The 144,179-nt window shown below is 42.9% G+C and overlaps 4 protein-coding genes across 6 annotated transcripts; 1 reads left to right on the top strand and 3 right to left on the bottom strand.

Annotated features, from left to right (window-relative positions):
* Positions 1-20,379: 20,379 nt before the first annotated feature.
* SLC25A10 (solute carrier family 25 member 10) lies at positions 20,380-39,834 on the bottom strand. Its single transcript, XM_060764884.2, has 11 exons — positions 39,585-39,834; positions 31,080-31,199; positions 30,629-30,743; positions 30,492-30,540; positions 29,772-29,813; positions 29,114-29,157; positions 25,788-25,858; positions 24,439-24,531; positions 23,136-23,213; positions 22,806-22,862; positions 20,380-22,014 (listed from the first exon to the last, which is right to left on the bottom strand). The coding sequence occupies exons 1-11, from the start codon at positions 39,672-39,674 to the stop codon at positions 21,913-21,915; spliced, it is 861 nt and encodes a 286-aa protein (XP_060620867.1). The 5' UTR covers positions 39,675-39,834; the 3' UTR covers positions 20,380-21,912.
* Positions 39,835-51,409: 11,575 nt separating this feature from the next.
* Positions 51,410-58,174, bottom strand: MRPL12 (mitochondrial ribosomal protein L12). The gene is made up of 5 exons (XM_067463761.1): positions 58,037-58,174; positions 55,863-56,049; positions 55,603-55,677; positions 53,052-53,189; positions 51,410-51,797 (listed from the first exon to the last, which is right to left on the bottom strand). Exons 1-5 carry the CDS (start codon positions 58,087-58,089, stop codon positions 51,681-51,683), a joined length of 570 nt encoding a protein of 189 aa, XP_067319862.1. The 5' UTR covers positions 58,090-58,174; the 3' UTR covers positions 51,410-51,680.
* A 4,084-nt stretch (positions 58,175-62,258) lies between these two features.
* DDX39A (DExD-box helicase 39A) lies at positions 62,259-74,469 on the top strand. The gene is made up of 11 exons (XM_060764878.2): positions 62,259-62,365; positions 65,313-65,523; positions 66,305-66,432; positions 67,957-68,049; positions 69,325-69,508; positions 70,362-70,480; positions 72,032-72,163; positions 72,285-72,394; positions 73,151-73,295; positions 73,678-73,825; positions 74,205-74,469. Exons 2-11 carry the CDS (start codon positions 65,316-65,318, stop codon positions 74,219-74,221), a joined length of 1,284 nt encoding a protein of 427 aa, XP_060620861.2. The 5' UTR covers positions 62,259-62,365; positions 65,313-65,315; the 3' UTR covers positions 74,222-74,469.
* Positions 74,470-78,306: 3,837 nt separating this feature from the next.
* On the bottom strand, positions 78,307-143,767 carry ADGRE5 (adhesion G protein-coupled receptor E5). Of its 3 annotated transcripts, none has more exons than XM_060764881.2 (19): positions 143,626-143,767; positions 118,682-118,759; positions 118,237-118,311; positions 115,995-116,123; positions 113,302-113,436; positions 106,401-106,547; positions 104,724-104,770; positions 102,271-102,363; positions 99,057-99,222; positions 98,603-98,716; positions 96,381-96,610; positions 95,739-95,909; positions 93,548-93,739; positions 91,813-92,030; positions 91,366-91,432; positions 90,285-90,376; positions 80,940-81,108; positions 80,284-80,385; positions 78,307-78,986 (listed from the first exon to the last, which is right to left on the bottom strand). In XM_060764881.2, exons 1-19 carry the CDS (start codon positions 143,657-143,659, stop codon positions 78,954-78,956), a joined length of 2,292 nt encoding a protein of 763 aa, XP_060620864.2. In that variant the 5' UTR covers positions 143,660-143,767; the 3' UTR covers positions 78,307-78,953. The 3 variants fall into 3 exon arrangements, with proteins under 3 accessions (XP_060620864.2, XP_060620865.2, XP_060620866.2); XM_060764882.2 differs by having other exon boundaries at positions 118,709-118,759; XM_060764883.2 differs by lacking the exon at positions 113,302-113,436.
* Between the last annotated feature and the right edge of the window lie 412 nt (positions 143,768-144,179).

The raw sequence follows: 144,179 nt of genomic DNA, 5'->3' as shown, positions 1-144,179 counted from the left end.
AATGGACGACGAACCTGGACTACGCTTGGATGATGAGAAGATTGGGTACGGTTGTTTTTCGTAATAATTGTGCATTGTTATATGTTGCATGGAACTGCTGTTTCTACTGTTTTTACTGTTTGTGAACCGCTGTGAGTCGCCTTCGGGCTTGAGATACAGCGGTATATAAGCAAAGTAAATAAATAAATAATAATAAATAAATAGACATGCTGGCAGACTTAGCGGAGCTCTGTATAAATATTTTCTTTGGGCAGAACCATGGCTTACATGTGATGGGATGTGGGGGATTATGTATTGGTACCAGGAGGTTTAGGCAATAAAGATAAATAATTTGGGCAAAGTCATAGGCACACTCTGCCTTGGCCCTAGTCCAGTAACTCTGGAATAATAGCAATGGATAGGTAGTAGTCTCATCTCAACTGACTAGAATTGTCCCTCCACATTTGGTGTTTGATTTTTGTGGATTTGATTATTCACAAATTTTATTAAAATAGTATCTCTAGGAATCTTTAGACTATCCAGTGTAACTTTATGGCCAACTTTGGCCAGAAGTTGCCCATAGAGTCATGTTGGACAATCTAAAGATTCCTAGAGAAAATCTTTAGATTTGGATGATTTTATGACCAATTTTCAATGAGGCTGACCGTAAAATCATGCTAGATGACCTGATGATTTTAATTTGTGTCTTTTCCACTTTCATCCAAGTCCTGGGCCCCTAACCCCATTGAACACTAAAGGTTAACCATATTCCTGAATTCTTTTGTCTACCTCCTCTTTAACTTAAGTGCTGACTGAAGAATGTACATGTCTTCTAACATTTCAAAAGAGTATGGTCAAGATGGCAAAAGTTCTTAATGAGGAAGAAGAGCCCATAAGCTAGGAGAGGAACAGCAGTTTGTTTTTATCTGAGCCTGCTGGAGAGGATAAGATTCTCCTTCTTCTCCCAGCTTTCCCCTAAGTTAATTCAGTACAAACTACTTTTGCACTTTGAACTCAGTTGGCAACAACTGAAGTAAGCCTAAAACAAAAGGAGAAAGTCAGGAGAGGAGAGGAAAACTGGGACATTTTAAAAGCAACTGAGCAAATTGAATGACAGACAATTAATTGGTGCTGCGCCTGCCAAATCAGGACAGTTGGAGAGCATGTGAACACTTTTCCAAATCTCTTTTCTCTTGTCCTGATCAAAGTTGCCATTCATTGTGCATATGTGGCTCTAATAAGCCATTAAACTATTTTGGGAAATTACTGAGGAAAGAAATTGAAAAGCATTACGAAATTATCCCAGTGAGCAACAACACCCTGAAATGTTACTGCTGCTGCCCAACCAAAGGTGAGCTTTAGCAAATCCAAAACGATCTGCTTCCTTCCAAATATACTACCAAACCAGTGAATGCAGGGCAAGCATACTTCTTGTTGCTGTTGGCAACAACAAAGATGATCATATTTGACCATATGCCATAAATGTGACTAGGGATTGCTTTCTACTCAGGAAACATCTTTAAATATTCACATGCAATTCCAGCTCTGTGGGCATAGACTCTGTCAGACCCAATCTGCCAGGCTCCGAAAAGTCGTTTGGGTGGTGGATATACAATTTGTCCTATGAACATGACAAAATCACAGCATGACACAAGAGACATGACTGGTTCAGCAAAATAAGCAACCTAGCTACCAAACAATGAGTGCAAACTGAAAGGAACAACAACTCTTCTCCTGGCACAGGAAATGTTGCATCTTGTAATCGTATGTTCCGTAAGCTAATTGTGTCATGTTTTAAGGAGTCACGTTCTTTGCCCTAAATTCATGGTCCAGCACTTACTGGATTGCATTTTGTGTATTTTGATTGAGGAATGCCAATGGAATCCTCTCTTAGTCACTCTCCTGGTTGTTACTGTTGTAAATTGTAGTCAAGTCAGCTTCAGATTATGAATGAGAGATCTCTAAGGCATTCTGTGATCAACAGTGGTGCTCAGGTCTTGCAAATCCAGGTCTGTGGTTTCCTTGATTGAATCTATCACCCTGTAATGCATTCTCCCTCTTTTCCTATTTAATTCATGAACTCTGTTAAATCAATACATGTTTCCCAGAGCATTGGGATAGTGGAGAGGAAAGTTTAACAGAGTGCATGAAGAAAATCAGCAGTTGAGTACGAAAGCTGCAATCGTTCTTGGCAGAGATCTGAACTGATTTCTGGCAAGGGGCTTTTGAAACTAGGCTGTGAGTCACAAGAAATTGAACCAAGGGCCATGAAGGGTCCAAAGGCTGCAAGCTGCCCACCCTGGAAAGTGTGCCCACAGCCTTGTGCTGATTGTGTTGAGTGATTTCAGCTAACTGCAAAATGTGGGTTTGGAGCCTGGTGCGCTTTGCTACTCCAAAGATACAAACTGGGTTTGAAAGCAACAAACAAGCTTATTCTTTCTGGCCAGAAAGGAAACCAGTATGGAGTCTGCCCTCAAAGTGAACCGATATAAGACTTACAGGGAAGCACAGAGCATTTTATCCACTTTGACAGCAATTCAAAATACCCACACCCTCTCCTGATTGGTGGGAAACCCAGCCCAGTTTGGATCTCGGTTACTGTTGGTAAATTTAAAGTCCAAGTCTGTTTTAAAATCCACCCCACCCCCCGCCATGAAGGGTGTGAGTCCAGGAATGTGTTGATATCAAATGCAAATAGTTCTGTGATTAAATGAATGTCAAATGTAGGTAAACACAAAGAGATAGTTTGGAAAGCACAAAAGGGTGATTCGGATTACTTGATGAAACAGTGGGCTGATCTCATTCACATCACCGGATGGTTCCGATCCCATTGATGGAAGCCAGGAAGTTTCCCAGTGCATATAAGCAGATTTAGCAATGGCAGAGAGGTTTATCAATTGAAAGGAGTTGTGGTTTAACTAAACACAATAGATATCTCATCAATGAGACTTGGGGACCTCCAGGCTTAAATATATTAGCCATCTCAGCCTGTTTCCTGTCCCAAAGGCATGAGAGTAAGCAAGGCAATTTTATAGACTTGAAGTTCCAGTTACACTTTAACCAATTTCATTTGAAATAATTTATACAATTTCATAAAAGTACACTTTATACAAAAGAGGCAATACAGCTGGTCAGACATTTCCAGAGTTGAGGAGGAGTGGTATTTCAACATGGCAAAATTGGTAAAAAGGAAAAATAAAATAAATTATTATTATTATTATTAAACTTTATTTATAACCCGCCACTATCTCACCTCAGGGACTCGGGGCAGCTAACATGAGGCCAAGCCCAACAAATACAATAAACAAGATAAAATACATATAGCAAATAATAACTCACGTAAAATACAAACAATAAAAGAAAAATAACACAGTGGGATAAAACATTGGGTATAGGGTAAGATGAGAAGTTAAAAACAAGGGGTTGATCAGAGAGGGCTGGGCCAAATACAAGAATAAAAACAGGGGACATTGGGTGAGATAGGAAAATGGAGTAGTTTATCTGGTGGGAGAAACTCTGTTCATTAGTGTTTCATTATGAAGGGGATCAATTTCTCCATAACAATTGGAGGAAAGCAGGCTATAAATGTACATTACACAGTAGTATTTTAACTAGATATCAGTCCCCCCAAAACTATTTAAAAAATTTTCACAACTAGAAGTGGACTTTCTGACATCCTGCTCCACCCTGTTTACTGTTGTTGTTTTAGTTTTGCTTTTACTTTGGTTTTTTGGCAATCTGTACAGTTTGCTCCAAGAAGACTTGCCCCAGATGTATCCTTGTTGCAAATTTTGGCTTAAAGAAGGAGGAGAAGGAAGAAAGAGAAAAAGAGAAAGGAAAAGGAAAAGAAAGTCATATGGGGACAAAGTGTTCATGGTTCTTCCACCAAAACCACAGAGTTTCTTATGGCAGTTCTTGCCTAGCTTCCCTGTGCCCTCCTTTATTTCTTCCCTTCCCAGCTCCACCATTTTCCCTGTAGGCACTTCTAAGAGATGGTTCAGGAGTTATCCGTGCAGCCGCCAGGTTTTTTAAATTGTCCGTGTCATTTTCTCCTAAATGTTTCCCCTTAATGATACTTTAAAGAAGTGCCACTTTGTCTCCCCGTGCCCTCTTTTTGAGTGACTGACCCCTTGGTAATTGGATAGAGCGATTACAATCACACTCTAAACTGGATCTTGCAGATGAGCCTGTCAGTAGAAAGGGAGCTTATCACATTAGCCGCAGAAATAGAGACCACAAATCCCTCGTATGGCTGCCGAGTTAATAGTGTTGACAACAGCTAAAGAAAGTCAGACCTAAGCATTACCTCTACTATACCTCCCTGCACTCCCCCTGCTTGCCAAAGAAAACATATTATTATTATTATTTGAAATGTATCTCAATCTTCAGCCAGCTCCTGGGGAAGAAACATGCACTGAGCAGTGCTAAGTCAGCTGATAAGCTCTTAGATACAGTGCGGCATCCAAGTAGCAAATGTGAGGCGCCGAGTTGAGATGGAGATCATCACCTGCTGTGGCTGTCGAGAAAGAAAGAGGCACGATGCAGAGGAAATGCAAAGGGAGAAAGCGATGTTTTGTGGAGGATGGTAGCAATGGGCAGACACATCTCCTTGGTGTCAAAGAGTAGTGATGTTTTCATGTGAGGGACATGTCGGGGCAGCCTCTGAATTACTCTGCTCCCCCAAGAGACCCTCTGAGACATCACAAGGCCTTTACAGGCTGGTAAGGGAATATATATTTAATGCCATTTTGTGGTACTTGAGGGGCATGTTTGTGCACAGTGGGGTTAAGCAAGGAGTTCGGCAAACAAGGATTTTCTAAACAAAAAAGCCAGTGCTTTAGAGAATAAACAGTGTCTCCTGCTTCTTGTGACCTGTCTCTGAATCAGTCCAAGGCAGAAAACACAGGGGATGCCATCAAATGTTAGATCTCCAAGGCTGGTTTCAGGAAGTGGTCTTATCTCATGCGAGATCAAACTCTGGCACTAAACGTCACTGGTTTGTTTGGAATAGCAAATCTTTTCAAACTAATAGGTAATAATATAGGGGCTATTATTGTTATTGTGAAGTACATGTCAGGAGAACCATGCTAAGTGTGAAAAGATATATTATGCTTGAAACAATAACATCAACAACTTGCAGATAGCTCTAAAGGTAGTGTGAGGATATTTAGGGCTTCCATTTTGAAGATGAATGATCTGTTAGCTGCCTAGGGCCCCACTTTGGGACAAAGGCAGCATCTTAGTCAATTGACCATATTACTATCTAAAGGCTGCCCTTAAAGGGAGGGTCAAATGTCATTAAATTGATTGATTGATTGGTTAAATAATCAAGAATCATAGAATCATAGAGTTGGAAGAGACCTCATGGGCCATCCAGTCCAACCCCCTGCCAAGAAGCAGGAATATTGCATTCAAATCACCCCTGACAGATGGCCATCCAGCCTCTATTTAAAAGCTTCCAAAGAAGGAGCCTCCACCACACTCCGGGGCAGAGAGTTCCACTGCTGAACGGCTCTCACAGTCAGGAAGTTCTTCCTCATGTTCAGATGGCCATTGTTCAGATGGCCATCCTCATGTTCAGATGGCCATCATGTTCAGATGGCCATTGTTCCGCGTCCTAGTCTCCAGGGAAGCAGAAAACAAGCTTGCTCCCTCCTCCCTGTGGCTTCCTCTCACATATTTATACATGGCTATCATATCCCCTCTCAGCCTTCTCTTCTTCAGGCTAAACATGCCCAGCTCCTTAAGCCGCTCCTCATAGGGCTTGTTCTCCAGACCTTTTATCATATTTCACTCTCTCTTGAGAGGCTGCCTTCCAGATATTTTGTATTATAATTTTTATCATCCCTAGTGGTTGTAGTTTATAATGTCACCAAGGCACCAAGTTGGGAACGTTGAGATGGAGAGAAGGCGGTCACCATCATGCTTTTGACAGACCATCTCTGCCTAAGTGTTAGATGAGAGGGAAGAAGGATATACTTAGGCGATCCCTTTGAGCCAGAGGATGACGGTCCTCCAAGTGGAGTCTTGGAGGTGGATCTGTAGGTAGCTGTGGAGCCCTATTCTTGATCCACATGTTCTGCAGTGAGGGCATTGGTTTCCAGGTGGAAGGCGGTCCCAAGGTACGCTTGATGTGCCTTCCTCTTGCCATGTTTCTTCCTTTCACCCTCCATGCATGCATCTTCAAGTTCTTCAGCACTGCTGGTCACAGCTGACCACCAGTTAGAGTGCTCAAGGGCCAGGGCTTCCCAGTTCTCAGTGTCTATGCCACAGTTTTTAAGGTTGGCTTTAAACCTATCTTTAAATCTCCTTTCCTGTCCACCAATATCACGTTACCTATTCTTGAGTTGGGAGTATAGTAACTGCTTTGAAAGATGGTGATCAGGCATTTGGATAACGTGACCAGTCCAGTGGAGTTGATGGCGTAGGAGCATTGCTTCAAGGCTGGTGGTCTTTGCTTCTTCCAGCACACTGACATTCATCTGCCTGTCTTCCCAAGAGATTTGCAGGATTTTTTGGAGGCAACTCTGATGAAATCGTTCCAGGAGTTGAGTGTGACATCTGTAGACAGTCCACGTTTCACAGGCGTATAGCAGAGTTGGGAGGGCAATAGCTTTATAAGCAAGCACCTTGATCTCCCTATGGATGTCCCGGTCCTCAAACACTCTGTGCTTCATTCAGAAAAATGCTGCACTCACAGAGCTCAGGCAGTATTGTATTTCAGTGTCAATGTTGACTTTTGTGGAGAGGTGGCTGCCAAGGGAGCAGAAATGGTCAACAATTTCTAAAGTTACACCATTAAGCTGTATTTCTGGCATCACGGAGGGATTGGCTGGTGACTGCTGGAAGAGCCCTTTGGCTTTCTTGATGTTCAGTGAGAGGCCGAGCTTCTTGTATGCTTCTGCAAAGGTGTTTAGAGTGACTTGTAGGTCTTCTTCTGAATGCGCACATACTATGTTATCACCAGCATATTGGAGTTCTACAACAGATGTTGTTGTGACCTTGGTTTTGACTTTCAATCTGCTGAGGTTAAAATAGCTTGCCATCTGTCTGATAGATGATTTCCACTCCGGTGGGAAGCTTCTCATCAACAAGATGAAGTATCATAGAAGAAGTAAGAAGAGTATAGTGGCCTCTGAATTCAGTGTGGCCTCTCAAATAATTTTGAATAGCTCTCAAGGATGCAAGGCAGAAAGAATTCATTAGTTATATGTTTATATATGATGTCAATCTATCCTGTAATATATATTGTAGGCCAAGAAACAATTGTCTCGGTTCATACATTTACTAATGAATTGGAATTTGTGACTATATCCCAGCTGAGTAGTGTCTCTTTCCAATCACCCTTTGGCTTTTGTTTGTTTGTTCTAGAACATCAACTTGTAGTTCGGAAACTGAATTTCCTAGAAGGTTGAATTGTACTACATGAGCTTTTTGCTGTTTTTATTTCTCATGTTGTATTTGAGTTCATTTATTTCCTTTTATTGAAACAGCTCTATTTGTCAATTAAGATTGCAGAGGAGCCTTGCTCACAGGGAAAGGTTTATATCTCTTTGGAAGATGAGCACATAAAAATACCGATGATGTTGTGCATGATGTTGTTAGGAATTGTAATGTTACAGCCCGAGTAGGTGTAGGGACAAAGTTAGTATCTAGCTACTTATATTTCCATCCATGTGTCCTGTTGCGGGTGAGTAGTTGTTTAAGGTTGCAGGGCATATGGCCATTCATTTTCTAGTGGAATATTATGAGGGGTCAAGGTCTATTGATATCTGTGGCCTTCATCTTACAGATATCATGAATGTTTACCTGAGACAGAAATGGAAGAAAGGTGAGATGCAAGTGTAGTTAAAAATAAGACTTGCTGGAAAGCCAACATGGCGTGTAGTCAACCCTTCATATACATGGATTCAACCCTCATAGCTTGATGTTGTTAGGAATTGTAATGTTACAGCCCGAGTAGGTGTAGGGACAAAGTTAGTATCTAGCTACTTATATTTCCATCCATGTGTCCTGTTGCGGGTGAGTAGTTGTTTAAGGTTGCAGGGCATATGGCCATTCATTTTCTAGTGGAATATTATGAGGGGTCAAGGTCTATTGATATCTGTGGCCTTCATCTTACAGATATCATGAATGTTTACCTGAGACAGAAATGGAAGAAAGGTGAGATGCAAGTGTAGTTAAAAATAAGACTTGCTGGAAAGCCAACATGGCGTGTAGTCAACCCTTCATATACATGGATTCAACCCTCATAGCTTGAAAATATTTACTTAAAACTCCAATAGCAAACATTGATTTTGCTTTATATGTAAGGGGCACCATTTTACAATGCCATTGTATATAATGGGACTTGAACATCCATAATTTTGGTGTCCTGGAATCAAGCCCCATCAGATACCAAGTGCCCACTGTAGTGTTTAAGTGAGGAAGAGCCAGGTTCAAGTACCACCTTGGCCACAAACTTGTCCCTGGACAACCTTGGTCCAGTTTCTATCTTTCCCTCTACCCTATTTCACAGGCCTGTTGTGAGAATAAACTGGGATTGGCCAGAAAGAAAGGGAGAACTATTTTATCTGTCTTGAAGTCCTTGGCATTAAAGCAGGATGAGAAAAATGGAGGGAAATATATCATGAATAAACTGAATTGCATTGAATAACCCAGTTTATCTTTCGGAGAGAGCCAAACCTGTCCTCGGGCAGAAACTGCTTTAAAAAGGCACCCCGCAGAGGCCTTCTGCTTACCCTGGGACTAGATTTGAGCCAGCCCAACCCACGCTCACTGCAAATTAAACCGGGTGCAGCTTCCTGGCACAACAGTTTCCAGCTTCCAGGAGATGTTCCTCTGGCATTTTTGTTTGCTCAAAGAGTGGAAGAGAAATAAAAGCCACCCCCGGCCCCAAGTAAGGTCTCAGCTGCTCCTCTTAGAGCTGGGTGAATGGAAGCCCCAGAATTGTTCCCGCAGCCTAGGGGTCTGGATCTGTGGATGGCACAGACACACATTTTGAGAGAGAGAGAGAGAGAGAGAGAGAGAAGGAGGGATGGATGGGGGTAGTGAAACACAGGGAACATCTGAGAGGCACCAGGCACAAGCAAAAATGCAAGGGATCTAAATTGGACACAGAGCTGAACACGGAATGAGGTCAAAGGCCTGTGTACACAATCCCCCAGTCTCCTGCAAACAGCATGCCACTGAATGGGACTAGAAGACATGCCAACGCGCTTTGGGTTTTGAGTTCATTGGCTTTGCCTGCCAGCCTCTTCTTTTGTTTTTAGCCAGCCTGCCAGACAGACATTGGCCCTGCTGGAGGGGAGGGGGCACCTGCTAAGCAGCATTTCAGTTCCTCCCACCCACAGCTCCATCTGCTGGGAAAACCTTACAATGCACTAGCAAGGGACTACTGTTCCTTACTTAGCTCTTTGAAAGCTCAGGCCCAGCTCTATCATTGGCCAAAATAAGGTAAACATTTCAGGCAGTAATTTGTTGTTTCATGCAAAGGCAACAAATGGCAGGATATTTAATTTGTTGGCATTATTACTATATATTTTGCTGAAAACAACAACAACAACAACAAATGTATTTTTATACCCTGCCTTCATCTCCCAAAGGGATTCGGGAGTCTTACAAAGGGACAAGACCGAAAAAAACACAGATTAAAACATTAAAACACAATGCAATAAAATTTAAATGAAAAAATAAAATCAAAATATCAGAAATAAAATAAACACATCACGATAACACAGCACAACATCATAAAAGCAATCCCTAGGCTGAACAGTAAAAATACTAAGTTCAGAGGGCTAGGAGTTTGTCCAATAGTTTCTGGATAGGGTTAAGGGAAAGTGCAAAATCTGATAGAAGTTAGGGCTGGAAGGTTAATGTCATTTGGCATAAGAATGCCAGGACTATAGGGCACAGGGCAGAACTAAAGTGCAGGAGCTGTTGGTAAGTTACAGTTAGGGGCCAGTTATCTGGTGAACTGTTTAGTCATAGGCGCAGTGGAACATCCATGTTTTTAGGCTCTTGCAAAAGGTGGGCAGGGTAGGTGCCAGTCTAAAAAGAGGTACTGATTGATATTCCTTGCAGGTGCCAAAATAGCCAGGTTTAGGGTCTAATGCACCTTGCTTAGGGTCCAGTGCCTCTTTCGCAGGAGTAGTACCATAAAGTTCTCTCCTTCACAGAGTCTTGGGTATGGCCTATCTAAATTTGAAGCGCATTCTGCTGGAATAGTATAAAACCACATCCAATGTTATTTTGGTATGATGATGGTAGTGAAACGTATTTATATGTCACTGAGGTAGAATTTTGCATGTTAACTGATTACAAATAATTTGCTGATTCAATCAATCAATTAAACATTCAATTTATTGGTATGTGAAAATACCAATATGGCATATGACAAAACTCCAACATAGTACATTATTATATGCTTGAAAAATAAAAAGATGGATTCCATTTCTATTGGCAGTAAATGCCACTGTTAATTGCTAGAGTGTTCCTTTTTCCCCACCAACAAAATGGAGGGTCAGAAATAGTGGGAGGCTTTAGCACAGCAGGCGAATCACCAGCTGCAGTAAATCTTGCCAAGCAAAAGGCTGACAGTTCAAGCCGGGTCAGGGTGAGCTCTTGATCTTCAGCCCAGCTCCCCTGCCCACCAAGTGGATCAAAAACAGCAATGTGAGTAGATGAACCAGATTAAGTGGGGAGGTATTTTAGGCATGGCGTTTTGGAGAAAGGTTTACAAACAAAGAAAGCTCTTTGGTAAGGAGATAGAACGATAGCAACCCCCTCCACACACCCATTGCTGGAACAGCCTTCAAAAGATGCTGGATGATTTAAAAAAAAAATCATAAATATACATCTATATGTTGTCAGTCTTGTCGCTGTATAATTGGCATTGAATGTTTGCCGTATATGTGTTTTGTGATCTACCCTGAGTCCCCTTCAGGATGAGAAGGGTGGAATATAAGTACTGTAAGTAAATAAGTAAATAAATAAAATTCCTTATTGTATAAATACAGGGAAAACGTTTTTAAAATATAAATAAGCCCAATGACTGCCAGTACTGAGAAAGCTTGACATCATTTCACACATTTTGGTATTTCAATTTCAGAGAAATAACATGAGGTTGAAGACGGAACCCTTTGACGGTGGGAACAAGCCTTACCGAACACATTTAGATTTTTATGGGGTAAGATGATATACAAGATTGCACTGCTAACTTCCATCTTAAAATCAATGGGATTTGTGCGCGCGCGTGTACATGCAGGCACGCAAGCTGTTCCAGTAGTTTTAGCTAAGCATCGTCTAATTCAATTACTGGTGGCTCTTATTATGAAATGATTACCCATAAGTAAACTGATATATATGAACTTTATTTTCTATCAAGTCTGGTGCATTTTGGCAAGCTTTTTGAGAGTTCCAAGGCCAAAGGCTGATATTTGTCTACAGCTCCACTGACTTAACAAAAGCATTCTGATCTATGATTGATGGTTTGATTGATTAATTAATTATACCTGTTACTGTCTTGTGGTCCTAAACAGAATTTACCCAGAGTATGAAAAAGTTATTTTTTAGACTCTATTTTCTTGAGTCCTCTAGCCCAGAGTCATTTGTCCACGCTCTAAAACAAGGGTCCCCAACCTGTGGTCTGTGGACCACCAGTGATCCACAAGAAGTAAAATATGGCCCGCAGTCTCACCATTACTACACTGTTGCAATGAGAGTGACTGGTCTCACGAAACCCTCTTACAGTGCCGAGGCTTATTAAATATGGTTTTCTCTGTGTGATCAGATGAAGACTACTGGATGGCATATGTTCTGTATCAGAAACTAGAGCTGATGTGGTCTGTCCAATGCAATTTTCTGAGTCAGCACCCCAAGTAAGCAAACTGAATCTAAAGTTGACCAAAAACTGATTTGTAACCTTTTTGGTACTAATGTTGGAGAGTGGTCCCTGGTCAAGTGGTCCCTGGTCAAAAAAATGTTGGGAACTACTACGCTAGAGTCGCGTGGCAATGCTTGGTACACATCATGGAGTCCCACTCCATAGAAAGGGCCCTAGGCAAGGAGGGTTGCTGGCCCTGCTTCCCTGCCTTCATCAGAGTGTTTTCAAACACTGGCCTGTTTACCTTGGGACCTATCCAAAGCTGAATGATTTCTTCTATTTCTTCCCACTGAGAGTAGATATTTGTCTCCTTCCCTGGCACTGTGAGCTTCCCTGCCCACTTGGCCCCCACTTACCCACCCACCAGTTGGATCCATTGTGGACATGCCTCCCGTCCTTCTTGCCCCTCCAACACACACACAACAGAGTAAATGGTAGCTTTCCTTTCACAATGCATGGCCACGTCAAACCAGGGAACCCTGCTGGGTGCTCATTAATTGGACTGCTGGATGCCCTGCCCTGTGCCTGGGATAGATGAAGGCAAACACCAGGCATCCTTCTGGTCTTGCAGCTGTACACTTTGGCCTGTAGAAATGAAATGCCCTCTTAGCATGCAATGAACCCAGTGTTTGTAAGCCTGGATCTCTGCCTCTAGGAATTACACAATTGAGTCTCCACATAGCCAAACAATGTGTATGCCTTCCAGAGGCAGTGCTGCAAGTAGGGCAGGAAAGTAAGGGTTTCTTCTGCTGTGTTAACAAAAAGGTAAGTTGGCCTGGCTGTATTTTAAATCTGCACAGTCAGAAATATTCCAGGATCCCCTTGCTGGATTGCATCACACCCAGCTTTCTGTTTCCATTGCCATTAGGAAGTTCAGAAGTCGAGGAAGGTAGAAATAACCCTTGTATTGCTGCAGGGAGAGTACTTTGAAAGCCACTGTAGCTTGTGTTGGACGAGGACATTGGGAGACCAGAGGTTTGAATCTCCATTCAGCAAAGGATAAATTTAAGCCAGTCACACTAAGAAGAAAGCAATGGCCAACCTCCTCAGAATTATGTCAAATTTGAGTTGAAAGTACATGTTCAGTCTTCCAGGAGCTTGGTTTGCATTGCCCCTTAGTTGCATGAAACAGCATCCTTTGCATTTCTCCCAGGGTTGCTACAGTCTCAGCAGCACCCTGAAAGTTAACCATTAAGAGGGGCTTAAAGCCAGCCTGCAAAAGCCTTTGCTGTTATTGGCTTAAAAAGGTATCTTTTGGTCTAGAGACCACCCTTTTTCCTGGGGATGAGATCTCCATTTTGGAAAAGCTCTCCTGCCTTCTTCAGTTTAGAAAAAGCCTCAGATGTGCTTGTGGTCAAGCTAGGCAGCTTGGACAGGCCATTGTGAGTAATTACCCTCTTGACTTTGAAACTGGTGCTGAGCTCAGATAGGGGAAGACCTGCTCCTTCTAAAGATAGCAGCTCAGCGCTGGGGCAGAGACTCTCAGGATTTCTCTGCCATTGGGAGAGGCTCTATTACTTCATCCCCAAACTAACCTTGAGCTTAGATAGGGGAAGACCTGCTCTTTCTAAAAATAGCAGCTCAGGGTTAGGATAAAGAATCCCAGGATTTTTCTACCGTTGGGGAAAGTTAACTCAGCAGCTGAAGGAAAAAGGAAGGAAAGAACATCTATATAATTTCAAAAGTTGACTGTGTTTGTAACTTCAACAAACTGTGCCAAGTCTGTCAAGGACTTTGAGAAATAAATGTTCTGTTTGATGTTCAAATCTGGAGTGGCCTCAGTTGCTGAGAATCCTAAGCTTCTAAGTAAGGCACCCGCAGTTCACCCAGATAAAGAGAGAAGCACATCATAGTTTTAACTTTATAGTGTCTGGGTGTGATGGCACAGTACATAATGGTGCAGTCACACTAAACTGTTGCAGCAAGACCAAGGACCTCATCACATTAAGGATGCATGGTGAATTTACCCGTTTTGCTCCTCACCCTTTCCCATGGGAGGAAGCGTCTGCCGCCCGGCTTTCCCCATGGGAGGCCTCCTGTGTTGCCACCATGGTGGCTAACCATGCTTTCACTTCATTTGCGCCACAGAGCTCCACCGGAAGTAAATCGATGTTGTTGGATCGCAGCTGGTGGACTCAGTAACGTGAAAGTATCATACGATGGATAATTCTGCCCATCTGATGAGGCCTTAACAGACAATCTTGGGGAAATATTTTGCTAGTTCCTTCTTCTGAAACATATCCTACAGCATCTGGTAATCATTGTTGATCTCCCATCCCAGTACTAACCAGGGCTAACACTGCTTAACTTACAAGATCTGATTGGATCTCATCCCTTTAGGACAGCGGCTCTCAACCTGTGGGTCCTGAGATGTTTTTGCTTTCGGCTCCCAGAAAGTCTAACAGCTGCTAACTGGATGGGATTTCTGGGAGTTGTAAGCCAAAACACCTGGGGACCCACAGGTTGAGAACTACTGCTTTAGGGCATTTAGGCCCCAGTGAGCCTTACTTCCTTAGCTATATGGAATTATAGCTTGTGCTATTTATTGATTGTGAAAAAAGTACTGCATGTTACTGTTCCAGATTTTATGACAATTTCGGTTTTATTGGAGAAGCTTACTTTTAGTAGTCTGGGAAGCAGATGTTTGTTTATTTATTTATTTTATAGATTTATATCCTCAGCATTTTTCTCTAGGCACTTAACAAATAATATAGCATTGAGCAATAAAAACAGAAAATACGTGTGCAGAATAGAATAGCAGCATGTGTGGTTTAATGAATCAGGGTCTGAAAGCAATAAAATATATAGCAACCAAGTAATTTAATAGAAGTAATAAGGCACAGGCAAAAATCGTTAAAAACCTAGAAGAAAAGGACAGACTTTATCTAAGTAAAGTTGGAAGTAGAGATAATATCCACTACAGAAAAGCTCCCACAAATTTCCTAGGTTGATGCTCTTCCTAATCCTTCCAGTGGATGGATATCTTCGGTAAAGGTAAAGATTTTCCCCTGACATTAAGTCCAGTCGTGTCCGACTCTGAGGGGTGGTGCTTATCTCCATTTCTAAGCCGAAGAACCGCCATTGTCCATAGACACCTCCAAGGTCATGTGGCCAGCATGACTGCTTGGAGTGCCGTTACCTTCCCACTGGAGCAGTACCTATTGGTCTACTCACATTTGCATGTTTTCGAACTGCTAGGTTGGCAGAAGCTGGGGCTGACAGCAGAAGCTCACGCCGCTCCCTCGATTCGAACCTGTGACCTTTCAGTCAACAAGTTTAGCAGCTCAGCGGTTTAACCCGCTGCACCACCGGAGGCTCCTGGATATCTCCTTTTGGGGCCACTTTCATGACAAATCTGGCAATGGATGTAAGGAATAGAGCAACCAATAACTGTAGCTTCCTTGCTTGAGTTCATCCATCTAGAATGCCATCTTTCTCTTTTCCCATTGCCTTCTACCTTACCAAGCATTATTGCCTTTTCTAGTGAGTTGTGGCTTCTCACAATATGGCCAAAGTACTGCAGTTTTAATTTAATTATGTTTGCTTCTAATGAGAGCTTATTTTGTTTTACGGTCTACTTTTCTATTTTCTGCTAGTACTATAATAATTACACATTGATATTTAATCTTTCTTCTGAGAAGCTTTCTCATTTGCTTATATTTTAAACTACCAACAATCCTGCAGAATATGACAGATTAAGAATTGTTGATCCAGGTGAGCATCTAGGTTAAATATGATATTTGAATCTGTGTGCTCTTATCATTGTGCTGTGTTGTATTCCACGTTGAGGGCGTGTACTTCATATAAAACTATGTTGCCTCTTAATATACTTCTTCCGTATACTTTTGCATACAAAACTGCCATGATATGATGAAGATTTTCCCTTGTGTAATGGCAGTTGGTGATTCCCATGTTAATAGGACACAGAATTTGCTTTGAGTTTCAGGCCAAGATTTAAAAGAACATTCCAGCTTGTTGGACCTGTTTGGGAGATGGGATTCAGCATTTTATGTAACTTCATCAAAGTGCAGACTAACATCTGGATTGGATTCATCACTCTTGTCTGCGGAGCCACCTGCACCCATTCATCACATTTAGCAGTCAGCATTCAACTTGATTTCTCTACAAAAAAAGTAAAATTACTTTATCTGGCTTTTTCCTGCCTTTTAGCTACATATAATCCTAAATGGCAATATGTCTGCAATGGAGCCCCCTCCCCCCCTCCCACTTCTTTTGGTTTCAGTTTGATATCCCAGCCAGTTGTTTATAAATGAAACCGCCTACCCACAATTTATATGAGGGCAGCGGGCTAATGAGTTACTTTTCAGAAAACTGCCAGGCAGCCCAAAAGAAACAGGGCTTTCACACCTATTCTCTCTTCAAATACAACAGACGTTGTAACCACCTGACAAATGATCTGTTAAACAGTGGATGCTGAAATTAATCTCTGTTAATATCTGTCTTGACAGATTGTTTATTCCTTTGCTGCCATAGTTACCCGCGGCTTCAAAGCTAACTGCTCCCAAATTTTGCATACAGTTGCCTATTCACATTAGGATAAAGATGGGATTTAGGGACTGTGGCCAAGTATTTATTACCGTAGGAAGACACTTTATATTGAGTCAGGCCACTAATCCATCTAGACAAATATTGTGAACTCTAGACTGGCAGCACATTAGATTTTTTTCTATACCTTATGAGATCCATGTAATTTCTTAGAAGTCTCCCTTCTCACTAGTAAGTCTGACCTTATAAAGCTGATCTATAGTTGAATCCCACTCAACAACTATTTGTCAGTTTCAAATCTCTCCTTCCTGTTCAAGGTGGTGGCCTCACAACTCCAAAGGTTCTTGGGTGAAACCGATTGTCTGGATCCATCTCAGTCTGGTTTCAGGACTGCTATGGGACAGAGACAGCATTGGTCACCTTGGTGGATGATCTACGAAAAGAGCTAGACAGGGGGAGTGTGTCTCTGCTGGTTCTCCTTGACCTTTCAGCAGCTTTCAATACCATTGAGCATGGTATCCTTCTGGGCCGCCTCTCTAGGATGGGGCTTGGGGGCACTGTTTTACAGTGGCTTTGGTTCTTCCTGGAGGATCAGACACAGAAGGTGGAGCTGGGGGGACTCCTGTTGTATTTCATGGCCGGTGGCCTGTGAGATCTCTCAAGACTCAATTCTGTTCCCCATGCTGTTTAACATTTTCATGAAACCGCTGGGAGAGATCATCTGGTGTTAAATTTATGCGGATGACACCCAACTCTATTTCTCCTTCCCACCTAATACCAAGGATGCAATCCTGCCTCTAAACCAATGCCTGTCATTAGTGATGAACTGGATGGGGGTTAATAAGTTGAAATTAAATCCAGACAAGACGGAGACACTCCTGGTCAGTTGGAGGGCGGATCAGAGTGTGGGATTACAGCCTGTATTGGATGGGGGTCACACAGGTCCGCAGTCAGGGGGTGATCCTTAACTCATTGCTGACCCTGGAACCCAAGATGTTGGTGGTGGCCAGGAGTGCTTTCCCACCTAATACCAAGGATGCAATCCTGCCTCTAAACCAATGCCTGTCATTAGTGATGAACTGGATGGGGGTTAATAAGTTGAAATTAAATCCAGACAAGACGGAGACACTCCTGGTCAGTTGGAGGGCGGATCAGAGTGTGGGATTACAGCCTGTGTTGGATGGGGGTCACACAGGTCCGCAGTCAGGGGGTGATCCTTAACTCATTGCTGACCCTGGAACCCAAGATGTTGGTGGTGGCCAGGAGTGCTTTCGCACAATTGAAACTTGTGTGCCAACTGCGCCCATACCTTGAGACACCTGACTTGGCCATGGTAGTCCACACCTTAGTCACATCCCATCTGGACTATTGCAACACTCTCTACATGGGGCTGCCTTTGAAGATAGTTCAGAAGGTTCAACTGGTTCAGAGATCAGCAGCCAGATTACTAACTGGAGCTCCATAAAGGGAGAGCCAGTCCCATATTGCGGCAGCTCCACTGGTTGCTGGTCTGCTTCCAGGCTAAATACAAAGTGCTGTTAATTACCTTTAAAGCCCTAAGTGGCGCAGGTCCAGGCTATTTGACTGATCACATTTCCTCTTACAAACCAGCTTGAGCACTGCGGTCAGTGGATGAGGCCTTACTCTAGGTCCCACCCCCATCTCAAGTATGGTTGGTGGGAACGAGAGAGCCTTCTCTATGATGGCCCCCCAACTCTGGAACTCCCTCCCTAAGGAAATAAAGATGCCCCCCTCCCTCCTCTCCTTCAAAATACAATAGAAGACTAATTTTTGCTCACTAGCATATGGACAGGAGGAAGGCTAGATAACAAAGAGACTACTACCTGACCTCTGGTTGAGAATTATCACTGTATTTGGGCTCTGTCATTCTGTTAGTCCAGCTATTCTCACTGGCCACACACACAACCCATACAATTTTGTAAACCTTAACTGGCCCCTGTAAATCAATTGTGGATGTTTTATGTTCAGATTTTATGTCAATATATAATTTTTATGTTTTTGTTTAATTTATTGATGTTAGGTTCTAATGTTGTTTTCATATGTGGGCTTATTCAGGATTATTATGTTAGTATTTGTTTAAATGAGGCATTGAATGTTTGCCCTTTTATATCTTGGAATCTGCCCTGGGGAGATAGGGCGGAATATAAATACAGTTGTTGTTGTTATTATTATTATTATTCTGAGAGCAGGTAAGTTCAGGGTGGTTGAACACTAACCGTAAATAAAAGCCAGACTGAAAAACTGCTCAAATCAGGGACTGTGCTCTTCTGTGCAAGGTTCATAAGACCCCATATATTTATGGGGGTGGCTGGCAGATCATTGGAGCCCTAGCCAGCCTCTGCCTTGTTCTGGGCCCATCAAAACCTGGACACGATTAAGTGCCCACTCTGTTTTAGGAATGACTGAGGTCTTATGCGGGATATGCCTCACTTTTTTGGCATGCATTGCATAGATGGAGAGAGTACAACTAGGTCAAAATATAGCTCTACATTTTTGGCATCAATGGGATACTGTGTCTATGTATATGTGAATACAGAGCGAGTGTGTGTAGATGCACACTTGTGTTCTTTAAAGGTTTCCACATTATGGTTGCAGAGTAGCACACATAATCCTTGCTCCTATCATTCACTCAAGAGCACCTCAAAATATGAAATGGGTGAACGTTCTCTCATTACAAGCCAAGTTGTGTGGACTACAAACGGGTCCTTCAAAGGAGCATGCCACATATGTTGATCTCTTCTCTGGCACTGAGACTAGGGAGGAAGCATTCGGTGCCTGGGCTCCATCTGTTGTGTAGCACCCGTGCCTGGGGCCTTCTCCAGAGCTCATGTTGCTCGATCCATCATCCGGCAACCCAACATGGTATACATCCAGGAGCAAAGAGGGGCAGGGAAGAAGTAAAGAGCACTCTCCTTTTGCAGTCAGCAGCATTGTAATACAACTTTCAAATTTTACTGTGTATGCAAAGATACATGATGAAGTTAAGCATGGGGAGGGAAATAGCCTGGAAAACTCTGTTAGCAGTATCTTACCCTCACTCCTGTGAAAAAGAGAACACATTGACTAGTTTCACTGGATTCCTTCATTTCTTCCAATCCACTTCTTAGTGTGTTTCAACCACAAAGAGATCTATAGGTTATGCTCTTACCTGCAGGTATTAGTACTCCCACCTCCCAAATAGTCTTAGTCTCCCGGCATCATTAAGCTTTGTTAAGGTGATGGGCTTTCATTCTCTTGGCTTCTTTCCACAACCCAATTAGTATTAGATCCAAAACTCATTTTCAATTGAAACTACACAGCACGGGGCAAGTGAATTGGCAACCATGGTGTGTTGAGACTATGCACCTGTGGCTTAGACACCACTCTAGCATTTATGCCATAGCTAAAGCAGGGATTCTGGAAAAAGCATGGCCTTCAAATCTGTCACTGTCAGACTGTTACAAAGAATTTTCAGCCAAGCCCATATATAATACAACAAAGCTTGCCACTGAAATCCACAGCCAAGAACTGTGTAAGTTTTTCAAGAATGTATAGTGTTGTAACAAAGACTATGCTATGAAGCTCACTCAACTTCACCTTAAAGGTCATCTCTGCCCCAGTGGCTATAGGCCTGTGGTTCCCAACCTTTGGTCCTCCAGGTGTTTTGGACTTCAGCTCCCACAATCACTAACAGCTGGAAAACTGGCTGGGATTTCTGGGAGCTGAAGTCCAAAACACCTGGAGGACCAAAGGCTGGAAACCACTGCTTTAGGCCATATGCTTCAGACACCAAATGGGATCCATCAAATGCTGAATGGGACAATCAATGCAACCCAATTTGTTCATCAAATATTATGCTTCAACTCAGCATTCCCACCCAAAATAAGCACTAATATTTTGAAAAGCAAAATTCAAAGCTTCCGCTTGAGTGAACCCTAAGTACATTAATTTGCAGCCACATGCACTCCATTTTACAGGGAGTAGAATTTTCAATAATGAGAGACACCTGCTTTGAACTATTATTTTATTGTCATAATTACAAAAGTGCTGGGTCCTGGCTCTTGGTGCCCGCCAAGTCACCACCCTTTGGAATGACGCTTTGTCCATAGTGAGTGGCATTTCCCACCTGCTGGTGCGTGAGCAGGTGGTGAACACAAGCCAGCTAGCTACAAGGCGGGACAGACAACAGATGCTAGCAGTGCTTCATTAGGCAAGGCTCGAGTGGGCCAGAGCCAGATACATTTAAAAAAGTAATCCAGTGAACAGCAGAGTTTTCTCAATATTACAAGGAAAACAAGACAACAACCTGGGGAGATTCCAGTCTACGAGGCTTTCTTTAGATGGCTCAGAAGAACTACAAGAGCAGAGGGTAGGCAACAGAAAAAGATTGCCCACTTTAAATCTATTAGGGCCTTTCCCCCCATTGGTAGAGGGATAAAAATATTAGAGGAAGGTTTAGTTCTTGCTCATGAATGGCACCTCAGAAGTACCGGTTTTTCACATTCTGTGATTGAAGCCTCAGTAGGTCCCTTTGGTTTCATGAGGCTTTGGCTGAACAAGGTCTGGATGATGAAACAAGCAAATGGAAGCAATGAGAGATGCAAGGTTTGACACAGGAGGGGACTTGCCTGTCCCAGTTGCTTCCAGTCACAGAATGCAAACAGAAGGGACTGCCCGTTCCTCAGGTTATAGGCTATGGTGGTGAGAGGACACTGAAGTACGAACAAGGGAGAAGAAAAGGAAGCAGTGTTTTCTTAAAAACGTTTACAAATCTGAGTCATGGGAGGACAAAGGGTTCCTACTCGCCAATTCACTATAATCATAAACATTTTAAAGTAGATCTATTATGATTTTGCTTCTATGGACAAATAACATTTTCGTCTGAGAAAATGTTACATGAATAGGAGGAAGTTTGTGCCCTCCCCAAAAATAGCCAAAAAAAGTGATTGAGGAGGTGGAAAGGAAAAAGGCATGGCCCATTGGGTGAGACAACTTACTAACCATGATGCTACACGAGAGAGAGCAATATGGCACAGTACAGTAGAAGGGCATTCTGGTAAGGTTTGATAATAAATAAAGCAGAGGCATTGTTGGAATGCTGGCTTTCAGTCAATGGCATTGCAGGATGACCAGGTGTTTACTGTGGAATGCTGTGGATCTGCAAGGACACAGTACTGGGGCGAGTACCGTGATGCTGATGGCAGAGAAGGAATTAAATTGACAGCTAGGCATCGGAGAAAGACATGAGGGGAATGGGCACTCATTGCTACTGGGCACTAGAGGAGAACTTTTTGACAGGTTGGCAGCTACAACATTAGGCACCAAAGAATATTGAAGGGTTGGCTCATATTCCTGAGGCTGTTAGGCACTGAAAAGGGGCATTCTGTGGGAGTTCAACTCATGCCATGGCACTGAAGAGGCCATCATTAAGACTGCTGTACCTTGACAAGGAATGGCACGTGCACCTGAGCTTTGGGGGACCCCACTTCCCAGGCTCCAGTCCCTCATCTTTTGCATCTCTAAAAAGCCAGGCTATTTCACCCTCAGGCTACCACTTTGTAGCCAAAGTATTTGCGTAGCTGCTCCAGGAAGACAAAGGTAAGCACAGTGTGAGGGACCAAGCGAATGCCGGCAGGAACAAGGCCCTGGAATAAGAAAAATTGGTTAGGTTCTGCTGCTGCTAGTTTTGGAAAGCTTACACTTTCTCTGATGCAGGCTGAATCAGGAAGGGAAGGTGGAGCTAGAAAACTAGAAGGTAGAACTGGGTCTCAAAGCGAAGAGGAAACTTAATGTTTGTGTAATTTAGCCACAGATAAGAATCCACCCCACAAACAGAACAGTTTGCTGGGTTGTTGTAGGTTTTTTCGGTCTATATGGCCATGGTCGAGAGGCATTCTCTCCTGATGTTGCCTTATGCAGCTGACTTGCCTGTGCTTGAAAGGGCAAGTAGTTCAATATGGGACTGCAAGTAATGGGGCTGGAAGGCAAAAGCTGCAGTGTTAGGAAGGATACCCTCGCTTCCCTGAAGATGAAAATAACTGGGCAAAAGAAGTGAGTGCCATTGTTTGGCATATCAGGGAAGGAACCAGAAATCATAGCAGGCTTGGTATTTACACTGCCTGTATTCTGTGTGTGACTGAAGTGGCACAACTGCCTAGTGTGTTTTATCAGGGTTTTTTGTATTTTATGATGTCTTTTTCTGCTTTTTTTGTTTATTAAGTTAGGTTGTCCTATATTGTCTAATGTGCTTTGTTTTGATGTAAATTTGTTTGTATGATTTTCTTTTTGGCACTGAATGGTTGCCATATTTGTTGGAAACCGCCCTGAGTCCCTTTGGGGAGATAGGGCAGTATATAAATAATAATAATAATAATAATAATAATAATAATTATTATTATTATTATTATTACCCCTGCTCCCATCCCTTCCACATTACCTTATAAAAAGCCAGTGGCCCAAGCTTGGCAGTTTCCAATGCACAATGCATAACACCCTGGAACAGAAAAGCAAAAAAGACAAGAACTCAGTGTGTGTCTAGACATTCCAGGTACAAAAATAAAGCCAGTGTCTGAGTATCTCAGTCTAGATGCAATAGCCGGGATGAGGCCCAGATATTGTGGTAAAATATCAACAGAAGCAAAGGAGGACGAAGAAGAAAACATTCTGGCAGAAATTGAGGCCAATATGATCCTCAAAGCAAGCAACTACTCAATGAAGATTGAAATGACTTGTCACCAAGGCAAACATGAAGAATCAGATCACTCACCCGATATTCACCCTGGGAATTCATCATCCGCGTCTTCAGCACATCCAAAGGCTGACAGAGGAATGTGGCACATCCTCCCTGAAGTTGTGGTGGGGGGAAGAGACAGACCCTTTTGAGAAACAGCTGGCTGGTCACCAGATGGCATGCTAGTGACTGTTGGAATTCAACCTCACACTGCCCAAGTCTCAAATCCTCAATGAGGAGCTGTTAGTTAGCACTAGAACAGTCTGAGGGTTTTCCTTCCTCCATGTCTCCTGTATGACAGTTGGAATTTATCTAATTTCTTCTCTCCTCTCGGCTTCTGCTCTCATTCTGATTGGTTGTTTAGAATGGATACTTTTCTACAGCAAGGCTTTTGAATCTGATTTTAGCCTTTTATATTGGTGTATGTGCTGTGTGTTCTGAGATCTCTCTCTGTTTGTGTGTCGGGAGAGATGTAGTGATTAATGTTTTTCCCCCTCTTGAAAGAGGGAGAGATGGGTGTTAGAATAACTCAGACCCAGTTCTTGATTATTAAGAAATGCAGTAATTTCTTATAATTGTAAATAAACCCTTTGTGATTTTATAAAGATTGGACTCTGCATGTTCGCCTCTTCTAAGCTCAGAATTCTTTACAGCAATATCACATGTCACTTCACGCTCTGCTCGCTAATGAGCTGATGCTCAACTTTTGTGTCCTGTTTGTTTTTGAGTGCTCTGCTTTGTTTTAGGGTAGTTTCCCCTAACACTGACCACTGGGTAAACTAATCATTATCCTATCCTGTCAAATGGTGGAAGAAAATCTTACCAAAATCTTACTAAGCTATGGCAAGATGATTCTGAAAAACATTTAAACAGTTGTACTGAAATAAGGATGACTTGTCTATCTAGTAAGTCCTGAATAGCTCAGGCATCACAAAGCCAAATTCAGTTTGCAGCGGAGTATGGGAACTTCCAGGCAGTTAACAGCCATCCCACTGCTTTTTGGCTTTGGCAAATTTAAATATGAAGCAAAAACCATGTTTTGTTTGGCATGGTGAAACACTACTTGGTCAGGTCTGGCCTGCCTATATTACCACGTTCTAATGGGATTTCTCTCATGACCCACGCACCAACTGTGATCATTCCACTTCAAAGCGGACAGTCATTCCAGGAGAAGAGTGCAGACTGTAATTTTTGCAAGAAAGGACCTAACTGACCTTTGCAACTCATTCTCATCCCAGCCTTGATAGTTCTATGGATATGGCTTTGGATCTCTACTTCCCTGAAGAGCATTCCAACATTTCATTGTAAAAACCCTACACGCACACAGTTATATACTTACAGCAATAGAACTGGCCAGAAAATGGGTGAAAATATTGTCTGACAGCAAACCAGACCCAAGAACCAACTGCTTAGCCTGGTCATAACAGGAGAGCTGCAGAGAAGCAAAAAATGGTGAGATTTGGCTCCCAATCTGTCAATGGTCACAGACAGAAAAGTTGCTCAAAGCATCCATCATGCCCTGGATTCCAAGAAATCAAGCAAAACAGTGACATTGCTCCCTCATGCTGATATCTCAGGAACACAAGCTATAAAACTAACCTTTGCTCTCTATAGTGTCTGTCAGAAGCAGGTGAGGTTAGGCTGTTGTAGGCCTCACCTTATCTATCAAGTCCAAGACAAAAGGCCGGGGGCACAGACTGAGGGGGTTTGGGTCAGATAGCATCCCAGTCCCTAACCTAGCTTCAGTCCCTCACACTACTGTACACATCTTCCTCCATCACATATCCATTCATTGTGAGATACAAAGGGGGTGAAAAAAAATAAAGCCTTAAACTTTTTGACACCTTGGGTCAAAAGGTTGACAGGGCCTTCTCAGTGGTGGCTCCTTGGTTGTGGAACTCCCTCCCCAGCAACATCAGGCAGGCTCCATCCCTTCAGGTTTTCAGAAAAAGGCTAAAGACTTGGCTTTGCACACAACTGTTCAAAGAATAAGTTGCTATGGGTTTCAACACGGTCTGAATTAAGGATTTGAGCAAGTTTATCAGATGAATGGAACTATGAACCTTATATGTTTTTCATTTGTATACTGTTTTGTGTGTTTTATTCATTAACTGTTAATTGTTTTAACTTTGGGATATGTTTTTACTGTTTATTGTTGGTTTTTACCGGCACTGAATTCTTGCCAGAGCTGTAAGCCTCCTTGAGTCCGCTCGGGTGAGAAAGGCGGGGTAAAAATGAAGTAAGTAAATAAATAAATAGTGTCAAAACTAAAGTTGTATTGCTGCACACTTCTGGCAAGAATTATTCCACATTCTCTGATTCCAGAGATGATACCAGTTGCCCATTAATTCTCACAGATTTCTGTACCACTTAATGTTCTACTATGTTAGAGCTGTCTATAGATTTTGTAAACACATTCTGTCCTCTGAGTATTGCTGCCTATGATGCGCTGACATGGAAGCCTGCTCCTGACAACTCATGGGATGCTGGGGACTCTGTGTCTCACTCTCTAGCACCACCTGGCGAGAGACAAGGGCTCTTCTATGACACTTCCTTGATTCAAGACAAAAGTGCCATTGAATGCTCTCCTATGTCAATCTTCTGGGTGGGTCTGAAGCAAAAAAGAAGATACATAAAGAACCAGGCTGCCTTGAGGTGGGTGTGCCACTGTGACTGCTGGATTCGTACCTGTCCAACAGTAACCAAGGCCCCTCGACTTGATGCCATGGTTCCGCCAGAAAACAATTTCTTTAATCCTTCTGCAAAGACAAAAGAGATCAGAGTAATTAAATGCACACATTATAGATTCTATTCATCCTTCATTTGGATGCTGATCCCAAAACATTCACCCTTCTAAGTTGAACCTGTCTAGAAACAATTGTCTTTTCTTCTCATTAGCTTTTTCACAACTCCAGCTTTTTCAGCCCTGTCAGCATCCAAACTTTTAAAAGTCCTGTTATATTATGGTTTATGAGGAGCAAAACAGAGCCAACCAATAAATGACTTCCCACGATTACCACTGTACTCAGTCACCAACAGAGTCATGGACTTCACTCATCCACTGTGGGAAAGTTTCAATGGGGTGAAATATATGAGTATTTGGCCAAAATTAAGATCAGACACTCAAATATGGTACAATCTGGAATCAAATATATTGATTCTCCACCACAGCAATTACAAAACTAAACAAACTGATAAGTATAAGAACATTTTGAAGGGAAATAGTTGCAGAAATTAATCAGCTGAGATGGGATCAGATGATGCTGAAGATTCAGGATGCTCTTTGGATGTAAGGCTCCCACAATGTTTAGCATAGAATCATTATCTGCGGGTGCCCTAGATGGAGATCCATACAACCCCTTAATTCCATGATGTATACTCCACTTTAGAGGGGAAAGGTCCCTAAAATATCATTATCCCTTTGTAATCATTTTATGTCTTTCCAGTGATTCTCCCATCTTTTTCTCCTCACTATAGAAAATCCATTTGATTGTGACATGAGCAGTGATGCTACAAGTCAAGAGAACATATCACCGTGCTACAAGTCAAGAGAACATATGGCTTGGTAGCTCATGTTGCTGTAATTGGAGTTATGCCAACTTAAGAACTTTCCCAGGTGCTATGTAAGTATCTCTTTCTCTGGCTTTGAAATGGCAGGTGAGTTGGACCATGATACACTGCCATGATACACAGCTAGGGTGGTGGTGGTTGGAACTACACCCCGGTGTCCCCCAGTAGTTGGTATGCAACCAGGGTAAAAGCAGTAGCTTTTGTTCACCTGGTCATCAGGGTGAATGACAGTTGTTCCTCCTTTCTTGACTGCATTACAGTATTGCCAATAATCAAGACACAACACTATTTCCTCTGGAGGCACGGATGAGCCGTGGCAGTACATTCTGACATCAGCACACAGCCAGGGAAGAAGGAACAACTATCACTTTGGCCCCTTCCACATAGCTGAACAAAATTCACATTGAACTGGATTATATGGCACTGTGGACTCAGATAATCCAGTTCAAAGCAGATAATGTGGATTATCTGCCTTGATATTCTGGATTATATGGAAGTGTAGAAGGGCCCTTTTTTGACCTCCAGTATCAGTACCCTGGCGGAGCAACACTTAGAGGGGTTTTTTTAAGATTTTGTAGCAACAAGTAACCACATTTAAATTTATAAATATTTTGAGTAAAATAAATAAACCGTTACAGAATCATTCAGATCACCCATAATGGCAGATAGCTGTTACTTGGACTTTCCACTTCCCTACCCACAACACTGAAAAAAAATCATTATCAGATCTACAAGTATAGAAAATCTATTGCAAATTGCCTTGCAGCTTACAAAGGATGTGCAATGAATTACAGATGGTAGAAACTATCCATCTAAAAGCAAGCCAAGGGCTTCTTTTACTTTAAATTTTAGTACTAATCACAAATACGTTTCAGCAGATTTTTAAATGTTCATGATCATGTATGATTCATGGGTAACTAAGCATACCTTCTAAAGCCTCCTTCCAGTACACCATCAAAGGGAGACTCTTATCTCTGAATACAAGTAGTCTTCACACTGGGTATCTACATGTTTGCACAGTTTTACAACGAGGATTTAGCATGGGTATCATCCGGGGAGGCCCTTCTCTCGGTCCCGCCTGCCTCACAGGCACGCTTGGCGGGGACTAGGGAGCGGGCCTTCTCGGTGGTGGCCCCCCGGCTGTGGAACTCCCTCCCTGCTGAAATTAGACAGGCGCCTTCCCTCATGGCCTTCCGTAAGGGCCTGAAGACCTGGCTCTTCGAAAAGGCCTTCAATTAAGTGCTATGTACTGGAATGACCACCGGAATGGACTATGACCACGAGATTGATTATGACCCAAACAAGACGAAGCGGATTTTTAGTTTAATTAGTTGTGTGTTAGTTGATGTGCGTCATGATCTGGATTTACTGTAACTGTTGTCTTTATGTTCTATGTTCTGTACACCGCCACGAGTCGCCTTCGGGCTGAGAGTGGCGGTTAACAAATGCAAATAATAATAATAATAATAAATAATAATATTCCAATTAATTTTGGCAGTTATCCTACAGACCCTTGCTTTGGAGTAATTTGGATGACTATGAACCTGGCTGCATACCGAGATATTCCATTCCTTGTCCTCTTTGCTTGATTCCCAGAACATCACCAGGCGGTAAGAAGGTCTCACTGTGTGCCCTGGTGCTGGGCATTAAAGACAGCAAGAGAGGGTCTTACTCCTCCACCTACTGATCTTTCTCATTTTCCCTTTTCCTAGATTAACAGGAACAAGTCTTTTTAACTCTTCTTTCCAGAGCTCGAAATGTTCGCCCTCTCTGAAGGTGCAAACATCAACAATATATTTTATGTCTTGAATTATGTGTCATATGTAAATTATCCATCCCTTTTCTCCCATAATTCAAACAGACCCAAGCCAGACCTTCAAATACCTTAGAATCACTGAATGCTACTGACAATAATGGGCAACCAACTAAGCCACTGTGGTTACTAGCTGTGCACACAGCTTTGCCCATTCTGCAGCAGCTGTTTTTGCCTTTGAACTCTGTCCCAAACACAGCTCTCTATTAGGACCACTGGTGCAACGGATTAAACCCTTGTGGCAGCAGGAATGCTGACCGAAAGGTCATTGGTTCGAATCCGGGGAATGTGTGAGCTCCCATCTGTCAGCTTCAACTTCTCATGTGGGGACATAAGAGAAGCCTCCCACAGGATGGCAAAACATTCAGGCATCTCCTGGGCAATGTTCTTGCAGATGGCCAGTTATCTCACACCAGAAGCGACTTGCAGTTTCTCAAGTCACTCCTGAGGTGAAAAAAAATAAATTAGCACCCGTTGCCTGCAACACAGGATTGTCCCTAAAAGTCAGGTTTCCCACATTGCATAGAAAAGGATTCTCTCCAATGTCAATTTGTCACATTCAGGGAGAAAAGACTTCCAAGGTTTCTCAAAATTGCAGTCCAGTTCTGCTGTGTGTTAGTCAAATTCTTACCTTCACGAAATACCCGGTACAACCCATCCAAGGCATGTGAGTAGCTAGGAAACAAGGAGAGATGATTAGCTGCCTTCACCTGCTTGCATTTGCCACAGTGCTCTCACCCTTACAACTCTGGTAGGCACAGCAGGGATACTGCCTTCAACTGAAAAGGCACCTGAAGCTTGAAACATTGGGTGTCTGTCCCTCAGTGGCCGAGCAGCTTGAGTGGAAGCCCAGGATGACTCCATCCAAACTTCCACATTCTTATGCCTCCCCCACTCCCCAAATATATGTAGATATAGGTAAAGGTAAAGGTTTCCCCTGAATTTAAGTCTAGTTGTGTCCAACTCAGGGAGGATGGTGCTCATCTCAATTTCTAAGCCGAAGAGCTAGCGTTGTCTGTAGACACCGCCAAGGTCATGGGGCCAGCATGACTGCATAGAGCTCCATTACCTTCCCCCTGAAGTGGTACCTATTGATCTACTCACGTTTACATGTTTTCAAACTGCTAGGTTGGCAGAAGCTGGGGTTAACAGTGGTAGCTCACCCTGCTCCCCAGATTTGAACCACCAACCTTTTGGTCAGCAAGTTCAGCAGCTCAGTAGTTTAACCTGCTGCGCCAACAGGGGGGGGGGGCATATGTATGTATACCCTGTGGAATTCTGATACTTACTTGCGCCTCAGATGAGCTGGCTGTTTCATATCATTCTGCATCCTGGAAAAGAAATATTGCAATACTGAGAAGATTACGAAATAAACAGTTTTGCCACCCCATCGCCCCATAATGTTATATATGAGTTTACACATCAGAAAGGGGACTAACATAAGGTGAAAGTGTGGGCCCACTAGGTGTGGTTTAACACACATTCCCATCAGCATTAGCCAGCTTGGCCAGTTTTTTTTTTTGTCATGTCAGGAGCGACTTGAGAAACTGCAAGTCGCTTCTGGTGTGAGAGAATTGGCCGTCTGCAAGGACATTGCCCAGAGGACACCCGGATGTTTTTGATGTTTTATCATCCTTGTGGGAGGCTTCTCTCATGTCCCCGCATGAGGAGCTGGAGCTGACAGAGGGAGCTCATCGGCACTCTCCCCGGATTTGAACCTGCGACCTGTTGGTCTTCAGTCCTGCCGGCACAGGGGTTTCACCCACTGCGCCGGGGCTCCACACCTTGGCCAGTACTAAGGCATGATGGGAATAGTACTTCATCAATGTCTAGCAGGTCTCCTTTGGTGGAGACATATTTTGGGATTTTATTAGGAGTACTGCCAGTATAATTTTCCCCATCCCTTGATCTCCCTTTCCATTTTCTGCATTGAATTCCTTGCAAAGATGGCTCATGAGATTCTGAACAGGACAAAGACCAGCCCAGGAAAAGAGGAAAGGGGTACTGACCTGACATTCACCATATCAGCCGGGGTCCCCACAAACCCACCAGTGAAACCTGCAACCAGAGAACAGCGGGTGAAAGGGGACTGTACAACCTGTCCTGATCCGGCCTTCCTTCCTGCGCTTGTCAAGCCCCAGCTCACCTCCTACTGCGGCTAGCAACACCTTCTGGTAGAAAGGCATGGGCCCCTCGGCACCCTGGCTCAAGTGATCCCGCACAGTCTCATAGATGGCAAAGCGGGTGAGGGAGTACGTGATCTGAGGAAGTAGAAAGAGTATGGCAGCATTGTCTCAGGCCCTGGCTGCCCTGCTCAGCACATGGAGCGTCTTGTAGGGATTTAGCTTAGGCACAGCTCTGTGCGAGAAGCAGCTAGGTTACCAGTCAGTACACAGAGGGGGGAAAGCTATGATCACTATCACACACAAGCTGTTAAATCAAGAAATTGCCTTCTTTTTTGGAGGATGCTGGGAGAAGCTGCAGAGTTCTGAGAGGCCATGACGAAGCCCGGAAGCTGGCCTGTGAAGCCCCGGCAACACAAGAAGCAGGACTGAATGGAGGGCGAGGAGCAATATTTGACATAGCTCGAGTCTCACCTGTCGACAAAGGGAGGCGCTCAATCCACTGTAAAGTGCCAGAAAGCCATTGTTGCGGACCACATGCACAGCCATCCCTGTCATGCGCATCTTCACTTCTTGCTGGGTTTGCAGATGGACCTATACATATGAAGCAGGGAGAAGAAACAGGTTAGGCTGTGTTGGCTGCGCTCTCCTCATGCCCGAGCAGACATTGCTGGGATGGCAGGGAGATCGACTATGCAGGCACTTCTGATGCAGCAATCTCCCAATCAGCAAGATCGTTGTTAAATGCCTTCAAATTGAATTTAACTTATGGAGACACTATGAATGAGGCCACTTCCACACAGCTAAATAAAATCCCACATTTTCTGCTTTGAACTCGAATATATGGCAGCGTGGACTCCGATAACTCAGTTTAAAGCAGATACTGTGGGATTATCTGCATTGATATTCTGGGTTATAGTGCTTTCTAACTTACCAAGCATTACTGTGTATTTTCTGGTGAGTCATGTCAACCCACTGCCACCGGTGGCGCAGTGGGTTAAAGCCCTGTGCCGGCAGGACTGAAGAGCGACAGGTCGCAGGTTCGAATCCAGGGAGAGCGCGGATGAGCTCCCTCTATCAGCTCCAGCTCCCCATGTAGGGACACAAGAGAAGCCTCCCTCAAGGATGGTAAACACATCAAAACATCCGGGCGTCCCCTGGGCAATGTCTTTGCAGACGGCCAATTCTCTCACACCAGAAGCGACTTGCAGTTTCTCAAGTAGCTCCTGACATGACCAAAAAAAAAATTGATATTGCTCCCGGTGGTGTGATGGGTTAAACCTTTGTGCCGGCAGGACTGCTGACCAAAAGACTGCTCCCATCTGTCAACTCCAGCTAACCATACAGGGACATGAGAGAAGCCCCCCACATGATGGTAAAGCATCTGGGCATCCACTGGGCAATGTCCTTGCAGATGGCCAATTCTCTCACATCAGAAGCAACTTACAGTTTCACAAGTCACTCCCGACATGAAAAAAAAGCAATGTACAGCAGCCTCAGTTTAGTCATTTTGGCCTCTACGGAGAGTTCTGACCTGATTTGTTCTAGGACCAATTTATTTGTCTTTTTAGCAGTCCATGGTATCTATTGAACTCTTCTCCAGCAATGTATCAGTAATTAATTTTAATTCAGTGCCAGGAGTTACTCTCTCCTAAAGTTTCAAGGGAGCTTTTATTAACTGTAAACATGCTAGTTCTGCAGGCCAATTATTTATGTTTACAAGTCCCATTTCCTAATAACACTTGCAAGAAAGTCAACACTTTTGTATAAGAATGCATAATATTGATATTTCATTATCTTCCACCCCCTTCCCCACCCCAAAAGAGACCTGGAAAGGGGCAAGTGACTTCTAGCTATCTTGCCCCTATAAAGCTCTTTCCTCTTCATCGGGATGGAACAGAACCCATTCTTTCCACAAAGGCAAGGTCTAGAGCTTAGATGCTGCTAAAAATCAATTCCCACAATTTTACCCATGTTCTATCTACCACAAGGGAGAGCTTGCAATGTTTCAGATTTCAATTCCTAGAAGCTTCAGTCAACATGGGCTATGGCCAGGGATTGTGGGAGTTATAGCCCAAAACTTCCAACAGGCCAAAGGTTCTCCAGTCCTAGGCTACTAGATACCACTGCTTTCCCCTTGGTCGGGGTTTGTGGGAGTTACAGTCCAAAACCTCTAACAGGTCAAAGGTTTTTCAGTCCAGATCTATCTGATACTACTCCCTTACAATTGGCAAACCTTTGCTCGTATTTGATGCCCTCATAATAAAGCAAGCCAAATTAATTTGGATGTTCTAACAAGAGCAAAGGACAGTACTGAGAACAGAAGATTGTAGCCTACCTGCAGCTTGGAATACACTTCAATGGGTGTCATCACTAGAGAATGAAACCACTTTTAAATCCAGTTTCTGCCTCCTGCAGAATTCTGGGGTTTGTAGTGTAGGGAGGAGCCTTTAACAGCCTCATTAAAATACAAACCCTACAATTCTGCAGGAATTATTAGTAGTCCGCCGAGGGAATGTCTTAAGTTTTACACATCTTCTTTTGGTCTCTCATTCATTTCTTATTCAATTTAATTCCTAATGCCTAGTATTATATATTAAGTTTATTTTTCCTTCTTAGGTACTTTTTTAATTGGTTCCAGTTTATTGATTTTTCCTTGCTCTGATCCTTTAGTAGATATGAGAGTCTATCCAAGTCCATACATTCTACTGCTTTCTTAAACCATTCGTCATTAGAGGGAATTTCTTTAGTTTTCCACTTTTTCGTGATTAGTATTCTTGCAGCTGCAGATAGATAATCCCCCCCCCCCCCCATTGCTCTTTAAGTCGAGGTTTGTTATGTTCAGCAAATAGTACTCTGGTTTCATTTCAAATTTTGTTTTAATTATATTTTGTATATGTTTGTGGACCAATGACCACCACTTTTGGATCTCCTTGCAACCCCAGAATAGATGATAATATGTTCCTGTTTCTTTCTTACATTTCCAACATAAATTGTTGTGTTTTCTGTTGAATTTGGAAAGTTGGACCGGCGTTAGATGCCATCGGTAAAAGACTTTATACCAGTTCTCTATTATGGTGGTGGCTCTTGTGAGTTTAATTTTATTCTTCCAAATCTGTTCCCATTCATTGAATAGTATTGTGTGTCCTATATCTCTCGCCCATTTGATCATGTTTTCCTTTATCAAGTCTTTTTTGTTGCTCCATTCTAGAAGGCTTTGGTATATTATTGTAATCACTTTCCCCCCTTTTTCATTATTATATCCCAACAGGTGCCGTTTTCGTTAAATCCTACTTTTAAATCTTCCTTAAAATATTCTTTAGCCTGAAGATAATGGAACCAGCCTATTTCCCCATCTATTTCCTTTAACTCTTCCATGGATCTTAAACGCCATTCATTGTTATCTTTTATTAAGATTTTTTTATAGGAGAGCCATCTCTCCCTGGGAATTTCCCTCTTGTGGAATGCCTCCGTCGGTGATAAGCACATGGGTGTTCTATTGTAGATGTATTCCTTGTATTTGTTCCATACTTTTAATAGTGAGGATCGTATGTAATGATTGTTAAAGTTTTTTTTCTATTCTGGCTTTCCCATACCATAAATAGGCATGCCAGCCTCTTCTGATATCATGTCCTTCCAATACAAGAATTTCTTTTGGTTCAAGTGTAGCCCAGGCTTTAGTCCATAACAGGGCACACGCTTCGAAATACAATTGCAAATCTGCCATTGCTAAGCCTCCCCTACTTCTTGCATCTGTCAAAGTTTTTAATTTAATCCTTGGCTTTTTCCCATCCCAAATGAAATTCAAAATATCTTTGTTCCAGAAACCAGATTTAAAGTGGTTTCATTCTCTAGTGTGATGAAGAGAGGTCCCAGATATCAGGCCATATGCAATCTGACAGGCTTTGATGAAATGCAGAGCAGCTGATGTTTATAGTACAGCTAAAAGAAGAATCTAGGTGAAAGGCACATATGCTGATAAAAATCAAAATTACTAGCAGGGTCATTGGCTGGCGGGCCTCCTGTAGAAAGAGAAGGGTCAAATAACTGAAGGTGGAAGAGGTGGTGGCCTGTATGAGTTCTGCATTGGTCGTGGGGGAAAAGAGCACACACACTGCTAGCCCCACTTGTTACACCAGTCTTACATCATCCAACCATACTCAGGATGATTGCAGAGGAAAAAAAATCCAAATAATAGTTGGCCTGAGAGGGTGCAAACTGGCTGCAGCAGGTCCCAAAATGACAAAAAGGAAGAATATAGAATCACAGTGTTAGAAGAGACCTTATGGATCATCCAGTCCAACCCCTTGACAAGAAGCAGGAAAAAGTAAATACAATAAAATAAATAAAAACTGTTTATTATCTGAAGTGTTTCAGATAATAAATCCTTAGCACAAGCCAAGCTACAATTGGGAGAGCTCAGGGTTCCCTCACTCTGGTCAAGAGATCTGGTTCGTGAAGGACTGATCCAGATGAGACTGATGGGAATTTATTTCAGCTGATGCTGCTGAGATACCAGCTGCCGGGAGAGGGCAATGAAGAGCCCGATGGAGCCTGGATGGGCAGAGTTCCCAGGCAGCCAGTGGGAGCTCAAAGATCTATTGTGAAGGATGAAGCTGGAATTTGTTCATCAAGACAACACAAAAGCAGGCAGTGATGGAAACTGAAATCTGCTGAGTCTCCAGCATTTGCAAATTCATGATGCCATAACAAGAGAACGAGATGTCTCCCTCACACAGGACCAGGCCAAACATGCATAATGTGGAGGAAGCAATGGGTGGGTGAGAAAAAAAGGACAGGTTTTGCCTGTTCATGTACAAGCCGATGGACAAAGAAACATCAGGGAAGCTAAATTTCTCTCTGCCAAGCTAGTTACCTTTCCAGTTTATTCAGACTGATCATCTTCCTATCCACTTGAAGCCTATGGGCTATGGGTTGCTGGGAGTTTTCCAGGCTGTCTGGCCATGTTCCAGAAGCATTCTCTCCTGACATTTCACCCACATCTATGGCAGGCATCCTCAGAGGTTGTGAGGTCTGTTGGAAACAAGGTAAGTGGGGTTTATATATCTGTAGAATGTCCAGGATGGGAGAAAGAACTCTTTGTCTGTTTGAGGCAAGCGTGAATGTTGCAATTAGCCACCTTGATTAGCAGTGAATGGCCTTGCAGCTTCAAAGCCTGGCTAGTTGCTGCCTGGGGTGGAATCAGACAGCTGCAACATTCGCAATTGCCTCAAACAGACAAGAGTTCTTTCTCCCACCCTGGACATTCCACGGATATATAAACCTCACTTGCGTAGTTTCCAACAGACCTCACAACCTCTGAGGATGCCTGCCATAGATGTCAGCGAAACGTCTGGAGAGAATGCTTCTGGAACATGGCCATATAGCCCAGAAAACTCACAGCAACTCTGTGATTCCAGCTATGAAAGCCTTTGACAACCTATGGGCTACATTTATTAGTTGGTTTTGTCCAGTGAGTTGGGAAGAAAGCATAGCTCTTACGTTGCTGTTTGTGTGCCATCAAGTTATTTCCGACTTATGGCAACACTAAGGCAAATCTGTCACAGGGTTTGCTTAGCAAGATTTGTCAAGTGGGGTTTGTCACTCTCTTCTGAGGCTGAAAGAATATTACTTCTCCAAGATCATCTGGTAAATTTCTATCAGCAGGTGGAGATCTGAACTCTGATCTCGAGTCATAGTCCAATGCTCAAACACTATACCATACTGACTCTCTGCAGCTTTTATAAGCCAGACCAAAACTCAATTGCTAATCCCTCTGTAGTTGAGGCACACAGAAACAAAGAGGGCAACCGAGCCACATTAAGCAGCTTCCGCCAGAACATCTTGCAAGCCCTGATGAAGGAGAGAGTGGGACTGGCCTGGGTCTGTTGGTAGAGGCCTCTTTCTGGAACACAATTGCTGTGGGGATAGACATCTCATCAGCCTGAGCCAGCATAGACAACAGTACTGTTGGCACAGGTGATGTTGTACTGATAGGCTATTGATATCCAATAGAACTCCAATGTGCTGATGATAACGTAATCTGTGCATTCAGAAGAAGACCTACAAACTCTAAAAACCTACAAGCTCTATAAACCTTTGCAGAAGCATGTGAGAAGCTCGGCCTCTCATTGAACATCGAGAAAACCAATGTGCTCTTTCAGCAAGCACCAGCCAGTCCTTTTGAAATGCCAGAAATACAGCTTAATGGTGTAACGTTTGAAAATGTTCACCATTTCTGCTACCTTGGCAGCCACCTCTCCACAAAAGTCAACATTGACACTGAAATTCAACACTGCCTGAGCTCTGAGAGTGCAGCATTTTTCCAAATGAAGCAAAGTGTTTGAGGACTGGGACATTTAAAGATGAGCTTAAAGCCAACCTTAAAAACTGGCATAGACACTGAGAACGGGGAAGCCCTGGCCCTTGAGCGCTCTAACTGGAGGTCAGTTGTGACCAGCAGTGCTATGGAATTCAAAGAGGCATGAATGGAGGGCAAAAGGGAGAAACGTGCCAAGAGGAAGGCGTGTCAAGCCAACCCTGACCGGGACTGTCTTCCACTTGGAAACTGATGCCCTTACTGTATAAGAATATGCAGATCAAGAATAGGGCTCTACAGTCACTTACGGACCCACAACCAGGACACTACACTTGGAGGGCCATCATACTCTGACAATGAGGGATCGCCTAAATAAGTAAGCAAGATATCCAATGCAGTGTACCCCTGTCCCTCCCCTCTCTCTGAAACATGTGCTACTCTGATTCTTGATTTTTCTACCTTTTTGATTTGCCTCTCAGAGGTGAATAGTGGAAGCAGAGCCTTGCCTTCAACTGTTTAAGGAAGACCTGACTTCATTTTTAATCAATTCAGTCACAATCGACACCCACAGTCACAATCGTTGAGTCTCAGAAACAAATGCAAGAAGGACATTGGTACTGGGGCACTAAATACAAAATACAAGATAATGTAGTAGGATCAGTTCCTTTCTTTTTGTGGACTCTGGGGGCCCTTCCACACAGCCCTATGTTATAGAAAATAACACATTATCTGAGTGTGGACTCAGATAACCTAGTTTAAAGCAGATATTCTGGGATATAGGGCTGTATGGAAGGGCCCTGGGAAGACATGTCAATCAATAAGAGTTGTGTACTAGAGATTCTAAAGAAATATATTTCCTGATTTTGGTCTTCCTGGCCTTGGCCAGGGCACTCCCCCCTCCCCTTGATTTCTGTTCTATACAACAATATCTGATGCAATATCTTTTGAGAGAGAAGCACGGAGTTATAACTTTTGAGCTCCATTTGTATTGGCAAGTCTATTCATTTCATGAGACACTTAGGATTTCGCTCTCAGGCCCCTCCCACACCGCCCCTATATCCCAGAACCTGATCCCAGATTATCTGCCTTAAACTAGATTATATGAGTCTCCACTGCCAGATAATGTGGGATAAGAAGATAATCTGGGATCAGATCCCGGTATATAGGGGCCTCAGTAAACCTCGCTCAGAGACGAAACAGATAGAAGCCTACCATTTGAGCCACAGTTCTCATACTGTTTGAACATAACATAACCTTTGGCTGTCCAGAACTTTTAGACTACTTTTCCAATTACTCTGTATAATTTGTCATGATGGGAGTACTGCCGAAGCTTCCCTCCTCTGTAATTCATTTAAGGAGAGTTTTGTACATGGCTCCTGGGCCTCCATCTGGGCCTGAATGCCCTGCAAGTGGCGGGAAGACTCCTGCCAGCCACTGGCTTCTTGGGGAAAGCTTCCTGGAAGGTAGCCAAGGCCTCCAGGCCAGGAGAACTGCCCCCAAAGGGTACACCAGTGGATGCCAGCCTGGTTTTCCTAGGCAACGAGACGCCTGGGGCTGCCAGGAAGGGAATGCCAATGGGGCCAGTGTCTCCTGCCCAGGCAACTGGGAAAAGCGCTCCTCATGAGCTGCAAAGCCAAAATGGCAGCTTCCACTAGGCTGGGGAATGTGTGCCAGAGTGGGGAGAAGCTGCTGCTTATACTCCCCATTCAGCTTCCATGCCAGGAGTAGTGTAAGTGTATGTGTGGGTATCTCCCTTTCCTTTCTCCCCTCCCTCCAATCAGTCTGCCCTAGACTACACTAAGGCCCCTTCCACACAACCCTATATCCCAGAATATCAAGGCAGTAAATCCCACATGATCTGAGTGTGGACTCAGATAACCCAGTTCAAAGAATATGTGGGATTTTCTGCCTTGGTATTCTGGGATATAGGGCTGTGTGGAAGGGCCCTAAAAGTGCAAAGCTTGGGGAGGACTGGGTTTGAAAAAGCATTCCCAGAGAGCACCCACTATTATTATTATTATTATTCTGCTTTTCTCTCCAACAAGGAGACTCAGGGCCCTTCCACACAGCCCTATATCCCAGAATATCAAGGCAGAACATCCCACAATGTCTGCTTTGAACTGAGTTATCTGAGTCCACACTCAGATAATGTGGAATTTCCTGCCTAGATATTCTGGGATATGGGGCTGTGTGGAGGGGCCCTCAAAGTGGTTGACATTGCAAACCTTTTAGTATAGTTTAAAATCTACACGTGTAACATTCAAACTTGAATCTTTGAATGTGGAGGAGAGAGTAAAGGTGCATCTACACCAGGCATGGGCCAACTTGGGCCCTCCCTCCAGGTGTTTTGGACTTCAACTCCCACCATTCCTAACAGCCTACCGGCTGTTAGGAATGGTGGGAGTTGAAGTCCAAAAAACCTGGAGGGAGGGCCCAAGTTGGCCCATGCCTGATCTACACTGTGCAATTCATGCGGTTTGGCACCACTTGGCTGAGTGCTATGGCATCCAAGTCCTGTAAGGCCTTCGTCCTTCCGTGCCCCAAAGGCTGGCAGTGAAGCGTGGGGCCAAAGTGGCTGCGGTGTCGCTGCACCCGCTTGTCCCAAGGGCTCCTTCCAGGCTTGGAGGAGGGAGAGCCTTGGGGAGGCGGAGGGGACGCACCTTGAGCAGGTCGAGCGGGTGGGTGCAGCAGGCGGCCCCGCAGGAGGCCAGGCCCCCGAAGTACCAGCGGGACACGCGCTTCTCCGCCATCGCGACGGCCCTTCTCCTCTCTCTCTCTCTCTCTCTCTCTCTCTTTCCCTCTCCGCCTCTGCCCCGTGGAGCACGCAAGCCCGGCCTCGCTCCTGGTGGCCCCCCTCCCTCCCCGCCTTAAAGGGGCAATGCCCACCCGCTCGGACGGAGGGAAGTCCTCCTTAAGAGAGGCACGTTGAGGAAGGCGGGCCCTTCCTCCCTCCCTCCGTCCCTGCCGGCGTGTTCCCGCCCACGTAGCTGAGTGGAGGCGGTGCTTCTCCTCTACTTTCGCTCTGGGCTCATTAGAGCCAAATCCCAGCTCTGCTTAAATCGATCCCCTGAGCTCCTTTAATCCCCACACCTATCAGATTCACACCCCGCGGTCGCCTTGATTAGCATTTAATGGCCTTGCACCTTCAAGGTCTGGCTACTTCCTGCCTGGGGGAATCCTTTGTTGGGAGGTTATTAGTTAGCCCAGCTAATCAAGGTGGCTGTGCTGGTATGGCTGTACCAGGAGCTCCAACTTTATTTTCTTTCTGTTATGTTTGCAGTCATAGGGCAGGCTACCTGTCCATCATAATTAAGCTTTGGTTCCGCCCCTTGTTCAGGGCTCTGGGAGGGAAAGGAGCCATTTTTTGGTCAGTCTCACATAAGGAAGCTAAGCTATAGGACGCAGACCAGCTCGTCCCATAGAAAAGCTTCTTTTCTCAAGAACATCCAGGGAAACAGAAATTCCAGGGGAAAGGTCCCAAGGCTCTGGCTGAGAGCTCACAGCAATCATAGGGAAAACAGCCCTGAAGTTTTCAAAGAGTTCTCGGAGAAAGGACAGCATTACAGATCCACTGAAGTCCAGCTGAAATATCTACAAACCTCGGCTGGTAGGTCTACTCGATATCCAGATGCATTTGGAATCTATGCCAAAGAGGCATAGATAGTAAACAGCCTGGGACAGTTTAAATAGGGTTTTTTTCTTACAGAGAAAGTACAGTTAATCAAAGTCAGGTACCAGTCCATTGAGGACTAGACTAAGAAAGCCTTGAAGTGTTGTTTGAACCATTGAAGATTTGTTGTTTGTTCCATAATAAAGACTTTGTTGTATCATTAAAGACTCTAAAGACCATCACTTCAGAAAAATCCCTGAGAATCTCTCTTTGAGGCCCCCCTGGCTTCCCACTGGGCTTAAAAGTATATGTCCTATAGAAAAGACAGCTGTTACAGGCCCCGCGCGTGACAGAATAGTGGCTAATTGCAACATTCACACCTGCCTCAAGCAGACAAGAGTTGTTTCTCCCACCCTGGACATTATTCCACAGATATATAAATCCCACAAGAACAGAAAACGGAATGTTGGTGGGCAGGAAAAGAGATGGGCTCAAAGCCAGCCTTAAAAACTCTGGCATAGACACTGAGAACTGGGAAGCCCTGGCCCTTGAGTGTTCCAGCTGGAGGTCAGCTGTGACCAGCAGTGCTGCAGAATTTGAAGAGGCACAAATGGAGGGTGAAAGAGAGAAACGTGCCAAGAGGAAAGAGAAACGTGCCGACCGGGACCGCCTTCCACCTGGAAACCAATGCCATCACTGTGGGAGAAGATGCAGATCAAGAATAGGGCTCCACAGTCACCTATTGATCCACCGCCAGTACATCGATCTTGGAAGACAATCCTACTTGGACAACAAAGGATCGCCTAAGTAAGTATATAAATCCCACTTGCCTCACAACTTATGAGGATGTCTGCCATAGCTGCAGGCGAAATGTCAGGAGAGAATGATTCCGGAACAAGGCCATACAACTTGGAAAACTCACAGCAACCCAATACTCTTTAACAGTTTGTAATTCTGGGAGCCCTTCCACACAGCCCTATATCCCAGAATATTAAGGCAGAAAATCCCACATGATCTGTTTTGAATTGGAATATATGGCAGTGTGGACTCAGATAACCCAGTTCAAAGCAGATATTGTGGCATTTTCTGCCTTTATATTCTGGGATATAGGGCTGTGTGGAAGGGCCCTATGCTGCCATGCAGTGCAGCAGTCTATGGTTAGTATGGCTCATATATAATGCAGGTAAACCGCTCTACGTAATGCTGTTGGAAGGATTAATGGACAACCAACTCCCACCAAAGAACACAAAAGCAAGCCTTTCATGTGCATCACTGCCCTGTGGATTGTGTAATCAATCTCCGGGCCTCAATCCGGTTCGGGGATTTCCTTTCCTATGTAGTTGCTGGCTCAGTGAAACCACTGTCTTCCACATCGGTTTGAAGCTGCATTGAATGGTCAGTGTAGATGTTGTTGGAGCATGTACAAATCAGTTGGTGAGTGTGTTAACTGAAAAATGCAAAGCTGATTGGCTGGGCCATGCCTGAGAGGCTAGCTGAGCCTGGGAGTTTTGACAACAGTTACATATTTAGGAGCTTGCCAAAGACAAGTCAGTGTATATTTTCTGCTTCTGAACTGCTGGAAGAAGAACCTTGATATGGACAGCCAAGGAACATTTGAACCCCTCAGAGGACATTGTATGAGTCAATGCAAATGTTCACATGGCTGTATATATGTTGTTCTGCATAACAAAGAGTAAACACCTTATTCTTTACTGATCATGTGTGTGACGTATCTTTTATCTAATAAGACAGTGTGTGGATTTGTAAAGACATGAACTACACGTGACTTTCATTCTGCCACAGATGTGTTTCGACTTTCCGCACAGATCAGTTCATACTGCTGCACATAACGCATGCTCTTTTGTTTTTAAAGACATGCCTAACATCTGAAGTGTGGAATTTAGTGATATATAGAATATATAGGCAGTGGATCCTGTTTGAGACTAAGCATGGTCATCTGTGCTTAGTACTTGGATGGGAGACCACCAATGAATACCAGGTGTTGTCTTTCAGAGGAGGGAACTAGAAAAACCATCTCTGAGGATTCCTTGCCTAAGAGAAACTTATTAAATTTTATGGGTGACTTGAAGGCACACACACAATGCACCAGTTAGTTTCCACAGTTAAATGACTGATTCTTTCCTGTCTGGAAACTCCACATTTCATCACTGATCCAGCAGCATTAGATCATAAAGAGCCAAGAGTAGGATGCAGTGCAGGGAAGACTGGGAAGTATCTTGCTTTCCAGTCTAATATGCGTTTCTTTACTAGTTAGTTATTTGATCAGATAGTGCAGATATTCCATTCTAGATGCATTCTATAGTCAATACTAATCAAGTATATAGATTTCTGTTGTTCTTGTTGAGCATCTTCAAGTTATTTCCAATTTATGTTGACTGTAAAGTAAACATATCCTGGAGGATTTTTTTTTTTTTGAGTTCAGCAAAGTTACTCACTGGGTTCAGTAGCTGAGCAGGGCCATTGCTCAATCTGCTATGATTTGCAGATTTCCTGGAAATGATTTGCAGGCCAGGCACATCTCTTAACATAAATGTATGAAAGATATTTGTTCAAATGATAGGGAATGATATATAGTTTAGCCAAATGCACAGAAAAATATTATTTATCAGACAAGCCCTTTCCCAGTCAGCTGACTCATCAAAGCAAATACACCACATTTTGAGCCCTTCCACACAGCCACACAGAATATCAAGGCAGAGAATCCCATATCTGCAATATCTGAGGCCACACTGACATATATTCCAGTTCAAAGCAGATAATGTGGGATATTCTTCAGGGGCCTAAGTTAACACGGTTGAAGAGATTAACAATTAATGTGAATCAGCCACCTCTTGTCCTGTTTGAGGCCATCCTTATAGTTTTGACGTAAAGAAACCCTATCATGGGGTTTAACTAGGGTTAAGAGTGTATGACAAGCCCCAAATCATGCAGTAGTTGTCCATGGCTGAGCAGGGGATTGAACACTCAAACCACTACACTGCACTGACTCTCTTTTAAATCACATACTTTCTTCTAACTCTCACAGTGGTGCTCTCTAATAAATGTTGGGGGTGAAACACAAGCAGGGGGAAATATAGCTCGTATGTTGTCGAGCTACGGCACCCCCTCCCTAATGAATGAGATGTCAAGCAAGATAAATGATTTTTCTTTATTTCTTAAACCCTTTCTGAGCTTTTGAAGTTCCGCAGTATTGAAGCCACTTGATTCTCTGGGAGGACCCAGCAGGAACTGTACCCTGAGCTATCTTAAAGCCAAAACCCTTTAATAAATACACTAAATTGTATTTTTGTGTAATGTGTATTGATGATATACTGTACTGATTCTTAAATGTATAAAAATTTATCAAATGAATTGTGAAGGAATCAATTCCCCCACTGCCCATTGACATAAGCTTCTGAGAACGGAGATTGCTAAACAGTAAGGAAGGTGTACCTCAGCAATTCCCCCAAGTTAGGTAATATCGGTTCTTGTGTTTATATGCGAGATAGATAATCCCTTTATCACCAAGGTTTTGTTCTTACTATTTACCTGTTCAAATATGACTGGAGGCTTATAGTTCTTGTGGAAGAGAAGGCTAAAACAAACATGAATACATTAGCCTTTTGAAAGGGCAGCCAAGCCTCCGGTTACCCAAAATCATCACCTTTTGTTTCTTGGATCTTGCACCTTTGTCCTTACGGAACTGGACACTTAAATTGGTTAGGGAATCATCTGTATACCCGTGTCATCATCCTCTTCAGTTTTGCACCCTCCAAGGGGGCGTCTCTTCAATGGACTGAACCTAGTAAAACTGAATTTCTGTGTCACGAAATGATGTATGTCTAAAAAGTGTGCCATCAATATTGAGGGTTTGGAAAGTGCTGAGTCCTCTATGGTGGCTCTATGGTGAACTTCCACCTAGAAATTTCTAGAGAGGACATATTAATAAAATCTGTGAATAATCAAATCTGTACAATGTGGAGTATTGACTGTAAACATAAACCGATCCTCAAAAAGCACTTGGGCATTCTTTGGTAACAGAAGACTTACGTGCGACACATGCTGCTGGCTCCAAAACAGAAAGGGAGCAAACTCAATTCTTGCATTGGAGCATTATTGTGTGTGAATCCTAGCATTTCACAGATTAATACCAGGGCAAGCATGGTGTAACAAGGAGGAGAGAGGGAATCTATTACGTGAAGAGGATCACCATTAGTTTGGAGATCTCACCAAATGTAAAGGATTATTATTTAAAAACAACTTAAGTGTTTGGAGGCTGTAGAGACTTTACCACCAACACACTGTACTCTGAGGAAACTTTAGTGTGGAAATTGGCTACCACCAAACTTAAAAAGGAATTTTCAGCTTTTGGTTTAGGAAAAGGTTTTAAGTAGGCTGGAATGTGCTGTATTTGCACTCAGGGCTCTGAACACTGAGGTAAATAACAATGAGATTCTTTTAAAATGTCGCTGCCATCAATCTGGAAACTTCTATGGAACTTCACACAGAGGCACTCTTGAGACAGTTGTTAAATAACAAAGAACAAAGTTGTTTATTTGTGTAAACTTCAACAATACAGGCACTTAAGTGTAATGGTTGTAATAATGAGATGAAGCTTATGGTTACTTTAAAAACAGTTCAAGGCTTAGTTCCAAAAACAACTCTTCACTCCAACAGGAAACTATCAGACTTCCCTCTGACTAGAATTCCTTATTACTCCAGACAGTCCTTTCCCTTGGATCTGTCTATACTCTACACCAGCTACTCCTCCTATTAGCTATCGGTATACTCTAACTAACCACTTTGGCTTCTCTAACTTCTCTTCTCCTAACTCTCCCAAAACCTAACTTTCTTCTTCAACACACAGACTCTCATTAAACTGTCAGATTTTAAAAACACATCCTTTCAGACATTTTTTCCCCTGTACTCTAAGCTCCACCCACTTTCTCCCAGCCAATCACTAAGGCTCTCCACATTTCCCTCCAGGCTGCTCCTAAGCTCTGCCTCCTCTAGGAAATGAGTACCCTAAGATGGCTGCCTCCCTGCACCATCTCACAAAATGGCTGCCAAAACACTTGGGCCTACTTCCTGAGCTTTTCCCTGTCCTAAAAGGTAGGCAATTCATCACACATGGCCAAACTGAGTGTGGTCAAGATGACAAACATTACCGATGAGGAAGAGCATACAAGCTAGAAGGAGCTGCAGCAGTTTACCTTTGCCTAAGCCAATTGGGAAGAGAAATAGTCCACTCAGTTGTTGCTTCCCCCCACCCCTTTAATGAGCACAAACCTCAAACTGCTTTTGCTCTTTGACCTCAGTTTGCACCAAGAGAAGTAAGCCAAGGACAAAGCGGGGGCGGGGGGCAGAGAAAGAATCCAGAGTATTCTCAAAGCAGGTTTTAAAAAATGGCCAACAGAGGATTAATTGGGACTGTCCCTACCAAGCTGGGACCATGGAATATATTGAGGAGAGTGCACGCAAGCTGAATGTGCTTGGCTGCCTCTTAGATGTTTCCTAGATTACAACTTTTTTCTTATTACCAAGGTACATGCCCTGGAAAAATATTACTAGCTTGAACTAAGACCTAAATAATCAAAGCAAAAAGTGTGCTTTGATGCTTCAATTGTACTTTGGACTCTCCCTATATATGAGTGCTTAGCTTACAACAAATCAAGACACACATTTGCGAAATGGGTGCAGACTGCTACTTTCACTTGTACTGGCAGAAGTACTGAAAGTGCTTCAGAATAGTAAAGCAAAGTGGCTGGCGTTGTGGGGCCCACAGCTGCCTAACAAGGCCACTGGCCTTTGCTCTACACACTGACTGGCCATGACATAGCACTTTTTAGGCGGATTTTCATTTCTTCCCAGCTCTGGAAGACTGTGGTTGAGGTGGGGACTTGGAACTCCGGACAGGCTAATCCCAAGCTGCTCTAATGTTATTGTGTGCCTTCAAGTCATTCTGACTTATGAGGAGCCTATCATGGGCTCTTATTGGCAAGATTTCGTCAGAAAAGGTGTGCCACTATTGCTTTTGCTCTGAGGCTGAAAGTATGTGCCTTGTCCAAGATCACCCAGTGAGTTTCCTGGCCAAGCAGGGATGTGAAAATGTAACTCTTACCACTGGTGGCTTTATCCAGGACCATGGAATTTGATCAAACTACACAAGTTGCATTACGACTTTATTACCACCTGTGCCATCTCTTTACCTATGATTACAGCTCCTCATTTTACATTAACAGGATGTCTATTTACAGCATTTCTGACAATTTGGGAATGCACTTCACAATTATGATCACAAAAAAATCAACTCCACATTATTATATCACATTTTTATTCAAAACGATTGTGACACTTTGAAAATGAGTAAAATTTTGGGGCATTAATTTATGTGAGTTGTAGTCCATTTCCTCAAATGCATCAAGAAATATGTTAAGGAAGTAAATTATAATCCAGGGGAAAGCTCGAATTGTGTTTTGTTTGTTTGATTGTTTTAAAGGTGCCAGAAGACTTCTACTCCCTTTTGTACTGAAAGAGATTAACACGCGTACCTTTTTGAAAATGCCATAAAATCTGTCAGCCTTTGAGAGAAAGGAAGGCAGCTTTGTATTTCTCAATGTTTGTTTTCTGCTTTAGGCTTCTCCCAGTGCTGTACAGTCTGTCCAAATGCCCTCAAAGTACAGTAATTGTGTAATAGGCAGTTCTGATGTATAGGGGTACTTATTTAACTTATTTAAAAGGCAAATTGCCACTCCTGAGATTTCTAAGACAGGCCTCTTTCCTCGCTTTTGGTTAGACTGAGAAATGGAGGAGGGCTGCAGAACAGCACTTTCCGGTAAAATAGAAAAGGAGGACCTGGTTTCTACCCATTGAAGCTCCTCCTGTACATGCAACCCCAAAGCATTCAGGGTGTCTGGATACTATCTGGAAGTAGTTTTCAGGTGGCACTGAAGGTAGGAAGGAATATGAAAAGGTCCAGTAAATTCCATCAGTCAAACATTAAATTTAATCCTCTTTTTACTCCCCAATAAGACTATATATATTATTTCTATTGCTATTGCAGGTAGTGCAGCAGGGTAAACTGCTGAGCTGCTGAATTTGCTGACCAAAAAGTTGGCAGTTCGAATCTGGGGTGTGAGGTGTGCTCCTGCTGTTAGGCCCAGCTTCAGCCAACCTAGCAGTTTGAAAACATGCAAATGTGAGTAGATCTGCAGGAAGATAGCAGCGCTCCATGCTGTCATGCTGGCCACATGACCTTGGAGGTGTCTATGGACAACGCTGGCTCTTCGGCTTAGAAATAGAGATGAGCACCACCTGCCAGTCAGACATGACTAGACTTAATGTCAGGGGAAACCTTTACTTTTTTATCGCTACTTAGGCTCCTAGAATGGCCTCTTTTCCACCTCTGCTGTACCTACCATAATAACCAAAGTTGCATCTTTAGTTTCTCATAGTTTTTTATCCCAGTGAGTAATTTTGCTTGAACATTTCCTCTCAAAATCTGTTTTTCCCTGTCTACTTAAGACTTTTTCCCAGTTACAAAAAGCTTGCTTCACTCCCTTACAAGTGTCTTCTGTGTAGTAATCTGAATACTATTTAGTTCTGTGACCTAAGCGTTGGCAGCCAATCACATCTGTTTATCTCCTGGACTATTCAATGGAATTGCAACTAGAATAGCCATCTTTCTTATTCTAATCAACTGAAAGCTTTCACTGAAGATCTGTTTTGTAGTTATTCTGGCCATGACTGTCTGAGTTGAATGGGTTTGTCAAAAGGAACTTTGTATAAAGATCAGTTGCTAAACTAAAGCTCTCCTTGGCACCTGTGGTCAGCCGGATCCGATTTCAGCAGGAACTGCATGGAGAATATCATGGCAAGGTAACAGGTAGAGATGTTCTTGATAGCAATAAGAGCATTTAGAAAACAAGTTTTTGACATGGATGCCGAGTCTTGGCTATGTTTTGGTTCAGTAGTTTTCAGCAGTGCAAAAAGCAGCCACTCACTCTCAAATTAGCAGCCATTCTGACAAGATAACTTCACAACAGGTTGTAAGAATCCTCCTCTTACAGCCACACCAGGTTTGTCTCTTTATGGACCAGGGTTTGATCTCTTGGCACGGTAATGCTTTTGTGGTAATGCACAAGGACTGAGATTATAGGTAAGGATTGCAAACTATCAAAATATTGGTTTCTCTACTCACCAGGAGCCCTTCCCAACCCTATAAAAAGCCAGGGGTTTAACCTGGGGCTTCTGCCTGTAGAAGTGTATGCACTACCACTGAGCTAATCTCTTTTCCTGAAAGGGAATACTTGGTCTGACAAGCACAACAATCCAAGTTCCTTGCTACTGCTGCACATTGGTTACTGTCTTCATTGCACGGCTAAGATGAAGTCAATGGTAGCTGACATAGGGTACAGTAGTGTTGACAGGTGTTACTACAGGTAATTTAGGTTGGCTTGCCACCATGCCACCATAGCATGAGCTTAATGTATTTAGCAGGCAGGAGAACCAAAGACACGCAGGGTGATGTAGAGCTTTAAGTTTTGGACTACAAGTCTATAGATCAGGCTTGGGTGATTCAAACACTCTCATCCCCAGAAACTCCCATGATAGGTTTGCCCTAGAACAGTGGTTCTCAACCAGCTGTTTTGGCCTACAACTCCCAGAACTCCCTGCCAGTTTACCAGCCGTTAGGATTCTGGGAGTTGAAGGCCAAAACATCTGGGGACCCACAGGTTGAGAACCACTGCCCTAGAACCACTATAAGTAAAAAATGACATGAAGATACACCACAAGACTCGATATTGTTAGCTGCAAGAAGAAATCCACTTAAATATTAGAAGGCCTTCCTGACAGAAACTCAACAGCCTCAGTGTGGTGGTCTCATTTTCCAGAGGTTTTTCAAGCCTGGGTGGCCATATTTCAGGATTACTTTGATTGAACAGACCTGCATGACAGGAGATTGGACCGGATGGCCATTATGCTCTCTTCCAATTTTTCCATGATTCTATTCTATGCTGAATACCACTGTGAGAACTGAAGTAGAAGCTGATGGAATGTACAAAATTGCACAATTTTGGAGAGTGCAAGCAGGGTGTGCTGGGTGACGAAAAAAATCACATCTCCTATTGAAGTATTTTAAGAAAACAAGACATTGTCTCATCTGTCTAGTGACATGCCTTAGTTACATCCCATTTGTAGCATGGTAACACTGATGACCTTTAAGAGGTATTTGGAACTTTGGTTCTAACTGGAGATAAAAAGAGTTGATAACTTTCCACCTAAAAATTAAAAGTAAATTATTCAGTAATGGAAGAGATAGCCCTAGATGGTGGACTCTCTTATCTTTGGGGGGGGGGGGGGGGATGTGTCTTTGAACAGAATAGATGGGCATCTTTGAAGAGTGCTTTAGTTGTGTATTTCTGCAAGACAAGGGTTGGACTAGATAGCCTTTGGGATCTCTCCCAACTATACGATTCTATGAACTTTGTTGGCTGACTCTGGACAATGTCTTGGTTCTGATCTAAAAAGCCCTGTTGGTTTTGCCTGAAAAACTTGGCTTTCATTTAAAATGCTATAGCTGGTATACTGTTAACCATAGGGTGTCTGAACAGCTTTTTAGTCTCATTGGTAAGCATTGCAACATTGCCACAGCTGCATCTTCCAAAGCAAAGGGCAAGTAGGGTACTGCAAGCAAGGAGCAAAAGCAGGGATCCCTGCGAGAATCTGTTGCCAATTATTCATTGCAGTATTGCTGCTTGGCAGAAGTGTGCTGATCATGTGATCATGCAGCGTACTGCTTGCCATGCCTGACTGGTTATGGTGGGTTTCAGGCTGATAAAATGGATACGAAAATGTAGCTACAATGTCATGGCTATGTGTTTGATGCAGGATCTTGGCCTATGCTTTGCCATTGTTAGGCACCAGGAATACGATTTCATTCTGTTTCAAACTGTTTTTAGAGCCAAGGCTAATCAAGGACACCCAATACACAAACAGGGTAAAAGGATTAAAATGTTTTGTATAAACAAAATATTGCATTAGTTTCTGCAATTCTGAAATATAATATTTTGCCTGAAATAATCTGACATTTTAATTGGGCAGATACTGGTCTTTCTAAAGAATTTGCAGCATTTCTAAAGAATTTGCAGAATTAAATTTTGCAGCTGTGCAAAACTTAATTCCACGACCACTACTTCTATCATTTCTGGGAATACTGTTGTAACCATTATAGAAACTATTAAAGCTTGCTTGAAGTAGAAATTGTTTCTAGGTCATTAAGACCATCTCCAAATACAGATCACAGGTCTCCAATATGAATGTTTTTCTGAGGCTGGTGAGATTGACTGTACCATGGAGTGGGGCTTCTTAACCTTTTTCTACTTGCGACTCCTTTCTACCCGGGAAATTGCCACATGACCACAGGTATGTAAAATAGGTATAAAAATAAAGCATTCACTGACATTAAATCACTGTTTGCAAGGCTTGCTAAATAGGCTGAATTTCCTTTTCTGTGGAGTACAGTTGAAGCATTTTGCAGTCTACATTGCATGTTGTTGCTAACTCATTTTTGTATATGGGTGGCTTTTACTGCTTTTTTCCATCATGTCAACATAGAGCTAAGGGGACTCCATCCAATTTATAAAGCAGTAGTGTAGTTTGATTTGTCTGGTTTCAACTCTTCTGTTGATTAATGGCAACCCCTTGAGTTTTATAGTTTTCTTGGGCACAGAATACTCAGAGGTGAATCCTAAAACGTACCTTACTTTGCTAAGTGACTAAGAGGCGCTACCAACAGGCTCAGATGCCCAAACTCATGTCCTTCTGGGTAGGAAAGGCAGCACAGGCATGCAAGAAAATCTCTTCACACATCACTTGTTCCACAGATGTTCTCCTTCGTGTATACTCTTTATATATAAATGCAGTTCTTTGCAGTGTTGGTACATATAGCAGACACCATGCTGCTGGAGACATTCATCACACACTGGACCATCCCAGTGGAAAACCCCACCACAGAGAAAAAGGCAAGGGTGCACAGCCCCCATACACCACCAGTCAGCAGACAGTAAGAGCTGGAGGTGGGCCACATTGGTTAGGGGACAATTCCCCCATTCTTTTTAGTCCTTTGGCAGTAAGGCCAATGCCGTTACTCCAGAACCACAGTTCCTCCTGCTGCCTCGAGAGCTGCTTTGATCTTTTCTGCCTCCTCTTTCGGGATATTCGCCTTGATCTCTTGAGGAAGAGACTCCACCAGTTTCTTTGCCTGCAACAGAAGAACAGCAGCTCTGCTTAATAACTGAAAGGGTGAATTCAAGAGAAGATGTCTCACTACATACCTCCCGAGCTATCTTGCAATTGGCAGGGATTTTGACAATAGGCAATGAATTATTTTGGACAAGACTCCAAATGGCGAGGGGAATCCTCTAGAAACATCAAGTTTAATTGCTTCCTCACCTGCCACTATATTGAAGGATGCTAAGTTCATGTACAGTGCTGCCTCAGTTTGGTCCCTTCACAATGATGTCTCTTTGAGCTTCATTTATCTGCTTACTGCCCCCCAGTGGCAGAATCATGTAACAGAATTCAGGAGATCTAAGATACCAATGCTGTGCAGAGGATGCCTTTCAGTGATTTTCCCCAGATTAAAATGGTAGAAACCGAACAGTTTGACAAAATGACTCAACCAGTGCCAGTCTCTCAGTAAGAGTTTTGATGTAAATTAACAACATCAAAATGTAGTCCCTTTGGATTAAGGACTAATTAGGATATCAGCATGAATGTCCTCGAGGTACTCAGCCACATGGTGTTATAAAACCTTAGGCTACTATTACTATTTATTTATTTATTTATTTACTTACTAACTGTATTTATATACCGCTTTTCTCACCCCCAGGGGGACTCAAAGTGGTTTTCAGCAAATAACGGCAAAATCAAATGCCTTACATACATAAAAACCAAATCATAAATCTGAACAAAACATATCAACTATGCATACATTGAGTAAGACAATTAACCCTAAGATAAGAGAACATTTAAACATGAAAACATAAAAATTAAGAACACCTAATAAAAACTTACAATCACATGATCCAAACTCGTAGACTAGGGCATTCCAAATGTTGACTGCACATATTCCATATTTACTTCTTGTACTGTGTAACTTTACTAGTCAAAAGCTTAGCCCCATAACTATGTCTTTGTTCTCTTTCTAAAGGCTAGGAGGGAGGATCTAATCTCACTGGGGAGAGAGTTCCAGAGTTGAGGAGCCACCACTGAGAAGGCCCCGTCTCTCGTCCCCACCAACTACATTTGTGAAGCAGGTGGGACTAAGAGCAGGGCCTACACAGAAGAACTTAACCTCATAAAGGGAGGTTCATAGAGGGAGGAACATTCTGACAGGTAAGTTGGACTACAACTGTTTTTACTAGACTCATTTGTGGGTCCAGGAAACCCAACTTGAGGAAGACTACAGTAGACTGACCACGTTACTTAAAGTTGATGAGCACCATCTACTTACTTGGACGAGATTTAATCCCTGCATACAGTTCTTCACTTCCTTGATAAGCTTTACTTTGTCTGCAGCCTTTAGTTCAGTCAACTTTACTGTGAAATTGAGCTTCTCCTGCTTCTTGGGGACATCTTCCTCTTCTACTACCTGGAAGAGAATAAATAGTCTACTCACAATCTGCAGCAAGAGTCCTTCCCAATCCAAAAGTTCATAAAGACAGAGAAATAATAAGTAGAAGAAAGTTGTTTAGACCTAAGATGGCAACAGACTTTTACCAACTTACACTAGCTAGTCTTTTCTTATTTCTTCTTACTTTCCTGTACTGAATAGGAAAGTGGTCATGGAAACAAGAGATGGGAAATTAGTCATTATAATGTAAATCTTCATTTGGATTAAGTAACTTCATTTTGTTACTGGAAATTGGCAGAAATTGGATCAATGGGAGCAACAGAAGGCTGATGGTTGCCTACCTTTGGACGTTCCAGAACATTTTAGTTGCCCATGTTCCCGAATAACTGCATAACATTATAAAGGGGGTTGTACGGAGATGTTATGTGTTTAACATCTTGTAAGAATAGCTTCTTCCAAAAAAGGAAAGAATTTAGTGGGAGTGTATCTGGCTTTAGTATTACAGAAGTGCTTACTTCTACTGTTAAAAACATTTATGTATTGTTTTGGTAGATCTTTAAAAGTTTTTAGTTGGAAAACTGATCCTGAGAAAAGTGAACCATGTGTCGCTTGCGATTAAATGGTTCTTGGAGAAGCTCAATCAAAAGAATAGGTCACTGGTAGCAGTGGACTCAAGAGGCCTGAAGTCTAGTGATAACCAGAGTTCTCTTTTATACTTGCAAATATCATTTTCCTTATTTATGGAAAAACAAATGAATAGTTCAAGTTGTGTATCTAGAATACTGGATGCAGGAGAGTTGACTAGCACTTAATATGAAACAAAACTTATCTGAAAGAATAGATGTGATCATGAATAATTTTTCTTTTCTGTCATTGACATCCAGGAATGTATCAACCTCAGATATAAGAGTTGTTTCTACTCTTTAAAAACATTTTTAAACAGTTGAAAAACAATCCCACAATACAGTTGCCAAATATTAAAGGCAATGCAAAACAGCACTCTTCTGGCTGACCACTAGAAACTCCAAAGAAATGGAGCCAGCCTAACTTCCTTGGGTAGGAATTCTAAATCGTGCTGGTGCAGAGAATACCACATGACATCTATGTAGTAACCTAACTTTACAAGGTGTTGAGATACCCAACAGCGGCTCCTCCGAAGAGCTCAAATGTATGGCAGTTTCATATGTGAGAAAGTAGTATTTCAAACATTCTGGTTCCACATCATATATGGCTTAATAGATTAATGCCAGCATACCGAATTAAGGTAGTAGGTAAAGGTAGTCCCCTGACATTAAGTCCAGTCATGTCTGACTCTGGGGTGTGGTGCTCATCTTCATTTCTAAGCCGAAGAGCCAGCGTTGTCCGTAGACACCTCCAAGGTCATGTGGCCGGCATGACTGCATGGAGCGCCCTTACCTTCCCGCCGGAGCGGTACCTATTGATCTACTCACATTTGCATGTTTTCGAACTGCTAGGTTGGCAGAAGCTAAGGCTGACAGCGGAAGCTCACGCCGCTCCCCGGAATCGAACCTGCGACATTTCGATCAACAAGCTCAGCAGCTCAGTGATTTAACCCACTGCACCACCGGGGGCTCCAATACCGAATTAAACTCAGACACAAATTGGAGGTCAGTGCTGTTCCTGTAAGGCTAGTGTTATGTGACCTATAAACACCAGTCTAAAAGCTGCATTTTACACTTGTCCCAGCTTCCAAACATTTCTGAGTAGCCCCATGTAAAGTACATGACAGTAATCTAGCTGGGAGGTAACTAAGCATGAACCACTGTGGCCAGATTTGCCTTCCCTAAGAAATAGTAACACAGGCGCACCAGTTGAAACTGGGCAAGGCCATTCCTGGCCGATGTGGCAACCTGACCTTTCAAGAGTCCAAGTTTACTCCCAAGCTACAAACTTGATCTTTCAGAGGAAATGCAATCCCATTCAGAAATTTTATCAAGCAACAAAAAAAAGCAGATACTAAGGAGGCCATTTTCAGGAAAATACTTGCTTAGATCCACTACAAATTAAAAATGCCAGCAATACTACTTAAGTTAGAAATAGATTGCAAGTGTAGAAATGAGGACAATAGGCCTAGTTCACGAAAGTTAAGCTTATCTGGAGAAGATGGCATAACTTATTTCAATGAGAGAAAAGATTGTTGAAGTGGATATTTGTAGCCATGGAAATTAGAGATATTTACCTACTTGAAATATGATTTCACAAACCATGCAGCCTTCTCCCTCTTCCTGGGAAGCTATTAGTTACTATAATATATCACCAAGAGTTATTTTATCAAGAGGAGCTCTTTTCTCACAACCCTCCCAGAAGAGTACCCTTTGTTGGGCAGATTCCACCTGCCATTCACACGTTTGCCCAGAAGCAATGGCTATTTGACCTACGTGAACATTAAACTACAAGGTGAGCTTCTTACCGGAGCTACTGGTTGTGCTGATGGCATCATCCCAGCCATTGACATGAGTCCCATATCTTCGATTTTGAGGGTTTTCTGAAGATACAAGAAGCATTATTAGACAACTACTGATTGTATACCATTTGTAACATAGAAGAGAGAATGCAAAGCACCTCATCCCACCTGTCAAAAGAGAAAGAAATCACCAATGCCATGAATTGTCCATGAATCATTTCCCACTGGTTTTATCCCCACCTAGCCTTCTATACAAAGCCTGTCACCTTCAACAGCTGGTTGAGGTCAGATATCTCCAACAGGGTCAGGTTAGCAATGTCCTGCACTAGCTGCTGAATCTTGGGTGAGTACTCTTTGGGGGCACTGTCCAGAGGCGGGCTTGCCAGGGCTTCACTTTGCTGTGAACAGGTACCCTTCAGCATCCTGAAAGGACACGCTCTTGGTTGATGTTGCCTGTCGAAAGTCAGAGAAGAGGTCATCACATTTAATGTTTTCTCATCTGATGATATAAACCAGCAGCAAATGCCTGCCACTTCAGAAGAACAAGGAGCAGAACCGTAGAGGAAATGCGGAGACAGTCCAAGTGAGGAAGAAATTGAGCAGTTGCTGATGTCATTGCCAAGGAAGGAAAAGGGTATAGCTTCCTAAAGCAACAATTTTTGCATTTGTATGATTCAAAACTTGAAAGCATTTTCAAATGCCTAAGAAAGTATTTAATTAGAAGTACGAAGTAATTCGTTTTCACACAAATGTGCTGTGAATACAAATGTTGTGCAATACTGGATCAGTCCAATTCCAAACTTGCATAACCCTCTTTTTTTAAGAAGCAGCTTCTTTTCCTTCCAGCAGTACATTTTAGCATTACAAATTAAAAGCACGCACTCAGAATCTCTTAATAGCCAGGTATACTTAATCTGTTCTTGCTGTTGTGCATATTTTTGTTTTCAACTTATGATGGCCCAAAGGCTGAGAGTATATGACTCATGCAAGGACATTCAGTGTGTTTAATGGTCATGCAGGGAAGCATACCCAGGTCTCCAGTCAAAGTCCAGCACTCAAACCACTGAAACCATGGTTCTCATTCTTACTGATTCTAAATATCAAGTCTGTCAAATGCATAGGAACAGTCCAAGGCCAACCTGATCCAGATATTTTAGCAAGCCTTGTAATAATCCTCCAGAACTCAGCCAATGGTCAACCACAAACTACCTTCAAGAACTTCTAGGGTTGTTGTGGACAACTGCCATAGCAGCTATTAAAGGGGCCACACACAACGAAGTTTCATGCTGTAATCTTATTTTAACCATAAAACCTCTATGGTGCTTAGAAACACTGACTGGACTCAAGGGAGTGGCAAACAGGTGCAACAATTCTTGTGCTAGGAGTGTAAACTGGCAGAGCAGCTCAAGCCTCCCCTGGGCTGCGCCATTGCAATTCATAGCAGCATTGATCCTCAGAAACAGTAAATGAAACATGGCACAAAAGGAGGAAAACAAGATCAGACAGGAGATGGGCTCCCGTTAAAGGCACAGGAGCCAGAGCGTGTGCTATGCTGACCCAAACAGAGCACCCCCAGGGCTCCAGTTTAGCCCAGCAGCAGAATGCTGACACAGGTTGAGCATCCCTTAGCTCAGTGGTTCTCATCCTGTGGGTCCCCAGGTGCTTTGGCCTATGACTCCCAGAAACCCCAGCCAATTTACCAGCTGTGAGGATATCTGGGAGTTGAAGGTCAAAACATCTGGGGACCCACAGGTTGAGAACCACTGCCTTAGCTGGAATTACAAAATCTGAAATTGCCCACAAGGGTGGCTGGTTTGTACAGCTTTACTTTTTATTACAACGCACCTCTAGCTCCACGAACAAAATCATTGCAAATATGAAATCAAATTACCTTCAGGTTAGGTGCACAAGGTGTATATGAAGCACAAATAAAACCTGTGCTTTAGACATACATCCCCTCTCCAAAGGTTTATTGCCACTCTAGAATTAATGCAGTTTGATAGCACTTGAACTGTCACAGCTCAATAATATGGAGCCGTGGGATTTATAATTTGGTGATGCATTAGCACTCTCTGGCAGAGAAAGCAAAAGACCTTGCAAAACTACAGCGCCCACGATCCATAGCACTAAGCCAGGGCAGTGAGAGTGGGGTCAAACTGCGTGTTTAGATGCTTTCCAAAACATTTTGGATAACAGGTATTCCAAAATCTGGGGGGAAACAAATCCTGATAGCATTTCGGATAAGGAAGGTGCAACCTGTAACAAGGGGCCTAGCAACAACTTCAGGATTGGTGCAAAGGCGACCTGAGGCCTGCCTCCGCAAAGAGGGCTGCTGGGCGGGAAGCCTGGCTCCTGCAGGCCGGCTCAGGGACGCGTCTCCGCGGGTGACCTCTCGCTTCCCTTCCGTCCTTCCGTCCCTCCGTCCCTCCCTCCCTCGTACCGGAGCAAAAGGCGGAGAGTGGCGCCCAGGCGGCCCGCGGGCAGCATGGCCATGGCGGCAGCTCCAGGAGGCGGCAGGAAGGAAGGCGGCACCGGCTGCCTCTTGCTCCGGCGACAGAGGGCGCGAAAGGGACGCTCTCTCCGCGGCAACTCGTTGGCTGCTTAAAAACCATCCAATCCCGGCGGAGGTTTTCTCGCGACGCATTGGCTGGCCGAGATTGAGCGACCATGCTAGGCGGAAGTGATGTTTCAACGCCCCCCTCCGTGCCGCGCTAGGGACTGAGCTCTATGGTAGTGGTCTCAGCCTGGTCCATCCCAGCATCCCATTTTGGAATACCTACCTCTGTCTGGAAGAGGAGACCAGGATCTCTCCAAACAGGAAGTTAATGTATGTTTCACATGCACCTTGTGCGCAGGGCCGATAAGATTGTTTATATTAGCGCTGTCTGAGACCATTGTAGTCGGAGGTGACCCCCCCCCTCCCCCCCAATAAAAGATAGTTCATAATCAGGAAATTCTTAGTTTTGCCAAGGACACCAGGCTGGAACGATATATGAATGAACTTTTTTATGAATGGACTTCAGCTGATCGTTGCCCTTATGAACTTCATGTTTTCCCCTAACTGCCATGGACCCTAATGTGTGCCTATCTGTAACTGTGCTGTCACATGTTGGGCCTGTGAACGAGTCTATAGACAGGACGTGTTTCTGTGTGCCCAATAGGCCGCCGGGGGTGCTTTGGCTGAGAGGCCTTTCGGATTTCCCCACACAAAGTTCTTTTAAAGACTTAGAAAGTTCAACAAAGATTTTATTGTTGCTTAAATCTTCAATAAATCAAACAAATACTTCAAGGCTTTGAATCAACTGGTGGCTTGCTTAAATCGTGTCCACAAGGGACAGGCAACTTTCTTCATAAACTGTTTCTTCCTTCTACAAGGGAAATCCTTGATCCCTCCCTGGGCAATCTGACTTAAGCTCTGCTGGCATGGACCCCTACACCAAATTGCTTTATGGCTGCCGCGAGTGGTCCTTACCAAACAGAGTCATTTAGCAGATTTCCAAGAGGAAAGAAGGCTTTCAATTCCCAGGGAAGGCTGGCTGTAAACCGCAGAGCTGTATTTCTCCAGCAAAGAGCTGGCTGTAGAGTTGTGGAACTAAATTCCCCAACAAAGGCTATGCTGTAGTTATCTGTAGAGTTGTGGGACTGGATCCCCCCAGCAAAGCTGTAAAAGACGAAGCTTTCTACAGGTGGAACTGATTCACGTCCTGTACGAAAGGCTTCTCTGTGTGAACTGAACTAGAGGTCCCCTTTTTCCCTCCTTAACCCAGAAGAAGGGGCAGAACTAAAGAACATAATGATAATTGATGGGTCATTGGCCCTATGATTGCAAACCAAGGGAAGCCACCTTATTGCAAAATGCATGGAACTTTGGAATACATGCAAACACTCATTAGAAAGTTGGAGCTCCTGGTACAGCCGTACCAGCACAGTAACTGTATTTTATTAACTAGCCGTCCTCTGCCAGGCGTTGCTGTGGCCCAGTCTGTGTATATGTGTTGTGTGTATCTATGTGGTTTTGCGCATGCATTGTAATTTTTTTGCTTTTTAAGTCTCTTCTGCTGTGTTTTTCAGTGTTTTTATGAGTGATGGTCACTTGTTGGCCTGATAGGTGTATTGTGTCCAAATGTAGTGTCAATTTGTCCAGTGGTTTTTGAGTTATGTAAATCCCACAAACAGACATTGAATTTTTATTTATATAGTTGATTTTATATGATTTATATGTACATCTGTATCAAAATCTGAGGAAAAGGTGACCTTTTTATGAACTCTAGCCAGCTCTTCCTGACTCAGGTGCCACAAGCTGCCCTGGGTCTGCATTTTGTTGAATGGACTCTCAAGCATTTCGCAATATAGACAATAACTGGATGACCCCTTTTCTTAAGCCTCAGAGGATCAAGCCACTTAAGAATTGGGTAAACTTTTGGACACTTTAATCACTCTTCGAAAAGGATTTTTCCCCTCTTCGAGGAGAAGGGGATGTCACAGCTTCCCAAAACAATGGCATTTCCTTCCCCAGTAAACTGGATTAGGAGATCATCAAGATATTAATATCGGTGTATTTTTTAACAATGGGTTGACTCCAAGGGGCCAGAGAGAAATGTTATTTCAAAACTCTGTAGCAATAGCTAGGTTGGGCTTGAGGGCTTACAGCAATCACTTCGATTGCCTGTCAATAGGATCTGGGATGGGCCACTCATAATCCTATCATCAAGCTACTATTTTCTTTTGTTTTACTGTTGCCACACCTCCTTGCAGCTGAAGGAGGGCTCAGGCTCCCATTGGATGAGCCACACCAGCCCCCTGGCCGCTCTTCCTGGCTTGCTGATGTCACAACCAATCACAGCAAAGCGGGCGGGAAATTTGAATGGAAAAAACTGTATATATTGTCTAGTTTTTTGTATTGGAACCATGGTGGTTTCTTCAGCAGATTACTGCAGCCGTCATCCTTTTCCAGCTGGAACAGAAATAAATACCTTGGTGGCTTCTCTTCAACTTGGTGAGATTTATTCTGGAATACTGGCTTCTTTTCTCACCAGGCTAAACCCACAGTGGCTTGGATCTCACTATCCACAACCATTCTAAATTGCACGACGCCAGTACCCCTTGGCTTATGGTACTACTACTAGGCCTCACTTGGGGGCATCCAGGCAAGTCTTCGGACTCTCTAGTCGGCCTGCTGTTGCTATATGTGCCACTTTTAGCTCTGATCATGGAACAAAACATGTGTTTAAATAAAAAGCAAAGATGTACAAACCAAACCACCCTTGTATGAGTCTTAGGTCTACATATCATAGCGTTGTGAGAAGATTGTGTTGTTGTTTATTCGTTCAGTCACTTCCGACTCTTTGTGACCTCATGGACCAGCCCATGCCAGAGCTCCCTGTTGGCCATCACCACCTCCAGCTCCTTCAGAGTCAAACCAGTCACTTCAAGGATACCATTCATCCATCTTGCCCTTGGTTGGCCCCTTTTCCTTCCATTTCTCCAAGCATCATTGTCTTCTCTAAGCTTTCCTGTCTTCTCATTATGTGGCCAAAGTACTTCATCTTTGCCTCTACTATTCTTCCCTCCAACGAGCAGTCAGGCTTTATTTCCTGAAGTATAGACTGGTTGGATCTTCTTGCGGCCCAAGGCACTCTCAGAACTTTCCTCCAACACCACAGTTCAAAAGCATCTATCTTCCTTTGCTCAGCCTTCCTTATGGTCCCGCTCTCACATCTGTAGGTTACTATGGGGAATACCATTGTTTTAACTATGCGGGTTTTCATTACCAGTATGATGTCTCTCTGCAGTTGGCAGAGGAACAGAGGAATACTCTTAGCTCACAATGCAATGTCTTGTTACAGGACAAATAAGTTTTTTTAAAATAAATAAATAGGGCAACTTCTTGGGAGACATAACAAGGCCACTTCTGTGGCAGTCAATCCAATGTGGTCCACCAGCAGGGTATTAGTTTTAAGGAGAAGAGAGAGACTGAAACTATACAGTCGGCTGCTCACAGAAAACAAACTTTTTCTACAGTCTGAAATCATGGGAGTTGTAGTTTGTAGAAAAGGATGAAGACTTAGGACCCCTATATCCCAGGTTTTCTTGATTATATGAGTCCTCACTGCCAGATAATCTGGGATAAACAGAAAAGCTGGGATCAGATGCTGGGATATACGGCCTGTCTGGAATGGCTCCTTCTGAAACGACAACTCCCATGATTCTATTGCACACAATCCCAAACTGTGGCTTGGTAGCTGTTTGGGCTTTACTTTGGGAGAGCCACCCTCACACGGCAACCCTGCAGCTGTTTGGGCCTTCAACTCCCAGAATTCCTGACCAATGAACAAGCTGACTTGGGCTTCTGGGAGCTGGAGTCCCAAACAGCCGGAGGGTCGTAGTTTGAGGATGTCTGTTCTGTATAGCATTGAGTCAGGGCAGTTAACATGGTACAAAACGGCATTAATGCTTCATTGGCGATACATCCACGCTCTTTCCTCCCGCAGCCATTTTTCTCCAGTTCGTTCCCTCTCTTCCTTCCTCCCACCTTCCTAAAGACCAGGGAAGGAGATGAGAAACCGTACGTCATCTTCCGTGAGCCAATCAGGGGACGGAGAACCTTGATTGACGGCTCTGAGGAGTGAGGTTCCCATTGGCGGCTTGGGAATGGCGGCGGGCTCTTACTCATCGGCGGCCAGTGCGAACGGGAGGGACTTCCGGGGCGTCTCAGTGGCAGCGCGGTCTGTGCAGAAGCGAGGACGAAGGCGCGAGTTGGAGCCGGAGGGTGAGTGAGTCCCCGCTGCTCCGCCTTTTGGGCCACAGCCGTTGTCCGGGGCGAGGCCTGGCGGCGCCTGTGTCCTAAGCCGCAAACGCTCCGGCCCGCGGCAGGGCCCAGGCTAGTCCCGGTCCTCTGGCCTTTGCCACCTGCCCCCGCGGGGCCCTCTCTTTCCCCGCCTCGCCGCGGTATCCCCAGTCACCCTTTAGCAGACGAAAACGGCCTTCGGGGAGAGAGGCCTTAAGGTCTGGAAGAAAGGGAGAGCAGCCACGTTGGCGGCCATTGTTTGGTCTACAAACCAATATGCCAACTAGTGGGAGGTGCTTGAAAAGAATTGCAAGGCATGTCACATATTAGAAAAAGCAGGGAGTAAAGCCTTGCTGGTTCTTAAGCAGCCTTGCTACGAGGCGGATGTTAGTACTGGAGCTAACCTCTGTTTTTTCGGTATTGTCCCATTATCAGGGCAGAGGCCACTAGGGGGTGCCAGAGAAGGAAGGAGAGTCCATTTTAGGGGGAGGAAAACCATTCCCCCCGTTTTCGCTCGTTATTCCCCCTCCCCACTTCCCATATAAACAGTATGAGGAAGTGGGGGGGGGGGGGAATAATAGAAAAACGGGGTAATGGTTTTCCTCTACCACCCCTATGAAATGGACTATTCTTCTGTCTGTAGTGCCCCCTAGTGGCTCCCAGTGCAACAGAACTGTATTTTCTTTATATGTTTATTATTATGAGGCTGGATGGCCATCTGTCGGGGGTGCTTTGAATGCAAATTTCCTGCTTCTTGGCAGAATGGGGTTGGACTGGATGGCCCATGAGGTCTCTTCCAACTCTTTGATTCTATGATTCTAGAGGGGGGCAAAGCATAACCCAGCAGAGGTTGGTGGACAATGGCTCCCAACATTTTTCATTATTGAGGGCCCTCCCAAAGGCTGACGGGAGTTGCAGTCCACCAAGATCTGGAGAATGTCTTTGTCCTCCGTGGTTTATAAAATGAAAAGTAGTTTTCAAAGGGAGTGCTTGCACTTGTTGTGCTTTGTTCTCATGTCAGTTTTACGCTGTATAGATGCCTAGTGATCTATCATTTATGGTATATGGATGAGAAAGCCAGCCTGGCAGAATGGCCTGAGTGCTAGAGTATAGCCCTGGAGACCAGGGTTCGACACCTCCCCGAGCCATGCAAACTTTGGTCATAGTTTTAAAAAATGCAATATAAAAATTAAAAGAAAACCAACTTAATAATATAGTGTGGTTTAAGGTAAAAACATTAAAATATAATAAATGCACTTAAAATGGCTGTTAAAACCCACAAAATAGGAACCTTTTTGAAAAGCATGATAGATGTCCCTTCAACACCCCTCCCCCCAATTAAATAATAATGATAATAATAATAATAATAAAGCTTTATTTATACCCCACTACCATCTCCCCAAGGGACTCGGTGCGGCTTACATGAGGTCGAGCCCACAATACATCAGCAAAAAACAACAACAGCAGTAATACAAAACAATAAAATAAAGCTCATAAACAAAAAATAGGCAATAAACATCGACAATAACACAATAACATTTAAAAACCAATGGCTGGGCCAAATGTAATAGTTAAAATTTTAAAAATAATGCTGGACAAGACCAGGTGAAATATAACTCGGATAGAATTTCGGAAAAGAATGGGGCGTACAGACAGTTCTAGATCACTAATAAGGTGCAATAAATAAGACTCCTGGTGTGATCAAAATAAAGAAAGTAAAGAGAAAGCTTGAGATTAGAGAAAAGCTTTCTTTTGGCCTCTTTCATATCATCTTTTCTGATTGCAACATAAATATCTGAGCAGAGAAGGAAAGATAATGTATGCCATTTGTATGTGCTGTATGTGACTCTGTAAGTTGCTTTCTGGTCATTAGATATGTGGTTAGAGAGGTGCCCATTACTGCATGTGGGGATAATTATTGTTATGCTACAAGTAACCTGGGAAATAATACTTTAATTGGGAAAAATAATGTATGGTAGCAACTTTAAAGAGTGTATTATTCCTTTGAATAAACATGGTTTAGGGTGTTGCAGTTCTCCCATATTTTGTCTCCACTTTTCTTAAACTATTCCTGCAAACTTGGAATATATCTCTGTATTCCTTGATGATTTGCCCTTGTTTCCATTCACTTTACTGTGTAACCACACTGATTTTTAAAAGATGCTTAAATCTTTTCTGCTTTCATGTAATTTTTGTGATGGTGTTTTTAGCAGTTTCTTCTCCATGAAATCCTTCCTATGCTGGGTGTCTATTTCCTTTAGCATCTCTGACAATGAGATTCTGCCCAGTATTTCCTTGAGTTTGATTAAAAGTAGTTTTCCTGAAATCCAAACTACTTTACTCTGTTCAACAATAATGAAGTCTAGCATTACATGATCACTGTTCCCTTAAAAGTACCAACTTTTTGATTCCACTAACCAACTCCTCTCTATTGGTTAAGATTGAGTCTAAGACTCCTGGCTCCCTTGTTCCTTCAACTTTTGAAAGCGGAGAATATTTGCAGAACTTGTGGCTAGTAGAGCAAATCACCTAGCCAATATCAGAATAACTGAACTATCCGTTCTTATATCTGTGAGATTTTAAAGATTTGTTTCAGAAAAATGTAATCTACTACGTCTTCTTAGTTTGGTGGTCTGCCATGTTGTTTTTATTGTTTCTCAGGTGGTCTCCACTGATCTTTAGATTGCTCCCATAGATTTCTGGACAAGAAGCTATGAATTTGAAATATAATGCGGTTCTCCCTCCTTTTCTTTCCCCATCTGTTGTTTTTAAATACATATAGTTTATCCCTCAATTGTTATATTCCAATCATGGGAGCCATGCCACCAAGTTTGTGTTATGTCTACAGACTTAATGGCCATCACTGGCTTAACTGTCTTTCTGCAAGGCTCTAGAAACACCCATTAATATGCATGTTTCCTTCCCATAGAACATGGCTGAGCAAGATGTGGAGAATGAATTACTGGACTATGAGGAGGACGAAGAGCCCCAGGCAGTGAATGATGCAACCCCTGTCCCTACTAAAAAGGATGTGAAGGGTTCTTACGTTTCCATTCACAGTTCTGGCTTCCGTGACTTCCTGCTAAAGCCAGAACTGCTTCGTGCCATTGTGGACTGCGGTTTTGAGCACCCATCAGAAGGTAGGAGCTGAGCCAAGGCCCTTGGCCCCCTCGCCAGCCAGCCCAGCCCACCCACCGGAGAGCAACTGCCAGTGGTGCCAGGCGGTACAGGGTGAGAGCTGGGGGCTGCAGGGAGCAGGGGTGGGAGGGCCAAGGGAGGAGGGAGCTTTATTTGGCATTATTCCTGAGCTAAATCTTAGGGCTGGGAAGCCTGTGCTGTTCTGCCAGATATTTTTAGGTATCCATCATCCCTGGGCAATATGAACATGTTTGGGAAATGCAGACAGTTGTTATTGAACACCACCTGAAGGGCCACGGCTCCCAGTCTAGAGTTCATGTGGCAGATAGTGCATTTTACTTAGGCACAGAATTTATTTGGTACTGAGAGACTCCATATTTCTGCTAATCCAATTGAATGGTGGTCCTGTTAGTACAATTATTCCATTTAAAATCTGCAATAGATTGGGCATAATGCTTAAGGAAGGGAAAATGCCGTGGGGTGGGTTGGGTTGCAGATATTATATTTAGAATCCTTTTTGGCCTGCTTGCTTTCAAGACAATAAAATTGAACATTTTATTCCTTGTACAGTAATTGCCTGTGGTGTGAAAAAGTATAGCTCTTTTCCATAGAAAATGTATAGCAAGATCAAAGTTTTGGAACAGTTTTATGTGAAGTTATCTGGTTTTAAAGATGTAGGAAAGCCCTTGGCTTGAGTCTCTTGGGCTTCATTCCGGGTTCTTCCATTTCCACAAAGCCTACTAAATCCCCTTGTTTGACTACTTTTTCTTCTTTTCCTCACAGTGCAGCATGAATGCATTCCACAGGCAATCCTAGGCATGGATGTTTTATGCCAAGCAAAGTCAGGCATGGGCAAGACGGCTGTATTTGTATTGGCTACGCTGCAGCAGATTGAACCGACAGATGGGCAAGTATGTATTGGGGAGTAGAGGTCTCTTGTGTTCATTACGCATGTCTCTTCTATTCTGGAAAAGGTGTTAGAAAGATTGGAATCCAAAGACCTGATCATATTTTTGGGTAAGAGTAAGACTTTGAAAAGTTGGTTAGGGGTTTGGGCAATGTTAATGGATTGGTGCTTCAGGGCCTTTAAGAGAGGCTCATGGGACTTCTTTCTTAGTGCCATTACTTGTAACTGAGATGAGTTTTTAGGTAGTTTCCTGTCTTTCTCAACTGAGACATTGCATAGGTGTTTGCAGGTAGTTTTGTAGGGACACAGCCATAGTCAGACTTATTTATTCTTGATTTGTATTTATTTTATTTATATGATGTGTATCCTGGCATAGGATCGAAAGATTACAGAAGCTAAAAACAATCTTGGCTAAAAAATCTGACAATTTTTCAAAAAAAAAAAAACCAGTTCAACCTTTGTGCACCATTTAATTCACTCGGGACCCATCTGCACAGCACTTAGAACATGGAAGTTTCCAGATTAAAAGGTGCCCGGGGGGGGGGGGGGGCTACACGATGCACTTAATCTGCTGCAATGGACAAAAAACATAGGGTAAAAAGGTCTGCTTGCATCCAAATTCTGGCCAGAAAATTTGCATATTTCTATCCCTGTATATCCCTGCACTTGTGAAAAACATATGATTCCCTTCTCTCCCTCTGTGGAGACTGCTCCAGTGTATTGTGCTTTTAAAAACAGCTGATTGGGCTGTAAAATGGACACACATCTACTTTAAAGGAAGCACAAATGGACAGCAATTAGAACCTTCTGAAACTCTTTATTTTAAACTTTATAATCTTAAATAAAGCTTGAATTAACAGTTGGGGAAAGAGATCTTGGGGAAGTTTTTTTTTTAAAAAATCCCACTGTTATTAGCTTATATTTATATTAAGACACTTGCATGTGCACATATACAGTCCTGTGCATAACAGAGTTATTTTTAAAAAAACAAACCTGTGGGATGTCCCCCGTCTGCCTTCCATCTTGTTCCGATACAGAGGAAGCCTGTGGGGACAGCGAAGGACCAAGTCACGGGACAGGTCTGTGTGGGGACCTGCAGTCAGGTCCTGGGATTTTTTGTCTTTAATGTAAAACATGGGTTTTGGTGTTGTCTGGAAGTGCCCCAAGATCTTTACAAGGTTGTTTTCAGTATTCTCCTCAATTCTACAATAATCCATCCATATCAGTCTCAATCTGGATAGTAATTTGAATTGTTTTGATAGATGCTGTTGCTGTTTCTCCAAGGTTTATCAATTCATGGGATTTGTTATCTGACCTCTGAGTGTATCCTGTTAATTGAGTAATAATTCATAGAGTTAGTGTGAGGAAAGGCTAGATGCATAATTCTAAACTACCAAATTCTGAGTGGTGTTGTATATTCTACTGCAGATGATCATATCCTTATTCAGGAAAGTGACTCCAGGATCGAGTAGTATTGGGGAAATTCTGAGCTGGCTTTCACATGAGCATATCCTTTTCTCTCTTGCAGGTATCAGTATTGGTGATGTGCCACACCCGGGAGCTGGCCTTCCAGATCAGCAAAGAATATGAGCGCTTCTCCAAGTATATGTCTGCTGTCAAGGTAAGGGAGGTTTTGCTGCTTTTATGCCAGTGACCCATAAGCTAGCAGATGTTGCTCTGTTTCAGGAAGCAAGATGTCAGAGGTTGTGTAGTTCAGGCAACAAAGTACGTCCTAAAGAAAAAGAAAACCAAGAAGGCAAAATGGTTGTCTGCTAGGACATTGGAAGTAGCCCAAGAAAGGAGGAAAGCAAAAGGAAACGGTGATAAGGGGAGATATGCCCAATTAAATACACAATTCCAGAGGTTAGCCAGAAGATATAAGGAACTATTTTTAAACAACCAATGCATAGAAGTGGAAGAAGACAACAGAATAGGAAGGAACAGAGACCTCTTCCAGAAAATTAGAAACATTGGAGGTAAATTTCAGGCAAAAATGTGCATGATAAAAAATAAAGATGGCAGGGACCTAACAGAAGCTGAAGAGATCAAGAAAAGATGGCGAGACTATACAGAAGAGCTACTTAGGAAGAATAATAATATCGAGGATAGTTTTGACGGTGTGGTGAGTGAATTAGAACCAGACATCCTGAGGAGTGAGGTAGAATGGGACTTAAGAAGCATTGCTAACAACAAGGCAGCAGGAGACAACGGGATCCCAGCTGAACTGTTTAAAATCTTGAAAGATGATGCTGTCAAGGTGATGCATGCCATATGCCAGCAAATATGGAAAACACAAGAATGGCCATCAGACTGGAAAAATCAACTTATATCCCCATACCAAAAAAGGGAAATGCGAAAGACTGCTCAAACTTCCGTACAGTGGCCCTTATTTCTCATGCCAGTAAGGTAATGCTCAAGATCCTGCAAGGAAGACTCCAGCAATACATGGAGCGAGAGTTGCCAGATGTACAAGCTGGGTTTAGAAAAGGCAGAGGAACGAGAGACCAAATTGCCAATATCCGCTGGATAATGGAGAAAGGCAGGGAGTTTCAGAAAAACATCTACTTCTGCTTCATTGACCATTCTAAAGCCTTTGACTGTGTGGATCATAATAAATTGTGGCAAGTTCTTGGTAGTATGGACATACCAAAAACAGATGCAAACCTTTTCATTCAGACTGGCTTTTAAAGAGGAAGGTTTTAAAGACCAAGTCAGGTGGTGCTATGAATTTTAGCTTTGAATGTTTTATTGGATTTTAACTGAAATTTAATATTGTTATGTTTAATTCTGTATAGCATTGATTGCAGATTGCAACCCAGTCACGAAGGTTTTGTTAATTATGGTAGCTTTCTGGCTTTGTCACTCTGGATAACAATGATTCCTAATTTACCTGCAGGTATCAGTCTTTTTTGGGGGCCTTTCCATCAAGAAGGATGAAGATGTGTTGAAGAAGAATTGTCCGCATATTGTGGTGGGGACCCCAGGCCGTATTCTAGCACTTGTTCGCAACAAGACACTCAACTTGCGCAATGTCAAGCATTTTGTGTTGGATGAATGTGACAAGATGCTTGAGCAGCTGGGTAAGGGACAGAGGTGGGGACAGTTTGGATGAAGGAGATGTTAAATTTTCTTCTCACAATCTGTAGTTTTTCATCATTTCTTGGTGAAAATTGTTTCCAAGTGTGGTACAATACTGTGGTTTCACATTACAAAACCCAGTCTCTTTCCAAGCATGAATTTTAGAAGTTTCAGATCAAAAGTAAGAACTCTGAAGTTTATTTTATACTATCCTGCTTTTCCACTTTGAAAAGAAATGGCATTAAAGATCTCACCAGAGTTATGCTTGCCTACAAACCAGGATCAGACTAGTGGCCACACAAGTTCAAATTATATCTAAGCATTCCCAATCACCAGATATTGGTGAACTATCGTTCTCATAGTTTATATTATGTTAGCTGTAATTATGCCATTTGATCATTATTAATGCTGATCAGAAACAAAGCAAGTCATAATTCGGGACATTTGGAATCCATCATTTTGTAGAAAGTCTGCCATATCTAGTCCAAAGAAGTGTTTTAAGTTTTTCTAACAGGGAAATGAGGTAGTACGTGAAGCTAAATTTTGGGCTGATTTGGAGCAGACTCTGAGAACACTAGGGCTTACACAGCAGAGATGTGGAGGCTTATTCCCCAAATGTGAGGAAGGAGGCCGGGATGTTCTTTTTTTGAATGAAACCAATTCAAAGGGGTCCCATGAATTGAGGAGAGGGCTCTCTAGAAACAGTCAAGGCCTTCAGTTCTGTTCCCATTCTTCAAAGTACAGAAGAGCAGAGGCACGATGCATCTTAGGGGTGAGGACAAGGGCTAGAATTTGAATGGATTCCTCGTTGAGTTTAGAAGCCAGATCATCATCTCTCTCCTTGTTTTTCTATAGACATGCGCCGGGATGTGCAGGAGATTTTTCGACTGACCCCTCATGAGAAACAGTGTATGATGTTTAGTGCCACCCTGAGCAAAGAAATCCGGCCTGTCTGCAGGAAATTCATGCAGGATGTAAGTTGTGGCTCCAGGGTTTGAAGAATCCTTTCAACTGAAATTAAACTTGGGACCTTTTAGCATGCAAAGTATGTGCCTTGCTACTTGAAGAGGGTGAGGTGTCTCATTTCCTCACTAATTTATTATTTATTTATTTCTTGCATTTATTGACCGCCCCTCTCAGCCCGAGGGCGACTCGGGGCGGTGAACAGCAACAAAAAGACAGTGTACAATAAATCACGACAATACAAACCAGACAAATACAACATAACATATACTTATACTAAAAATCCGCTTCGTCAAGTCCTGGGGTCATAGCCAAAATTCATAGTCCTAGTTCATTCCAGTGTCGTTTCAAGATACACTCAGTTGAAGGCCTGCTCGAAGAGCCATGTTTTCAGGCCCCTACGAAAGGACATCAAGGAGGGCGCCTGTCTAACCTCAGCAGGGAGGGTGTTCCACAGCCGGGGGGCCACCACCGAGAAGGCCCGCTCTCTCGTCCCCGCCAGACGTGCCTGTGAGGCAGGCGGGACCGAGAGAAGGGCCTCCCCGGATGATCTCAAGGCCCTCGTGGGCTCGTAGGCCGAGATGCGGTCTGCAAGGTATTTTGGGCCGGAACCGTTTAGGGCTTTGTAGGATAACACCAGCACCTTAAATTGGGCCCGGTAGCGAATCGGCAGCCAGTGGAGCTGGGACAGCAGGGGCGTTGTATGCTCTCTGCGTCCTGCTCCCGTTAACAACATGGCTGCCGCGCGTTGGACTAGCTGAAGCTTCCGGGCCGTCTTCAAGGGCAGCCCCACGTAGAGAGCGTTGCAGTAGTCGAGGCGGGATGTGACCAAAGCGTGTACCACCGTGGCCAAGTCAGACTTCCCAAGATACGGGCGCAGCTGGCGCACGAGCCTAAGCTGTGCAAATGCTCCCCTGGTCACCGCTGAAACCTGAGGCTCCAGGCTCAGCGATGAGTCCAGGGTCACACCCAAGCTGCGAACCTGCGCCTTCAAGGGGAGTGCGACCCCGTCCAGCACAGGCTGTAACCCTATACCCTGTTCGGCCTTGCGACTAATTGGAGTAAGTGTGCAATGGCAGGCAAAATAGGTACCCAATATAGTAGAAAATGTGACAACCTGGAGTACTGTTGTAATTGTTGTGCAGCTTCAGAGTGATGCTACTAAATGCTGTTGTTCAGAAAAGAGAGTTGTATTGGAAGAGCTATCCTAGATCCTGTTCACTGAAACACCGTGGGTAAGACATTTATTGTAGGACCTTGATTCATGCCTATCAAGTTAGATTTCTCTGCTGCAGGGCAGTGCAGCCACTTTTGTGGATAACTAACTAGTGGGAATTCATTTCTTCACATTTCTTTGCAGAGGGAGCTCTTTAGCATGTGGAGATTTAATCTGCACTTTTGCAGAACGAATAGTCCCCCCCCCCCCAAATGTCCATGTAGCAATCAAAATAATGCCAACTACTATGACAATTTGATCCTTCTGGTTTTCAAAACAAGAAATGGGTGGAGGGTTTGGCTGTTGTTACTGATAAATGATTATAATTGTCTTTTCCTGCTTGCAGCCTATGGAGGTGTTTGTGGATGATGAGACCAAGTTGACTCTCCATGGTCTGCAGCAATACTATGTGAAGTTGAAGGACACAGAGAAGAACCGCAAACTCTTTGATCTACTGGATGTGCTGGAGTTCAACCAGGTCCGCATGGGAGAGGGCTCTTAACAAGGGAGCAAAGCTGGCAAGCCCTTGAGACAGGAAGGCTAATAGGGAGTTGTTAATTCTTGTTCAATTTCGTGTTTCCTTTCTCACCCCTTTGTAGGTTGTGATATTTGTGAAGTCAGTGCAGCGCTGCATGGCATTGGCTCAGCTTCTGGTTGAGCAGAACTTCCCAGCTATCGCTATTCATAGAGGCATGTCTCAGGAAGAGAGGTGAGTGCAGCAGGATGGTTGTATTGTAAGAAAGCAACACAAATAAACCATTTCCCCCCAATTACTTTATTTACATCTTGCTTCCTTTTTCAAAGCCGCAGCTGAAGGTAGCTTAATTTTTTTTTAAAAATACATGTGCTTTTACCTGTAATTGATGGCATACTAAAGTTGTATTGTGAAATAGCATTAAACCTTCTGTAGAATTGTGTTTGTAGCATTTGTTCCATTCTGATAATGTTCTGGGCAGAAAATCGAAGTCTGGAAGAACTGAAGGTGATGGGAGACTGCCTATAGTACCTATTGAGATGAAATAGTCAACCCTGGCTTGCTGCATCGAAGGGAGGGAGGCCCTGCAGGAATGTAGATTTTCCTTGGGTTCATTTTCATAGCTTCTGAACATACCCACAGGCTAAATCCTGTAGCCAAGATTTGGCTCTCTAAATGTTAGACTGCAACTCCCAGCATTCTTCATCACTGCCAATGCAGGCTAGGCCTGATGGGAGCTTGGTCTATCCTCTGGAGGTCTGAATTTTTGGTCTTTTCTGACTGTAGGCATGTTGTAAATCTTTTTTGAGTTGGATGTGCTTGACAGGTATGTCTGCTGAGACGATTTAGGAAGTGTCTGTGCATGTGTGTAACGGCATACATGTCCTGATTGGGAGGGACAGGGGTGTTCCTGTGAATTGGGTCCAGTTCAAGAGAAATGATGTGTTGTATCTCAAGAAGGTTCAGTTGCTTCTTTTTTGATCATTGCAGACTCTCTAGATACCAGCAGTTCAAGGATTTCCAACGTCGGATCTTGGTGGCCACAAATTTGTTTGGTCGTGGGATGGACATAGAGAGGGTTAACATTGTATTCAATTACGACATGCCAGAGGATTCAGATACCTATTTGCACAGGGTGAGCTTCAGTGTCAGCTGAGTAAATGAATTACTCTGTTTACATGAGGGTTGTTTTGCTGTGAGACTATCTCTCTTCTAGATTGTCCAGGAAACACACAGGTCCTAGGAGCTCCTGATCAGACACCTGAAGCTTTCTCTGCTCTTTTGACTTTGGCATTTCCTATTTTTTCTTCATCAGATCTCTACTTAGTGCTGTTGTGCATAACCTGTATTTCATATTTCTTACAAGGAAGCTAAGATTATGCATTGTTCTCTCATAAATGCTAATGTACCCAGTGTTAGCTGAGTAGATGACCCATTCCCTGTAATCAGACCTGAGGGGTGTGAATTCAGTCAAGAAAACTTGGCTGTGTCCTTACTATACACCTTTTTCATTGCAGGTGGCCAGAGCCGGGCGCTTTGGTACAAAAGGTCTGGCCGTTACCTTTGTGTCAGATGAAGGCGATGCCAAGATCCTCAATGATGTGCAGGACCGCTTTGAAGTCAATGTAGCTGAACTCCCCGAAGAGATAGACATCTCGACGTATAGTAAGCATTAGAAATTGTCTTGAGTGGGCTTGTCTTCCTGGGATGGGCTCTCAAAAGCAAAACTAAACGTTAGGTTAGCTATGTACTGGTATAAGTGATCAGCTTGTTTCTGGGAACCCTGTCCTGCTTCAATGAGAAGTGAATCTTTTGAGGAAACATCAGTTGGTGCCTTAAGTGAGGGATAGTTTGGGGTAGGGTGGGGATGCCCAAACTGGCCTTGCTGTCCTGGATGATCTTTAGGGGAATGAACATATATAGAAAAGAGAACCGGCTGAACTGGGCTGCAAATTCACTTTGAGCTCTCAGTACTCTACCGACATTAAGCTTTGGCTTAATGGAAGTTTTGCTAAAAAAAATCCCCCATCTGTCTTTCTTACAGTTGAACAGAGCCGGTAACCTGTGACAATGGCAAGACTTTTCAACTACTCTTCAACTGCTCCATGGTGGAACCTGAAACCAAATACTGCTGAAGCCCAGAGGGCTATATTTTTTTTTAAACCTATTGGGGGGTGGGAACTTAAAGCGGTTGTTTTTCAAATTGCCCAGGTGGTATTTTGCTTCATCTTTAGCCAGTGGGCTTTTTACATTAGATGTTTCTATTTTCGGAATAACGAAGTATGATAATAAATTGGTTTTTGAAAGTATTACTGTCTGATTGGTCCTTCAGAGGCATTACAGTGGCAATACTGTAATCCTAGTAAGTTTCACTTTTTCAGAATATACATTGATGTTTCTGTTTTCTTCCATATTGTTCTGTCTTTTGCTTAAGAAGAATATATGCCTCTCTTCTCACCTCTTCCTTCTCCCCCTTCCATTTTGAAAGAGAATATAATTCAAGTTCACAAAATGCATTTTATTTAAATGTCAATATTAAAGTGGTTGTGACACATGCTTCAGATTAACGGGTGGATAGTTGCAAAGGAGGAACAGCTTGTTTGTGCAAAGATGCTCATCAGAAGTTACTCTTGGAGAATGTTTTACAGTAGGACAGCATTGAAACCATGGCCCAACAGCAGGGGGCCATATTTCCTGCATTTTGAATTTCATGTTTTTTCTCAGTTGAAAAACAGATTCACACTGAGTGTAATATTTCAAAATCAGCCTTCAGGTGCAAGCAAAGCTAGCTTTCAAGGCTAGATCAAACATGACCCGTGGAATTGAGGTTTACAGCACAAAATAAAACTTCTTACAAACTTCTCTCTTCACATGTAAAACAATACAAAATAATGATACTAAATTTGTGAATTTCTGCATGTTTTGGATACTCAAGCATGAAGGTCACAGAGGAGGCTTCATTGCACAATAGCCTCTCCCTTGACACAACCCCATCTTCCCAATATAAGCAGTCCTCAGCAGTCATCAGACTTACAAAAGACTGATAGTTAAGACAACAGGAAATGAGAGAAATCTACCTCTCAGAGGGAAATTTAGTCCTAAAGGAGTATCTTTGGGAAAAGGTGCCTTCACTGAAGCTTTAATACCAATCCTTGTTTCCACAACAAGCCAAACTTTTCAAAATCCAATCATCACAGGGACAGAATGTGAGGTGAAATCTGAATGGCTGTGGATCTGGGAAGGTACTGACTTGCTCCTTCTCCTGGCTGCAAAATGACTGCAGCCTCAGCCAAGTGTTGGCTTTATGCAAAGGCAGAGGGGAAGCTCAGGTCTAGTCTGCTGATGCAGCTCTCGATTTTGAAGTCACTAGAAGAGCAGGGCTCCTTGGTGTTGTGTGATATGCTATTTCAGTTGGCTGCCTGTTTGCTTGATTATTTGATTGCTGAACAAAGGAACTGGAGAGTGATTTGCCATGTTTTTTTCAATTAGGGTGTGGGCATCTTGCAAAAGTATGTTAGAGCGGTGAATGTACTTGAAGATTAGGAAGATATTCATTTAGTGGTGACATCAAGAGCACTTTAGAGAGTATAGAATCATAGAATCAAAGAGTTGGAAGAGACCTCATGGGCCATCCAGTCCCACCCCATTCTGCCAAGAAGCAGGAATATTGCATTCAAATCACCCCTGACAGATGGCCATCCAGCCTCTGTTTAAAAGCTTCCAAAGAAGGAGCCTCCACCACACTCCGGGGCAGAGAGTTCCACTGCTGAACGGCTCTCACAGTCAGGAAGTTCTTCCTCATGTTCAGATGGAATCTCCTCTCTTGTAGTTTGAAGCCATTGTTCCGCATCCTAGTCTCCAAGGAAGCAGAAAACAAGCTTGCTCCCTCCTCCCTGTGGCTTCCTCTCACATATTTATACATGGCTATCATATCCCCTCTCAGCCTTCTCTTCTTCAGGCTAAACATGCCTAGCTCCTTAAGCCGCTCCTCATAGGGCTTGTTCTCCAGACCTTTTAGCATTTTAGTCGCTCTCCTCTGGACACATTCCAGCTTGTCAATATCTCTCTTGAATTGTGGTGCCCAGAATTGGACACAATATTCCAGATGTGGTCTAACCAAAACAGAATAGAGGGGTAGCATTACTTCCCTTGATCTAGACACTATGCTCCTATTGATGCAGGCCAAAATCCCATTGGCTTTTTTTGCCGCCACATCACATTGTTGGCTCATGTTTAACTTGTTGTCCACGAGGACTCCAAGATCTTTTTCACACGTACTGCTCTCGAGCCAGGCGTCCCCCATTTTGTATCTTTGCATTTCGTTTTTCCTGCCAAAGTGGAGTATCTTGCATTTGTCACTGTTGAACTTCATTTTGTTAGTTTTGGCCCATCTCTCTAATCTGTCAAGATCGTTTTGAATCCTGCTCCTGTCCTCTGGAGTATTGGCTATCCCTCCCAATTTGGTGTCGTCTGCAAACTTGATGATCCTGCCTTCTAACCCTTCATCTAAGTCATTAATAAAGATGTTGAACAGGACCGGGCCCAGGACGGAGCCCTGCGGCACTCCGCTCGTCAATTCTTTCCAGGATGAAGAGGAAGCATTGGTGAGCACCCTCTGGGTTCGTCCATTTAACCAATTACAGATCCACCTCACCGTAGTTTTGCCTAGCCCACATTGGACTAGTTTGCTTGCCAGAAGGTCATGGGGGACCTTGTCGAAGGCCTTACTGAAATCCAGGTACACTACATCCACAGCATTCCCCGCGTCTACACAGCTTGTAACTCTATCGAAAAAAGAGATCAGATTAGTCTGGCATGACTTGTTTTTGATAAATCCATGTTGACTATTAGCAATGACCGCATTTGTTTCTAAGTGTTTGCAGACCACTTCCTTAACAATCTTTTCCAGAATCTTGCCTGGTATTGACGTGAGGCTGACCGGACGGTAGTTGTTTGGGTCATCCTTTTTTCCCTTCTTGAAGATTGGGACCACATTGGCCCTCCTCCAATCTGCTGGAACTTCTCCTGTTCTCCAAGAACTCTCAAAGATGGTTGCCAATGGTTCCGAAATGACTTCCGCTAGTTCCTTCAATACTCTTGGGTGTAGTTGATCTGGCTCTGGGGACTGGAACTCATTTAGAGCAGCCAGGTATTCCTGTACGACTTGTTTCCCAATTTGGAGTTGGATGTCCTCAAATCCCTCATCCACTCCGTCTTGCTGAGGTTGAAGATGACTTTCTTTTTGTGAGAAGACCGAGGCAAAGAAGGTATTTAGTAGTTCTGCCTTTTCCCTATCCCCTGTCAGCATTGCCCCATCTTCTCCTCGAAGAGGCCCTATCGCCTCCTTGTTTTTCCTTTTTCTACTGACATAAGAAAAGAATCCCTTTTTATTGTTTTAAATGTCCCTGGCGAGCCTGAGCGCGTTTTGTGCTTTAGCCTTGCGGACCTTTTCCCTACAGCTGTTGGCTATTTGTTTGACGGTACTACTATCTGATGAAGCATTCATGTATGATTTTGCTGTTAAACTAATTATATATCAGAAGTATGAAGTAGTCCTGAGGTACAACACCATACCAAGTTGAGCCTGAAATCTAGAAGCACCATGCATCTTAAAATATGCCAGAAGAATTGTATGCAATGCAAACTTCCATCAGAATTTCAAAATTTCTTCATTAAACATAAATCTAGGAACATAGAACAGTAGGTATCTTGAAGGAAAAGTTTTTATTTTATGTGCGCTAGCATCTAGTTAAATTTCTGGGTTGGAATTCTGTAGGCAGTGATTTTGAAAATGCATTTATTGGAAGGAATGGCTATAAAAATACACCCACTGAGGAAATTGTGTGCACATTACATTTGTCCCTGTTGAACTTCATTTTTTTAGTTTTTCACATTCTTTCCAAGTCAGTAGAGACGTTTTCAACCATCCTAAATCACAGTCCACGGTGGTATAACATCTAGGTGCATATTTATTTTACAGAGTACTAGAATTCATTTTTTGGAAGTCTTCGATAAATAAAGTCAAATAGATTTGACAGGCATAACCAGAATTCTTCCAAGTTTTGTGTCAAAATGCTGAGTTGTCTTATTCCACTCCAGGTAGTTTCCTCTTCCAACTAATGAGAAAGCTTTGAATGGAGTCCCCCCCCCCCCCCCCCCCCGGCCGCCTTGCATTTCATTTGGGCTATTTTTGTTGCAGTCAATATCCTCTTAAGCTACTGCAAAAGGGCTGAATGACTAAGGGTGGGTCTCAGTACTTCCATCTGGCAAACAAGCTATCAGGGGCCAAGCAAAGCTTAAAAATAACAGCTCTGAGATAAGATCTGTGGCTCAGTCCATGAAGAGTATGGTGTTGACAAATAGGATACCTCGACTCGCCATAAGAAGTCCACTTTGGAGCTCTGATCATCAGCTACTGATGCACCTACAGCTAGCTCTGGAGCAGTACTTTCTCTGCAAGGCTCAGTAATATAGGGCATTTTGGAAAAGTGTCAAGTGTGCAAGTACCTCTATAGATTTACTCCCATAACTTTTTGAGAGATGAGTGCCTTAGCTTGAAGGAAGAAGGGGGCCCTTGCTGAAGGGACTTGTGCCCACATCTGCTTAAGAGAGCATTGCTCCAGTTCTTGCACTTGCCAAGTGCGTCCTTGTATAGGCTCCTGGCAGTTCTATTGTCCCTGTTGCAATAGGGCCTGGATCACTGCGCACCCCTTCTGAAGAGAGTCCTGCTTCAGTTACAGGAAGTGTAATTGTGCAAAGCGGCACTTCAGGAAGTTGGTTCTAAAGAGCGTTGCTACATCCCAGATTCTCTGGAGGACTTCTGTGCCTACAGGGGAGACAAAGAATATAGCTTGAGCCTTAATACTCTTAACTCTATGAGAAGAATATATGTCCATAATTCATTCCTTTGTCATCCTATTGAATAAGCCCCCGGTGGCGCAAATGGGTTAAACCCTTGTGCCGGCAGGACTGAAGACCGATAGGTTGGAGGTTTGAATCCAAGGAGAGCGCGGATGAGCTCCCTTCTGTCAGCTCCAGCTCCCCAAGCGGGGACATGAGAGAAGCCTCCAACAAGGATGGTAAAACATCAAAAAATCCGGGGGTTCCCTAGGTAATGTCCTTGCAGACAGCCAATTCTCTCACACCAGAAGTGACTTGCAGATTCTCAAGTAGCTCCTAACACAAAAAAGTCCTTTATAATGGGCAACCCGAAGTAAGACTTGAAACCTTGTAAATATTCCAAGGAAATTACACCTTATCAGCCTAGAGTGACTATAGAAGCCTCCCCCTCAACTTTGCAGGTTTAATGTGCTTAATGGAAAGTGGTGTGTTGCTTTCAAGGAATTAGACCATTGAATTCTTTGATTCATGTTCACTGGCAGCTGAAATTGTTCAGTTTGGGCTTGGTTCCAGCTAAAGCCAATAAACGTTAAATAATAGATTCAGCACACATTATATACCAACTCACTTCCAATTTAGATGTCAGAATCTAAATATAAGGCACACTTTTTACATTAACCATTTATATACCGGGGTGGACTCTCATCTGTCTTGAAGGCCTAGCCTGTACAGGCATATTAACACAACCCTTGCCAGTTGCAGACACTGGCTACTGCTTTCCGTAGTGTGCAACAGTTTGTGTCACTGGTTATGGAAACTACAAACACTTTGATCTGTCACCCTATTCCCCCTTTGAAAAGTTTACAGCTCTTCATCTTTATAGGCCTGTATTTTTATTTGTTTTCCTGCCTCAATTTTAGTGTCACAGATGAATCATGCCTTCAAAGACAGTCCTTCATATCCTCGTTTGGGTAAAGCCAATAAATCTATCGCATATAGCAATTTTCTTGTTTTGAACCATTCCTTTGAATAGGTAAACAACCACAACCCATGATGGTCTAATTCAATTTCAACAAAGGGTTTTGGTGAGTTTAGGTGAGTTGGGTTCAAATTTGGTCTGCCTCCATGATTATTTTAGATGGATCTTGAGGAGCAACTGCAGGAATTTTGGCCATGCTCAAACCATGGCTGTGATGGAATGAGGTTGTAGTCCAGCTAATAGGTTGTAGCCCAGCTAACAGGTTCACAGGAAGAGTGATCAGACCCCAACACCCTCTGCTTACCCGCAACGTGTTGGAACCTGCTGTGGAGCTCATGTCTGAGTAATTGTCACTGCTATGGCCCTTGTTAAGTTTGCAGAACCAGCGGTAGTATTCATCGCGTATCTATAAAAAGAAAACAGGTTGGGTTTGTGTGTACAGGCATACCTCCATTTACAAAGCCTTTGGCGGTGAAGCTGCTTTTAAAAGCCACTAAGGTCTTCTAGCTTACTGTAAAATTTTTGTGGCATTTGTACTTTGGACAGTGAAAAAAGTTTGGAGAAATGTAGATTGTGGATGTTGCATTGCAGCAGCTTGCCTCCATTAAACAGTGCAATAACACCTGATCTGGGAAAGATTCACTATTCTATTCATATTACTTCTGCTTCCAATACTAAATAACGCCCAAGAACACATCTACTTTGTTAATTTAGGTATGACTATCATCTTTAGGGTGTGGACATTTCTGTACAAAAACTATTCCATGCCTAACATTTGTAAATAATGCACCTTGGCTTTCCTGTGCAGTTGCAACACTAATAAAACTTTGAGTGCAATCCTATTCATATGTACTCAGTCTCCATAAGTTTAATGGAGCTTTTACTGCAAACGAAGAGCACATAGATGGCAGTCTTAGTTATGGTCCTCCCATCCATTTGTCATTCCCATGTTGCAGATACCTGTTTCTTGAGCAAACAATGCAGGAGGAAGATGAAAAGCCCTTGCAGGCTGTTGAGGATGGTAAAGATGTAAGACATGACAAGGGTGTGGTCGCTGAACTGAAACATGCCGAAGATCCAAGTGGTGCCCAGGATACAGAGCTGGGCGATGGCCGTGATTGTGAGCACCCTGGAGAAAAAGAAGGATGGAAAACAGCTCAGGTTGACAGCACCATGATTCCTGGCCTTTCAGGAATCTATAGGACTAGGCTCAGTGCATGCATGAAAGAGGAATTGCTACAGCAGAGGTCCCTAAATAGCGACACAATGTTTTTCATTAGCTCTCCCTCAATATACGGTAACTGTATTGTATTGTATTCCATTGTACTGTATATATATATCACCTTTTTCCCAAAGTGGGTATCAAGGCAGCTCATAGATAAGCTTGGTGAAAACAATACCATTTTAAATTACACAATTGATTGAAAAAGATAAAAAAGTTAAAAACATTAAAAAAAACACGCACCCCAATTTCTTTGTTGAGAAGAATTACATATTAAAAGCCTGCTTGAAGAGAAACATCCTTACCTGACAGCAAAAGGAAAGCAGGAATGGGGCAAGTCTCCAGTAGTAGGGAGTTCCACAGGGTTTATATCAGGAGATATGGGTGTTCAAATAGTCTGTACCAAAGCTGTACAAGGCTTTATAGGTCATAACCAGCACTTTGAATGGTGCTTGGAAACCAACTGGAAGCCAGTGCATCTATTTTAACAAGGGAGTTATGTCGTGCCTATAACTGGCCCTGGGCAGTATTCCCGCTGCTGCATCTACATCTGCTGTAATTTCTGGACAGTTTCCAAAGGCAACCTCATGCAGTGTGCTACAGTAGTCCAATCAGGAGGTAATCGAGGTCTGTGTCACTGTGGCCAGATTGGACATCTCACGGAATGGGCACAGCTGGTACATTAGTTTTAACTGTGCAAATGCACTTTTGGCCATTGCTGCACCTACTCATTCAGGCTCACAGTTGAGTCCAGAAGAATCCCCAGGCGGAGATTTCAGGGGGATATAACCCCATCCATCACAGACGGGGTCCCGATTCCCTGATCTGCCTTCCAACAGACCAGGCGCACTTGTCTGAAGTTAATTAAGTTTCAATTTGTTTGCCCCCATCCAGTTCATTACTGACAAAATGCATTGGTTCAATGCAGTTTCCTTGGAATCATATAGAAAGGGGAGATAGAACTGGGAATCATCAGCATGTTAGTTGGTGCCATACCCCAAAACTTCAGATGACTTCTCCCAAGTGTTTTCATGTGGATGTTAAATGGCATGTGGGACAAAACAACTCTGAGGGACTCCACAGCACAGTGGCTAGAGCATTGAACAGGAGTCCATTACTACCTTTTGAGATTGTCCAAGAAAGTCCAGAACTAATGCATAACAGTGCCTCTAAATCCCATCCCAGAAGGAAGCAATCCAGAAGGACAGAATGGATGATGCTGTCAAGACCCAGTGAGAGGTCTAGCAGAACCAAGAGGGAGGTACTTCCCCTGTTTAGTTCTCTGTGACCAAATCTTTCTCTGTGTCTCACAACTAGACCTGAAGCCAGATTGAAAGAGATAATCCATCTCATCCAGAAATCCCTGGAATGCAGAGATTTTTTTTTCTGTGTCAGGAGTGACTTGAGAGACTGCAAGTTGCTTCTGGTGTGTGAGAATTGGCTGTCTGCAAGGAGGTTGCCCAGGGGACACCTGGATCCCCCCGGTGGTGCAATGGGTTAAACCCTTGTGCCGGCAGGACTGAAGACCGAGAGGTCGGAGGTTTGAATCCAGGGAGAGCACGGATGAGCTCGCTCTGTCAGCTCCAGCTCCCCACAAGGATTGTAAAACATCAAAAATATCCGTCCGTCCTCTGCAGACTGGGAGATCATCACGCACTGTAAAACCGTGCCCAAAAATGGAATGCTTGAGATTGGCCAATAATTATTCAGACTGGTGGGATCCTGGAAGGCCTTTTGTAGTGCTGTCTCCTTAAGCAGAATAGAAAAATTCCCTGGTGGAAGCGAGGCATTTTTGTCCAACCCCTTCTAGTTGCTTTCAGAGGCCAGGAAGGGCAAGAATCCAGTGTAGATGTGGTGGCTCTCACGCTCTAAGGATCCTGCTCACATCCTCAGATAGCACAAATTGAAACTCATCAAAAAAACCAGGAGGACTTCCGGTTGGCGTCCATGGAGGTAGGACGCGGTTAAGCGGAGCTCCGACCGCTTAGCCAACTCGCGGATTTTGCTGCTGGGTAGAGTCTTCTGCTCCCCTCTCCCGGTGGATTGTTACCGGGGGGCACGCAAGAGCCCAGCTGGTACCCCACAAAGTACCAGGGCGCGCGAGCAGCAACGCGAGAAGCAGACACAAGTCTGCACTCACTACCACCCGATGCCAGCACAGATTCTGACGAAGATTTAGTCTGAATGGACTCAAGGGGACATTGTGCCCCATGCGGAAAAGTTTGGCTTCCCACAGAACAAGGAGAAGCACCTCAACAAAGAAGAACCAGGGACAAGACATCCAGCATCTTGCAGAAGGAGCCGCCACGGTAAAAGCAATAGGACTCCTCCCCTGGATCAATGTCTCCTCAGGAGTAAGAGCGGCGAACAAGCGGAACGAAAAGGAGGAACTGACAAACACACTAATAAGGAAGTAAACGCAAGTAAATGCATTAGGATCAAGGACTTACAAGCGCGACAGCAGAGGTCTACTCGTGGTCTACTCGTGGGAAAACTAAGCGTGCTGGGAGAAAAAGAGCGAGAGCGTGGAGCGAGGAGAAGCCTGGAGTCCAGAGGAGCCGGGACCAGGGGCGGAGCCTAGCCGCGGCCGCGCGCGCGTCACGGGGACGCGGACGACAGCGGCGTAGAAGCCTGAGGACGGAGGAACGCGGACGGAGGGACGCACGCGGCGTGAGGAGCGCTGCACGGTGCGTCCCCAACAAGAAACCCTCCCTTGAAGAAACAACGCAGGGCAGACTCAGCCCCTTCTCTCTTCCCCCCCCCTCTTCCTCCCTCTTCTGGAGCGACACCCAAGCTCCCTTGCAAAAGGGCGGCGAAGCCCCCCCTCAGCGCAGCAACAGGCTTATAAAAGCACTCAGGTGCCAAGTCACGAAGGGCTACAAAAAGAAGACAAGGTATGACAACCTTATAAACTCTTTACAAGAATCAGCCTGGGGCATTCCCACAAGACTGTACTCTAAGGCTCTATAGGCCCCAAAGGCTCTAAACTGTACTCTAAGGCTGCAAAGTCTATAAAGAACTATAAAGACTAAAAAGACTACAAAGAACTATGTGTACTAACTCTGTCACTGGCCACTTTTGTACTATCTAAGCAGGAAGGTTCTTTGAAGACAACCCCTAATCTTCAATTGGTTCAAAAGATACCTGTCTTAATGTCTCCCCATTGGAATGCATAATTCTGACCTTGTACAATCTTATTTGCTACTTGCTTGCTTCTAGGCTTACTGAACTATGTCTAGATGTGTATAGACTACCCCCCAAACACCTCCATCTACCCCTTTATACACCCCTACCCTGCCCTAGTTTCCCTCTTGAGGTGAACCTGTGGGAGGAGGGAGGGGACGGGTATTGGGGTGGGTCAGGTTTTGTTTAAAGGAAATATCTTAAAGGTTCCAATAACAACCACCTTGAGAAAAGAGTGGTCTGAGTTCCGAACCGGATCACCGGAGGAAAAGAAGATAGAGTATTTGGAATATTAAGATTGAGCAATTGGAATATTAAGATAAGATGACTACCCCCAAAACAAAGCCAGAGAAGGAGATTAAAGACCCCAAGAGCATTGGAAGAAAGGGATCAGGCCAAGAAGAAGTAAACATGAAGGACATCTGGAAAGAACTTCAGAAACTTACAGAGAAAATCACGGAAAACCAGGAAGAAAACAAGAAAGAACTAAAGACAATCAGAGAAAATCAGATAAAACAACAGGCACAACTAGAACTAATCAGAAAAGAATTCAAGGAAGATATAACTACAATCAAAAAAGATATTTCAAAGGCCTTTGTGGAAATTAATGAAAATAAGACAGAAAACCGAAAATTAGGAAACGAACAAAGAAAACTACAAAAGGACCTAGAAACCCTGACAGCCAAGAATGAAAAAATGACAAAGGAATTAGAAAGGATCCAACAAGGAGAACTGGAATATGCACTCAGACTTAGAAACCTCCAGGAAGACCCCCAAGAGGACTTAAGAACAAAAACAACCAAAATATTAGCGGAAGTGATGGACAAACCGACAGAGAACATAGAGTTGGAAATAGACCGTATCTACCGGGTCCAATCGACCTTTGCTAAACAAAACAAGCTAGCGAGAGATGTGATGGTGTACTTCATGCGAAAACACACTAGAGACCAAGTACTCAGGAAATCCAACCAAAACCCAATAATATACGAAGGGAAGAAAATTATTGTTCTCAAAGAAATCCCTAAACAAATTTTGGATAGGCGCAAGAAATATACACTCTTGACACAAGAACTAAAAAGACAAAACTGCAAATTCAGATGGGATAGAACAGAAGGCCTTATGACCTCTTTTAAAGACCGGAGATATTGGATAAAGGATGTCGAGAAGGCCAATGACTTGATGCAACTACTCAAGGACCATGCGAACAATGTAAACAAAGAATCACCCTCAAGAATAGGCAATATGAGAAAAAGACCCCGCCCAGACTCTCCCTATAAAGAAGAAGAAAAAACGGACAAGGCACCAACAGCGACTGACGAAACTGAAGACAACAAAAAGGAGGAGGGAGCAACTGGAGAAACAAGTAAAAAAGATCATGACTGAAAGACAAATAAATTGTTACTCTTTAAATGTAAATGGACTTAATTCTGTCTATAAAAGAAAAAGAATCTTCCAAAAAATCAATAAAGGTAATTACCAAATCATTGCATTACAGGAGACTCATATTTGTAGTAAACATATCGCCCACCTGTCTCAAAATAAAATCGGGAGGGAATTTTACTCTGCCTCTGAACTAAAGAAAAGAGGCGTGGTAACTTACATAAAAGACGATATTCCAGCTGAATTAAGTTTTAAGGATCAGGAGGGAAGAGTAGTTGCAGTAAAGATAAAGTTAGGCAGCGAGACCATTCTGATTTGTAATATCTATGCGCCTAACGGGCCTAAAGCTAAATTTCTTGATTTCTTAAAAGAAAACTTACAGAAAACAGAATTCGACAGCTTAATAGTAATGGGGGACTTTAATGGCATATTGGACAAAAACTTAGATAAAAGTCCAGGTAACAGGAGAAAGAAGAACAGCTCTCTCCTCCCCAAAAAATTCCTGTCGCTTAAAGAAGAATTTGATCTACACGACGCCTGGAGACACTGCCACATGGATGAAAGAGAATATACATACTATTCACCCCGCCATAGATCATGGTCAAGGATAGACATGATCTGGGCCTCAAACTCTATCCTGCCTAAAATAGAAAAAATACAAACAAATGCTAGAGAGCACTCAGACCACTGCTCTTTAGAAATGAGCTTATATTAAAAGGCAGAGACCAGAAGGTGGAGGCTAAACGAAAATCTGCTCAAAACGGAATCGGACATAAAGAGAAACAAAGAACTCCTAAGGGACTTCTTAAAGCTAAATGATACCCCTGACATATCCCCGCTAGTCGTGTGGGACACGCTTAAAGCGGTAATGAGGGGGTACCTAATACAACAGAACACAATCAAAAATAAGAAGAGAAACTCAGAGTTACATCAGCTGGAGGACAGGATCAACGAAAAAGAACAAGAGCTAAAGAGAACCCCGGACAACGCTAAAATTGTAAACAATCTGAAATGGCTCAAAAAAAGAAAACACCTTCTTGAGATAGAACTGCTAGAAAAAAAATACAAATTTATAAAACAACAAGAATTCGAACATGCCAACAAACCGGGGAAATGGATGGCAAGGAAGGTAAGGAAGAAAAAACAAGCTCAACGAATAACGAGAATCAAAAAAGGCGAAAGCTATCTAACGAAAGACACAGATATTATCAAAGAATTCCGAGGCTACTACACATCTCTCTACAACAAAGACGACACTCAAGAAGAAGATATCACAAGCTACCTAGCCAAGTTAAAGCTAGAGAAAATCACAGAAGCCCAGAGAGAGGCACTAAACAAAGAAATCACAATCCAGGAAATTACAGAGGCGATTTCGAACATGCCCGCAAACAAATCCCCCGGCCCCGACGGCTTCTCGGCCTGTTTTTACAAGTCCATGAAAGAAGAACTTACTCCCTACTTGCAAAAAGTATTAAATCTAGCACTGTCAGCAGGCCAAATCCCAGACTCCTGGAAGGAGGCAGAAATTGTACTAATAAAGAAAGGCAACTCAGAACAAACAGACAAACAAAACTACAGACCGATATCCTTATTGAACTCGGATTATAAAATCTTTGCCTCTATCCTTGCCAAAAGATTAAAAGGCTTCCTATCCGACTGGATAGGAGAGGAACAAGCCGGATTTCTTCCGGGAAGAAGCACGAAAGACAACCTAAGAACTATAATCAATACCATCGAGTTCTATGATCATAACATACAAAAGAAATTAGCTTTACTCTCCCTGGACGCGGAGAAGGCTTTCGACAGCTTAAGCTGGAAATTCATGAAACTGTTATTAGACGAAATTGATATAGGGTATGCCTTTAAAAACGCCATTAACTCCATCTACGCAAAACAAAAGGCGAGGCTCCTAATAAATTCCCAACTGTCGGAAGCAATTAAGATCACAAAAGGTACAAGACAGGGATGCCCCCTGTCACCGCTCCTCTTCATTATGGCCCTAGAAACCCTGTTAAAAACAATTAAAGACGATAAAAACATCAAGGGAATGAAGATCGCCAAACAGGAATACAAAATCCGGGCGTTCGCGAACGATGTCATATGTATAATCGACGACCCAGTCGACAACATCCAGAAATGGCTGGAAAAATTAGAAGAGTATGGAAGGGTATCGGGATTTAGAATTAACAAAAGCAAAACAACACTTCTAACAAAAAATATGACAGCTGACATGCAAGAAGAACTGAAAAACCTGTCGGGCCTTTCAATCAATAAAAAAATAAAATACCTGGGGATTTGGATCACGGCCAAAAACGCCCAGTTACTTAAGAACAACTACGAGGCGACTTGGAAAAAGGTGAGAGTGGATCTAGTTAAATGGAAATCATTGAACCTCTCCCTCCTAGGAAGAATCGGGCTTATCAAAATGAACACCCTCCCCAGGCTCCTCTACCTCTTCCAGAACCTGCCCATAATAAGAAACAACAAAACTTTCGATCAGTGGAATAAAGACCTGCGCAAGTTCATATGGAACGGGAAGAAGCCAAGAATGAAACACCACATCATGATCGACAAGAAAGAAAGAGAGGGTTTTGGCCTCCCCAATCTAAAAACCTACTCCGAGGCCTGCGCATTAGCATGGGTGAAGGATTGGATTACTCTTAGAAAGGAAAATACTCTTACACTGGAAGGCTTTAACCTTAGAGCGGGGTGGCATGCGTACCTATGGTACGATAGAGCTAAAATTGAGAGAAATGTAGGAAACCACTTCGTCAGATCCTCCCTCCTTAAAGTCTGGTTAAAATACAAGAAATACTTTTATGACAAAACCCCACTGTGGCTTTCGCCGTTTGAAGCAAAGCAAAGACGCCTGCTAGGATGGCAACAATGGCCAACCTACAGAGAACTACTCGTCAAGAACAGTAAGGACAATTCATGGAACTTGAAGTCCCAGGAAGAACTGGCCCGTTCCTTTAAGAACCTGACATGGCTGCAATACTTCCAACTCAGGGAAACATACAAACAAGATGCGAAGCTCGGTTTCGAAGACAAAGTGACGATCTGGGAAATAATATTGAAAAGGGAAAAAAACAATAATCTCAAAACTTTATAACCAACTTTTAACCTGGGAAACGGAAACCGAGGAGATTAAAAACTGCATGATCCAATGGGCCAAAAACATCGGTCGCCCAATAAAACTAGAAGAGTGGCAGTCAATATGGAGAAGGAAGTTAAAATATACCTATTCATCTGCTTTAAAAGAAAATTGGCTGAAAACTTTCCATCGTTGGTACCTCACACCATACAGACTGAGCCAAATGTATCAAAACTACCAGAATACATGTTGGAAGTGTAGGAACCTCCCCGGCACCTACTTCCACATGTGGTGGACCTGCCCGAAGATACAGAAATTTTGGACAGAGCTCCAGACAGAATCGCAAAAAATATTAAAAAAGAAATTCCCTAGAAAACCAGAGTACTTCTTACTTGGGTTGACAGACGATGACCTCAAACTAGACAATAACGAAGATAAAATCTGGATGTATATTTCCACTGCGGCCAGAATAGTCCTAGCAAGACATTGGAAAGAAGAGACTATACCAAATGTCGAAGAATGGCTAGATAAAATCTCCGAAATAAGAGACATGGACAAACTGACGTTCCTTCTGAGACACAGCTCCGGCAGACCAATGAGACAAACAGACTGGTCCAATTTTGAGGACTTCGAAAGGCAGAGATACGACTGTACGACGCGGAGCAAAAAAGAGGAGACATAGACGTAATGAATTATAGACAGAAAGGTGCAACTCAATGTAAGGGACTCAACCCGGATCTCGCTAAAAAGCCTATGACAATTCTGTGTGGAAACTAAACGGAAGTCACTTTTAACCCCCCTCCCACCCTCCCCCCCTACCCAGAGCTTGCGCTTGGGCTTACTCCCACCCCTAAGGGTCAGGCATATACATGGCGATAGCACTTATAAAAGAATCTCAGGGCCCCTAACTAAGTGGAGGTCCTGAGAAGAATATCTTTTTCGTTACAATTACTACTATGTCTCCCTAAGGGAAAAGATTATAATGTATAATAACTTTACGAATTCGTGTAAGCGCAATTAGAGGCAAAAGGACATATACAGAAGCCTTACCCCCTAGCCACCCCCCTCCTACTCTTCCCTCCCTCCCCCCCCCTGCCTCTCTCCCCTTCCCATATCTATCCCAATTTTGTATACTATATTTTAAAAACTCAATAAAGATTATTTAAAAAAAAAAAAAACCAGGAGGAGCAGGAGCCAAGATGACATCCATTGGACCTGTCTCAATTGCAGCATCCAAGCCACATCAAATCTAATAAATTATGTCTGCAAAACTGCATATCAAGGCAGAATTTTGAAATAATCTTATTCTTTCCACAATCAAGCTATTAACCATTGCACCATTGCTACAGGGAAGCTGTATATTCCATGTTATCAGCTCTTGACTTCTGAGAAATTCAGAGAGACCACTTTCACCTTGACTGCTTACCTTTCCTTTTTTAATTTACCCATGTTGGGATTGATGTCAGCAAACTTCTCAGAAAGCCTCCAGACAGTAACCACAAAGACAATGGCATTGACCTGTGCAGAAAAGGTGGGACATAGGTACCAATAAGGCTCTGTCATGAAAACTGGCTCTAGGCCACTCTCTACGTTGTATTTCTCTTCTATTGCCTTATGGGGGCGAAAAGATAATATAGAAATGTTTCAATAAATAAATCAAATGTAGGTAAGGAAATACAACTATGTTAAAACAGGAGTCATGGATAAGAGCTATTTGGAAGGCTTGTGTATTCAATTTCCAATTAAACAAGTAGGCATACAAATGTTTTATTTATTGATATCAGCTTTTCCCATCTTTTAGGAGAGACTCAAAGTGGCTAACAATAAGATAAGAACGTGCAATTTAAAACTGAAAACATACACATTATCTATGTTTTTTCCTGATAATTTATGAGAGGGGCTGGAGATCACATGACCCGCTCTGGGATGAGCACAGACTTCTCTAGACTTTGGGACTGCTCAGATTGCAGACTTGCAAACACTTGCCTGCTTTTTATTATATGAGAGATGTTCTGACCGGGTGGCACAGAAACTATCTCAAACATATATATAACTGACTGATAAGTTGTATACCTGTGTATGTTGATCCCATGAAGGTTGTGAGTAAACCAAATATGAGATTTTCTTCCACCCAAATCTACTATGTTTTGTCTCTTGACTGCATAATATGAAACAAGTTGTTTTATGGGAGAGTAGATATATTTTTGGGCACTGAAAAACACTTCTGAAGAAATGCTATTTTTATGCACTGCCATATTCTCTGTTTCCTAATGGATCACAGACAATAGGTTATTCAGTCTAATAACTGAAGCCAATTGTTTTGCGTAATTACCTTTGGTTGTATACCACTTGAGAAGATTCTATTCAAATGGTTTTTTTGGCTCTTCTCTAAAAGGTTAGGATCTCTAAAAGGTTTCCTAAGATAACTTGAACACAGAGAGTGGCTGTAAGATGGCTTCTAATAGAGAGGGCAGAGGAAATTGGTCTGGGTATATTTCAGGCTTTACCATGATGATTAAAGAGACCGGTCCTAAGAAACTCCATAGGAATCCACCATCTCTTGTAAGCCAGCAACTGTGGGAAAAGGAAGAGGGTGAATTTTTGCAGGTATCAGAATGTACTTCCTTTCTACCCAAATTAGACAGGCCCATGGCTTTGCTTGTAAATGCCCTCTCCTTAGATGGGAAGAGGGCTCATGAGTCATCATTAAGACTGAATAGGTGTGCATACAGTGGTTAGTCACCAAGGGCTTCCAACATTAGAATGGGTGTTATATGTATCTTTTTTCAAGTGCAAAAGTGTGACAGAAGCATATATTACAAGCGTTTATTATGAACGACTGTCATGCCACCTGGTTGTCCACCTTTCTGTTCTGGAGTTGGTGGTCTGTGTTCTGATGCTCAAGTGTCCTGCAGTTCTCAAGGGTCTCCTCCCAAATTTCAAAAACCACTCACTTTTTGTTGCCGTAGCCTTTGCTGTTGATGGCAGCTGAGATGCCCACTAAGACAGCAGGTAGTCCATATCCCACCAGGAATATGTGCCAGTGCTTAAGGCTGTGGGTTTTGAAGACTTGAACCACCATCAGGTAGAGCTCCACACCCTCCAGCAGCATCCAGCAGAAGACAGACAGGAAGGAGTAATGCAGGAACCCAGCCACTATTGCACATGCGATCTGGAAAGGGAGGCAAGTCCAGAAGGAGAACATGAAAGAGCGATTCCCTGAAGACTTCTGCACAAAACTCTTAAACTAGAGCAGACATGGGCAATCTTTGGACCTTTAGATGTTTTATGCTTCAAAACCTGGAAATCCCAGCCAGCTTATAAGCTGGTAGGAATTGTGGGAGTTGAAGTCCAAAACACCCGGGGGGGGGGCAAAGTTTGCCCATGCCTGAGCTAGAGAAAACAAATTGGAAATATGTGGATTGGATTGGAAATATGTGATCTTGCCAGGAGTGGCAGGAGTATTATTTTTGGATATTTATAAGGCATTTGATAGTGTATCCTGGCAGACAATGAGATTAATACTAGAAAAATTTAGAAGCCTAATTGATACATTATATTCAAAAAATGGTGAATGATGGTTTAACAGGGGAAAATAGATATAACACGACGCATGCAGCAGGGGTGTCCTCTTTCCCCAATTTTATTCGCAATTGTAATGGAGCTATTAGCTAATGTAATAAGAGAAGACAGTCGTATAAAAGGAATAGTAATAAAAGAGAAATATAAAATAAATTTGTTTGCAGATGATACTCTTTTATCAATGGAACATCCAATAAAACAATAGGAGAAAATCGAGGCTCATTTAAAAGTATTTGGCTTAATAACAGGCTTACAAATTAACTGGAACAAATCAGAAATTATGATATTTAACTATCGAGAATAAGAGATAAAAAATATAAAACAGGAGGGGAAAATTAAAAAAAAAGGAAATATGTGGTCCTCCAGATACTAAATGGCTCCCCCTGCTGGCCAAGAGTAGAACAGCCAGTTCTTTCTCAAACAGGCACAACCTATATTTTGTTCATGGAGCACATATTTGAGACTTACTATCCTGCTAAAATACCTAGCACATACTCTAGTGAAACATGTGCTGCAGACTGTCTATGCAATTTATGATTGCTATTTTTGGCAAAAGGAGTTGCAGTTCAGATAGACATTTCTCAATCTAACTCAGTACTACAACATAAACAGAAAAAGAACAAGTGCCACATCAGAACATTGTCTGCACAGAGGGGGAGGCCAATAATGGAAACATGAATCAACAGGAATTGCGAGGTACTCCTTAGACTGTCATGTCCAAATCCTCTCTTACACAATGTGTTGCTGCAGCTCATAACTTGGAACTTGCCACCAATTCTACCATCCTGTCTATCTGAACATTCAGCCTGAAAGTATAAGTGCAAATTTCTGTAATACTGTCATTTGCAACAGTACTTCAGGGATATCTCCTTAGTCAGAGTAAGAGCGCTCTCTATCAGCTGGGTATTTATCCTATAAACTCTGTGTCTTTTGTATGTTTGTTTGTTCTGTCAAAAATGTAATACAACTGTTCGGTTGCCTGACACGATAAATAAATAAAATCCTATTACTACCAAAGATTGCAGAAAAATCTTGGCTTTCTGTTTATTGCCTGTCCTGGCTGTTTTGTCTGAAATGCCTCCCTGTTAAGTGCACCCAGCTAGTTACCATGTTGCTTGGGTTCCCGGCTCCGAGCAGGAAGATCACGTCAGCAGTAAAGAGCGCCAGACAAAGGTGCAGGTGGATGGTGGTGCGGATGCCTCGGATGACACGACAGAAAAGGAAGGTGAGGATGGAGAGGAAGAGGCAGATCAGAGAGACCACGAGCCCCACCTTGGTGATAACGTCCAGGCCCCGGTCCTGCCATAAGGAAAAATGGTTAAGGCACTGCAGTGAAAATCTTGTCTTAGCAGGTAGGTAAAGGTAAGGTAAAGGGTTTTCCCCTGACATTAAGTCTAGTTGTGTCTGACTCTGGGGGTTGGTGCTCATCTCCATTTCTAAGTCAAAGAGTTGGCATTGTCCATAGACGACTCCAATGTGGCTGGCATGACTGCATGGAGCGCCGTTACCTTCCCGCTGGAGCGGTCCCTATTGATCTACTCACATTTGCATGTTTTTAAACTGCTAGGTTGGCAGAAGCTGGGGCTAACAGCGGGAGCTCACGCCACTCCCTGGATTCGAACCTGCGACCTTTCAATCAGCAAGTTCAGCAGCTCAGTGGTTTAACCCATTGTGCCACTGGGGGCTCCAATGTCTTAGCAGGTGGGTGGCCATAATGAGCACAAGAAAGAAGCCCTATGAAGAAAACTTAGGGAATCAAGAGCTGAAAAGTCTAAACAAAACTCCAGTCCACCACCAGCAAGGAGATAACTATGGCAGAGGGCTTTAATATCTTCCCATTATAGGAGATAGTAGCATGGATGTTAGGGTTGTGTTCCTGGAAACCTTGATTATGCCACTTTCCACGATTGACTGACTGGCCTCATGGGCTCCAGCAGATGTCCGTGTAAGTCAATGGTTTACTCCCCCAGGTCTGTCAAATAGTTCTTTCTCTCTTCATGCCCCCAATGTAACACTTGAAAAAGAAACTTGCATCTCTTCCTGCAGAGCCAGCTCATGAAAGGCTGTTTCCGATATTATGCTCTCAAACAAACAAATCACACATTTTTCACACTTATACTAATAATATTTTCAGGCAGGAAGTAATATACCTCCTCTGCAGAGAAATTTCACAGCCACAAAATTTGTGCAGATTATGAAGTAGAGTCCAAAACAGCTCACACCAACTAAAACATGTAAGTCTAAAAGACTCCTCTGTTGTTTTTGCAAAGACTAAGATGGCTACTCTTTGCGTAATTAAGCCAATCATGTATCTTCTTTGTCACTTCCTTATACAGTTTTGAAAAGTTAGCTAAGGAATTTTATTAGTCGAAACTGTGAGAATTTGAAAAAGGATGCCATGATATAGTGGGTTAATTGGAGAGACATGTGCCAGCTGCTGAAAGGCTGAACGTGCCAGGCGCCAGAGTTCTGATTGGCTGCTGCCTCTGGCTAGCTGCTGAGACCAACGGTTCTAACTTTCATTTTGCCATTTTCTCACTTTGGGCAGTGAAGAGATAGTGTTGGCTGTCAAATATCTTGAAGACATGAGGCATATTTTAAAAAGACTATTTTATTCCTCTGTTCTCTGCCTGAATTCAAAGAGACTGAAATATATATACCGTATATTCCGGCATATAAGACGACTGGGCGTATAAGACGACCCCCAACTTTTCCAGTTAAAATATAGAGTTAAGACGACTCCCATGCATAAGACTACACCTGCGTATAAGACGACCCCTGACTTTTGAAAAGATTTTCTTGGGTTAAAAAGTAGTCTTATACGCCAGAATATACTGTAGTTATCCTGCTTGAACCTTTGAACTAAAGTAAAGATATTGCTACTTGTTACACAAGCCTGAGTGACATTTTATTATACAGCAGAGTATATCTTGGTTTAAATACTGTGGTAAAGCTTATTCACATTTACCAACCCTCACAGAGACCTACGTGCAATATCTAAACTTATTCCTTACCTCTGCTAGAGATCACAATTTCTCACACTTTTGTCAAGTCATTTACATTAATGTTTTTCAGATTATGTGAGGTGGGAACCAATAATTATTTTTTCCCAGTGTGCCAGGGTCTGGAATCATATTTATGCCCACTGGCACCAGGGACCAGCACCAATGTATAGCACGTCACTTTGAATAGCACTGTTTTACAGAATAGCTGTGGTTCCTGCTCTCTTCTCTTCTGTTTCACTCAGGGCCTGCTCTCCGTGGGAAAGTTAAGAAGCACCAAACCCTCTGTGGCTTACCTCAATGTCATAGAAGGCCATGAGAACCGCGAAGCTGGTCATGTGTGTACACTGGCAAACCGTTTGGGTGCCTGTGGAACTCAAGCGGGTGCAGCCTTCTTCAGACCAGTGCCCACTGCCATTGACAGGCTTCCAAAAAGCACAAATGACTTTCATTGCTGGCTTTGAATCCTAGGGGGAAAGAAGTTATCTCAGTCTGGAGGTTTTGGGGTACCTGAAGGTGGGGGAGAAGGGGAGCAGGATTCATGCTTAGTTGCTCATCATTTCAAAAATATAGAAAGACAGATTGGGCATATATATTTAACAATAATCGTAATTTCTTTTCTTACTCACACCTACAGCTCAAGACGGGTAAGAAATACAGAAAGTGAGGAAAAAGATGAGCCAGAGCCTAAAAAAGTTAACTTTCTAGGCTACAGATCCAGTAGATGACTACCTTCCAGCCAACAGATGTTGCCCAGAAGGTGCTGGGAATTGAGTTTGGGAAGAGCTGGCCTTGTTGCCTTTAATGTAGATGATTGACACACGTAGACCAATCAGGACATTTCTTCCTCGTGTAAAATATTTACTTCCTCATGTAAAATGGGAAGGTTGTGTTAGTGGAAACCGCACAGTGAAAATATTCAAAAATGAATGACTCACTGGTTTCTGGTGGTTGAAGCTGACAGTAACAGGGGAATTCAACAGCTTAGTCTCATTGTGGCCTACAAAAGCTGCTGCCACCCGGGACAATACTTTGTAGTTGGGCTTCCCCACTTCTTGTAGCCACTCAGGTGACTTTCCAACTTGCTCCCATTCTTCCCCTTCAACACGAGCATCGGACATCATGTGCTCCATGCCTTGGTATGTGAGCAGGCCAGCCAGGGTGAAAGCTGAAAAGACAAGGGTAAGCAGTTCAGCTGCTCCCTTGGAACAGGAGCTGGCATGACAGAACCTAAACATCTGGAGGCCATTCACACTACAGAATTATGGTACTATGGATTCCACTTTAACTGCCACCGCTGCACCCTATGAAACCCTGGGTTTGATTGGGGCACCAGAGGAGCTGTCTGGCTGAGGTTTCTAAAGGCCCCTCCCTCTACTTGCCAATCACAGGATTCCCTAAGATGGAACTATGATAGTTAAAAGTGGAATCATAGTGTCATAATGATGTAGTGTGAACAGGATCTTGCTCCATTTACGTAGGACAATAAGGTGGAGCCACAGCATCTCCCCTCCTCAGTGATTTTCTTTTAACTTTCGGGAATTGTTTCATACTGGAGATGGAGAATATTAGCAAAAAGCATCTCCATCAAAGTGTGGTGGCACAGTCCATCCTAACATGTTATGTTGCTCTATGCATAAAACAGGAAAGTCTGAACAAGCCTGCAACATTATATTTGCTTGGGTGCAAACATGCCTTCCTATGTGAAAGTACAAAGAAAACGATCTCTCTCTTGGTAACTTTTGCCCACATTTCTTCATTTCCCACATTGCTTCTCTCTACTTAGTTGATCTCCTGCCATTTTAGCTTTCTCCAGTACATACAGTACAACCCAGGCCAGCTTCAGAGGGAATTGCTCCCAAGTCCCTCTTTCCTCCTCCCTCCTTATACACAACTGCATCTGGGCATCAAGAGAGCTGGCTTTGGGTTACTCATTCCATTACAGGGACCAGGGGCAGCTTGTGAGCCAGGCCCTGTTTTGGAACTCAGGAACAGATAAGTGGGCAGAAATGGTGGGAGTGAAAATAGGAGGCAAGCAAAGCAGATGAGAATGAAGGAAGAAGGGTATGAGGGGCATTGGGCTTTTTGGACCTATGGCTAGAATATTCTCTAGCTCCTTTAGTCACTGTCTGGGTGGGGAGAAAATATCTTGTGGGAATAGGAACCCTCCATCCCAATTACGGCTGGTGGGGATGAGAGAGAGGGCCTTATTGGTAGTGGTGCCACAGCTCTGGAATACCCTCCCTAGAGAGATTAGGTTAGCCCCCATTCTCCAAGCTTTTTGGTCTAGTCTAAAAACATGGCTTTTTAGACAGACCTTTGACACTTAGTAGATTTTAATGGTTAGACATGAGGACTCAATGACTGCTCCACTCAGATACTTGGATTGTTAATTTTAAGACTGCCACTTTTATCTGCAGGCATTGCTGCATTGTATGAATTTAAAATAATAATAATTATGTGTCAATGTATTGTCGAAAGCTTTCCTGGCTGGAATCACTGGGTTGTTGTTTTCTGGGCTGGTTTTTGGGCCATGTTCCAGAAGCATTATCTCCTGAAATTTTGCCTGCATCTATGACAGATATCCTCAGAGGTTGTGCAGTTGTTAGAAAACCTCACAGGAGAGAATGCTTCTGGAACATGGCCATACAACCCAGAAAACTCACAACAACCCACTATTATGTGTCATTTTATGTATGTTTGCTGTTGTAAATTTATGCTGTTATAGTCTATATATTTATGTATTGTTTATTTTATGTTCGGCACTTGTAGTGCTTCTGTGAGCTGCTCCAAGTCCCTTTGGGGAGATGGCAGGGTATAAATAAAGTTTATTATTCTTTTTATTAAGGGAAATGGCTGAAAGAAAGAGAGAGGGGATGGAAAAAAGGTGGCAATTAGAAAATAAAGAAGGACTGACCCCATCTGTTTTGACCCCCAGCCTACCCCACTCCAGGCAGAGGACCACCAGGGTGTCAACAACATTAACAATACGTTCTACACTCTTGGTTTTACACCCAAAGTCGAGCCCTGAAGCTGCGTCCCAAGAAAGTAGCTCTGTCTTTGTGTGAGTGTGTATGCCTTTCCCAGCTAAGCTTGGCCACAGATGTGGCTCACACCTTTATCCAAACTCTGCTCCTTTGGCACAGCATGGGCTTTTTACCTTCCCCTTCTTTCCTTGCTGCTTCCCACTTCAGCTCCATCTGTGTCTCACTCTGCACCAGCTGGGCTGAGCTCTGGTTCTGGCTTCCAGCTCCTCTAATATACATGGCTAGCTCTGGAATGAAACAAAAGAAAACCAAACTCAAGCCATGTTTGACAGAAAGCCGGAAAGGACAGGGGCAGCATCCCTGGATCATGCATCACTCCCTGCAAAATGTTGCTGTTACTCCACTTATGGTCTTTTCCAGCGAGGAAGCAATCCTACAATAGTAACCTAGAACTTGGAGTGGGAAAAACCCCAGATTATTTCTCATATACCAGCTTCAAGCTCCCCCTTACGAATGATATTATAGGATACAGAAAGAGAAGGAAGACTCCATTTTCTGCCAGCAAATAAGCTTCAGATCACACCACCTCTCCACCTCCCCTTGCCCCAGGACACGATAGCCACTCACCTGTGGTTTCACTGGACACACTGCTGAGCCCAGAGGGGAGGGCAAATGCCAAAACTCTGAGGAAGTCTTCTGCTGCTTTCATCATCTCGGTGGCTGTATTGTGCCTTTCCACCTTGCTTGCAGTCTTCATCTGACTCACTAGACCATCCAGTAGAGCCAAAAGATTCTGCAATGGAGAATAAGATGTTAAAAGTGCTCAATTGAGAAACTATACTCCAATTGTTCAAGTTCAAAGAGGTGTTAAGAGAAATGCACATAGTTTCCTTCCCACAGTGGATTCATGATTGAACAATCAGATTTGACAATGTCAACTCATGTTTATTTCTTAGTGATCAATAACAAGCCAAAGCAATCTCAATGCAAGATACACAGTTGAGTACAAGCACATGCTATGTCAAAAAGACATATTTTACCACTTGAGAGCTCTTCTAAATATATGCTAATCATATTTAGTGTGATCTCTAAACACCTCCAGAAGGAAGGGTGTGGAAGTGTCTATCTAAATATGGTCAGCTGCCATCAAAATCCTGAGAATGAAGATCAGAGAGAGTGTGGAATTTAACTGGATGTTTGTTCTTGAGCATATGGAAGAGTGTTTGGAGCTGCCTTGAAACAATGTATTGAAATGTAAACTCTAGTGTAGTTAACTCTGGGAAAGTGAATGGTGCAATAATGCCAATATGAAAAGACCAGTTGTGCCCAGTTGTCTGTTCAGATTTGACTCAGGACATTTCAACTGAACTGTAATGTCTTCATCTTCTGTTAAAGGACTACCAGTTTTCAGCTTTTCTGATGGCAAAGAAAACAAAATAGCAAAAATGGGTGAGAATTAGGAAATATTCTGCATGCTAACACTCTGTTCCAAAGCAGAGCTACTTGGAAGGAAGCCCCATAATTTTCAGCTGTATTTACTGCCTCATAAACATTTTTTAGGACTGTACCCAAAAAATGATCAACAATCATAAAATATTAATAGCACATATACATTGATCTCATTTCTCTTTCTTGCATGCGGAGCAAGATGCACATTTTAAATTTCCATCAAGAGGAAAAGAAACTGGCTTAAAGCATATTGGTTTCCTGTGTGATTATAACATGCTGCAACTTTAATTTATATCTCAGTGTTAAAAGGTCTGCTGATAGGGCCCTGCTTGAAAACAATGAATTGCTGCTTGATGGAGGGAGGTTTGTACAAATAGAAAGATCACGTGCTGCCGAGAAGATCACATTCTTAGGTATAGAATATTCCTACACCTTCCTTATAAGCATTTTATTTAGGCACACATTCAGTTTGTTGTCTCATCCAGTTTTTTTTTAACAAAAGGTTATATGAGATGATGTCTGAAATAATACTGCACAATTTGAAGCAAATGTTTGTGTGCGAGTCTCTTTTATTTTTTATGAATAGATTTTTGACAGTTAATTGTCTTTCACAGTGGTTAATATATGAATTTGTTTCAGTTTTATCTGGCCAGATGCATTGGTCCATTTGTGCCTTTTTTTTAACTCTCACCTACCAGCTGGAATCTGATGTCTGTTTCTCCCTTATATATATAATTTCTCCTGCCAGTATTTAACACAGCTGGGATAGATCTAAGTCAGCCTGGAGAATCGGATTTGCGTTTGCCAATATTGCGCAAAGGGACTGGTTTGTGCTGAGTGATGGAGATAGGATGGAGGAGTCTGAATTTGGACACAGGGAGAGCATTTTTTGCTTTGGGGCTGGGTTGGGTGCAGGATACAAATGAAAAGGGCTGAGAGAAAGCATTAAGGCAGAATTACGACCAGATCCCATCTGATCTTTAAACTAAGCAGAGCCAGCCTTGGTTAGTATTTGAATGGAAGACCATCAATAAGTGCCAGATGTTGTAGACTATAGAATTTGACCCCCATATCCCATGAAAATCATCCCAAGACACTTCCCCCACCTTGGATACATGAAACCATGGATAACAGTGAACTCTGTATCTTGACTGTACTTTGAACATACCATAGATCCACTCTGGGGGACTTGGATAATATCATGGAGGATATTAAGTACAGGGATAAGGGGGAGGTCATACTGGATTTTTGCAGGAGGAACTGGCAAAACCACATCATTAATATTCTTTGGCCAAGAAAACCCTATGAAGTACACAGGGTTATCCTAAGTCAACGGGTGACTTGAAGTCACACATCAGGGAAAGGAAAATCAAAGCAGTGTTTGTATATATAACAGAAAATCTTTGCATGTCTAATAGTAAACTCCATAATCTCAGAATTTCAAAAACTTTCATTTTTAGAAGTAAAGGAGTTGAGTATTATTTTTAATGGACCCTCTGCTGAATGTTCCTGGCATCCCAAAGCAGGCATCTTCAAACTGTGGCTCATCAGCTGTTTGGGCCACCAACTCCCAGGAGCCCTAGCCAGCTTGTTCAATGGTCAGGAATTCTGGGAGTTGGAGGCCCAAATAGCTGAAGGCCTGCAGTTTGAGGATAGCTGTCCCACAGTGAATTGTAACCATTTTAAAGGGTGCTTGCACAACTTTTTAGTCCAGAATATGACAGCAGCAAATTATGTTGCTGTGGAATGGAAAGCAAAACTAAGTGCTCTAAAAAGCAAATGTATCTTCCCTGATATTTGCTTTCTAGAGGCAGTAAATGGGAGGAAATGTCTTAAGAGTCAGTTGCAAACATGATTGAAGATTAATGCCATGTTACACACTTTTAGCATGTATCTGCAATATGGAAAGCAAGGATGGAAAATTTCCAGCCTAAGTGCTACATTGATGTTCTCTGTTTTAGGCCAAGTGCTGCACACCAGGAGGAGTGTGTGTGTGTGTGTGTGTGTGTTTATCATCAGCCCAGAAGCCTCTTCTATTTTTATCTCTGCTCATTGATCGGAGGTAACAGATAAGAAGCCTTTTGAAGTCAAGCAAGTTTTCTATGGATACGAGGTATTGAGATATCCAGGAAGTGGATGATTCGAACTGTATTACAGTCAGAATGAAATATGGAGACACACCACAGGGAATACAGATCCCTGCAGTGTGTTTTCCCAACATGAACAGTGTGAAGTCCTATTCCTCTCACAATGAACAGGATATGCTGGCCTCTGTCCCTGCAGATTTTAATGAGTACCACAATTTTCTAATCCCAGCAGCATTGACCTTCGGATCACAAAAGCAGATGTGAGTGGAAACAGAGAAGAAACAAAGTCATTAGGTGATACATACCTTCAGAACTATTTTGACATCTGCGGAGGTCTGCATACTCAGTGAAGAAATATAGAGATGTCTCAGCTCTGTTGCAAAATTACAGAGGGAAATCTGCAAAACAATTACCCCGAAACTCCATTGGGTGGAGATGGGGGTGAAGAGATGAGAATGGGAACAGCTGGGCCAATTGCTACACTTTTTAAAAAGTCTAAGGATTAAATCAGATGTGATGTTGGCCATGTCTCTAGCCCTGGCATGCTTGATTTAAATAATTAAATACTGGGGGAAGGCAGCAGGGCAGGCCAAGTCGCATTGAGTTAATGGCCTGAGAGGGGAGACCTTCGTGGCTTGGCTCCCTCCACAGTCCTAATGAAAACTCCACCATCATATCAGTTGTTCAAAATGGGAGGAAAGCCACAAAGGGTTGGTGCTATGGGCCAGGAGACAGGAAAGGGGGTGTGGGAATGGTGGAGAGAGGAATGTGAAATAAAAATGCCTGGCTGGAATCCATCACAACTATTTGTTCTAATTCATTTAATAGCAAAACTCAAAAGAGCCCATATTTTCTACAACAGTAATTTAAATATTCCCCTTTTCAGTGAACAGAAAGCTTGTTTTCAGGGAAACAACAACATTTTGTGGCCGTGTTGTTTCTGTTGCTACACAACACAGACATTTGCTGCAACACATTGGTAGAGGCAGACAGCCTTTGGGTTGATAGCATACTATAGGTGGCTTCCAGGGGACAGAAAAGAGAGAATGAACACTTAGTGGGAAATGTCATGAGAACCCATCCCACAAATTCTGATCAGTTCTATGCGGTTTTCAGGCCATTTGATGTTAGAAACAAGCAAATGTTTTAACCTGTAGTTTGTACCATATTTTCATATACCGGCTATAACTACTTTTGTCTTGGAAAGAAAGAAGTAGTTATAGCCAGCATATGAAAATATGGTACAAACTACATATTCTGTTTTTTGTTCAAAGGCATTGAATAGTTGCCATATGTAAAACTGCCTTGAGTTCACTTCAGGGTAGAGAAAGGCGGGATACAAATAAGAGTAAATAAACAAATTAATAATAATAATAATACAAAATAATAATAATATGAAATCCAGCATATAGATCTCGTTTGCTGTGACATACTGTGTTTTGTGTCATAATAATAATAATAATAATAATAATAATAATAATAATACAACAACAACAACAACAACAACAACTTGCTGTGGAGTGGCACTCATCCACAGACCACCATTCTGCTTTGCTGGGCAAATAATCAGTATTTGTTATCTGTAGTGAACAGCACAGTGTAAGTAAATAAAAAACAGAGCATGCCAAAATTTAGCAACCTGAGAACGTCAACCAGAATTCCCAGTCCTCTTAAGCTGAACACATAACATCTTTGGAAAAAAGCCTCTACTAGCGTGGGATCCCCTCTACTTAGCAACACACAAAAACCTTTATTTATTTATTTATTTGGGGTTCTTTTACCCTGCCCTTCTCACTCCGAAGGGGACTCAGAGCGGCCTTACAAAAGCAAAGGCAGCATTCGATGCCTGCATCATAAAACAACCATACATAAACTTACATCATATCATAATTCACAAAAGTGCATGCATTAATTACCATAAAATCAATAAAAACAATAAAAACCAATACAAACCCAATTTCTCCTTTTACATGGTCAGTGTTTCGCTAACTCAAAGATCTAGTTTTACATTCCATTTCATCAATCCTGCTGGTCTTACTCGCCTGACTGTCTGATTTAATTGCCAAGGTGCCCAAAGGCCTGGTCCCACAACCACGTCTTCACCCTCCTCCTGAAGGCGAGGAGGGATGGTGCTGCCCTGATTTCCCCCGGGAGTGAGTTCCACAGGTGAGGAGCCACCACTGAGAAAGCCCTGCTCCTCCTCCCCACTAGCCTCACTTGTGAGAGTGGTGGGGTCGAGAGCAGGGCCTCCCCAGATGATCTCAGAGTCCGGGGTGGGACATAGAGGGAGATACGTTCGGACAGATACACTGGACCGGAACCGTACAGGGTTTTGTAGGTCAAAACCAGCACCTTGAATTGTGCTCGGAACTGAATCGGCAGCCAGTGGAGCTGACACAACAGGGGGGTGGTAGGCTCCCTGTATGTCGCTCCGGTGAGCAATCTGGCTGCCGCTCGTTGGACTAGTTGAAGTTTCCGAACAGTCTTCAAGGGCAACCCCACGTAGAGTGCGTTGCAGTAGTCTATTCGTTGCAGTGCGTTGCAGTAGTCTATTCTATAACTTTCTACAGGTTTACTGGAAACCTCCGGGACAGATGAGACTTTATGGGGATGGTTTGCTACCCACTACATCATGACAGCACTGGCTCCACTTCCCATGTCTATAGCCAGTTTTAGCAGAAGCTTAGCCCCGCACCTTTGATCTATGCCATGGATTCTATTTAGCATTGAATTCCAAGCTCCAGTTTTTGTGACTCACCTCTCCATCTGAGCAATTATTATTTGAAGGTGCAGGAATATTGATTGCTATGGAAATAAAAAGAAACCAGAAAGCATTATTTCACATCTCTTCCAAAAGCATTATTCTGGCCTTTAAAAAACAGAGGAAGCATTTTACATTTTTTTTTCTTTATCTGGAATGCCCACAATGGCTTTAGTGATTCCTCTCTGAGTGGGAACCACTGAATATAGCAGAATTCAGCATCATATAGAGGACTTACAATGGATTGGTGGCTAGAAGGCTGCACTTGCATGACGGGCAGTTGGGTTCTACATCAGACTAGGGGAATGAGGTCATTTGTACTTGATTAGAATCTGCTTGGTTACATACACAGTCACATCTGCAGATGTACTTTTCAAGATGTTGAGGAAAGAGAGATCTGCTACTCCCTTTTGAAATGTGCTGCTATGCAACAAAGCTGGAAGGTGTCTAGGTGCAGCTCCTTCTGTACTGACTGGCTGTGGGGGATACACCCAGATACATAGTGCTTGACCTTGATCATCTGGAGGAGAAGGAACGGCCTTTAACTATCAGGGACAGCCAAAACCTTATTAGGTACATGTCTGCTGCTGATCAGCACCTGGGATCCTCCTACAGTAGTTGCTATTGAGCACCCAAGTGAAGTAGATGATACTGGAGATACACTCAGTCATAGATGGTTTTTTACAATTTTTGTCCACCTTATCATTGTGTGATGTCAATCTGTAATATTCCCATTTTTCAAATGTGGGAAAGGCATCCAAAAGTGATTAGTCAAAGATTAAAAAATCAGACTACAGTTATTTGAGTGCCCCAGCCAATTGGCTGAAGGATTCTGGGAGCTGCAGTCTGAGTAGTAACTTTTTGCCAAATCTGACTGCTGCGCAGTACAATCAGGTTTTGTCTTGTTGGTGTCCCACTAAGTTCTTGGCATGGAGCTGCCACATAAATTTTGGATTGTGGAAAGCATGCTGAAAAAAGGTGCCTCCACGGGATACAAACAGAGGGAGTCAATGATGCCAGCCAAGTTTCCCCTAGCTAAAGGATCTAGGAATAAAAGGTGCCTGGGCAACCGTCACTGCAGAAATCCAAGAACCATGTGAATGAAGCAGAAGCAGTGGTGAGCAGAGGGAGGCTAATTGTTGCCAGTCATTCAGGCTGGAAGAGGAAGCTGTCAAACCAGCATTCCAGGGGACTGGAAACTAGTCACCCCTGTGGAGATGAGCCATCAATAGTGGTTGTAATAGATATAACACACCTGGGAAGCCTAGTTAGATGTAGCCTGAGCAGTAAATGAGCACTGTTAACACATCTGGAATCAAATTGTCTTTGCATGCAGGGAGCCATTGAAACAAGCCAGGCGAGGTAAGTGTTTTGGTATTATTGAAGCAATCAATAGAACTTTTCTCCTCTTTTCTATCTTGTGCAGGTTTAACTTTGCTAGAACATTTATGTAGTAAATAGCGATGTGAGACAAAAGGAAGCAGAGTCAGTTTATGCCCCTGTTATTCCAGATCAGGTAACTGCACAGAAACATCATATAGTTTTAAACCCTATAGTTTTAAACACATATAGTTTTAAACCCTACATATATTATGTTGCACAGTTTGCTTTAGTTTTAGCCTTTCATCTTTAGAACACCCAAAAGATTTTACAGCCATCTCCATCAGAATTCACCTTTGCATTTTGTGGCATCTTTGCCACCACGGACAACATCGTTATATTTGAAGTACCCTGTTTGACATGTACATCTGTAAGACCCTGGGCTATTTTCACATTTGGTAGTTGGATCACAATCATTCTTTTCAACACACTCATCTACATCTGAAAGAGATGGGAGAGAAAAAAAACAGCATAAGACTTAAGAAATCTAAAAAGAAGAGAGAAAAATTGATTATTTGCTGGGTAGACTGGTGGTATATTTGGTGACGAAATAGAAATGTAAAAGTGATTATGAATCAGCTAAGACATGGTGAAAGGCATTCTTCAAAATTCTATGTGACATTTTGCTCATGCTTCAACAAACTCATGTTTGTACAGTGCCATTAATTGTAACGGAATTGAATTATATGCCTTTCATTATGGATGACAGCCCACAAGAGAGGCCCACTTGAAGCTGAACAGCACAGTCACTCTAGTGGATGAGTGACCTGGCAAGTACCAGTAATAAGAAAGAGGAATTCCCTTTCTCTTCTTGAGTGGAAACTTCTCAATTTGCCTGAAGAAAATTCCCTACTGTTTATATCACATCCTCTCATAGAACAGTAATAAGAAGCTCTTGAACATGTCCATTTCGGGCTCCAGTAGATAGGACCCTTGCCAATATCCTTTCAGTAGGGAGATGCTCTGAGAAGTACCGCAGGATTTCTTTTAAAATGTCCACAAATACATCTTATTCAAAGTTGGATTAATCTCAGATGCAGTTTTCCATATTTAATACTAGTGAATCATTTAACTGATAAGAACAACTTAATATAGCCTACAAAGAGAAGCAATGAATCCTGTAGTTCATAATATAGCAGTTTAGGCCAATAATAGGTTAGGATAATAATGTTCACATACAGACAACTGTCTCCAGACAGCATCTTCTAATATAAGCTACAACCAGAATTGTAATTTGCCACCATGCTGAGGGGAGGTGGGGAAATTGAGGCAAATCTGTTTTGTTGCTCACTCTGAGGGAAAGGCAATCTTTCACGAACCCAGACCTCTTCTACACTGCCATATAATCCAGATTATCAAAGCAGATAAACTACATTGTCTGCTTTGAACTGGAGTATATGAGTCTACACTGCTATATAATCCAATTCAAAGCAGATTATCTGGATTTTATATGGAAGTAGAAGAGGACCCAAAGGGAAGTGCGAAAAACATATCTGGAGCCCAAAGATGTTTAGCCTATTTAATTTAGGGAAAAGTTAGGAAATTTAAGGAAATACTGAGTGGAATCCCATAAGTCAGAGAGAGAAGGGAGTTAATAATGAATGGGAGTTTCTTTAAGTAAGATGACTGCAGAACCCTGATAGCAATTAAATTCACTCAAAAGGAAATATTGATTTTTTTAAAATATTAGGTTACGACTATACAGTAAAAGTACAAATAAAGAAAACATGGCAAGTTCTCAGTTCAATATCCTCAAAAGCCCCACCCTTTAACTCCCAAAGGTTTCTCAGTACAGCTTCCAGGTCTTCCCATCTAAGCCAGTTATTCTTATCAGGCTCTTTTCCACGCAGGGCCCCAGATGTTGTTTGCATTCCTCAACCTTGGCTGTGAACTCATGACATGGAGGTGTTTTGGTGCCTTGAACACACCAGATATGAATCCATGATAGAAGGCACAAATGAAAACAGTGCCAACAAGGAGAAAAAATAAGAGAAGTCTAAAGAAACCAGGATGGATGCCCAAAGAACTTTCAACTGAAGACATGTACAACAAATGGAATAGGGAGAAATTACCAAAGAGGAATAAAAAAAATAACCAACATATGTAGGGAAAAGGTCTGAAAGGCTAAAGCACAACATGAACTCAAGTTAGCCAGAGAAGTTAAACACAACAAAAAGGAGTTCTTTGGTTATGTCATTAGAAAAAGGAAGAAAAAGGAAATGGTAGGGCCTCTGTGTGAAGGAGAGGTGAAATGCTTACACAGGATAGGGAAAAGGTAGAACTGCTCAATACCTCCTTTGCATCAGTCTTATCCCAAAAGGAGATCGGTGTTCAACATGGGCAATGTGGAGCGGAAGAAATAATAGGGGAGATGCAACCCCAACTAGGTAAAGAAGTAGTCCAGGAATACCTGGCAACTCTAAATGAATTCAAGTCTCCAGCGCCAAATGAACTACATCCAAGAGTACTGAAGGAATTAGAAGATGTTGTTTCAGAGCCACAGGCAATAATCTTTAAGAATTCTTGGAAAACAGGAGAAGTCCCAGCCGACTGGAGAAGGGCAAATATTGTCCCCGTCTCCAAGAAGGAAAAAAGAAGAAGACCCAAATAATTACCATCCAGTCATGACCAGCAGTTTGGTGGTTTTAGTTCGGCTGCTGTGGAATGCTTTGCCAGAGGTCAAATTCCCTTCCAAGTAATGAGTTGTAGCCTGGCAAGCATTGGATGAGCTTTCTGGGTGCTCAGAGGATGAGGAAGGGGATGACGGATTGCAACCTGTAATTTTAAAGGAGTCTGTGGAAGATAGCAGGGGTCTAGAGAGAGATATTTTGAAATCTCCAGGCCATTCCCAGGCTACGGGAATCCAATAAGAATATCTGTCTGTTCCAATAAGAATAGGCTGGAGGAGAATGTGGGAGACTAAGGTTTTTCCAGATTGAGTCATCTTGAAATTAGAAGGCAGAATATAAAACAAAGACAAATAAGGATAGAAAAAGCAGGTGTGTGTGAAGTGATGCCATGGCAGGAATTGAGGCCTTTTAAGTGGTTTATGGGCTCTCAGGCCTTTAGTGAGAACAACGTTGTAAAAAGGGGAAACAGCTCCTGGTTTCTAATCCTAAATTCCTGGCTCCTGTATTTCAACATTCTTGGTTTGAGGTTTTACCTTTCTTGTGTTCCTGTTTTCATGTTTATGGACATAACTTGTTCATTAGCAGCTGTGGACCTAATGTCTACCATGGAGACACTAGGACTCTCGCTTTGTAGTACTGGGCCCACGCATCGGGCGGGACACACGCTAGATTTGATTTTCAGCGCAGGAATTCAAGTGACCCAAGTCTCCACAATAGAGGTTCCATGGTCGGATTACTGCGCCCTGAGAGTCCGGTTGGAGCATGCCTACCCACGCTGCAAGGGCGCTGAGCCAATTTGGGCTCGCCCAAGGAGACTTATGGAACCCAGTAGGTTCTGGAATGCTCTGAGGGATCTGGAGCCTGCCAGCGACTCGATCGATGTGCAGGTGGACACATGGAACATCAGGCTATCCAATGCACTCGACGAGATTGCCCCTAGACGCCCTCTCAGACCCCGCCGAAATCGGTCTCCTTGGTTCACCGAGGAACTGATGAAGAGACGGCTGGAGGGCGTGTGGCGAGAACTCCGTGATGGAGCATCGAGATCAGCTTATGAGGCATTTAGGGAGTCCTACGAGCATGCTATCACTGAGGCAAAGCGAGTATATGATGCTTCTTTGATAGTGTCTGCTAGCTCACACCCGGCAAAATTGTTCAAAATAATTAGATCTCTAACGACGGTTCCTACCGTCCCAAAAAGTGGTGATCAGGCCCCTTCAGCCGAGGTTTTTCAGAGCTACTTTGCAGACAAGATCTCGCTATTTCACCAGGACCTCCCCGGTACAATTGATACAGTGAGAGAACTTGAGACTCCGTGGCCACTTGCTGGGCCCATCCTCGACCGGTTCATCCCGCTGGACACAGGGGCTGTCGATAGGCTCATAGCTGCAGCCAGACCGACCACTTGCTCCCTCGATCCGTGTCCCTCTTGGCTGCTGAAATCCTGCTTGGAGGGATTACGCGACCCTCTGTTGAAGATTATAAACTGCTCCCTTGAGCAAGGAGTTTTTCCAGAGGGTTTAAAAGAGGCGGTGGTCTCTCCCCTGCTGAAGAAACCAGATTTAGATTCTTTGGTTCCCTCCAGTTACCGCCCAGTTTCGAATCTCTCGTTCCTGGGCAAGGTAATTGAGAGGGCAGCAGTGGAGCAGTTGCAGCAATTCCTAGACGACACAGCCGGACTAGATCCCTTCCAGTCTGGCTTCCGTGTGGGGCATGGGACAGAGACTGTGCTGCTCTCCATCACGGATCACCTTCGATGCCAGCTTGACCAGGGCGGGTCAGCGCTGCTTGTGTTATTGGATCTCACAGCAGCATTTGACATAGTCGACCACAATCTTTTGACCCACCGCCTTGCTGTTGCTGGAGTCAGGGGGACAGCTTTAAACTGGCTGTCCTCCTTTCTTCACAACCGTGGACAGTGAGTGGAGAGGGGAGGCCTGGTCTCTGAGAGGTCCCCTCCATCTTGTGGGGTTCCTCAGGGGGCCATTCTCTCTCCTCTGTTATTTAACATCTATATGCGACCACTTGCTCAGCTGGTTTGAGGTTTTGGGCTTGAGTGTTATCAGTACGCCGAAGACACTCAGCTAGTGATGAAGATGGAAGGCCGACCGGACTCTGTACCCGATTGTTTCCATCAGTGCCTCAAGGCCGTTACTGGATGGTTGCGTGCCAACAGGTTGAGGGTGAATCCAGCAAAGACGGAGATCCTATGGCTGGGTCGACCGGGCAGTGGGGACAACCAGCTGCCTACCCTGGATGGCGAGGCACTACACCCGTCATCACTGGTAAAAAGTCTGGGAGTCCTTTTGGACCCTCTGCTGAAGATGGAAGCCCAGGTCTCCACCGTTAGCAGAACCGCCTTCTTTCATCTGCAGCAGGCTAGACGGCTGACCCCCTACCTGTCCAGGGATGACCTAGCTACGGTGATCCAGGCCATGGTCATCTCAAGACTGGACTACTGTAACGCCCTCTACATTGGCCTTCCTCTGTCGGTGATCCGGAAGCTCAAGTTGGTACAAAATGCAACTGCTCGGCTTCTTGCGGGAATTCCGATGAGATGCCACATAACACCAATCTTACTACAGCTGCATTGGTTACCAATTGAGCACCGGATCACTTTCAAAATGATGGTACTCACCTTTAAGGCCTTGCATGGTCTGGGGCCGATGTATCTGAGGGACCGCCTCACCCCCTACCAACCCCAGAGATTCCTCCGTTCTGAGGACCAAGATCTATTGGAAGTCCCCAGTGTCAAGACCTTGTGTCTAACAGCAACCAGACGCAGAGCCTTCACAGCAGTGGCACCATCACTCTGGAATACTCTGCCACCTGAAGTCCGTGCCTTGCGGGACTTACCAGCTTTCCGCAGGGCATGTAAGACATACTTGTTTCGACAGGCTTTTAATGTTTGATAGTGTTGTTTTTAAATTGCTTTAAATTGCTTTTAAATTTTGTTAGATTTTAGCTAGTCTTGTAAGCCGCTCCGAGCCCCAGGTGAGTGGAGGCATATAAGTTTAAATAATAAATAAATAAATAAATAAATAAACTAACTTTAGAATAACAACCTGCTTAAGGATTCTTTTGCTTTGTGTTAACTCAAGTCTCTGTGGATTGCTTTTTGATGCCTTGAGTCAAAAGCTGATGAACTCTTGGATCTTGTTGGCAATTAATTTTTGCACTTTTGCCGCTTCTTTTTTGCTTGATTTTCCTTTTTATACTTATTCATTAATAAACCTTTACTTATTAGATTATCTGAACATTGTGTGGTGTTGGGTGAAATGGCGTTCCAGGGCTACAGTGCAACATAATGGTTCACAAGCTGCAGAGATAATTTGAAAAGAGTGCTGATATGGGTTTCAGCTATGAATATTTGCATATAAAGAGGTCTGGAGAGAAGTAACTATGAAATTTGTATCCTGGCTAGTTTCTCTGGATTGGATCTGGATACACAGATCTTATATTGTATCCTGAAGAACCTTAGAACTTTGCAGTGTGTCTGTTATATCTTGGAACACTGTATCTTAATTTGGACTGACTTCTTGGCTTGATTCTGTCCGAGTTTTAAAATAAATGGCATAGATAAAATGGTAAGCTACTAAGGGCTTTAGGCCTGGTCACATGGCAAAATGTATGTCTAGGCCTAGAAACCCTGTTGATTAGCAGAGTCACTGTGACCGAACTAGTGACTCATGGGTGAGGGTATAAAAGCTGGTACCCTCCATGTGCTCATTGTAGGCTGGAGTGGTATGGTGGATGGAAGACTGAGGAGGAGGAGAGAGAGAGAGAGAGAGAGAGAGAGAGAGAGAGAGAGAGAGAGAGAGATTGTACTGTTGTGTATAGAGCTTTGTATATATCTCCTGAAGCAACTGAAGATAAAGTCTTCCTGCATACTGCAGTGAGAGAACATCTGTGTGTGGACTCTTTATTGCACAGTGAAATCCCTTCATCATTCAGAGGAATCTGGGGCCTAGCTGGTTTGTGGCTTGGGGACGCTTCTGGGACTCTGCTGAGGTAGAGGAAAACACCTGACAGATTCCTGGACTGGAAAACCGATTTGTACCTCCAGACACTGGACATCCGTTTGCCTTGCTTACTTCACATTATTTTGGAAATTTGATTGTGGCTTTGCATCTTGGGAATTTTGTTTTATTACATCAACCATGTTTTGTAGTCACACCTTGAAAAGACTCTGTTTAAGTGGATTGTTTAGCAAAATTGGTTTTAGCACAACTTGGATTTTTTTCTGCCTTCATCATTGGGTAGAGCCCTGCAAAATGACACTCACAATGTTTGCTCTACTTCACCAAAGTACTTTTCGATTGAAAACAGTTTATCATGCTTGTTTTCATTCCATCTCTCAAAAAGCAACCACAGTTTTGAAATCTGTTCTGCTTTACTACCATCTCCAGATGACCAATCTCAAAGCTTTTGGGATGAATTCACACAGTCACTTTCACTTTGACACACTAGCTTATTGTAGTACTGATGTAACTTAAGAAACATCACTGCCCATGCATTATTTTCTCTGAGTAGGAAGAAAGTATTGTGTGCCCATCGGGCGTTACCTTTGCATAGCTTTTTATCATCTTTTATACTCTTCGCAAATCCCTGTTTGCATTTACAATGGTAATCCCCTAAGATGTTGATGCAACTTCCATTAGGTCCACAAATTGAAGCATTTTTCTGGCACTCATCAATGTCTGCAAAGAGACAACTGCATCTATGTGAAACATGGAAAAACAGTCCCAAGAGGGGCTATCATTTATTCAATGAGGAAGAAATCGCATGCGGCTGCAGAAAGACAAGTCATTCCAGTTCTCAGACTGCAAAGGTCTGCTTTTCCTAAGCCACGCAAAGCAGCATGCTGTGAAGTCTTCACTTAGAGTAGCAATTCACAAATGAAGTCTTGTACATGCATCCTAAGAGGGTGTGGTAGCAGGGTATTAGAAGGGGCAACAGGGCTTCCTAGCCAAGCAAAGACTAGATTTCATGTGACAGGTATTTCATTGGTGATTCCCATTTGGAATTTTTTTTTGTCGTGTCAGGAGTGACTTGAGAAACTGCAAGCTGCTTCTGGTGTGAGAGAATTGGCCGTCTGCAAGGACGTTGCCCAGGGGACGCCCGGATGTTTTGATGTTTTTATCGTCCTTGTGGGAGGCTTCTCTCATGTCCCTGTTTTGAGCTGTAGATTTATTTCTACACTTGATTTGGAATCAAGTGTAGAAATAAATCTACAGCTCAAAACAGGAAGAATGATGAGAAACCCACACATCACAGAGAGAAGGTAATTAAATGCTTAGTTACAGATAAAGAGCAAAAATGGGCGATACTTTCTTGTCACAAAACACAACTAAAAAAGAGGATGCTATAATGGGAGTGCTGCCTAATGAAGCAATGATCTCCCTCTCTTCCCTAACTGGTCATTCATTATTTCCTGCAGAAACAGAACAAATGGATTACAGAACACACTAAGAAGTACAAAGGATATCTTTCTTCACTTCAAAGAGTTTTGTGACCCTAGAGTTTTATCAGGCACAAACTTTGTGGTCTGCAGCCCACATAGGTTGATGCAGCCCACAAACGTTTATGCCAAGTAAAGCTTGTTAGCCCATGAGGTGCCACATGACTCTCTGTTGCTTTTGCTGCAGAGTAAGATGGCTACTCCACTGGAAATTTATTCATTTTGCCAGAGAACCACAAGTAGACAAATTCTGACAAAGGAATGCCATAAGTTTCAACGAATGATGATTTACTGCTATAAATAATAAGATCCCAAATGACAGATGAGAAAAGAACATGACTGAAACTGCTTTTGAAAATCACAAATACAGGCTGTCCCCAAGTTACAAACAGCTGACTTACAAACAACTTATAGTTAAGAATGGGGGTGAGACGACAGGAAGTGTGAGAAATCTACCCCTGGGAAAGAGTTACCATGGGGAAAAGGTGTCTCCACTGAAGTTTTATTACCAATCCTTGTTTCCACAACAAGCCAAAATTTACAAAAGCCACTTCTCACAGCGACAGAAAGTGAGGTCAAAGCAATTTTAAAGAGGGGTGTGGATCTAAAATAAACACCACAGGAGTACAAATCCTTCCCTTTAAAAAATTTCAAAGATTTTTGACTTTCATACAAATTCAACTTAGGTCTAGTGAGCAAATGTTAATTTGTTTTCACCCTCCTCCCAAAAAAACCTTTCCTTACTGTTTTTTTCTTTGCCACATATTTTTCTAAAGTGCTGTTCTTCTGAGGTATTCTTAGATGGGAGAAAAGCTTAGATACTTTGCACACAGGAGATAAATCAAGTCCAAGTGTTGTCAAAATGGATTGAGGTTGGGTGTGTTGAGCAGGCTTCAGTGAGTCCTTTCACCCAGAACATACAAAGCTAATATAGTCAAATTCAGTCTAGAGCAGTGTTTCCAAATCTTTGGTCTTCTAGTTGTTTTGGACTTCAACTCTCAGAAATCCTAGCCAGCTTATCAGCTGTTAAGAATTGTGGGAGCTGAAATCCAAAACACCTGGAGGAAAAAGGTTGGGAACTACTGATCTAGAACTTAGAAAGTTCACTTTTTTTGGATTACAAGTACTCTAATCCTCCAGTTAATATGGTCTTTAATAACTGTCTTACCCCCAGCAACTCATACACTTCTTTAGTCCCCATAGCTTGGCCCTTTATCCATTTTTAAATTGCTCTGTTGTAAAAAACCTTTTAAATTTGTGTACCTCAAAGATATGGCAGTTGAAAACAGCATCAGCAAGTTGCTCTGATACAGGATCATCCACAGCCATTAGAAACTACTGAGGGAAATACCTAAAAAGCATCTTCTAATGAAGCAGGAAACTTTATGGGAGCCCTGATGACGGACAGTATTCAGTACAGTGAGAGATGCTTCCAAGATACTCTTGAAGAAAGTGAAGAGCCCCTTCAGAATGGATTTTGATCCGCACAGCTAGAATTGTGAAATTGAGGGGGGAATGTATATAATTGACGGAGCCATGAGTGGTGGCAGAATATCCAATATAGAGGTAAAAACCTTCATGTTGGCTATGGACTGAAGATGTAGGTTGGGAGTGTAGCTTTTTGGGTGGCTTAAATTTCTGAGCAGTTGACAGTATCCTACAAGTACAAGTTTTAACATCTATCTGTGCAGTTCATGGCTACAGCCTCTCCCGAAGCCCTCAGCTTTTTTGTGTTAGCACTATGTGCAAAAATTAAGCATGCAACATCTGGAGCAAAAGTTCTCAAAATGTCCTTACCTTGACAGTTGCCACTTTTATTATTGAATGAGAATCCTGTCACACACTCGCAGGTGTAATTCCCACAGACGTTTTTACATGTAGCGTGGTTTCCACATTTTGTTTTGCCCTTCTGGCATTCATTAGTATCTATAATATAGAAGAATTCATGTTGAAGTCAATTTTCTCCTGCACGCACTGAATGGCCAAATGGTGGTTAGGGTAATTCTGAAAAGATTTTGATCCAAAACTAGTGTCACAATAGTGCTGCCACATGGGTGTGATGACACTCTTCTATTCTCCCCTCCCCTGTCCCCCATAAACTGGTTCTTAGGGGTTTCCCAGCTTTGTTGGAATGATGATTTGGGGGTGGAGAGGGAAATGCAACATAGTGGGAAGATTACGGCCTCATTCCAATTCCACTGAGTGAAGCAATTTATTCCCTCTAACTCAGGAGTATAAAAAATAAGACACCTCATATACATTTTGAATTGTTTCCATGGTGTGGAAACACTTAGAAGGACTAAATAGAGATATTAGGATTGGTAGTATTTGTGGTGGCTGGGAAGGAGGGACATTCGAAAGGGCAGGAGGATGGCCAGCCATGAGGTAGTGAGGCAGCTGTCTCAGGAATATTCTGAGGAATATTACAAAAGACTTGGAAATTGCCAGTCATGTAATTTATTGCTGTTGTGTTTGTGTTTGCAACAGCCATGGAGAAAAATTGTGAAATTATTCTGTTTCAGAAACCAGAATAATTTCTTTGGTTTGGAACTTTAGTGTTTATCTTGAAGACAAGGGAGATATTTGCAATTCAAGTTTAGGCAGCAAAATGTCAGGGCCTGCTATCCGTTGGATTCAGACGGAGTACTTTGTATTCAATATTTAACTCTTTCTCCACATAAGAATTCTACATCTTCGATTAGATTCACTTTCAGTTTCTAGATTTCCATTTTGCAGAAAGTGAGAGAGACTGACCATTCATACCTGATCTTTAGGTAAAGGTAAAGGTTTTCCTCTGACAAGAAGTACAGTTGTGTCCAACTCTGGGAGTTGGGGCTTATCTCCATTTCTAAGCCGAAGAGCCGGCATTGTCCATAGACACCTCCAAGGTCATGTGGCTGGCATGACTGCATGGAGCACTGTTTCCTTTCCCCGGAGTGGTACCTATTGATCTACTCACATTTGCATGTTTTCGAACTGCTAGGTTGGCAGAAGCTGGGGCTGACAACGGGAGCTCATGCCGCTCCCTGGATTCAAACTTGCAACCTTTCGGTTAGCAAATTCAGCAGCTCAGTGGTTTAACCTACTGTGCCACTGGGGCGCAGTAGATTAAACCTGATCTTTGTTGTGTCTGCATTCCCTTGCTAACTTTGCTAGCCCCTCTTTATATTTAGCCCCTCTTTATACTTTGCACATTTTTTAAGGTGTGCAACTGAAACTTAAAGTACTAAAATGCTGGAAGTGTGATTACTGAAGGAAAAAAATCAATTGGAAGCAGAATTCATATTGAAAAACAATGCCCTCAATCTCCCTCTTTCCACAGTTGCACCCTTAAACTTTTGTAGGACCTCTATTTGCAGAGTTTGTCAAGAACTCTGGAAAACATTCATTTAATGCCCCATTTTAAATATATCTTTTATGTAATGTTTGTATAGGTATGTTTAAAAGACAGACAGGGATAAAACGTATTCCATATATGATGGACTGCTATTACTCCTGTGTTCCAGATGAGGAGCTGATCCTGAATCATGATTTTAAAATGGCAAAATTTTAAAAATTATTTTTTAATCTTTGAATATCTACAACTGTTTTAACTGTTAATGATGATTGTTAAATTTGGTGTTCGGCATCTAATGGTTGCCTATTGTAAAGCCATCCTGAGTCCCTCCTCGGGGGTACAAATGCTTGAAATAAAAAAACTGAGGTTGAGGATCTTGAAAAATATCAGACTTAGAGGGGCGCCATCTCTTTATTCAAGAAATCGCTTTTGATGCCAGCTCACATTGAGGAAAGCCCTGTCCAGGCTGGCTGAAAAGGCAGTACCAAAGGGAGTAACATTTTTACTGATCCCAGACACTGGAAATCTGATGCTGGTAGGCCAGGCAAGGTTCTCACAGGGAAGCCTAACCAGGGAATCTGCAGGAACTGCTACCAGGAGATGATAGAGGAACAACCAACTGAAACTGTGGGCCAGCAGCAGCCCCCTCCTGTTCCCCATCATTATCTCACTGTGTTCGGAAAGGCAAGGTAGTCTTTTTACCACAGCACCGCTTTTTATCATGCGGACAGGGATCATAACCGTCAGGACAGTTTCCTTCATTCTCATAATCAGGACCTGTTTAAGAGGAGAGAAATGGAAGAATAGTATTGGTTAGAATTTGCCAATTCATTATGGAAATAGCTACCATTCTTGGAACTGATCCTCAAAGAAAGCACTCTGCCCCACCTTTCATAAAGTGGATCTGACCCTTGCCACCTCCCAAGTAGCCAGCTCATTCAAATATAATATGGATATCGATCCATCTGCTCTCTGCTTTTAATATCGCTACTTTTTAATTAACAACAAAGGACCTCTGGAATTCTTTGTACTCAGCTACAGGTTTAGGTCTGTAGCCTTTCCTTTGTCGCATTCCCAATGAACTTACTTTTCTCACAAAAATGAATAAAACCATTTAAAATTACAGGCCTTTTAATGCTGCTCTTACTATTTTGTTGATCCAGAAAGAACTTACATCCTGTATCCTGAGCAACAGCTGTGGAGTGGATAAGAATTATGAAGAGTCCTGAAAGAGAGAGACAGGAATGTGACATTATCAGATTTATTACATGTATCATTTCAAACCTTTTTCCTGAGTAGCTGGAAACAACAAAGATGATCATTTCCCCTTTCTCCTCATACCATCCCTAGGAGAAATATTAATGTGGGAAACTGTGACTCACCAAAGTCAAACCACTGGACTTCATGGCTAAGTCAGCTTTGAACCTCAGTCTACCAGCACCATGACTGGTACACCACTATAGCTCTTTCAGCATGGAGCCTTAGGTTTCCCAAACTTCAAGCATGGAGATGTCCCTTTCAAGCAGGGCTGGGGCCAGGCTATTTCACAACTTAGGCAAGGGTAACTACTTGTACCCCCACCCCCTTTGTGTGTGTGTGTGTGTGTGTGTGTGTGTGTAACTTCAATTTTCATAAGCAGAAAAATTGCTGGAGTTAAAATTGCTGGAAGAAACATTAACAACTTTAGATATGCGGATGACACTACATTGATGGCCGAAAGCGAGGAGGAGCTGAGGAGCCTTCTAACCAAGGTGAAAGAAGAAAGTGCAAAAACTGGGTTGCAGTTAAACATAAAAAAAATCCATATTATGGCAACCAGACTGATTGATAACTGCCAAATAGCAGGAGAAAACATGGAGGCAGTGACAGACTTTGTATTTCTAGGTGCAAAGATTACTGCAGACACAGACTTCAGCCTGGAAATCAGAAGACACTTACTTCTTGGGAGGAGAACAATGACCAATCTCAATAAAATAGTGAAGAGTAGAGACATCACACTGGCAACGAAGATGTGCAAAGTTAAAGCAATTGTATTCACCATAGTAACCTATGGATGTGAAAGCTGGATCACAGGGAAGGGTGAACGAAAGAAGACAGACGCTTTTGAACTGTGGTGCTGGAGGAAAGTTCTGAGAGTGCCTTGGACTGTTCTGAGAGTGCCTTGGACCATCCTCCAGGAAATAAAGCCTGACTACTCATTGGAGAAAATGATATTGGAGGCAAAGATGAAGTACTTTGGCCACATAATAAGAAGACAGGAAAGCTTAGAGAAGACAGTGATGCTGGGGAAAATGAAAGGGAAAAGAAAGAGGGGCCGACCAAGGGCAAGATGGATGGATGGTATCCTTGAAGCGACTGGCTTGACTCTGAAGGAGCTGGGGGTGGTGACAGCCGATAGGAGCTCTGGAATGGGCTGGTCCATGAAGTCATGAAGAGTTGGATGTGACTGAACAAATAAACAACAACAAAGCAGAAAACTGGATGGTTCTGGCAGCTCAATTGGTTCTTTCCCCTCATTTAGCATAAGTGGACAACAGAAAACAAAGGACATTAAGGTTCACATTCAGGGACCTTATGCTAGAAAGTGAAAATCCACCATTTGCCACATTACCGAGGACTATCTATCAAAAGGAGACAAGAAATCCAGCGTAGAAAAAAGATGACTTATGGGCAGCAGGACATGCAGTAGAGTACAAATATTAATTTTATCAGATGATACTAACAGGAATTAAGTTTTATATTCCTATATTAGAGGGGCGGGTGTCTGACAGATTACTCTGAGAGGCTTTTTGAGGTTTAGAAACACAGGTTTTTATTTGTAATTTTTTACCAGCTGGGACTCGGAGCCAGGTAGCTCTGAAAAGAAAAACTCGGGCCCCCTTCAAGGGGCATGACACTATTTTATACACTTGGGCTACATAAACTTGTGGGCCAAGTGTTTTAATAGATTGGTTGAAACAAATATTACCACATCATATAGAAAGCTTCCAGATGTACACTCTGGATTGGCTAAAGCATACATTCTTGTTAACTTGCTTCTGACCTTCCCCAGCGAGGGTCGGGCTTACAATCTAGCCTGCCTGTAATTTGATACATCGTTTTTTCCCCGGCACAATGGAAAACATATACATTCTTATACACCCATCTCAGCACCCACAGCACGGCTCAGGCCAGTCCCTGCTGAGACCCTCCGCAGCTGATCACCTTCCCCCTCTCCATGGGGAAGCCAGCCGGTGGCCACACAGTAGCCAAAGCCCACCCCCCCCCACTTCCTGCCCCAGCCACTTTGTATCTCCTTCATTCCTTCCCTAGCTACTATGTATCATCCCTCATTTCTCTCCTTTTTAAAAAAATATTTCCTTCTTCTGCAAACGTACACATAATCAAATGAGCAAAAAAAATAATAAAATACTACAAACGACCTCCTCAGCTGCTGCTTAGGAGAACTGCAAATTCCAGCATCATTTTCATATAATGCCTTCTTCCTGGTGGAGTATTCAGTTCCTGATTTGCTATCTATGCTAGCTAGCTCACCAGGCATACCTCGGGGTTTAGGAGAACTGCAAATTCCAGCATCATTTTCATATAATCCAGTTTAATGCAGTTAAACTGCACTGTGAAACTGCCATATATGGTCAGTGTGGACTCATGCAGTTTAACAGCACTGAACCACATTATATGAGTTTACACTGACCATGTAATGCAGTTTTAAACTGCATTATATGGCAGTGTAGGTGGACCTGAGTTCAATCCTTAAGTGAAGGAATTAAAATCCAGAATTAGAGCATAACACCAGAAGGCTGACTGGCGACTATATGAAGGCCTCCAGGAAAACAAGCCTACCTACTCCAATTTTGAATTTCTCCTACAGTTAAAGAGGATTTCCTAAAGTTCAGCCAAAACTATTTCTCTTGTAACTTTAGATAAGGTCTATTCCTGACTTTGGGAATTTCACAAGGGTTTTAGGTTCAGGTTACACCATCACATATTTACAATCATCAGTTGGACTCAAAGAAAGCTTAGAAACTCTTTTCTGATCGGTTCAACTTTTTCCTTTTCGAAAGCAGGTCATTCAACAGCATCACTATATTTGAGAAACATAATTTGTTCTGTGAAATTTATGAACACAAGATATGCAAGCTCAATGGTCCCTTGCGCATGCAGAGGTAGTGGGGTTCTTCATTTTTTAGTATTCAACAAGCCTTTGGAAATAACTCTGCATCATTATTTCAAAAATATATACCTTTACACATAAATAAAAGTCTATTGCTATATAAGGGAGTCTGGTTTCCCAGGTAGTTATTTAAAGAATCATTTGTTTCCGATAGTCTGTGCTAGCCCCAGACATATTTCTTTACACCAATAAAATGGAAAATGTTAACAGATGGCTGTAAATTGATTTTATTTTGTGTTGATGTGTGCTGCATTTTTCAGTTTCCCATTTAAACTTCCTAACGTTTGCAAACATTGTTTTAAAAGGTGTTTTGATCATATCATATTTTAAGCCAGTAATTCAATCAGCAAGACAGCTGCACACACAGCAGATTCTTAATACGTATGTACATATTGAACAATACACTTCTCCTTCTAGGAAACATGTATATCTTTAAGTTCCACTGTATAACCAGTTAGGATAGCAAAGACAAGCACAGGCCAATTTCTGAAAGTAGTTTCTGGACTAACATGACTATAAGTAACAGTTTTTCTTTATACCAGTGCTAGGGAATGCAGGGCTCTCCATATGTTGGGATGCAACTCCCCCCCCCCCCCCCCGCAAGCATAGCTAGTGAAAATGGGAGAATGAAATCCAACATATGGTTGGTTCCATTATACGTTAGTGATGTATAATTGCGATTGTCTTTTACTGTCTTTTATCCTTGGCGCTCACATGGCTTTGGCCTACATTGAAGTCACTCAGTAACATTTTAACTAACAACAGAATAATATCAGAAACAAAATGAAGGCTTCTGAATAAGTAATTCATCTTTCCCCCAGTATGATTTCAACATCTTTACCTGATGAAAGAGCGAGTGAAGCTGAAGTATTTTTTAGCATTTGGGTTGGCTAAATAAGTGTGCCCCTCTTTTACGGACTTTGGATTTGATTGTCATTATGTTGTCCAAAAATCAAAAAGTCAGGTATGAATAGATCTACCATAAAGGTGCAAGAAATCTCCTTTTGAAGCCTTGCCTCTCCCTATCCCAACACAGCAATATCAGGTTCACACGCAAGACGCAGGAAATTCCAGACAGGCCAGACACAGGGCAAACATCTGGACTAGGACAATAGCTTTTTCTGTGTGTGTAAGGAAAGACTTGAGAAACTGCAAGTTGCTTCTGGTGTGAGAGAATTGCCTGTCTGCAAGGACATTGACCAGGAGACACTTGGATGTTTTGATGTTTTACCATCCTTGTTGGAGCTTCTCTTATGTCCCTGCATGGGGAGCTGGAGCTGACAGGGGGAGCTCATCCGTACTCTTCCTGGATTCAAATCTCCGACCTGTCGATCTGGCACAAGGGTTTAACCCACTGCACCACAGGGGCAGTCCTGAATACATGTCAATATAAATGCTACAGAAGCTTGCTCAACTGAACTAGAGAACATAAAAAGTACTACATTTTGCAGCAACATTAATTTAAAAGCCTAGCTGAAAGACAGACAGAAACGAATATATTCATTCCTAGCAAACCTGAATACGACATTGGCAAGCGCAACCTCTTCTAATACAGAGCTAAAATAAAGAGCCTGACACCAGCTATCTTTCATCAGAATCTCCTTTGTGTGATCAGGTAAGGAGAGAATGCCAAGTCACAAAAAACAAAACAATAACACAAATAAAAAACAAGGCTTTATCTCATTATTATCCTCTATCTTAGCAGCTGAAGGAGTAAGAGTAAAAGATGCAGAGCAGACAAAACAAAAACAAAAACAATCTCTCCCCCCCCCCCCCTTTGCTGCATTTATTTATCTTTGTACTATAAATCTTCTGGAGGAAAACAGTTCTAAACTGTAATTCACAGTGATGTTAGATGCATTTCTTTTAACTAAATATTTGGATAAACCAGAGAGTGGTCCATAAAGGAATTAATTGTCTGATAATGTATTTGTCTATTGCCTGACAAATTGATTATCAGACAATTAATTCCTTTGTGCAGGGATGAATAAAGGAATGCTGTCCTAAAACAGAGCGTATCAATTTGTGTTCCTCCAGATATTTTGAAAGCCGTCATAGCTGGAATAGTTTATGGAGTCTTGAGAGACATGATGCATTTTTGGAGAAATCACTTCCAAACATGAGCTGATGATTGTATTCAACTGCTGTGATATACAGAACTGTGAACTATGAATATAACTGTTATATTTGTTATTATTTTAAAATTTAGAATTAATTTTTTAAAAAGATGACAGGATGAGGAGTCAAATAACATCTGGAGGACTGCAAATTCGTTACACCTGTCTAAAATTCGAGATCAGAATTTAGGTCCTTTCTGAGTTGGGCATATTCTTCTATCTTAGGGTATCTTTTCACTGTAGAATTAATGTAGTTTGACACCACTTCAACTGCCATGCCATAATGCTCCAGAATCATGGGAGTTGTGGTTTTAGAAGGTCTTCAGCCTTCTCTGCCAAATAATGCTAGTCCCTAATCAAGCTACAACTCCTATGATTCCATAGCACTGAGTCATGGCGGTTAAAGTATTGTCAAACTGCATTAATTCTACAGTGTAGATCAGGCATGGGCAAACTTTGGCCCTTCAGGTGTTTTGGACTCTGACTCCCACAATTCCTAACAGCTGGTAGGAGGACCGAAGTTTGCCTATGCCTGGTGTAGATGCACTCTTGGTTATTGTTTTCCTCTACTTTCCTTTTATTTTCATCACGTCTGTTTTATATTCCATGTTTTCCCACTTCAAATGCAGTCTTCTAAGCCAGTTTGAGCTAAACTTAATTTTCATTGACTTCAACTGAAGAGGCAGGCATACATTTAACTTTGAAAGGATTATGCCTATATTGTGGCTCCAACTTTATGACATTTTCTATGATTTTTATCACCAACTTTCTGTAACATATGCAAACCACTTTATTTCTACAATCAGATCAAAAGCCTTATCTTGTTCCCTTCTCTCATTTTTATTCTAATCTGTTGCCCCATAGATCTAGCTTCTCTGTTTATCTCTTCCAGCTTTTTGATAACATTTCACAATCTATTTATCAGGGCATACCATATGACTACATAGAGCTTGTCTACACTGACAAAAAAAATGTTTTTATCACATTTTCCTATTTTGCATTGACTTCACAGTGACCCCAGTTAACACCACATATATCACACACATATTGTGAGATCACCATAACTCACAACACCTGGAGAACCCATTTGTAAGGAGACAGTCAAAAATCTCCAATCCTTTGCTTTATTTTTTGGCCAAATGGCTTTGGTTGTCCCACTCCCTCCCACATCATTAATTAAAATATACACATTCCTGTTAAGCAGGGGATATGCTTAATCTTAAATTTGAAAATGCCTCTCAATTAGCTCTACCTCGTTGGCCTACTCCTTCTCCTGTCTATTCTATGCCCAATTAAGGGTGAGCAGAGGATGAATGAATGTCCGAGTGAGTGCATTAGTGGGTGAATGTGTGGGCGATTGGGTCTTTGGGTGAGAAAGTGGATGAGCAGGTGGGTCTCCGGGCAGGCAGATGAGCAAGTAGATGGGTGTTTACAGCAGAGAGGGTGACTAAATCAAGTGTGAAACTATTATGCGAGGAATCCTTAAATATCTTTGTTGTAAAACAATCTTATACTCTTACATTATTAATATGACATTTTTTTTAAAAAAATTTAAAACCCAACTTCTATCATTTATTTTATCTTATTTTCCTTGTAGGAAGTCATCTTTCAGTACTATGTTAGGACAAAGACAGGATCTAAATTAACAAATACACAAATATATAAGGCCCTCACTGTGAAAAAATGTTATGTTTTTCTCATCTTCTTACTTTCTCCAATCCCTTGGCCTTTTCAATACCTAGTGTCACAACTCAACTGCCTCCCAACCCAGGCACTTTGCCCAGAACATGAATCCTTTGGTGATGGGGAAACCATCTCCTCTGATTTACTATTGTGTGAATCATTTGCATTTAGGCCAGAACCCAGTCCAAGGAACAATTTCCAAGCAACCTGAGAAGACTGTCTTTGAAGTTAAGAAACTTATCATATGTATCATCAAGATTTCATAAGGCAGTAAAACAAAAGCCTGACACATTGTTAAATTGACCCAAAAAGGCTTGCCTTTTGTTACTGCAAAATCCACCATTCATATGGCAAAGATGTAGCAAATATATAAGACATTGACTTTATTACTGAGCTTAGTTTCTAATAGAAAAAAAGCAAGAAAAGGATGGAGGCAAGAATTAGTGGTGTCATTTACGTCATACATTTAAGGTTGTCTAATATTGGTTTACATTGTTATGGTTTCCTTCCAAGGGCATTATTTTAAGGGTGATCTGTCTAATATGGATTTGCTGTTACCAAGATAATTGGATTACAAAATTGGGAAACCTGATACAGGAACAGTTTTGAAAATTGATTCAAGGCTTGTAGTGCAAACAGAAAGTTTGCTTGCATGTTCTGTGAAAAAGACAACAGAGAAAGCTAGGTTCATGGGTTTTTCTTCTCTCTTCATTTCTGGGTCTCAAGTGAAAGACACATATAGATTGTCTCCACCTTTTGTGATACAAGTTCTCCAGAAGAGAACTCTTGTCATCTTTTCTGTGAAACATTACTTGCAAGCTAGAGAAGCTAGAAAAGACAAAGATCTTCCACCAGTTTCCACAAAGGGCCCTTCCACACAGCCCGATATTCCAGAATATCAAGGCAGAAAATCTACAATATCTGAACTGGGTTATCTGAGTCCACAATCAGATCATGTGGGATTTTCTGCTTTGATATTTTGGGATATTGGGCTGTGTGGAAGGGCCCCCAGATTCACCACTTCACAAAAAAGAGGTAAAGATGGTCCAGAAAGAGAAAATGCAACACATTCATATAATTAGAATTGCATGAAATTTCAGCATGAGGAAGAGAAAATATCAGATGTGATATAGCCAACTAGGAAATGCCCACACTTTATAAATGAGGCAAATTTCATTTGGTTCATCACAACAGAACCAGGATTATCCAGATACTGACAAAACCTCAATTACAGGGAAAATCATTACGTCTGCTAAAATAAAAGTACATTTTACCAAGTTTGTCAATGCTAAATAAGTATGGCCTACTTTTAAGTGGACTCCATTCAGCCAACATCTTCTCCATTCAATCTACATCTTCTTCCGCCTGGTACAACAGATGGTAGCCAGGCTCCTAGCTGGAGCAAATTATAAGGACCATACAACGCCCCTATTAAAACAACTTCATTGGCTGCCAATAAGTTGCCTAGCCAAATTCAAGGTGCAGGTGATGACCTATAAAGGCCTAAACGGTTCAGGCCACGCCTAACTTCATGATCGCATCTCCCTCCACAAAGCAGCGCAAACTCTAAGATCTACTGGGGAGGCCCTCCTCTCGCTCCCACCACCATCATCAGTGCGGTTGGTGTGGACGAGAGTGAGGGCCTTCTTGGTTGTGGCTCCCCACCTCTGGAATGCCCTCCCCAGGGAAATAAGACAGGCGCCACTCCTCTCCTCTTCTGAAGACTTGGTGGTTTCACCAGGCCTTCGAGAACGATTAGTACGAGCTCCAGCCCCCGGGTACTAGTTAGAATCTGGCTCTTTACCCCTACCTATTACCCTGGTCAGTTCCTCAATTGGCTCAGGAAATGAGCATCTGCAGGCCCCGTTGCTACTACTGTTGAGTCTGGTTACTGTACTTTACCCATTTCCTTGGCCCCCTATGGCTTGCTTTGCACTACCTCTGGCCTGACCATCCCAAACTGCCTAGGTCCTTTCTGAAAGTCTGGCCCTAATAGTTAATCCTGGCACAAAGAATAAGGTCGCTTGGTTTTATTGTACATGTGTTGTTTGACTATTTTATGCTTATGTTTTGTTCTGTTTTTTTTTTGTTTTGTTTTGCTTACTCTGTATGGTTTTGTGTTTTTACAATTTGGAAACTGCCCTGAGTCCCCCAGGGGAGATAAAGTGGTATATAAATAAATTATTATTATTATTATTATTATTATTATTATGAGAGCTACAAGCTGTGCTAGGCTTTATCTAATAGAAAACTAATATGCCCAAAGACCCACAATAGTTTCGGAGTCAGACAACTCTTCCAAGGCTGATTAAATATTTGATTTATGTTTGTTTGTCTCATTTAAAGGGCCCACTGAATCAAGTCCTAATTACAGTGAAATCCTCAATCCAGGCAATTTACAGACCTCCAGGATGTTGCTGAATTGCAAATTCCATAATCTCCATTATATCTTAACTAGCGTTATTAAGAATTGCGGTCCAACAACACTTGCAGTTCAACAACACAGGTTGCCTATGTCTGCTCTATACTCCCCTCTGCTATGCCATAAACAACAACTCCACCAACTCATTGAATAAGTGTGGGTGACCGAGAAGATGCCAGCAGACTTCAAGGATGCCACTGTCATCACCTTTTTTGACAAGGGGGAAGGAAAAGACTGTGGAAATTGTCAAGTTATCTCCCTTTTAACCTCAGCTGGGAAAACCATCACTATAATCCTTGCAAAGTGCCCTTTACCTACTCAGAAGACACCTGGAATCCCAGAATTGCTTCCACCCCTCCAGAGGAACAGTGAATATGATCTTCACTGTACAACAGCTCCAAGAAATATGCAGGAAACAAAATCAAACTGTGGCATATACACCGATAACTGGGAAGCCCTGTCCCTAGAGCTTTCTAAGAGGAGGTCAGCTGGTATCAACAGTGCTGTGGAATTCGAAGAGGCACAAATGGAGGGCGAAAGAGAGAAATATGCCAAAAGAAAGGTACGACAAGCAAACCCTTGTCAGGACTACCTTTTATCTGGAAATCGATGTCCTCACTATGAAAGAACATGTAGATAAAGAATAGGCCTTTACAGCCACCTATGGATCCACTGCCAAGACGCTACATTTTAAGGCAATCATACTTGGCTGCGAGTGATTGCCTATGATATGATAAATGGGAAAAAATAATTGTGCCTTTCAAGAGTGAAGAAATTTTTCATAAATCTGGCAAATGGATCCTTTCACAACAGTGTTTCTTAACCTGGGGGTCGGGACCCCTAGGAAGGTCGTGAGGGGGTGTCAGAGGGGTTGCCAAAGGCCATCAGAAAACACGTTATTTTCTGTTGGTCATGGCGGTTCTGTGTGGGAAGTCTGGCCCAATTCTATTGTTGGTGGGGTTCCAGAGTGGTATTTGATTGTAGGTGAACTATAAATCCCAGTAACTACAACTCCCAAATGTCAGTGTTCATTTCCCCCAAATTCCACCAGTGTTCACATTTGGGCATATTGAGTATTTGTGCTAAGTTTGGTCCAGAACCATCATTGTCTGAGTCCACAGTGCTTTCTGGAAATAGGTGAACGAAACTCCAAAACTCAAGGTGAGTGCCTTCCAAACCTTTCCAGTATTTTCTTTTGGCCGTGGGAGTCCTGTGTGCCAAGTTTTGTTCAATTTCATTGTTGGTGGAGTTCAGAATGCTCTTTGATTATAGGTGAACTATAAATCCCAGCAACTACAACTCCCAAATGACAAAATCAATCCCTCCCAACACCACCAGTATTCGAATTTGGGCGTATAGGATATTCGTGCCAAATTTGATCCAGTGAATGAAAATATATCCTGCATATTGGATACTTACATTATGATTCATAACAGTAGCAAAATTACAGTTATGAAGTAGCAACAAAAATAATTTTATGGTTAGGGGCCACCACAACATGAGGAACTGTATTAAGGGGTCGTGGCATTAGGAGAGTTGAGAACCACTATTTTACAACATGCAACACGTATTCTATGAGAAACAAGAGAAAAAAATATACAGTTCATTTGCATTGTATGTGTTAATAGTTAAACAAACTGAAGGGATCTGTCAACTCTTTCTCTGTCTCTTTCTTGATCTTACAAATCCACTGAATCACTACAAATGTAAACAGACATAGGCAACATTTTCATGAATGCTTCTCACTCCCACTCCCTGGAAGCCATCTATCCAAACCAAAAGACAGCAGTTTTTTTGTACATACTTTTTCATGCACAAAAAAGAATGTCCACGTTTGAAATCAAGACATAAGAAGGAAGTTGCTTCAGTTAATGATTAGTTTAAAATAAATAAAAAGCCTGTGTTCCTGTGCTTTTAAAGCAGAGACAGGAAAATTAATAGAAAAATGTAAAAACAGAACATCATTAACAAGTTTTAAATATCTAAATCAGTCACACTCACTGTGGAGAGGAGGAAAACCCCAGCAAAAGTCCCAGAGCTAAGAGCTTCCAAACTCATGTTTTCTGGCACATCTGTCGAAACCTTAGTACGATGTTCAGTATAGAATGCAAGAGAACATCAGGATGCAAATCTTCTTCCCACAAAACACCTCCCAAACTGCTTTTACTGATTGTTGATTTCAAATCTTTTAAATCTGTGCTTGAGAAAACTACACAGGGGACTCCTGGCTCAACAGCAGTACATGTGAAAAAGATCTTGGAGTTCTTGTGGACAATGAGTTAAACATGAACCAACAATGTTATGCTGCAGCTAAAAAAGACAATGGGATTTTGGCCGGCATAAATAGTGCCTTGATCCAGGGAAGTCATGCTACCCCTTCTATTCCGCCACCTGGCAGTTAGACCCCACCTGGAATCACACTGTGCCCAATTCTGGGCACCACAATTGAAGAGAGATATTGACAAGCTGGAATATGTGCAGAGGAGGGTGACTAAAATGATCAAGGGTCTGGAGAACTAGCCCTATGAAGAGCAGCTTAAAGAGCTGGACATGTTTAGCTTGCAGAAGAGAAGACTAAGTGGAGATATGATAGCTATGTATAAATATGTGAGGGGAAGTCATTGGGAGGAGGGAGCAAGCTTGTTTTCTGCTGCCCTGGAGACTAGGATGTGGAGCAATGGCTTCAAACTACAGGAAAGAAGATTTCACCTTAACATTAGGAAGAACTTTCTGACTGTGAGAGCTGTTCAGCAGTGGAACTCTCTGCCCTGAAGTGTGGTGGAGGCTCCTTCTATGGAAACTTTTAAACAGAGGCCAGATGGCCATCTGTTGGGGGTGCTTTGAATGCTATTGTCCTGCTTCTTGGCAGGGGGTTGGACTGGATGGCCCACGAGGTCTTTTCCAACTCTACGATTCTATGATTCTAGAGCACACAAAGATTTTTTTGTTGTTAATTCATTTCTGGATGGCAATCTGTGAGGAGTGGTCTGTTTCAGCATACTGTGGGCCAAGGCTGCTTAAAGCTGCCTTGAACCATGATAACAGAAGTTGCTGGATACTCTGGAGCTTTCCCCAAACTCTGGAATAACTAGTGAATTTGGTCACATGTTGTGCCACTTCAGTTGACCATACAACACCCTGCTTTCCTTGGGCTTGGGGAGCCCAGGGGCAAGGGATGTAACTCCTCTTGCTCGCTTAAATCGTCCATTTGCGGTGCTCACTAGGCATAAAAATGGTGCTGCTCATGACTCAGTGCCTGGAATAATGATATCCAGAGAGTATGAAGGCAACTGAAGAAGGGAGGGGGAGAGGGAGAACAATTCATCACTCTGCATATCATCACTTCAGGCAGCTCAGCAGCTGGCTGTGCAGCCACCGGCAATGCTGGTCTGGTGTATCCCACTCCAGATCAGCTTTGCCATTTCTACCTTGCAAAATGCACTCTTTGTGTAATCTCTGAAATCAGAGAATGGGGAATCTGTGAGACCTTCAAACTTTGTTGTATTACAGATCTCATCATTTCTGACCAAAGGTGATACTAACTGGGATTGCTGGGCACCAGTAAAAGTTTTCTCCTGACATTGTCCAGTTGAATCTGACTCTGGGGAGTGCTCATCTCCATTTCTAAGCCGAAGAGCCGGCATTGTCTATAGACACCTCCAAGGTCATGTGGCTGGCATGACTGCATAGAGTACTGTTACCTTCCTGTTACCTACCTACCTATTGATCTACTCACATTTGCATGTTTTCGAATTGCTAGGTTGGCAGAAGCTGGGAGCTCACACTGCTTTTGGGATTTCAGTCAAGAAGTTCAACAGCTCAGCACTTTAACCCACTGTACCATTGGGGGCTCCCATCATACAACAATATGATGTATGATGTATGGACACCATCATACCACAAATTTCTGGAAAGTTTAGATTGTGTGCAAGTGACTTATGAAGCCTTTTCAGTTTAAAACTAGATTGTAAATATATATGGTTTGTTTCTTTATGAGTTACACTTCTCTCTGCTTCTTGAGACAAGGAATGTTTATGCACTCTGAGCTAAATTAATTGGCTGCACTGATTTATTTCCTGGTAAATGTCTCTCTCCCAGTGAGAAGCTGAACAGGCAAGAGACTGACTTGGAATACTTGAACGTCAGCAGAATTCCCAGACTACTGTGACATTAATAGCATCAATAGTCGAAAACCCTCTCTTGTAAAGCCGTCTGCTCTGGTGGCTTAAGAAAGGAGAGTAAGAAGGGTGGGAAAATGAAACTTGGATGAACACATGAAATGGAAATCTGATGTCCCACTAGATATGGGGCATTGTTTCATTCATTTCAAATATACACATGGCTCTTGAATTAGGCATCAAAACGTAGGCAGTGAGAGGAAGTGCAAAAGAGGGTCACAGTGTGGAATCAATGTGTAACTTGGCAGGGATGACTCATTTCCTGAACTGAATGATGTGAAGAAAGCAGAAATAACTGTTTGTGTTGAAACCCAGGTACTTCCTCTACCAGCAATACTTGGAAGTACAAGTGACTCCTGGGTATGAGAAAGAAGAACTACAGCTTCCAAAGGAGAACTATTTCATTAAGAGGAATTGGGCACACTGTGGAAGACACCCAAAGGCTCTCTGTTGACTTTTTCCTAACTTTGCATCTGATGGGTGCTGGAAAAAGGGGATAGGTGACAAAGGAGCACCGTTAACCTTCCCACTGGAGCGGTACCTATTGATCTACTCACATGTACATGTTTTTGAACTGCTAGGTTGGCAGGAGCTGGGGTTAACAGTGGGTGCTCACGCCGCTTCCTGGATTCAAACCTGCAACCTTTTGGTTAGTAAGTTCAGCAGCTCAGTGGTTTGACCCACTGTGCCATGGGGGCTCCATAAAAGGGCCATTATTCAGCTGTTTAAAAAGAACGTTTGTTTTCACTCATTTACCATATGGACTATTTCATTTCATTTCATTTATATGTTGCCTTTCTCTCAGAGTGGGACCCAAGCCAGTTTTCTGAAATACTAAAGTAAAAAAAAAACATACAGTAAAATTTAAAAACAATGACTTATTGCATTTTACTGTATAAAACATTTTAAATTAAACTAAAAGCACACAAATGTTTATAAGATCAACAAACCATCTCCAATAAAAAAGCTGCCTTGTTTACATATTTAAAGCCTGCCTGAACAAAAATGTCTTTGCTTGCCATAGAAAAGGAAGGAGGGAAGGGACCGACCCTAGCCTACATAATTCAGCAGGATGGGAGCAGTCACTGAAAAGACTCTCTTTTGTGTCCCAACAAGCAGGCCTTTGATGGTGGTCTTGTAGGGCAAAGAGAAAGCCCTTCCTGAAGATCTTAGAGTTCTGGCAGGTTCTGATGGGAAGATACCGTCTTTCAGATAGTCTGGACTCAAGTCATATATGGCTTTATATGTCATGACCAGCACTTTGAATTGTGCCCAGAAATAAACCAGTAGCCAGTGAAGTTTGTCTAACAAAGGAGTGATATCCTCCCTATAACTGGTCCTGGTCAGCCTTTTGGCTGCAATATTTTCAAATACTTTCCAAAGGCAGCCCAACATACAAGTTACAGTAGTGCAGTACAAACTCTGTAGCACATCATGTCCTCCTAGTTAGAGAGCAAAAATAGTATTTTCTGATGTGATTTATGACCTCATCATACAGGCTTATTTGCCCACTGTATGCCACTTCCTCACTCCTTTCGTCATGGAGCCCATTACACGACACACATTTCTAGTCGGGCTCCATGGCAAAAGGGGTGAGGAGGCTTTCCGTGTTCACTTTGAAACAATGGGGGGAAGCCGGGCGGTGGATGCTTCCCCCATGGGATGGGGCTAGCAGTGAGTCGGGCAATGTGGGGCATGGGGTGACAGGTTCTCCATGCCCCTCACAAGTACCCCACGGATTTGCCACAATGCGTGGCAAATCCAATAGCCAATGTGACAAGGTCCTTCAAGTGTGATCTCTCACAAGCCTCTAGCATTGCTCTGCCTTAACACTGGAACAACCCACCCAGATTTGTCCTTTCACAGTTCATTTGTTTAAAAATCTGAATGTAAGCCTTACAAAACAACAAATGCAGGCATGTGGGCTACTTCCGTCAGAAAAATAGTATTTAATGGAATTGGTGCACTTTACATTTCCTAAGAATCTGGCATCATGAACCTTACCTCTTCTCAAACGGAAAAATATATACACACTTCGTAAGAGTCTAGATATCCGTCTTCTCAAAAGTTGCCTTTAAGAGTTGGCTAGTTTTAAAGATTGGGTTTTTAACAGAGTACTTTTAATTGTACTGTTTTTAAACTGCTTTTCCTATATTTTAATTGTATGTTTTAAATTGTTTTAAAAGTTATTGACAGTGTCATTACTTTTTAATGTTAATCTTTTGTATGTTTCAGCTATATTTTGTCTGCCTTTAATTAGTACACCACCTTGAGTTCCAGTTTTGAGGAGTAAAAGTATGATACAAATAATATTAATGACAACAAATGGTATCTTGAGATTATTCAATCCCCAGTGCCACTGCAGTTTGCAAAATTATTATTTTGATTGCCTGTTCCTGTTTGGCAGGGAGTTAGACTGGATGGTCCTTGCGATCTTTTCCAACTCTATGAATCTATGATTCTCTTAAAGTCAATATTAATGCCGAATATTTTGTATAGAGTCATTGTGGTTAGTGGTTTAAGATGGCAGACCACTGTTTAAACCCCTGCTCAGCCACAGAAATCCCCAGGGTGACCTTTTGGGTGTAATGCTTTCTCAGCCTCAGAGGAAAGCAAAGGCAAATATTTTTTGTCAAGAAAACCCTGTAATAGCGTCTCCATTTGTCAGAGTCAACTTGAAAGCACATAAAAATTAAACATTTTGTATATAGATGAGAATGTAAATTCCACTTCATTTGCTAGCCTCTTCACCATGCCTATCTATCCCATTGCATACTGAATGATTTGAATTACTAAAGCAATACTTGTGAGTACATTCACAGTTCAAGTTGGAAACCCCATCCTGAGCATCTGGCATCAGAGAATGCAAGCTTTTCATAACGATCCTGGGGAAATACCCAAAAACTAAAACTAGCAAAGAAGAGAACAAACACTTCACAGTGGATGATCACCAAGCTTCACCCCCTCACATTCTTAGCCACATGGATGGTGACTGGACCCTGCCGGCCCAATGATTAAACATTCCCTATGAACAAAATGTGGCAGCTGTCAATCCGGACACTGGAAATAGCACACAGACCCCCAATATGAGAGGAGGAATTCACTGTTCTTAAAAATAGGCCATGAGCAGAAAACAGTCTAGATTCTTTATTTTCTACTTGGCACTATTTGTGTCCAAAGAATAAAAGCCACAACTAAGCAGGGATCACAGAAAAAACATGAACTCACTTTTTGTTGCTGTATTTGCAGCATTTCATATCTAGTGTTGCCAGCTTTCCTTTATACCTTAACAGTAGAAAGATGTTTGTACAGCTACATGCTGAGAAAAAAAATTAACTGTTGAAGGGCAGTTGGCAACTATAGCCACATCCTGAAATTAAACAAAGAAGGCTTGAGAAGTCCCTTTTTGTTTTGCTTCCAGGACTTGCAATAAAATGCAGATAAGAGCCTGAACCTCTCCAGTCATTTTGCGACTAACCTGTGGCCTTTATTTGTAAGGAAAACTGATTTACTAACAGCAAGCCCCAAGCATGGAAATCTTGAATCTCACATGGCCTCAATTCTGTGTGGACCCCTTCAGAAATTCCAAAAGTTTGCTTAAAGAAAATATAATGTGGGCATCACATGCCCTGAATGTGTACAATGCTTGCCACTCATGAAGACTTGAGTTGGTTTGGATGATTTATCTCAGTCTAATAAACTAAAATAGATACAAACGTCTCCCTTCCACAAAGCCTTTCATGAAAGCCACAAATGAACCAAGAAGCCTCTGATTAAGCACAGCTGGTAGCCATAATTTTCTAGTTCAGATGAAATATGAAACTATGGTTAAAAGAAGACACCCAGAGTGTTGGTTTATTCATATTCTGAAGAGAGGATTCAAGGGTCTGCATGAATGGGCAAAATGTTAATTGGCAGCTAAGATGTGATTTCCTATGACTCATCCTTTCTGCTACTGTGGATTATACACGGGTGGCATATGCCAGCGTCAGGTTACAAAAACCAAGTCACCCAATCAAACAAACATAAACAAGGATGAGATCTGTGTACAGCTGAATTTCATCTTAGTATTCTTTTTTGAAAATACAATATTTTCTATTTAAAAAACACCTGTTATTTATTTTTATTTTTTATTTAATTTGCATATTTGTATCCTGCTCAAGGGGGGACTCAGGGTGGCTTACAACAGACAACCATTTTAAGCCATCAAAACTAATCAACTCACTGTAGGTTGATATGTTATAGCCTTACAGCAAATGTGATGTTTTTCTCTTTATTCTGTCACACACACTGTGAGATGGCCCACTGTGAGGTGCCCTCTCTAAAGAGGTTCCCAATTCACAACATCACCACTTAGGCCTCATCGATATATGCTGTAAAATCCAGAATGATGAGGATTATATGGGGGGGGGGGGGGTTGACTAGAAACTGCACACCCCAATGCACACTGCAATGTACATGGAAAACATGTGTTTTAAAAAGTCAGAAGTACGAAATTGGCAGTAATATGTGCTTGTCAAGAGAGTACAGCCATTCTTTTACATAAGAATTGTCAGAGGCGGTCCTACGGTCCTAGTCATAACAGAATTTAGTCCATTCAAAGGACAAGGCAAAAGGATAGTCACAATGTTCCGTTCCAAGAGCCTGAAGCTCACCAGAGGTCCATACACACCAGAAGTGAGTGTGCGTCGACTGATGGGGAGTGTGGGGCTCCACTGATGTAGCATGGAGCAAGTGTCCTAGAACATTTTCGAAGACCCATGTGATGAAGTCATAGAGGAAATTTTGAAGTAGGTAGAAATTTCTCCCAATACATTTTGATATCACATGCCTAAAAAACAGCAACCCACATTTCTATGATGTGCTTTTCTGACAAGAGACCATCTGGCTGATAAGCACCACGTAGAAACTAAGTTATAGTCAGGAAGCAAATCTAGAGCTCGGTCTATAACAATAAATACTCAGCTCTGGGATTTTGTGAGGGACCTTATCAATCCTAGAACATGGCTGACATCACCTATCCCCGTCACTGTATGTCACTTAACCAGCAAACCCAACTAAGGTCAAAGTATGTGACATTCAAGTAAAGTCCTTGACGTGAGAAATATCAAAATATGCCTCAAAGTAGGGATGAAATTCTTCCTGGCTTGCGTCACAGCCACCCCCAACAGCCTCCAAACTAATTCCAAGACTGAGGGAAGTCTGATGCCCAAATGGGGGCTGATAAGAAAAAAAAGCCTCTTGGCTTCTCTTTGAGTCCATGAAGTTACGGATGGGACTGCCAACTTTTTCCCCACACAAGTACCTTGTGTCTTTAAACAGTGATGACATCAATTCAATTGGTGACACCCAGGCAGGTAGCCGGGGGGGGGGGGGGGGTGCGTGAGGGGCTTCAGCCCCCCCCCCAAATTCTCAGGGTGTTCTGCGAGAAGGCCTTACTGGTACATTATTTAAACTGTTACGTTTATTCATATCATGATTTGATCACCATGCTCCATATATCCCATATGCATGGGGGTATTGGGGTAACGATACAAAAGGTTTGCTAGGGTAGATCCTCAGTCCCCCCTTTGAACCAAACTCAGCCCCCCCCCCCCCAATCAAACTCAGCACCCCACGAATCAAAATCCTGGCTACGAGCCTGGTGACACCCTTCTAGCACAAAGGTGTAGTGCTATGGGAAATATTTACCTTCTAATTGTTATTATTAGCATTGTATTGCAACAATATATCACCCAATCCTTTCCATGTTTTCTCTGAAGCTGTGCATTAGATTGTACCCTTAAATGTTAATGTGCTATAATGCCTCCATTCTAAAAATGTACGTTCCAAATTCCAGGACTAACTACAAACATAATTTTTCATAATTAGCTTTGAAATGAATGTCACTCTTGAATCCACAGTTTCATTTATCCATATCCAACAAAATATGTTCTCTCTTTCTAGGTTCTCCACTGGGGCACTATGATATCCTTGGGTCAGAAACCCTCCATTTCAATAGAGTTGAAAAGTTTTCTGCAGTTTAATTAATCCATGGTAATAGATATGGGAACATATCCTCACCAATACAGAGGTTACACTGTATACACTGTATTCATATTTTCAGTTTCCAGTTTGGTACCACCTGTTTTGCAACATAAATAGGGCTTTACCTTATAACATCATTACCCAGAACTACAAATATTATCACAATGATAAATCATAGTTACAGAAGAAAAGATGCATGCTCTGAAGGCACTCGTCAGCAGGGGTGATATTTTTTTTCCTGGGGTCAAAGACAGATCTGAAGTAAAGGCTTCTCCCTCTTCAGATAAAACTAAATGAGGAGGAAGTCTCAAGTTGGTGTCAAGATTTACAGTGTAATTCATATTTGCTCAGACATGAAGTCTAACAGAGTCCATTAAAACTCATTCTGAAGTGAATATGTATTGGACCTCGGCCTTGTTTGACATACAATAAAACAGGAAATTTTGGAGGGAAGGAGAAATTAGGGTGGTGCATTTCACTTCTATGCTTTCCTGTTCTCAAGGTTTGTCTCTTCCTCAAACCTGTAACACAGCCATGACTTTTGTGCCCCAAATTACAATCTCTGCCTCACATCTAGAAACTGCAAGGAGGCCAGGCAAGGGGCTGTGTACAGCTTTCTTCGTACAATTACAGATGACTTGATAACTACATAGGAGGGTACCTTTTTGTATTGTTTTGGAATGAGGCAAGGTGTTCTTTCCTTGATTGGTCCATGAGCTGCCATTGAAATAATCTCTTATTTTTATTCAGAAACCTTGGTAAAATACAAGGAGGATAGCTAGATCAAGATCCTGCATTCAGAAACATACAGTGTAGGACTCACCTTTCTTCCGTGCCCTCATGACATTTGGTGACTATTAAATAATGTGAGGGAGTGCATGTAAGAAGTGTGCGGATTTCCTCTATAGACTATAGCTAGATGTCCAATTATTATGTTATATCCTAGGCCACAGGAGGTTCAAGATAGTAACTTCATCTTTGCACATCTGGAAAACAGTCATGCACTAGGGCAGTGGTTCTCAACTTGTGTGTCCCGAGATGCTTTGGCCTTCAACTCCCAGAATTCCTAATAGCTGGTAAACTGGCTAGGATTTCTGGAAGTTGTAGGCCAAAACACCTGAGGACCCACAGGTTGAGAGCCACTGCACTAGGGGCTTCTTGGACATCATCTGTTCTTCACAAGCCACTAAATGTTGTGTGTGTGTGTGGGGGGGGGGGGGTGCAAAAAAGGTAGGTTTTTGGAGTATAAACTGGTCATTGCATCAGGGAGACAGAGAACTCCAACCTTCATAATGATCAAAAAGAGACATGCACAGGAATAAACTGGATTTATATCTGTATCTGTCATTAACAGGATGCCAGTCAGTTAATTGCAAAATCTAGACTTGCTTAAGATGAGGAATGCTTCATTTCAGTTATATGTTTCAAGGCTCTCCGAATCATTGTAATTTATACATTTTGTATTTTATCTAGTACCGTCTTTGATGAAAAAGTCTCAGTCTCAATTTTGTTGATTTTTCAGGATAAAGGCTGCATCCTCTCACCCCACTGTTTCATATCAGGTTGTGCGACTTTGTTTTTTTGGGGGGTTTTTTGCAATTTTTTTGCCGTTTTCATGCCCAACTGTATGATTCTATAAGGTTTTTGAGCTACAATATTCTTTCCATCCTTAATTCATATGTATTACATTTATTGAAAACACTGCATGAAATGGAGCATCACATTATCTACAAAACTCTCTTTCTCTCACCAGCATACCGTATCATATTCTAAGATGTTCCAGAAAATCACCAACATTTAAGGAGACAGTGGGGTAGGAGAGATTAGTAAACACGGGGTGCCTTGCCTTTCACTAGCATAAACATTCTCAGCTAATCACAAAATCCCCATAGATACAATACTTTAAAAATAGTAATTTAGCCTATTATAAAACTTAAGAACCATGTTTCCTTTCATACCACACATTGCAATGGCTAAACTATATAGCACTGCAATTGCTAAATTATATAGTAACTATTCAAAGGGATTGCGTACCACCTTAGAGTCTGAAGAGAGCAAAGTTGGTAGACTCATTGCATCTGAGGAAGTTCATCTCGGGAAGTAGATTTAGTTATGCTCCCAGCTTCATCTCTCAGGGTGCATCTACATGGGCCAAATACCCCAGGGCTGATCTAGAGAAGTGAGTCTGGTGTAGTCCACACTAACTGCCTCTGTGCTGCTGTGGTGGTGGGAGGGAGTCCAGACTGTCCAGTGAGGCTCAACCCTTTGTCAGCTTGCTGCCATTGTAGCAGCCAGCCGCAGAGCTCTATTCTGGTCACTGCTCTTCACTTAAGCCTTTGCTTGCTAAAGGGACAGCATGATGCCGGAGAGGGGAGCTAGGAAAGGAGAGGGGGGACAAGACGACAAAGATATGTGGCATCGCATCTGCAATGGTGTCGCAACTGTAAATGCGAGTTACAATATTTATAGTGTCGCAAGTTTGGTTTACAACATCATACATACTGAACAGGATGCCAGTGGTTGTCTTTCCAGCATTAATCATGAGTCGGACTTGCTGCAAGGTCACCCTGTGAGTTTTCATAGCTGAGTGTAGATTTGAACTCTGGTCTCCAGTCCAACACTCAAACTACTATGCCACAAACTGATTCGAATCTCAACTTAACGAGAACCAGTTCAATCCTACGTTAATGAAGTAAGTTCAGCAGAGTTCAGTGGGACTCTTCCCAGAATAACTAATTACACAGCAGAGGCAGGAAAAAATTTTCAGCTGAAGGGCTGCTTTGGCTTTAACCAAGCAGTACACTGGAGTCCCACGCAAGCAGAAGGCAGGGTCACAGCCCAAAGCAGACAGAGCCACTGTCACTGTTGCTGGGTACCTCCAAATATACTCCTGGAGACAGGATCTCTCTCACACACATTCACATCATATGCTAAGCAGGGAAACCATGGCCTCTCCTTCTCCTCCGACAGGGCTCTCAAGTGAAGCAAGGAACCAATTTCCTGCTCTCAAGAGATGGGAGGACAACAACTCCATCTAACTCATTAGATTGTCTCTTGTTAGGGAGTCACTATGTCTATGAGATACACTTCTTCCTGACTAGTGACAGTTTATCAGTGTGCAAAGGGATCCTGTAGGATCTTAGAAAGAGCAAAGTTGGTAGCTTGAACTTTCCTAGGCAAAGTCCACTTCCTTAATACAGGCAATCCCCATCTTACAAGTATCTGACTTGTATATATGGCTCAGAGTGAGAGGAAGTGAGAGGAAATCTGCCCCTAGAAAGGGAAATTCACTCCTGGAAGTGTTGTCATGGGGAAAAGGTGTCTCCACTGATGCTTTATCCCCAATCCTTGTTTCCACAACAACTCAATGTTTTCAAAACCCTTACAGGGGCTGAAAGTGAAGAGGAATCTTCTGAACAAGGGCACAGGCAGTAAAACAAACACCACAGGGGTCTTAACTCTTCCCTAGGAAATCAATAAAATAAAATAAAAATGGCTGCAGTGACACTTAAAAATGTACCTGTTCCCACATGCACACAAACTCAACTTAATTACAAACCTACAGAACCTATCTTGTTCCTAGCTTAGGGGCTGCCTGTATCTGAGAACCTGTGCTACCATGTTTGAACTGTCCATTTCCACTACCTTGGCAGCCACCTCTTCACAAAAGTCAAAATTGACACTGAAATACAACATTGCCTGAACTCATTTTTCCGAATGAAGCAGAGAGTGTTTGAGGACTGGGACATCCATAGGGCTACCAAGGTGCTTGTTTATAAAGCCATTGTCCTCCCAACCCTGCTATATGCCTGCGAAACGTGGACTGTCTACAGATGTCACATGCAACTCCTGGAACGATTCCATCAGCGCTGCCTCTGAAATATCCTGAAAATCTCTTGGGAAGACAGGCAAAGAAATGTCAGTGTACTGTAAGAAGCAAAGACCACCAGCTCCTCCACCATCAACTCTGTTGGACTGGCCACATTGTCTGATCACGGATTCCCAAAGCAGTTACTCTACTCCCAACTCAAGAACAGAAAATGTAATTTTGGTGGACAGCAAAAGAGATTCAAAGATGGGCTTAAAGCCAACTTTAAAAACTGTGGCATAGACACCGAGAACTGGGAAGCCCTGGCCCTTGAGCATTCTAACTGGAGGTCAGCTGTGACCAGCAGTGCTGTGGAATTTGAAGGGGCACGAATGGAGGGCGAAGGGGAGAAACATGCTAAGAGGAAGGCATATCAAGCCAACCCTGACCGGGACTACCTTCCTCCTGGAAACCGATGTTCTCACTGTGGGGGAACATGCGGATCAAGGATAGGGTTCCACAGCCACCTACGGACCCACCATCACCCTGGGCTAGGAGGGATCGCCCAAGGAAGTGAAGTACGGCCAGCCTCAAAGGGGCTACAAGATGATGAGGCACATATTCCAGACGGATACAGCTCTGACGGCGAAGGCAAGTGGGTGAGAGATGGAGGGAAATTACAAGAGAAGAGCAACCTGAGGGTATCCCTCCCTCCTCCCCTCCCCTTCCATTCTTCTTGAGTTCCCAAATTCATGCTTCAGTTGTGTATTTAGAAACGCAGTGTGATAATCCCTAAAGAAGGGTCAGGCGAAGCTTTATCCACTGCTTTGTCCCCCGCCCCCCTCCCCATCTTGTAACTCCACTGTGGGGGAAAGCTTCCCGCTCAGCCTCGTGGCGCCCACGACGCTCCAGACCTGGGAAACACCCCCGCGCCCCCGCGTTGCATTCTGGCACCACGAGATCGCTCCCTATAGATGTCCGAACACAAGGGGGGAAAGAAGGCACTCCCACCAGCAGGGGTTGGGAAAAGGTCTTGACTTGGCCTGGCTCGGCCCTGCCATATCATATCCAGCTTGGAGCTGTGTTCCCTGGCCACTGGAGAGAGAGACCACCCATATCATGCAATTTGACGGCTTTGAACCCTCGGAGCCCCGGTGGCGCAATGGGGGAAACCCTTGTGACGGCAGGACCACGGACGGAAAGGTTGGCGCTTCGAATCCGGAGAGTGGGTGAGCTCCCGTCAGTCAGCGCCACCTTCCCATGCGGGGGCACGAGAAAAGCCTCCCACGGGATGGTAAAACATCCGGGCGTCCCTTGGGTGACGTCTTTGCAGACGGCCAATTCTCTCACACCAGAAGCGAATTGCAGTTTCTCAAGTCGTTCCTGACACACACACACAACACACAGACCTGCTTTGAAGGGCACTGTATGGGTCCACACCAGGCATGGGCAAACTCCCCCCCCCCCCGGGTGTTTTGGACTTCAACTCTCAATTCCTAACAGGCGTTGGGGATTGTGGGAGTTGAAGTCCAGAGCACAGGTCCAGATTTGTGCCCCGTGTGGGCTTCCACCGCCTGGGAAAGGAAGGCGAGAGCAGGCGAGGCGCTGCCCTGGGAGCCCGCGCGTGGAGGGAAGGAGGGGCGCCCCGGAGTTCCTCGCGGGCTCCACGGGCCAAGACTTACCCAGGGCCAGGAGCAGCCGCGGCGTGGGCATCATCGTGGCCGAGCACAAGAAAGCAAGTGGGCGAGAGGGGAGTGGAGCCGGGACCCCGGGGAGAAGGCGGAGGAGGGGCGGCGCCCTCCCCCCGCGGGACACGCCCCGATAGTCGAGGGAGGGGGAGGGGGAGGAGGAGGGGGAGGGCGTGCCGCGGGGAAACGGAGGAAAGCGGGTTTTTGTTCGTGTCAGGAGCGAACTTGAGAAACTGCAAGTCGCTTCTGGTGACGTTACCCGAAGGACGCCCGAATGTTTTGACGTCTTACCGTCCTTGTGGGAGGCTTCTCTCATGTTCCCTCATGGGGAGCTGGAGCTGGCAGAGGGAGCTCAACCCGAGGAAAGGCTTTGCGGCTCAGGCCAGCGCCCAACAGGGACCTGGGGAAGTGCCCCCCTCCCCCAAAGAAGGCTGGTTGAGGCTTTGAATAACCCAGAGCAGTTCTGTACAGGGGAGAGGATGGATCCTTTCCAAAACCCAAGGCCGCACTCAGGACTGAGTTTGGGCTGCAAAAAGGAGTGGTGGGCA

Source organism: Anolis sagrei, chromosome 2 (genome assembly GCF_037176765.1).
Source record: "Anolis sagrei isolate rAnoSag1 chromosome 2, rAnoSag1.mat, whole genome shotgun sequence".
Taxonomy (NCBI): domain Eukaryota; kingdom Metazoa; phylum Chordata; class Lepidosauria; order Squamata; family Dactyloidae; genus Anolis; species Anolis sagrei.
This window is presented reverse-complemented; position numbering and strand designations above follow the sequence as displayed.

Coding starts and splice junctions, on each gene's coding strand:
- SLC25A10 (XM_060764884.2), bottom strand. CDS start 39,674: ATGGCGGAGAAGCGCGTGTCCCGCTGGTACTTCGGGGGCCTGGCCTCC. Junction 30,744..31,079: donor GCGCCTCCCTTTGTCGACAG/GTGAGACTCGAG, acceptor CTACTTCCTCAG/ATCACGTACTCCCTCACCCG. Junction 24,532..25,787: donor CCTTGGTTACTGTTGGACAG/GTACGAATCCAG, acceptor GCTTCTCTGCAG/CTCTCCTGTTATGACCAGGC.
- MRPL12 (XM_067463761.1), bottom strand. CDS start 58,089: ATGGCCATGCTGCCCGCGGGCCGCCTGGGCGCCACTCTCCGCCTTTTG. Junction 56,050..58,036: donor ACTCTCCGCCTTTTGCTCCG/GTACGAGGGAGG, acceptor GACTTTCGACAG/GCAACATCAACCAAGAGCGT. Junction 53,190..55,602: donor CAGCACAACCAGTAGCTCCG/GTAAGAAGCTCA, acceptor ATTCTCTTCCAG/GTAGTAGAAGAGGAAGATGT.
- DDX39A (XM_060764878.2), top strand. CDS start 65,316: ATGGCTGAGCAAGATGTGGAGAATGAATTACTGGACTATGAGGAGGAC. Junction 69,509..70,361: donor CAAGATGCTTGAGCAGCTGG/GTAAGGGACAGA, acceptor GTTTTTCTATAG/ACATGCGCCGGGATGTGCAG. Junction 73,296..73,677: donor CAGATACCTATTTGCACAGG/GTGAGCTTCAGT, acceptor TTTTCATTGCAG/GTGGCCAGAGCCGGGCGCTT.
- ADGRE5 (XM_060764881.2), bottom strand. CDS start 143,659: ATGATGCCCACGCCGCGGCTGCTCCTGGCCCTGG. Junction 95,910..96,380: donor GCTTCAACCACCAGAAACCA/GTGAGTCATTCA, acceptor CTTTCCCCCTAG/GATTCAAAGCCAGCAATGAA. Junction 78,987..80,283: donor CAGGTTCCAACACGTTGCGG/GTAAGCAGAGGG, acceptor TCTCCCCTGTAG/GCACAGAAGTCCTCCAGAGA.